This window comes from Macaca mulatta, chromosome 19 (assembly GCF_049350105.2).
Source record: "Macaca mulatta isolate MMU2019108-1 chromosome 19, T2T-MMU8v2.0, whole genome shotgun sequence".
Classification (NCBI taxonomy): domain Eukaryota; kingdom Metazoa; phylum Chordata; class Mammalia; order Primates; family Cercopithecidae; genus Macaca; species Macaca mulatta.
In genome coordinates, this window is record NC_133424.1 from 70,247,242 (window position 1) to 70,354,841 (window position 107,600).

At 47.3% G+C, this 107,600-nt stretch overlaps 3 protein-coding genes and 3 long non-coding RNA genes across 53 annotated transcripts; 3 read left to right on the forward strand and 3 right to left on the reverse strand.

The window, feature by feature from the left end:
- Positions 1–5,303: 5,303 nt before the first annotated feature.
- ZNF329 (zinc finger protein 329) lies at positions 5,304–41,501 on the reverse strand. 37 transcript variants are annotated; one of them, XM_077980212.1, is made up of 6 exons: positions 36,770–36,810; positions 34,016–34,137; positions 30,029–30,102; positions 29,485–29,589; positions 8,947–10,347; positions 5,304–5,956 (listed from the first exon to the last, which is right to left on the reverse strand). In XM_077980212.1, the coding sequence occupies exons 5-6, from the start codon at positions 10,295–10,297 to the stop codon at positions 5,937–5,939; spliced, it is 1,371 nt and encodes a 456-aa protein (XP_077836338.1). In that variant the 5' UTR covers positions 10,298–10,347; positions 29,485–29,589; positions 30,029–30,102; positions 34,016–34,137; positions 36,770–36,810; the 3' UTR covers positions 5,304–5,936. The 37 variants fall into 37 exon arrangements, 26 of the variants coding, with proteins under 26 accessions (XP_077836338.1, XP_077836336.1, XP_077836334.1 ...); XR_013409769.1 differs by lacking the exons at positions 30,029–30,102; positions 34,016–34,137; positions 36,770–36,810 and adding exons at positions 8,140–8,261; positions 40,789–41,501 and having other exon boundaries at positions 8,947–10,305; XR_013409768.1 differs by lacking the exons at positions 30,029–30,102; positions 34,016–34,137; positions 36,770–36,810 and adding exons at positions 8,140–8,261; positions 40,789–41,501.
- Positions 14,095–18,363, reverse strand: LOC144337136 (uncharacterized). The gene is made up of 2 exons (XR_013409806.1): positions 17,795–18,363; positions 14,095–15,034 (listed from the first exon to the last, which is right to left on the reverse strand). It is a non-coding gene; the product is annotated as an uncharacterized LOC144337136 (long non-coding RNA).
- On the forward strand, positions 41,152–60,864 carry LOC114674224 (uncharacterized). 3 transcript variants are annotated; one of them, XR_013409784.1, is made up of 3 exons: positions 41,605–42,337; positions 58,206–58,460; positions 59,807–60,864. XR_013409784.1 is itself a non-coding variant. In XM_028840319.2 (2 exons), the coding sequence occupies exons 1-2, from the start codon at positions 41,152–41,154 to the stop codon at positions 59,859–59,861; spliced, it is 510 nt and encodes a 169-aa protein (XP_028696152.2). In that variant the 3' UTR covers positions 59,862–60,864. The 3 variants fall into 3 exon arrangements, 1 of the variants encoding a protein (XP_028696152.2); XM_028840319.2 differs by lacking the exon at positions 58,206–58,460 and having other exon boundaries at positions 41,152–41,606; XR_003725241.2 differs by lacking the exon at positions 58,206–58,460 and having other exon boundaries at positions 41,552–42,337.
- Positions 46,876–51,063, forward strand: LOC144337147 (uncharacterized). The gene is made up of 3 exons (XR_013409820.1): positions 46,876–47,241; positions 50,280–50,467; positions 50,635–51,063. It is a non-coding gene; the product is annotated as an uncharacterized LOC144337147 (long non-coding RNA).
- A 5,093-nt stretch (positions 60,865–65,957) lies between the features above and the next one.
- ZNF274 (zinc finger protein 274) lies at positions 65,958–98,511 on the forward strand. Of its 10 annotated transcripts, none has more exons than XM_028839194.2 (8): positions 65,958–66,408; positions 66,887–66,964; positions 68,341–68,467; positions 69,585–69,680; positions 91,330–91,812; positions 94,875–94,987; positions 96,516–96,642; positions 97,113–98,511. In XM_028839194.2, exons 2-8 carry the CDS (start codon positions 66,932–66,934, stop codon positions 98,093–98,095), a joined length of 1,962 nt encoding a protein of 653 aa, XP_028695027.2. In that variant the 5' UTR covers positions 65,958–66,408; positions 66,887–66,931; the 3' UTR covers positions 98,096–98,511. The 10 variants fall into 10 exon arrangements, with proteins under 10 accessions (XP_028695027.2, XP_077836283.1, XP_028695029.2 ...); XM_077980158.1 differs by having other exon boundaries at positions 66,033–66,408; positions 68,326–68,467; XM_028839195.2 differs by having other exon boundaries at positions 66,387–66,562.
- Positions 98,512–100,003: 1,492 nt separating this feature from the next.
- LOC144337143 (uncharacterized) lies at positions 100,004–102,497 on the reverse strand. Its single transcript, XR_013409816.1, has 2 exons — positions 101,180–102,497; positions 100,004–101,096 (listed from the first exon to the last, which is right to left on the reverse strand). It is a non-coding gene; the product is annotated as an uncharacterized LOC144337143 (long non-coding RNA).
- Positions 102,498–107,600: the final 5,103 nt, after the last annotated feature.

Below are 107,600 nucleotides of genomic sequence, written 5' to 3' on the forward strand. Positions count from 1 at the left end.
TCACTTGCCCTTCTTTCACTTGCATAATATTGCTTTCTGATGAACACAAGTTTTTGTTTTGTTTTGTTTTGTTTTTGTGTGTGTGTGTTTTTTTTTGTTTGTTTGTTTTTTTTGAGACAGAGTCTTGCTCTGTTTCCCCAGGCTGGAGTGCAGTGGTACGATCTTGGCTCACTGCAACCTCTGCCTCCCAGGTTCAAGCAATTCTCCTGCCTCAGCCTCCCAAGCAATTGGGATTATAGGTGCATGACATCATGCCCAGTTAATTTTTATATTTTTAGTAGAAATGGGTTTTGCCATGTTGGCCAGGCTGGTCTCAAACTCCTGACCTCACATGATCCATCCACCTCGGCCTCCCAAAGTGCTGGGATTACAGTTGTGAGCCACTGTGCCCGGCCCCTTTCCAGTTTTAAAGCCAGGAACAGGGAGTAGAGTCCTCACACTTCAGCTCTCTACTTGCTCCTTCCTCAGCATCTGACTCCAGCCTGTAATCTCTGCTTTTAAGGGCATGTGTGCTAGATTGGGACCATCCACATAAATCCAGGATACCTTCTTCTCTATCCTGTGTCCCACTCATTTCAGCCACACTTGCAATGGCCCAGGCTACCCCAGAATCCATCTGGAACTCACCTAGTCCACATCTCATATCCTCTTTGGTCAGGAGTTTCTATCCTCTGTGATTGAATTACAGTAGCCTCTCCTGATTGGCAGTTTCACTTCTCCACCTTTGTTACCCAAGGTCAACTGTGGTCTGAAAATTTTAAATGGAAAATCCAGAAATAAACAATTCATAAGTTTCACATTGCACACTGTTCTGAGGAGCATGATGAAATTCCAGGCTGTACCACACCATCCCGCCCAGGATGGGAACCAGGCATTTGTCCAGTGTGTCCACACTGTTTACCCGCCATCAGTCACTTTTAAGAGCCACCTTGGTTATTAGATCAACCATCATGGTATCACAGTACTTGTGTTCAAGTAACCCTTACTTTAAAAATTATTTTATAAATTAAACCTCATCATAGGTAAGTATAAGAAAAAACAGTGGCCGGGCGCGGTGGCTCAAGCCTGTAATACCAGCACTTTGGGAGGCCGAGACGGGCGGATCACGAGGTCAGGAGATCGAGACCATCCTGGCTAACACGGTGAAACCCCGTCTCTACTAAAAAATACAAAAAAACTAGTCGGGCGAGGTGGCGGGCGCCTGTAGTCCCAGCTACTGGGGAGGCTGAGGCAGGAGAATGGCGTAAACCCGGGAGGCGGAGCTTGCAGTGAGCTGAGATCCGGCCACTGCACTCCAGCCTGGGCGACAGAGCGAGGCTCCATCTCAAAAAAAAAAGAAAAAGAAAAAACAGTATACAGTTAGCCCTCCATATGCATGGGTTTCACATTTGTATAGTCAACCAACTTTGGATTGAAAGTATTTGAAAAAACACTGCATCTGTACTGAGCGTGTGCAGACTTTTTCCCTCATCATCACCTCCTAAACAATACAGTATAAAAATTACAAAGTATTTACATTGTATTAGGGAACACAAGTAATCTAGACTATTTTTTTTTTTTTTTTTTTTTTGGAGATGGAGTCTTACTCTGTCTCCCAGAATGGAGTGCAGTGGCGTGATCTTGGCTCACTGCAACCTCCACCTCCACCTCCCGTGTTCAAGTGATTCTCCTCCCTCAGCCTCTCTAGTAGCTGGGATTACAGGTGCACGCTACCACACCCAGCTAATTTTTGTATTTTTAGTAGAGACGGGGTTTTGCCATGTTGGCCAGGCTAGTCTCGAACTCCTGACCTCAGGTGATCTGCCTGCCTTGGCCTCCCAAAGTGTTGGGATTACAGGCATGAGCCACTGTGCCTGGCCTAGACATTACTTAAAGTACACTGGAAGATGTATGTAGGTTATATGCAAATACACACCATCTTATATCAGGGACTTGAGCATCATCTGATTTGGTGTCTGAGGGCAGTTTTGGAATCAATCCCCCACAAATATGGAGGGACAACTGTATATACGGTTTGGTGTCATATGAGGTTTTAGGCATCCCCCTTGGATTTGGTGGGGAGGACTACTATATGTTCATTACAGCAGTGATTCCTGCTAATTTAAGAAATTTTTGTTTTTCATTATTTCATTTTGTAGAGTTATGGTCTCTGTCTGTTGCCCAGGCTGGTCCCGAACTCCTGGACTCAAGTGATCCTCCCACCTCAGCCTTCTGAAGTGCTGGGCCACAGTGTGAGTCACAGTGCCCAGGCTAGGAAATTTTTTTCACTAAAGATCAAGAGGAATACAATTCACACAAAACCATGAGGCTCATACCAATATCATAGTTGACACCACTTCTTCAGGATGCTTACTCTCTGACCACAACTGGTCAGGGGATGAGTCCATCCCAGAATCTGAAAGGTGGAACCAAGAGGTGGAGATGCTGCTGACACTAACACTGCAATCCCTGCATATTTTACTTGAGAGCTGCAGACACCAAAGTGAAGTGCCCAGCCCGGGTGTTCCTGACAGTCCACTAGGAACTTGTGTCTTATGATACACACATTTCTACAGACACACAAATCTGTAACTTATAACTATACATATGCTGGGAATGTGAGACTTCCCCCCGCAATAATGGGGTTCATTCTTTTGAAAGTATGAACAAGAAACATACACACTTTAGCCTTGGCACAGCTCACACCTGGGCTGGATAACTCTGCTGTGAGGGCCATTGTGAGCCTTGCAGCCCCAGCCTCCACCTGCCAGACACCACCCTTCATTATGATCACTCAGATGTCTCCATATGTCCCCTGGGGGCAAAATTGCCCCTGGATGAGAACCACTGCTCACAGTGAATAGATCCATATGTTCAAGTCTGCCCACACCATGGAATATTACACAGCACAGAGAAGGATCCACAGCTGCCTGCAGCAACATGGATGAGTCTAACCTACACAATGTTGTGCAACAGGCAGGCATCTAATTCCATTCATACAAACACATGGTGAGGCAGGCTTTATTCCGTAAGCTACTACAGAGGGGCTTGGGAGGCCAGACTCAACTCCAGCTTGGACAAGAACAAGTGAAGGCTTAAAGCCGAGAAGCAGCAGGGTATCTGGAGGATGAAAAATTATCAAGTGCAAACCCTCAGAGATAAGGGGTGAATTCTTGCCAGACCAACTCAAGAGAAGTTTTCCTGAAGGCAGGCCAAGGGAAGAAGACATTGAAGGTGGGGGACAAGGAATTTGATCAGATATCAAGAGGAAGGGGAAGATTTTTTCCCATCCCTACTAAGATGACTTAGTAGGATTATGTATTAGTCCATTCTCACACTGCTATAAAGGACTACCTGAGACTGGGTAATTCATGAAGAAAAGAGGTTTCATTGACTCACAGTTCCACAGGCTGTACAGGAAGCATGGCAGGAAGGCCTCAAGAAACTTACAATCATCACAGAGGGTGGGGAAGGAAGCACGCCTTACTGCGGCAGAGCGAGTGGAGTGGGGAGTGCTACACACTTTTAAACAACCAGGTTTCATGAAGACACACTCACTATCATGAGAACAGCAAAAGGGGAAATCCGCCCCCATGATCCAATCACCTCCCACCAGGTCTGTCCCCCAACACTGGAAATTACAATTCGACATGAGATTTTGGCAGAAACACAGAGCTAACCCATATCATTCTATCCCTGTCCCACCCCCAAATCTCATATTCTTCTCTTACTGCAAAATATAATCATGCCTTCCCAAGAGTCCCCCAAAGTTTTAACTCATGCCAGCATTAACTCAAAAGTGCAAGTCCAAAGATTCATCTGAGACAAGGCAAGTCCCTTTCACCTATGAGTCTGTAAAATTAAAAGCAACTGAGTTACTTCTGAGGTACAATGGAGAGTACAGGCATTGGGTAAATTCCCCTATTCCAAAAGGGAGAAATTGGTCAAAACAAAGGGGCTACAGGTCCTATGCAAGTCTGAATACCAGCAGGGCAGTCATTAAATCTTAAAGCTCCAAAATAATCTTCTTTGACTCCATGTCTCACATCCAGGTCACATTGATGCAAGGGGTGGGCTCCCAAGGCCTTGGGCACTCCACTCCTGTGGCAATGCAGGGTACAGCCCCTGTGGCTGCTTTCACAGGCTGGCATTGAGTGCCTGTGGCTTTTCCAGGCACACGGTGCAAACTAACGGCGGACCTACCATTCTGGAGTCTGGAGGATGATGACCCTCTTCTCACAGCTCCACTAGGTAGTGCCCCAGTGGGGACTCTGTGTGGGGGTTCCAACCCCACATTTCCCCATCATACTGCCTTAGTAGAGGTTCTCCACGAGGGCTCTACCCATGCAGCAGACTTTTGCCTGGACGTCCAGGTGTTTCCATACATCCTCTGAAATCTAGGCAGAGGCTCCCAAACTTCAACTCTTGCCTTCTGTGCACGCACAGATCCAACACCACGTGGAAGCTGCCAAGGCTTGGGACTTGCACCCTCTGAAGCAATGAACCAAGCTGTACATTGGCCCCTTTTAGCCACAGTTAGAACTGAAGCAGCTGAGATGCAGGGTGCCAAGTCTTGAGGATGCACAGAACAGTGGGGCCCTGGACCCTGGTCCACAAAACCATTTTTCTCTCCTAGGTCTCTAGGCTTGTGATGGGAGGGGCTGCTGTGAAAGTCTCTGAAATGCCCTGCAGGCATTTTCCTCATTGTCTTGGCTATTAACATTCAGCTCTTCTTTACTTATGTATATTTCTGCAGCCTTTGATTCCTGCCGGAAAATGGGCAGCAAATTTTCAAATGTTCATGCTCTGCTTCCAGTTAACATAAGTTATAGTTTTAGGTCATTTCTTTGATTATGCAATTGAGCGCAGACTTTTAGAAGCAGCCAGGTGACCTCTCCAACACTGTGCTGCTTAGAAATTTATTCTGCCAGACACTAAATAATCTCTCAAGCTCAAGTTCTGTCTCTTACAGATCTCTAAAGCAGGAGCACAATGCTGCCAGTCTTTTTGCTAAAGCACAGTGACAGTGACCTTTACTGCAGTTACCAATAAGTTCCTCATCTCCATCCGAGACTACTGCAGCCCAGACTTCCCTGTCCATATTATTAGCATTTTGGTCACAACCATTTAAGTCTCTAGGAGGTTCCACACTTTCCCTCAACTTCCTGTCTTCTTCTGATTCCTTCAAACTGTTCCAACCTCTGCCCATTACCCAACTCCAAAGTAGCTTCAGGTATCTTTATAGCAGTGCCCCACTCCTGTTACCAACTTTCTGTATTAGTCCATTCTCACACTGCTGTAAGGAACTACCTAAGACTGGGTAATTTATGAAGAAAATAGGTTTTATTGACTCACAATTCCACAGGCTGTACATGAAGCATGGCTGGGAGGCCTCAGGAAACTTACAATCATGGCAGAAGGTGAAGAAGTAAGCATGTCTTACCATGGCAGAGCAGGAAAGAGGGTGAATGAAGAAGGAAGTGCTACACACGTTTAAACAAGCAGGTCTCATGGGAACTCACTATCATGAGAACAGCAAGGAGGAAATCTGCCCCCATGATCCATTCATCTCCTACCAGGTCCCTCCCCTAACAGTGGGAATTACAATTCGACATGAGATTTGGGTGGGGACACAGAGCCAAACCATATCAGATTCTGTTTTGAGACAGGGTCTTACTCCATTATCCAGTCCACAGTACCGCGGTGTGATCACAGCTCACTGTAGCCTCCAACTCCCAGGCTTAAGAGATTCTTCTGCCTTCTTCCTGACTCTCCCTCCTGAGAAGCTGTAACTTAAGGCACATGCCATCACACCTGGCTAATTTTTACATTATTATTTGCAGAGATGAGGGTCTTGCTATGTTGCCCAGGCTGGTCTTGAACTCCTAGGCTCAAGCAATCCTCCTGCGTCAGCCTCCCGAAGTGGTGAAATTACAGGTGTGAGCCACTGTGCCCATTCAAACATCTTCCCTGGATCCTACAAGGAAAGGGAGAAGCCCAAGGTCAGAGGGCTCAGGGGATCCTGATTTAAGTTGGGTCAAGGAGAGTCTGCAGTGTACTTTTCTGTAGGTTGGCTATACTTAAATGCAACTCTCTGGAGAACACAAGTCAGCCTGGTCCCCTTTCATCCATCAGCACACCCTGGGACACAGCACCACCCCATCCTGACTTCAGAGGGTTCAACCAGGGTCCCTGCTGGTCCTCCGTGCTCACGCACGTCTCACCATGAGATCACCATATCCGAATGTGTGTGGGGGCCTTTATTTCTCCAAATGCTCTTTCAGGGCCACTCTTCCCTTCTCCACTCTATGCCTCCATTACCTACCTACTCATTCCTCTCTCAGGACTGGCTGCCCACCCTCCCCATGACACAGCTAACAGAGGCCTACCAAGGTTGGCTGCCTCATAGGAGAGAGCAAGTGCCATGGAGGCCACAGCTGATATCGGACAAAAGAGAAGACACACATGGAAGGAGGCATGGGTGCTTGAAGCACTGACTGGCCTGAGGGCCCAGACCTCAGAATACCAGCACCATGGAGACGCCACGTCACACACACATGAACCTTGATCCAGCTAATACAATGGGCCTGGCAGACACCAGTCCTGGACTGACTCATCACTAATCTTCACTATCATCACACCTGTCCCTTCCCCCAGGAGAGGAAATTGTCTAGAGGCAAAATCCCAAGGGGATCCCCTCATGGGGCTTCAAGGCTGTGTCAGCCACACTGACTGGCTTTTACTCGGCCAGCACTGCACTGCCTCAGAAGGGCCACTCCAAAGTCATCCCAAATTTTCCTACAGGCTTCCTGTTCTCCATTCTCTGAGACTCACTCTCTCTTCTACACTGACACCCCCTTATAACCCAAGTCCCAAAGAAGGAAGTTATTCTCATGCCCTGGGCTTTGGGATGCCGATTCCAGAGACACTACTGCCCAATGCCCCTCCATCCACACTTACAGCTTCCCTGTTGCCCTGATCCAGTCCTTACTACTAAAGGTCCAGAGAAACCCCAAATTAACCTCCTTTTGGCTTCACTTTTTAATTTATTACCAAATTATTATGCCAACAAGTATCTGTAACAGAGAAAAAACATGATACAAAATTCCAGTCCCCAAAGAAAACCACATTTTATTTCTCATCATCCACTTTCAACCCACATCCATATGTGCACATATCTTTACATGGCTGTAATAATAGTAAATCTTTTATGTTATGCCCCTTTTTGCCATATTATAAACATTTTCAACATGGCAATAAAACCTTTATAATGGTTTACAGTGGCTGAATCAGAAGCATCCTAAATGAACAACCATGGAGGTAGTGGTGGGGTGATAACAAAAACATAACAAGTCAGTATTTTTGCTTCAACAACTAAAGCAACAAACCACATCTGTTGGAAGCAGTGCTTTCCATCTTAGCAAAAGCTTGTTTCAGTCTTTTTTTTTCTCTCTTGAGATGGAGTCTCGCTCTGTCACCCAGGCTGGAGTGTAGTGGTGCGCTTAGCTCACTGCAACCTCCGCCTCCCAGGTTCAAGCAATTCTCCTGCCTCAGCTTCCCAAGTAGCTGGGATTACAGGCACACACCACTATGCCCAGCTAATTTTCTGTATTTTTGGTAGAGATGGGGTTTCACTACGCTGGCCAGGCTGGTCTTCAACTCCTAACCTCGTGATCCAGCCGCCTCCGCCTCCCAAAGTGCTGGGATCACAGGCATGAGCCACCACACCCAGCCTGCTTGTTTCAGTCTTAAGAGGAACGACTTCATTGTTCATTCACAGGTAATTTATTCACCTAGTTTACCCTCCTGCAACAAGTCCTCAGCATTATTGCAGAAGTATAATGCAGACATACATTTAAACAGGAAAATCTCACACATTCTGTGGCAGTGTACGGTACAGCACTGTGTGGACTCTCTCATTGTACACCTTTGTTGATACAGAAAACAGAGTAAGAGCCCCTGCCAAAGCCTCTCTTTCTGATTACACTTAAAAAGGTTGATTCAGGCCGGGCACCGTGTCTCACGCCTGTAATCCCAGTGCTTTGGGAGGCTGAGGTGGGCGGATCATGAGGTCAGGAGTTCAAGACCAGCCTGGCCAACATAGTGAAACCCTGTCTCTACTAAATATACAAAAAATTAGCCAGGCATAGTGGCAGGCACCTGTAATCCTAGCCACTTGGGAGGCTGAGGCAGGAGAACTGCTTGAACCTGGGAGGCAGAGGTTGCTGTGAGTGGAGATCATGCCACTGCACTTCATCCTGGGTGACACAGCTAGACTCCATCTGGAAAAAAAAAAAAAAAAAGTTGATTCAGTGTTTGCTTATGTACAAGGTGGAAACTCCCTACTACAGGGCTCTTCATTCCAATCATGTTCTGAATGCATTCACAGGCTCTCTCTGTAGGAAGTGTCACCCCCATGTTTGCACGTTTCATTCCAGTGTGTGTGCTGTCCTGTCTGGTACAGACTAAATCATCCCCAAAGACTTTTCTGCATTTACTACCATCCTAAGTGGTCTCCTGAGTTCCCCAATGAGCAGACTTAACAGTGTGGCTCAGCAATGTCTCACATTCATCAATTCACTGGTTAGCTTAAAGGATTCTTTTCTACTGACCAGAGAGGAGTCAGATGTAAGACACGCCTCCTAAACACAGGCATGAGCGCTAACTGGAAGACTCATGTGGCCCCAAACTATTATGTTTCCATGGGTTGCTCTCCCAGGTGTGCTCTTTGATGTCGAACAAGGGATGAGCTCTTTCGGAACGTTTTTCCACACTGAGGACACTGGCTGGGACCCTCCCTGCTATGGAGTCTCTGATGTACTGCCAGGTGAGAGTTCTGCTTGAAGGACTTCCCACATTCTGGACACTGATACGGGGTTTCCTTAGTGTGAATTCTCTGGTGCTTGGTCAGACAGGAGCTGTCCCTGAAGGCTTTGCCACACTGATTACACTCATAGGGCTTCTCACCAGTATGAGTCCTCTGGTGCCTAATGAGGCCAGCGATATTCCTGAAAAGTTTCTGACACTGGTTGCAGCCATAGGGCTTCTCGCCAGTATGAATCCTCTGGTGCCGGATGAGGTATGCACTCTCGATGAAAGTCTTGCCACATTCTTTACATTCATAGGGTTTCTCCCCAGAATGGATCTTTTGATGCACAATGAGGTGAGAGTTTCTGTTGAAGGATTTCCCACACTCTGCACACTCAAAGGGCTTTTCTCCAGTGTGAGTCCTCTCGTGCTGGGTGAGGTACGAGCCGTCCCGGAAAGCCTTTCCACATTTGCTACACTCATAGGGCTTCTCACCGGTGTGGATTCTGAGATGCACTGTAAGGTGGGAGATGTCCGTGAAGGGTTTTCCGCACTCGTTACATCTGTATGGTTTTTCCCCTGTATGAGTTCTTTGGTGCAAAATTAAGGATGAATTTCGGTTGAAGGTTTTTCCACATTCCAGGCATTCGTAAGGTTTCTCGCCTGTGTGAATTCTCTGGTGCTGCGTCAGAGCTGACCCATCACTGAAAGCTTTCCCACACTTACTACATTTATAGGGCTTCTCTCCTGTGTGGATCCTTTGATGCACAATCAGGTTGTAGTTCTTGGAGAAGGACTTTCCACACTCATTACAAGTATAAGGCTTCTCTCCGGTGTGAGTTCGGTGATGCAAAACAAGAGAAGAGTTCCGTTTGAAGCATTTGCCACATTCAGTACATCTATACTGTTTCTCTCCAGGGAGATTTCTCTGGTTTTCATTAAGCGATGAGCTCAGGGTCAAGATGTCCTCAAAATTCTTACCTTCATACAGTTTCTTGCCTCTTTTCGTTATTTTTTGATGACCAAGAGAGGTAAAATGATTAAAAGACTTAACACTTTCAGGATATTTGTAGGGCTTCTCTCTCACTGGATTTCTTCCATGAATAACTTCCATGGAATGGTTGAAGGTTTTTCCACAGGCATCACTGTCACCAGTTCTCTTAGCTGCATAACTTTTAGGACAGCTGGGTAAGGCAGGGTCACAATCCAGACCACTAACATTTGAGTCATGTGCATGGAAACCATTGGTTGCCAGAACTCTCTGAGATGGTGGAAGGTCTGAGCTTGCAATCAAATGCTCCCCAAAACCAGGATATTCACAAATTGCTTCCTGAGTCCCTGGTTTCTCCAGAGTTAAAGCTGATTGACTCAAGTCTCCCTCCTGGTTCTCACAGTCCCAACCATCACCTAAAATGGACAAGCAGGGAGCTTCCCTTGTGAATCCTTCCATTTCTACATCACAGGGTACTTCTCTCTCAGGAATATTCCGAGTTGTCATTTTCAATCTCATATCCCAAACTGCAAAAAGAAAAATGCAGGCTTAGGTTCATGAAGCTCTATCTGTAAGAGAAACAGACAATGATGATGGGCTAGGTGTGAAGATTTTTTTTTTTTTACTTGTTTTCTCTTTTAAATTCAAATGTATACATGGAAGAGGTAAAATGATAGCCAAGGAATGGAACCAAGAACACATTTCAAAAGAGCCATGTAGCATTTTCATCTTCCTAGAGAGCGGGCAGGAGGAAGGGTCCTGGGGATAAATCATCACCAAAAGGATTAGTTTGAGATGTGGGAGACCAGAGGCCAAGCATCCCTGCTCCCCCTAGAATTCCATCCCAGCAACTGCATTCTTGTCCCTGTCATACACTGCCCATCAATACACATTTCCAAAGCTCTGACTTCACAATGAGCTTACAACAGCACTGAAGTAGCAGTTCTCACCCCAGCTCTGTGATCAGAGTTCTGCATTCATGGATAGGACAAAGCACAGGCTTGGTGACCTAAAAGTTCTGGGTCTAAGTCTTAGAACTGTCAATGACCTAGTGGGGCACAGTGGTTCACGCCTGTAATCCCAGCATTTTGGGAAGCCAAGGCAGGTGGATCATTTGAGGTCAGGAGTTCGAGACCAGCCTGACCAACATGGTGAAACACCGTCTCTACTAAAAATACAAAAAAATTAGCCAGGCATGGAGGCACATGCCTGTAGTTCCAGCTACTCTGCAGGCTGAGGCAGAAGAATTGCTTCAACCTGGTAGGCGGAGGTTGCAGTGAGCTGAGGTCGCACCACTACACTCCAGCCTGGGCGACAGAGTGAGACTCCATCTCAAAAAACAAAACAAAACAAAACAAAACAAAAACTGTCAATGACTGCCCTGCAAGGTTGTTATAAAAAATGGATCATGTCAGCCAGGTGCAGTGACTCACGCCTGTAATCCCAGCACTCTGGGAGGCTGAGGGAGGTGGATCACCAGGGAGGTGAGGTGACAGAGTGAGACTCCATCTCAAAAACAAACAAACAAACAAAAACAAAAAACAACTGGATCATGTATGAAGCAGTCTCCAAGGCTAGGGGATGAAGGGCATTCTGTAAATGGCTGCATGTGTCTTCATGCATATCAATCTTCCTGTCACCATCCTTTGTCCACTCAGACTTCACAATACTTTTTTTTTTTTTTTTTTTTTTTGAGACGGAGTCTCGGTCTGTCACCCAGGCTGGAGTGCAGTGGCGCAATCTCGGCTCACTGCAAGCTCCGCCTCCCGGGTTCCCGCCATTCTCCTGCCTCAGCCTCCCGAGTAGCTGGGACCACAGGCGCCCGCCACCACGCCCGGCTAATTTTTTCTATTTTTAGTAGAGACGGGGTTTCACCATGGTCTCGATCTCCTGACCTTGTGATCCACCCGCCTCGGCCTCCCAAAATGCTGGGATTACAGGCGTGAGCCACCGCGCCTGGCCATTTTTTTTTTTTTTTTTTTTTTGAGACGGAGTCTCGCTCTGTCGCCCAGGCTGGAGTGCAGTGGCCGGATCTCAGCTCACTGCAAGCTCCGCCTCCCGGGTTCACGCCATTCTCCTGCCTCAGCCTCCCGAGTAGCTGGGACTACAGGCGCCCGCCACCTCGCCCGGCTAGTTTTTTGTATTTTTTACTACAGACGGGGTTTCACCGTGTTAGCCAGGATGGTCTCCATCTCCTGACCTCGTGATCCGCCCGTCTCGGCCTCCCAAAGTGCTGGGATTACAGGCTTGAGCCACCGCGCCCGGCCCAGACTTCACAATATTAAGACAAATGGTTGTCCATTCATTCATTCGTTCATTCATTCGGTGGGATGGGGTCTTGCTCTGTCATCCAGGCTGAAGTGTAGTGGTGTAATCTTGGTTCACTGAAGCCTCAATCACAAAAACTTCAAGCAATTATCCCACCTCGGCCTCCCAAAATGCTGCAAATACAGGCATAAGCCACTGTGCCCAGCCTTCTTTCTAAAGGTAAAATGAAAATAGACCCTTGCCTCAGAATACACACATACCTATATATCTACATTCTAGGCAATTTAAATATATATACTTGTATATGTGTATATATATGTGTGTGCATGTATTTAAATTTCAGAATGATACCGGCTGCAACAGAAAGTCAAAGTTTAAATGATGCAGTATGCCGCCATAAGTGTGACAGACTTTGATCAACAAAGCTTAACCAAAAAACCATATGGTCAAGCATTGGGGGTCATGCCTGTAATCCTAGCACTCTGGGAGGCTGAGGTGGGAGTTACCACTTGAGCCCACACAGAAGGCTGAGGTTGCAGTGAGCTGTAATTGTGCCACTGCATTCCAGATTGGGCAAAAGAGACCGTGTCTTAAAAACAAAAAACAAAAACCAAAAAATAAAAAACAGACAAGGAATAACAAGTCTGATATCAGCATTCAAATTTTCCGTCCAATAAAAGACACAATAAGGCTGGGCACGGTGGCTCACGCCTGTAATCCCAGCACTCTGGGAGGCCGAGGCGGGTGGATCACGAGGTCAGGAGATCCAGACCATCCTGGCTAACAAGGTGAACCCCGTCTCTACTTAAAAATACAAAAAACTAGCCGGGCGTGGTGGTGGGCGCCTGTAGCCCCAGCTACTCAGGAGGCTGAGGCAGGAGAATGGCGTGAACCCGGGAGGCGGATCTTGCAATGAGCCGAGACTGCGCCACTGCACTCCAGCCTGGGCGACAGAGCAAGACTCTGTCTCAAAAAAAAAAAAAAAAGACAATAAGAGACAAAATGCAAGTGGCAGATAGAGAGAAAATAAGATTTAAATGCAGAAAGAATTACTGCCGAAGAGCTATAGAGGATTCTTAGAGAACAGTACAAAAAAAGAAAAAAATGGGCAAAGTAATCAAAGATGTACTACATGAAGGGAAAATAGAAATGTCGTGAAAACACTGGCCAGGCGTGGTGGCTCACACCTGTAATCCTAGCACTTTGGGAGGCCAAGGCGGGTGTATCACGAGGTCAGGAGATTGAGACCATCCTGGCTAACAAGGTGAAACCCCATCTTTACTAAAAATACAAAAATTAGCTGCTAATTTTTTGTACTTTTAGTAGAGACAGGGTTTCACCATGTTAGTAGCCAGGATGGTCTCGGATCTCCTGATCTTGTGATCTGCCCGTCTCGACCTCCCAAAGTGCTGGGATTACAGGCGTGAGCTACCACGTCCAGCCGATAGGTGGTTTTAAAGGCAAGCAGGGAGAAGACAAACCACCAGTGACTGACAAAAATTATTACAACAGATCACTTAGCAGAAAAACTGGAAAACCAAAGGTAATAGAAGGCTACTTTCAAAGTGCTGAAGGAAAAATCTATCAATCACACTATCATTCAAGAGTAAGGGTGAGATAAAGACTGTTTCAGAGGCTGGGTGTGGTGGCTCATGCCTGTAATCTCAACACTTTGGTAGGCCAAAGTGGATGGGTCACTTGAGCCCAAGAGTCTGAGACCAGCCTGGGCAACATGGTGACACCCCATCTCTACAAAAGATACAAAAATTAGCCGGGTATAGTGGCATGTGCCTGTTAGTCCCAGCTACTTGGGAGGTTGAGGCAGGAGAACTGCTTGAGCTCTGGGGATTGAGGCTGCAGTAAGCTATGATTCACTCCAGCCTGGACAACAGAGTGAGACTCTGTTTCAAAAAAAAAAAATTCAGAAAAGCAAAAGCAGAGTTCATTTCCAAGGATACTAGTCAGAGGAATTAGAAAATGTTGGTCTTCAAAAAAATCCCAAGAACAAAGGAAGGAAAAACAAAGGAATTGATGAATATGATGAATGTGGGCTGGGTGTGGTGACTCACACACCTGTAATCCCAGCACTTCGGGAGGTCAAGGTGGGGGATCACTTGAGCCCAGGCATTTACCACTAGTCTGGGCAACATAGTGAGATGTCATCTCCTTAAAAAAAAAAATTGATGAATGTATATTTAAATCAAATCCAGTGATGACCATATGAAATGCAGAAATCATGACTTAGAATTAATGGAATAGACTAATATACTGGACAACAGCGGCCAATGAGGTGGGAATGCGGCAACAAAATCAAGTGTTCTGAAGTCCTCAGGTTTTTCATGATTCATGTCAGACCTGCTCATGTCAGAAATAAAAGAATAAATGTAGTATAAAACTTCTAAGCCCACAAAGCAGTGGTTTTTAACCAGGGATGATTCTACTTCCAGAAGATACTTGGCAATGTTTGGAGATGACTTTGGTTGTCAGTCTGACTAGGGGGCAGATGTTCCCAGGGGCCAGGGATGCTACTAAATATCCTATAATGCACAGGATGGCCTTCCACAACACAAAATGCTCCAGCCCCAAATGTCCATAGTACTGAAGTTGAAAAACATTGTAGGGGTCAGAATTAAAAACAAAAACAAACAAATAAAAAACACGATCAATCCAGAAAGCTGGCATGGGGTAAAAAACAGCACAAAAAGGACAGGCTAAATAGAAAGTATAAAGTAAGGTATCACCAATTACAATAAACATAAATGGCCTTGATAGGTAAGATAAAGACTGCATTAGACTGTATTAAAAAACATGTTTGTGGCCGGGCGCGGTGGCTCAAGCCTGTAATCCCAGCACTTTGGGAGGCCGAGACGGGTGGATCACGAGGTCAGGAGATCGAGACCATACTGGCTAACACGGTGAAACCCTGTCTCTACTAAAAAATACAAAAAACTAGCTGGGCGAGGTGGCAGGCGCCTGTAGTCCCAGCTACTCGGGAGGCTGAGGCAGGAGAATGGCGTAAACCCAGGAGGCGGAGCTTGCAGTGAGCTGAGATCTGGCCACTGCACTCCAGCCTGGGCAACAGAGCGAGACTCCGTCTCAAAAAAATAAATAAATAAAATAAAAAACATGTTTGTAACAGGCATCCCTAAAGCAAAAGGACATAAAAGCCAAAAGCGAAAGGATGGGACAGGTCAATGCCAACCGAAGATGGGTTTTATGGCTCTTTACAAATCAAAGAAAAATTTGAAGTAACGATCACAGGGCAATGTACTGGTAACAATGTGCCTCAAAACACAGAGCAGGCCAGGTGCGGTGGCTCACACCTGTAATCCCAGCACTTTGGTAGGCTGAGGCAGGCGGATGATCACTTGAAGTCAGAGTTCAAGATCAGCCTGGCCAACATGGTGAAACCCTGTCTCTACAAAAACACAAAAATTAGCCAGGCAAGGTGGCACATGCCTGTGATCCCAGCTACTCAAGATGTTGAGGCAGGAGAATTGCTTGAACCTGGGAGGCAGAGGTTGCAGTGAGCCAAGATCAAGCCACTGAACTCCAGCCTGGGCAGCAGAGCGAGACTCCGACTCAAAACACAAACAAAAACAAACAACAACAAAAAAATATGCAGCAAAGCCAGGCAGGTTTGTAGGAAGAAAATAGCAAATCAAAGCATAGTGGGAAATTTTATTTATCTGTTTTTTGAGTTTTTTTCCTGATCAAATACTTCAGATTGTATTTAAATTTAAAAAAATGTTTTAGGGCCGGGCGCGGTGGCTCAAGCCTGTAATCCCAGCACTTTGGGAGGCCGAGACGGGCGGATCACGAGGTCAGCAGATCGAGACCATCCTGGCTAACACGGTGAAACCCCGTCTCTACTAAAAAATACAAAAAACTAGCCGGGCGCAGTGGCGGGCGCCTGTAGTCCCAACTACTCGGGAGGCTGAGGCAGGAGAATGGCGTGAACCCGGGAGGCGGAGTTTGCAGTGAGCTGAGATCCGGCCACTGCACTCCAGCCTGGGCGGCAGAGCGAGACTCCGTCTCAAAAAAAAAAAAAAAAAAAAAAAAAAAAAAAAAAAATGTTTTAATGTAACTGTTTAATTTTTATAATGGGGGTCTCAGTATGTTGCCCAGGCTAGCCTCAAACACCAGAGCACAAGTTATCCTCCTATCTCAGCTTCATGAGTAGCTGGGACTACAGGCACATGCCACTGCAACCAGCCATAGCGGGAGGTTTTATTTATTTAATTTTTTTTTTTTTTTTTTTGAGACGGAGTCTCGCTCTGTTGCCCAAGCTGGAGTGCAGTGGCGCAATCTCGGCTCACTGCAACCTCTGCCTCCCGGGTTCACGCCATTCTCCTGCCTTAGCCTCCCGAGTAGCTGGGACTACAGGCGCCCGCCACCATGCCCGGCTAATTTTTTGTATTTTTAGTGGAGATGGGGTTTCACCGTGTTAGCCAGGATGGTCTCGATCTCCTGACCTCGTGATCCGCCTGTCTCGGCCTCCCAAAGTGCTAGGATTACAGGCGTGAGCCACCATGCCCGGCCTAATTTTTTTTTTTTTTGAGACGGAGTCTCACTCTTGTCACCGAGGCTAGAGTGCAGTGGCGTGAGCTCGGCTCATTGCAACCTCTACCTTACCTCCCAGGTTCAATCAATTCTCCTGCCTCAGCCTCCCGAGGAGCTGGGATTACTGGTGCCCACCACCACGCCTGGCTAATTTTTGTATTTTTAGTAGAGACGGGTTAACATCATGTTGACCAGGCTGGTCTCAAACTCCTGGCCTCACGTGATCCGCCTGCCTCGGCCCCCCAAAGTGCTGGGATTATAGGCATAAGCCATTGCAACTGGCAGGTGGGAGGTTTTAATGAACCTCTTTTAGAAATGAAAACTCAGAAGAACAGAAAAGAGTTATGCAGGCCAGAATGTAGTTAGCCAATCTGATCACACAGCTGGATGAAAATCTACGTACCAATTAGAATAAAATGCTTTCTAAGCACAAGTGGAACATTTGCGAACACTGACCAGGTCAAAGAAAAAGTTCAGCAAAGCCCAGACTACAGCCTCTTGACTTCAAGGCAGCAAGTTAAAAGCCAGTAACAGAAAGAAAACCAAATACAAGAAAACAACAAGTAAAGCAAACCCCTATTTATTTGGAAAAATAAAAACTTGTTTCGCAGTAATTGACAGATCAAAGAAAAAACTTGACAGAAATTAGAAAACACCTAGAACAGGGCAGGCACAGTGGCTCATGCCTTGTAATCTCAGCACTTTGCGGGGCAGAGGCAGGTGGATCACGAGGTCAGGAGTTCAAGATCAGCCTGGCCAATATAGTAAAACCCCATCTCTACTAAAAATACAAAAATTAGCCAGGCGTGATGGCATGCACCTGTAGTCCCAGCTACTCGCGAGGCTGCGGCAGGAGAATCGCTTGAACCTGGGAGGCAGAGGTTGCAGTGAGCTGAGATTGTGGCACTGACTCCAGTCTGGGTGACAGAGCAAGACTCCGTCTCAAAAAAAAAAAAAAAAAAAAGAAAAAGAAAACACCTACAACTACACAATGATGAAAACAGCACATCTCGCCGGGCGCGGTGGCTCACGCCTGTAATCCCAGCACTTTGGGAGGCTGAGGCGGGTGGATCACGAGGTCAGGAGATCGAGACCACCCTGGCTAACACGGTGGAACCCCGTCTCTACTAAAAATACAAAAAAAATTAGCCAGGCATGGTAGCGGGCGCCTGTAGTCCCAGCTACTTGGAGGCTGAGGCAGGAGAATGGCGTGAACCCAGGAGGCGGAGCTTGCAGTGAGCCGAGATGGCGCCACCGCACTCCAGCCTGGGCGACAAAGTGAGACTCCCTCTCAAAAAAAAAAAGAAAACAGCACATCTCAAAACACGTGGCAAATGAGAATGCAGAATGCAGCTAACAGTTCCTAGACTGAAAATGCTGGTCTTTAATGCCTGTATTTTAAAAAGAAGGCTCGGTCAGGCATGGTGGCTCACATCTGTAATCCCAGAACTTTTAGAGGCTGAGGTAGGAAGATCACTTGAGGCCAGGAGTTTGAAACCAGCCTGATGATCATAGTAAGACTGTGTCTCTATGAAAGAAAAAAAAAAATTAGCTGGGTGTGGTAGTGTCACTGGCCTTTAGTCCTAGGTAGTGGGGAAGCTGAGGCAGGAATATCACTTGGGCCCAGAAGTTCAGGAGTTCAAGGCTGCAGTGAGTCCTGATCGCATCACTGCACTCCAGCCTGGGTGACAGAGTAAGACCTCTCTCCAAAAAAAGAAAAAGAAGAAAAAGAAAAAAAAAAAAAAAAAAGGACTAAAGATGAAGTACTGTGGGTCCTGAAGCTTCAGATGGCAGCAAGTCAACAGTCATGGTGTTGAAATGAATGGCAATAACACATTCTGGGATGTGGGTAACGCATAGTGCCCTCAGAATGGTCTTGTTGGCTTCACTGTATGACTGATGATCCCCCAACAATAAACAATCTACTGCTTGTAAACTCATTGGACAAGCCATAAAGTCAAAGTGAGAGACACTCCAGAACAACATGTACCTTATTCCACCACTAGAAAGAAGATTCAGGAGTAAGTCCCACCTTCAACACCTTGTAAGTACAGATAATAAAAAACAGTTTAAACATGTAAAAAATGGGACTTTTTATGTATTTGTACTTTTAGGGCTCATCATTAACTTGATTATAATTGACTAAAAGAAAAGAAGACGGAAGACTAGTGACCTCACTGTTCAATTTACAACTTATGGGACAGAACTATGGACTAAACCAATGGGAGGTGGAAAGAAAGTATTAACAAAAATCACAGCAGAGGCTGGGAGCGGCAGCTCACGCCTATAATCCCAGCACTCTGGGAGGCCGAGGCGGGTGGATCACCTGAGGTCAGGCATTCGAGACCAGCCTGATCAACAAGATGATACCCCGTCTCTACAAAAAACATAAAAATTAGCCGGGTGTGGTGGTGGGCGCCTGTAGTCCCAGCTACGCAGGAGGCTGAGACAGGAGAACCACTTGAACCCAGGAGGCGGAGGTTGCAGTGAGCCGAGATCCTAGCACTGCACTCCAGCCTGGCTGACAGAGCAAGACTCTGTCTCGGGGAAAAAAAAAAATTGCAGCAGAAATTATGGAAACTAAAAACAAGAAACCAGTTGAGAACATGAAGAAAACCAAGTCTGTCATTTGAAAAGACTAATGAAAGACACCATTAAAAAACAGCAAGAAAAAGGCCAGACATGGTAGCTCATACCTGTAATCCCAACACTTTGGGAGGCTGAGGCAGGTGAACTGCTTGAGGTCAGGAGTTTGAGACCACCCTGGGCAACATAGCGAGACCCCATCTCTGCAAAAAATACAAAAAAAAAAAAAAAAAAAAGCTGGGCGTGCTGGTATGTGCTGCGGTCCCAGCTACTTGGGAAGCTGAGGTGGGACGATTGCTTGAGCCTGGGGGTCAGAGGTTGCAGTGAACTCCAGCCTAGGTGACAGAGCAAGATCCTGTCTCGATAAATAAATAAAATGTTTTAAAAAGCAAAAATGAACAACTAAGTGATATTAATTGTCAGACGGAGGTTTAACTAACAGTGGAAGGTTAGCAAAATGGCAACGTTGGATTTATCCTAGGAATGTAAGGACTAGGAAACACTGGAACATCTATTAATTCCCCATATTACCAGATTAAAGTAGAAGACAACTCCCTTACACCTTATCCCAATACATTCAGAAAGTAATATGAGAAAATCTCACCAAGACACATGATCAAAATACTCTCAGATCCAAGTAATGGATCCTTTAACTCAATAAATTCAAAAAGTACTTTAAGGAAACCTCAGACTCCTAAGGAAAATTCTTCACAATTAGGGTCACAGGGAATTAATGTGAACATCACACCTTAAACATCAGAAAACAGGAAACATCAGAATCATTTACTTTCAAGTCCAGGCCAAGACCTTGGACACTTGCTATGTGCACAGCATTCGGCAGTGATGTGCAGGGGTCAGCCAGTCAGGAGGACCATGCTCCCAGCTGTCACCCCTGGGTGCTGCAAGGACCTCTCCTGTGGAAAGGGCTCCTGAAGCTGCCCTGCCACATGACATGCTTCCTGTTCTGAACCTTCTGCACAGACTGGGGTCTGGCATGGTCTGTGGCCATCCTGTGAAAACAAGAGACTTGAAAGCACCTCCCTGAAGGTTTGTGAAGCGAGGATGCACATGTACAGTTAAAAGAAATAAAACAGGCCGGGCGCGGTGGCTCACGCCTGTAATCCCAGCACTTTGGGAGGCTGAGGCAGGCTGATCACATGAGGCCAGGAGTTTAAGAACAGCCTGGCTGACATGGTGAAACCCCATCTCCAGTAAATATACAGAAATTAGCTGGGCATGGTGGTACACATCTGTAATCCCAGCTACTCAGGAGGCTGAGACACGAGAATTGCTTAAACCCAGGAGGTGGAGGTCGCAGTGAGCCAAGATTGTGCCACTACATTCCAGACCAGGAGATAGAGCAAGACTGTGTCTCAAAATTTTTAAAAAAAGGAAGGAAATAAAAGATAAGATAAATCAGACATATACAGGGTGGTATCATTTATGGAAATTTTTCAGACACATAAAATATTCTCTTATAAATAAAAATACAGCAATGCCTTGGTAAGACACCAGCCAAGACTTCGATTATGTCTCTCTTGGGGGTAGGGAGGCTAACTCACCTTGAGGAACAAAAGGCATGTCCATTTCATCAATAACAGATACTTCCTTTGTTGAAACAAAACTTAAACACCACCAAGAAAGTGAAAACACAACCCATCAAATGGGAGAAAAGATTTATATATGTGTATCTAGAATATAGAAAACTCTTACAATTCAATAATAAAAACACAAAAACCCAACTTTTAGAAATGGGCAAAGGATCGTGTCTTAGTTCAGGCTGCTACAACAAATACACTGGGTGGCTTAAACAACAGAAATCTATTTCTCACAGTTCTGGAGGCTAGGAGATCCAAAATCAGCGTGTCAGTATGATTGGTTCTGGTGAGAGTCCTCTTCCTGGTTTGCAGATGGCCACCTTCTCAGTGTGCCTTCACAGGGCAGAGCAGGAAGCAGGAGCTCCTGAGAGCTCTCCTGTCTCCTCTTATAAGAGCACTGATTTCATTCAAAAAGATTCTACCCTCGTGACCTCATTACCTCCCACAGGCCTCCTCTTCAAATACCATCACAGTGGGGATAAGGCATCAACACACGAATTCTGAGGGGATACTACATTTACCCCATATGAGTTCTGAATAGGTATTTCCCCAAAGAAGACATACAAATGGCCAATGAGCACATGAAATGATCAACATCATTAGGTATTAGGGAAATGCTGATCAAAACCATAGTGAGACATCACTTTACACTCACTAGTATGTTCAATATTTAAAAACAAAAACAGTAGCAAGTATTGGCAAGGATATGAAAAAACTGGAATCTTTATTCACTGCTGGTGCAAATGTAAAACAGTGTAGCTACTTTGGAAACCAGTCTGATGATTCTCAAAAAGGAAAATATGGAGTTATCACATGATGCAGCTATTCCGCCTGCTATGGGTTCGATATGGTTTGTTTGTCCACACCAAATCTCATGCTGAAATTTAATCCCTACCGTGGTGGTGTGGGGACACGCAGCCTACCGGGAAGGGTTTGGGTCATGGAGGTGGAACCCTCATGAATGGCTTGGTGCTGTTCTCACAGTAGTGAGTTCTTGCTCTCATGAGACTGGATTGGTTCTGGGGGGAATGAATTAGTGCCCCCAACAATAGGCTGTTATAAGGCCAGGACATCCCTTGGGTTTGGCTCCCGTTAGTATGTGCCCACTTCCCCTCTGACCTTTTCTGCCATATTTTGATGTAACATAAAAGCCCTCACCAGAAACTAAGCAGAACTATGAGCTGAATAAACCTCTTTTCTTCGTAAATTACCCAGCCTCAGGTATTCCTTTATTGCAACACAAAATGGACTAAGTTTTCGTACCTACACTCTCACGTATCTACTCAAGAAAAAAGCAAAAATATGTCCACAGATAAACTTGTAGATGGATGTTCATGGCAGTGCTATTCATAAAAAACAAAAGAGAGGAAACAATCCAAATAAATGCCCAACAACGGATGAATGGATGAACAGATAAACAAAATGTGATATACCCACACAATGGAATACAACAGCCATAAAAAAAGAATAAAGTACCAATCCCTGTTCTAACACAGATGAATCTTGAAAACATTAAGGTCCATGAAAGAAGCCAGACACAAAAGACCATATATTGTAGGATCTCATTTACATGAATTGTCAAGAACAGGCAAATCTACATAGACAGAAAGTAGGCCAGTTGTTGTCAGGGGCTGGGGGAGATGTGGGGAGAACAGGGATTAACTGCCAATGGGTACAGGTTTCTTTTTGGACTGATTAAAATGTTCTGAAATTAGATGGTGGTTATGGTTGCACAACTCTATGAACACACTAAAAACCACGGAATTGTGCACTTTGAATGGGTGAATCATATAGTATATGAGTATCTCCACAAATCTGTAGTAAGTGCATAGAAGCGTTCAAGAATAGTGCTAGGAATGCTACGCACATGTGCCCTGTAGGCGGGCAAGTCTCCTTCAGCCTGACTTGCAACTCTTTCTCACCTTGGCAGTATTACCCAGAAGGGCATATGGTTGGTTATCTCCAGAGGTGTTAGGTTGTCACAAAGACTGAGGCAGGGGGAGCTGCTAGGATCTGATGAGCCTGGGCTGAGGATACCAGACAGCATACCATGCTCAGGACCAGCCCACATGATGCCTGACCATCCTTTGGACCAAGGTTCCTGCAGGTAGCCACCTGGGGTACTTGAGAACAGAACATCACATGGGCTATACAAGACATTGGGGGAAGGTGCCTTCCTTTTTAGGAGAAGGAAGCATATAGCAAATCCAGATGCTGCCCTGAATTCATGGACTCATATCCCACTCTAAATTCTCTCTTCTTGTTGAAACTTGGCTATTCCAACTACATCCCTTGCTATAGTCTGAATGTCTGTGTCCCTCCCCAGAATTCATATTGAAATCCTGACTCCCGAACGCATGGCATTAGGAGGTGGGTCTTGTGTGGTGATCATATCATGGAGGTAGGGCCCTCACTATTGGGATCAGTGCACTTAGGAGGCCCCAGAGAGCTCCCTTGCTCCTTCCATCCCATGAGGACGGTTAGAAGGCATCATCTATGAAGCAGAAAGTGAGCAAGGGCACTCACTAGACACTGAATCTTCTAGTGCCTTGATCGTAAGACTTCCCAGCTTCCCGATATGTAAAAAATCAATTTTTGTAGTTCATAAGCTACCCAGTTTATTGTATTTTGTTACAGCAGCCTGAACAGATTAAGACATTGTCAATCGATGAGGGCCTGAGTGCCATCGTGAAGTAACAGATGATCACACGTACACAGGAGAACATCAGGACAGGCTTAAGGAAAATAGTGTAAATTAGGACATTTAATATAAAAATCTCAATTTAATTAGGATTATTTAAAAATATCTATTATTTTTAGCCATACAATGGCAAAAAAAAATTATGATTGTGAATATTATTATCTGAGACAGGGTCTTGCTCTGTCACCCAGACTGGAGTGCAGTGGCAAGATCACAGCTCACTGCGGCCTCACCCTCCTCAGCCCAAGCGACCCTCCCACCTCAGCCTGTCAAGCGGCTGGGACTATAAGTGTGTGCCACCATGCTCAGCTAATTTTTTTTTTTTTTTTTTTCTGTAGAAAGAGGGTCTCACTATGTTGCCCAGGCTAGTCTGGAACTGCTGGCTTCAAGCAGTTCTTCCGCTTAGGCCTCCCAAAGTACTGGGATTACAGGTGTGAGCCACCAACCACACTTGGCCAGTACAAAAATTATGTTGTAAAAAATTCATCTTGATGGTAGCTCACATATTTTGGGGGTTTCCTATTTTCTCCCTCTTCCTCTGACACTCTCCATCACATACACTCTCTGAAGCCCCCAGTATTACTGATTCTCTCCCCAATTTGTCCTCTTCCCTATTGTCATTAGTGGAAGTGATCTCCAATGCTCCCCCGCCCCACCCCACGTCCCCCTGCCCTGCCCTTCCCTTCCTTTTTTTTCTGAGACAGAGTTGCACTCTGTTGCAACTGCAGTGGTGTGATCACCGCTCACTACAGCCTCGACCTCTCAGGCGCAGACAATCCTTCCACCTCAACCTCCCAAGTAGCTGGGACTACAGGCATGCACTACCACACCCAGCTAATGTTTTGTTATGTTTTGTAGAGACGGGGCTTTGCCATGTTGTCCAGGCTGGTCTCAAACTCCTGGTCTCAACTTAGACACCTGCCTCGGCCTCCCAAAGTGCTGGGATTACAGGCGTGAGCCACTGTGACCGGCTATCTCCAAGAATTTCTACACACCGAATACTGTCCCAGCACACGCAGAGACTTCAGGAGGGAACTGTTTTGTGTGATAAGTTGCCCCAGTGCTGTTGCAGGTCAGAACACAAGGAGCGACTGACTCATTGCCTGTTGAAAAGACAGCCTGTTTGTCTTGCTGCAACCTGCTTAGTACTTAGAACCTGTTTTCACCAAGGTACTCTCTCTCTTCCTTTCCTACTTAATCCACCTGGTCTGCATCCATTTCCCTAACATTCACTGTTTTAGCCGCATCTACTTATTCTTCACTCACTTCATCCAGTTCCACTGAAGACAGTGAATTCTGACTGTTCTATTTCTCTTATTCCAAACATAGTATCCAACAACTAAATGCTTCCTATGTCTTCTAGGGTAGCTATGCCCAAGCATTTAAAAACAGAAACATGAATTTTTAATACAAATGTCTTTTTTTTATTGATTCTTTACACAAACTTAGGGCTTTAGAATTTTAAAAATTATATGGATATTTGATAATACCAGTAAATTAAGAGTGCACTGCAAAACAGATTATAAACAGTGCACATTACATAAAAATTAACTCAAAATGGATCAGCCTAAACATAAAAGCTAAAACTATAAAACTCTTTTTTTCTTTTCTTTTTTGTTTTTTTTCGAGACGGAGTCTCACTCTGTCGCCCAGGCTGGAGTGCAGTGGTGCGATCTCGGCTCACTGCAAGCTCTGCCTCCCGGGTTCACGCCATTCTCCTGCCTCAGCCTCCCGAGTAGCTGGGACTACAGGCACCTGCCACCATGCCTGGCTAATTTTTTGTACTTTTTTTTTTAGTAGAGACGGGGTTTCACTGTGTTAGCCAGGATGGTCTCGATCTCCTGACCTCATGATCTGCCTGCCTCGGCCTCCCAAAGTGCTGGGATTACAGGCATAAGCCACCACGCCTGGCCCTTTTTTTCTTTCTTAAGAGACAGGGTCTCACTCTTTTGTCCAGCCTAGACTGCAAGGTGCAATCACAGCTCAACACAGCCTCAATCTCATGGGCTCAAGTGATCCTCCCACCTCAGCCTCCTGAGTAGCTGGGACCACAGGTGCACACCATCACACCTAATTTTTTTTTTTTTTTTTTTTTTGAGAAAGAGTCTCACTCTGTCTCAGGTTGGAGTACAGTGGCATGATCTCAGCTCACTGCAACCTCCACCTCCTGGGCTCAAGCGATTCTCTTGCCTCAGCCTCCTAAGTGGCACACACCACCATGCCCAGCTAATTTTTGTATTTTTAGTAGACAGGGTTTCACCATGTTGGCCAGGTTGGTCCCAAACTCCTAACTTCAAGTGATCTGCATGCCTCAGCCTCCCAAAGTGCTGGGATTACAGACATGAGCCACCACACCAAGCCTAAATTTTTTTTTTTTGGTAGAGATGAGGTCTCACTCTATGGGCCAGGCTGGTCTTGAACTCCTGGGCTCAAGCAATCCTCCCACCTCAGCCTTCCAAAGTGCTGGGATTACAGTTGTGAGCCACCACGCCTGGCCTAACACTTTTTTTTTTTTTTTTTTCCTGAGAGATAGTCTCGCTGTGTTGCCCAGACTGAAGTGCAGTGGAGTGATCTCAGTTCACTGCAACCTCCTCCTCCCAGGTTCAAGCGATTCTCCTGACTCAGCCTCCCGAGTAGCTAGGATTATAGGCATGCACCACCACGCCCAGCTAATTTTTGTATTTTCAGTAGAGATGGGGTTTCTGCATGTTGGTGAGGCTAGTCTTGAACTCCTGACCCAAGGTGATCAGCCTGCCTTGGCCTCCCAAAGTGCTGCGATTATAGGCACGAGCCACCGTACCTGGCCTGGCCTAACGCTCTTGGATGGGAGCAGTGGCTCATGCCTATAATCCCAGCACTTTGGGTGGCTGAGACAGGTGGATCACTTGAGCTCAGGAATTCGAGACCAGCCTGGGTAACACAGTGAAACCCCATCTCTACTAAAAATACAAAAACTAGCCAGACATGGTGGCACGCACCTGTCGTCCCAGCTACTTGGAAGGCTGAGGCAGGAAGATCACTTGAGCCCAGAAGGCAGAGGTTGTAGTAAGCTGAGATCATGCTGCTGCATTCCAGCCTGGGCAACAGAGTAAATACCTGTCTCAAAAAAAAGAAAAAAGAAAAAAGAAAAAAAATTAAATTTAAATTAAAAAAAAAAAAACAACTTTGTGGTTCAAAGAATATCACCAAGAAAGTTAAAGGCAACCCACAGAATGGGAGAAAATATTTGCAAATCACATATAGGATAAGGGACTAGTATTCAGAATATAAGTGTCACAATTCGATAATTAAAAAAAACTCAGGCCAGGCGCGGTGGCTCCCGCCTATAATCCTAGCACTTTGGCAGTCCGAGGCAGGCGGATCACGAGGTCAGATCAAGACCATCCTGGCTAACACGGTGAAACCCATCGCTACTAAAAATACAAAAAATTAGCCAGGCATGGTGGCATGCGCCTGTAGTCCCAGCTACTCAGGAGGCTGAGGCAGGAGAATCGCTTGAACCCGAGAGGAGGAGGTTTCAGTGAGCCGAGATCGCACCACTGCTCTCCAGCCTGGGCAACAGAGGGAGACTCTGTCTCAAAAAACAAAAACAAAAAAACCACAAAACTCATTTAATAAATGGACAAAAGGTCTGAACAGACAATATTCAATAAATAAAAATGCTCAATATCATTAACCATCAGAGAAATTAAAATCTTTTTTTTTTTTTTTGAGACAGGGCCTTGCCCTGTCTCCTAGGCTGGAGTGCAGTGGCACGATCTCGGCTCACTGCAATCTCCACCTTCAGGGCTCAAGCGAGCCTCCTGTCACAGCCTCCTGAGTAGCTAGGACTACAGGCATGTGCCACCACACTTGGCTAATTTTTGTATTTTTTGATAGAGATGGGGTTTTACCATGTTGCCCAGGCTGATCTTGAACTCCTGGGCTCAAGCCAGTCCCCTGCCTTGGCCTCCCAAAGTGCTGGGATTACAGGCATGAGCCACTACATCTGGCTAAAATATAAATCTAAACCACAATAAGATACAACTTCACACCCAGTAAGATAGCTGTAATCAGTTCTACTCCTAGGTAGCTATCCCAAAAGAAATTAAAACATGTACTCTTGGCTGGGCAGTGGCTCATGCTTGTAATCCCAGAACTTCGGGAGGCCAAGGCAGGCAGATTGCTTGAGCCCAGGAGTTCGAGACTAGCCTGGGCAACATGGCGAACCCTCTTCCATACAAAAAATACAAAAATTAGCCAGGCATGGTGATGCGCACCTGTAGTCCCAGCTACTCAGGAGGCTGAGGTGGGAGGATCGCTTGAGCCAGAAGCAAAGGCTGCAGCGAGCTGTGGTCGTGCCACTGCACTCTAGCCTGTGTGACAAAGTGAGACTCCATTTCAAAAAAAAAAAAAAAAAGTGGAAACAATTAAATGTCCATCAACAGATGAATGGATAAGCAAAATATGTTCTGTCTACACAATGGAATATTCTTTTTTTTTTTTTGAGACAAAGTCTCACTCTCTCACATAGGCTGGAGTGCAGCGTGAGCTACCATGCCCGGCAACAATGGAGTATTCTTCACATGCTGGCCAGGCATGGTGGCTCACTCCTGCAATCCCAGAAGTTTGGGAAGCCGAGGTGGGTGGATCATTTGAGGTCAGGAGTTCAAGACCAGCCTGACCAACATGGTGAAACTCTGTCTCTATCTAAAAAATACAAAAAAATTAGCCGGGCATAGGTTGGACAAGGTGGCTCACACCTGTAATTCCAGCACTTTGGGAGGCCGAGAAGAGTGGATCACCTGAGGTTGGGAGTTCGAGACCAGCCTGACCAACATGGAGAAACCCCATCTCAGGCCGGGCGCGGTGGCTCAAGCCTGTAATCCCAGCACTTTGGGAGGCCGAGACGGGCGGATCATGAGGTCAGGAGATCGAGACCATCCTGGCTAACATGGTGAAACCCCGTCTCTAGTAAAAAATACAAAAAACTAGCTGGGCGAGGTGGCGGGCGCCTGTAGTCCCAGCTACTCGGGAGGCTGAGGCAGGAGAATGGCGTGAACCCGGGAGGCGGAGCTTGCAGTGAGCTGAGATCCGGCCACTGCACTCCAGCCTGGGCGGCAGAGCGAGACTCCGTCTCAAAAAAAAAAAAAAAAAAAAAAAAAAAGAAACCCCATCTCTACTAAAAATACAAAATTAGCCGGGTATGGTGGCACATGCTTATAATCCCAGCTACTCAGGAGGCTGAGGCAGGAGAATCACTTGAACCAGGAGGCGGAGGTTGCAATGAGTCGAGATTGTGCCATTGGACTCCAGCCTGGGCAACGAGAACAAACTTCCATCTCAAAAAAAAAAAAAAAAAAAATTAGCCAGGTGTGGTGGCCCTCGCCTGTAATCCCAGCTACTGGGGAGGCTGAGGCAGGAGAATTGCTTGAACCTGGGAAGTAGAGTTTGCAGTGAGCCCAGATAGCTCTACTGCACTCCAGCCTGAGTGACAGAGCAAGACTCCATCTCAAAAAAAAAAAGATCCATGCTACAACATGAAACATTTTCCTAAGAGTAAGAAGTCACATACAAAAGACCACATATTGTAGGCTATTTACATGAAATGTCCATAATAGGCAAATCTATCAGACAGAAAGTAGATTAGTGATTAGCTAGGGCTGGAAGGGATGGGAAAGATGGGGGAGTAACTGCTAATGGTATGGGTTTTCTTTTTCAGGGGTGATGAAAACACTCGAAGACTGACTGTGGCAATGGATATACAAGTTAGTTAATATAATTAAAAAACCACTGAATTGTACACTTAAAAGTGTAAATTGTACGCTATGTGAATTATATTTCAATAAAGCTATTTAAAAGAGTAACTATGTGTCGAGTCTGTAAGGGTCAGAATCCCTGGTCTAGACCCCATCTGCCATATTTCCGGTATTTTAGGACTTTATGAGGGAAATAACAGTCCTTGCAGGGCTGTGCTGGGTTCATGTAGACTTCCATTCCCTGGCACTCACCTCTGAAAGGCAGAGGGATCCACTCAGGCCAGGTGCGTGGATACTTGACATCGATGGCCGCTGGACATTAGCCATTTACGCCCATCCACACGGCTCCAGCCATCTCTGTGGAACACCCATAATAATGTTTACTTTACTTGTTCACAACTTTTTAACAAAAATAAATCATTTACCAACTTGACTCCCATCCTGATAAAGTCAGTCACGTGATTACAAGTGCGATAGTCTGATTCCATTTTGGATGGTTGCTGACAGCTTTCAAGCCCCCACCCCTTTCTCTTTCTCCCTCTCATCTGGGCATGCTAACAAGAAAGTATGAATGTTTCCTCCTTGGTGCCAGCAGGAAGTTCAAACTATGCAAGCCCCAACCCCAACCCCAATATCTAATCACAAAGAAAGCCCAGCCAAGGCCGGGTGCACTGGCTTACACCTGTAATCCCAGCACTTTGGGAGGTCAAGGCAGGAGAATCGCTTGAGCCTAGGAGTTCAAGGCCAGCTTGGACAATGTAGTGAAACGCCTTTAGCCAGGCGTGATGGTGCATACCTGAAGTCCCAGCTACTTGGGAGTCCAGGAGCTCAAGGCTGCAGTGAGCTGTGATTGTGCCACTGCACTCCAACCTGGGTGAGACAGCAAGACCTTGTCTCAAAAAAGAGAAAACAAAAACTAACAAAAATTATATAGTATCGGCCGGGCGCAGTGGCTCACGCCTGTAATCCCAGCACTTTGGGAGGCTGAGGCGGGTGAATCACGAGATCGGGAGATCGAGACCGTCCTGGCTAACATGGTGAAACCCTGTCTCTACTGAAAACTTCAAAAAATTAGCCGGGCGCGGTAGTGGGCGCCTGTAGTCCCAGCTACTCGGGAGGCTGAGGCAGGAGAATGGCGTGAACCTGGGCATTGGAGCTTGCAGTGAGCTGAGATCGTGCCACTGCACTCCAGCCTGGGCGACAGAGCGAGACTCCGTCTCAAAAAAAAAAAAAAAAAAAAAAAAAAATTATGTAGTATCAACTTGAAAAAGTTTACTCAAGACCTCAAAGGGCATTTGAGTAAGTGAGGAGCTAGACCAGGTACACAGATGAAAGGGCCAGGTACTGAAACCAGGACAACTCTCACTAGACCCGTAAAAGCAATGCCTTCCAAGCAAATCTCTGGAATAATTTTACTGAAGCATGACAAAATTCACATTGAAGACGACAGCTCCTGAATATCCATGACAACTCCTTAAAAAACAAAAGGAAGAGAAGAAGAAGAGCTGGGAGTAGTTGTTTTGCCAAAAGTCAAGGCTTCTCCTTAAAGTTCCAGTAAGCAAGCAACCCAGTGAAGGTACAGGAAGGACAGAGCCCCAAACAGACTTGGAGGCATATAATAATTTAGAAGGTGGGAAAGGTGGCCTCACACATTAGCACAAGTAAGTATATCTCTTGCTGTCTTTTCGGACGGAAAAATAATTACAATTCCAAATTCACTCACAGTCGCCCACATGCTTATAAGACCTACATAGTATGTGAGAAAAATTTTTTTTGAATGATTAGAAATATAGAACTAGGCTAGGTGCAGTGGCTCACGCTTATAATCCCAGGACTTTGGGATGCCGAGGCAGGTGGATCACCTGAGGTCAGGAGTTCGAGATCAGCCTGGCCAACACAGTGAAACCCTGCCTCTACTAAAAATACAAAAATTAGCTGGGCATGGGGGCAGGTGCCTGTAATCTCAGCTACTCGGGAGGCTGAGGCAGGAGAATTGCTGGAACCCGGGAGGTGAAGCTTGCAGTGAGCCGAGATTGTGCCACTGCACTCCAGCCCGGGCAACAACAGTGAAATTCCGTCTCAAAAAAAAAAAAAAAAAAAAAAAGAAAAAGAAAAAGAAATATAGAACTACATCTTTGAGTTATCAGAGTAGAAAAATGTTGTTGTTGTTGTTTTGTTTGTTTTTTATCAGATGGAGTCTCGCTGTGGCCCAGGCTGGAGTGCAGCGGTGTGATGACGACTCACTGCAACCTCCACCTCCTGGGTTCAAGTGATTCTCTTGCCTCAGCCTCCTGAGTAGCCAGGACTACATGTACCTGCCACCACATGCAGCTAATTTTATATCTATATCTATATCTATCTACCTATCTATTTTTTTTGAGACAGAGTCTCGTTCTGTAGCTGGGCTGGAGTGCAGTGGCACGATCTCGGCTCACTGCGACCTCCGCCTCCTGGTTTCAAGCGACTCTCGTGCCTCAGCCTCCCAAGTAGTTGGGATTACAGGCATGCGCCACCACACTCAGGTAATTGTTTATATATATATATATATTTTTTTTTTTGAGACAGAGTCTCTCTCTGTCACCCAGGCTGGAGTGCAGTGGCCGGATCTCAGCTCACTGCAAGCTCCGCCTCCCGGGTTTACGCCATTCTCCTGCCTCAGCCTCCCGAGTAGCTGGGACTACAGGCACCCACTACCTCGCCCGGCTAGTTTTTTGTATTTTTTAGTAGAGACGGGTTTCACCGTATTAGCCAGGATGGTCTCGATCTCCTGACCTTATGATCCGCCCGTCTCGGCCTCCCAAAGTGCTGGGATTACAGGCTTGAGCCACCGCGCCCGGCAATTGTTTATATTTTTAATAGAGATGGGGCTTCACCAAATTGGCCAGGCTGATCTCGAACTCCTGACCTCAGGAGCCATAGCGCACAGCCAAGAATTTGTTTTGTTGTTTTTTTTTAAAGAGACAGAGTTGGCCTGGCGCGGTGGCTCAAGCCTGTAATCCCAGCACTTTGGGAGGCCGAGACGGGCGGATCACGAGGTCAGGAGATCGAGACCATCCTGGCTAACACGGTGAAACCCCATCTCTACTAAAAAATACAAAAAACTAGCCGAGCAAGGTGGCGGGCGCCTGTAGTCCCAGCTACTCGGGAGGCTGAGGCAGGAGAATGGCGTAAACCCGGGAGGCGGAGCTTGCAGTGAGCTGAGATCTGGCCACTGCACTCCAGCCTGGGTGACAGAATGAGACTCCGTCTCAAAAAAAAAAAAACAAAAAAAAAAAAAAAACAAGAGACAGAGTCTTGCTTTGATGCCCAGGCTTCAATGCAGTAGCATGATCATGGCTCACTGCAATCTTGAACTCCTGGACTCAGCAGCTATGACCATAGGAGTATGCCATCACATCTGGCTGTATTTTACTTTTACCTTACCTTACCTTACTTTACTTTAACTTTTTACTTTATTTTAATTTTTTTGAGACTGAGTCTTGCTCTGTCACCCAGGCTGGAGTGTTGTGGCACGATCTTGGCTCATTGCAAACCCCGCCTCCTGGGTTCACACCGTTCTCCTGCCTCAGCCTCCCTAGTAGCTGGGACTACAGGCGCCCTCCCCCATGTCTGGCTAATTTTTTGTATTTTTAGTAGAGACGGGGTTTCACCGTGTTAGCCAGGATGGTCTCGATCTCCCAACCTCGTGATTTGCCCGCCTTGGCCTCCCAAAGTGCTAGGATTACAGGCGTGAGCCACCACGCCCAGCCATTTTTTTTTTAAATGTTTTGCAGAGATTGGGTCTCACTATGTTGCCCAGGCCGGTTTCAAACTCCTGAGCTCAAGTGATCCTCCAGCCTCAGACTCCCAAAGTGCTGGGATTAAGGCATGAGCCACTGCATCAAGCCAAAAAAATTTTTTTTCTTCCCTTTTTTTTTTTTTTTTTTGAGACAGTGTCTCACTCTGTCACCCAGGCTGGAGTGTAGTGGCATGATCTCGGCTCACTGCAACCTCCGCCTCCTGGGTTTAAGCGATTCTCCTGCCTCAGCCTCCCGAATAGCTTGGATTGCATGTGCCTGCCACCACACCCGCCTAATTTTTATATTTTTAGTAGACACGGGGTTTCACCATGTTGGCCAGGCTGGTGTTGAACTCATGACCTCAAGTCATCTGCCTGCCTCAGCTTTGCAAGGTGCTAGGATTATAGGCGTGAGCCACCGCGCCAAGCCAAAGAATTTCTTAAACAACTCATAAAAGTAACAAAACATAAAGAAAAAGATTTGAAACCTCTTACTATATCAAAATGTGTAATACATCATGAACATAAAAGAACATTCAAAGTACCATCTCTAGAATGGCTTATCAATTACAGAAGGGAAAAAGTGGAGGATCCCGGCGAGAGCACTTTAACCACATGACAGAAGTCTGATCACCACCAGCCTCACATGCTTCCTGACATGACACACCAAGAAGAACATGATGTCACTCAGACAATGCCCTGCCGAAGATGAGAGTCTGAATTTAATGTTGGGAACATCAACTGAACATCAAGTGACAATCTACACAACCACCAGCTGGGTCTTTTAAAAATATATTAATTTCATGAAAAAAAAAAAAAAAAAAGAAAGGGGAGTGCCATTCAAGGTTGAGGGAGACTAAAATAACATGACAAGTAAATGTAACACAGGATCCTGGATCAAAAGAAATACCCAAAAAATCATACAAACTATATCAGCTACATACAAACTATATCAGACACATACAAACTATATCAGACAAGAGTTCTGTATCGATAATAAAGTACCTGGGGCCAGGCGCAGTGGCTCACTCCTGTAATCCCAGCACTGTGGGAGGCCGAGGTAGGCAGATCATTTGACGTCAGGAGTTGAAGACCAACCTGGCCAACGTGGCAGAACCCCATGTCTACTAAAAAGACAAATATTAGCTGGGCATAGTGGCACAACGCCTGTAATTCCAGCTACTCGGGAGGCTGAGGCAGGAAAATCACTTGAGCCTGGGAGGTGGAGGTTGCAGTGAGCCAAGATTGCACCACCGGACTCTACCCTGGATGACGGGGTAAGATTCTATCTTTGGCCGGGTGTGGTGGTTCATGCCTGTAATCCCAGCACTTTGGAAGGCTGAGGTGGGCGGATCACGAGGTCAGGAGATCGAGACCATCCTGGCTAACACAGTGAAATCCCATCTCTACTAAAAATACAAAAAATTAGCTGGGCATGATGGCGGGCGCCTGTAGTTCCGGCTACTCAGGAGGCTGAGGCAGGAGAATGGTGTGAACCCAGGAGACAGGGTTTGCAATGAGCGGAGATCGTGCCATGACACTCCAGCCTGGGCCAGACTCCATCTCAAAAAAAAAAAAAAAAAAAAAAAAAAAGAGAACCCTATGTCAGAGGTGTTTGAACCAAAGCAAACCTCCATCTTAAATGGGGACTGGGTAAAATAAGGCTGAGACCTACTGGGCTGCATTTCCAGACAGTTAAGGCATTCTAGGACACAGGATGAGACAGGAGATTGGCAAAAGATACAGGTCATAATGACCTTGTTGATAAAACAGCTTGCAGTAAAGAAGGCAGCTAAAACCCACCAAAACCAAGACGGCGACGAGAGTGACCTCTAGTCCTGCTCCCACTAGCACCATGACAGTTTACAAATGTCATAGTAACATCAGAAGTTACCCTACATGGCCTAAAAATGGTAGGCATGAATAATCCACCCCTTGTTTAGCACAGAATCAAGAAATAACCATAAAAATGGGCAACCAGCAGTTCTTGGGGCTGCTCTATCTATAGAGTAGCCATTCTTTTATTCCTTTACTTTCTTAATAAACTTGCTTTCACTTTACTCTGTGGACTCGCCCTGAATTTTCTTTTTTTTTTTTTTTTTGAGACGGAGTCTCGCTCTGTCACCCAGGCTGGAGTGCAGTGGCCGGATCTCAGCTCACTGCAAGCTCCGCCTCCCGGGTTCACACCATTCTCCTGCCTCAGCCTCCCGAGTAGCTGGGACTACAGGCGCCCGCCACCTCGCCCGGCTAGTTTTTTGTATTTTTTAGTAGAGACGGGGTTTCACCGTGTTAACCAGGATGGTCTCAATCTCCCGACCTCGTGATCCGCCCGTCTCGGCCTCCCAAAGTGCTGGGATTACAGGCTTGAGCCACCGCGCCCGGCCTGAATTTTCTTTCCCAAGATATAAGAACCCTTTCTTGGGGTATAGCTCCGGTCCCCCTTTCTGGTAACACCTATGCATGTGTTTGAGGCAGGGAGAAGAGAAAGCTGATGTGGCAAAAAGTGTTAATAATTTGAGAATCTGGATGGTTTTACAAGTGTTAAACTATTCCTGCAACTTTTACGCAACTGTGGAACTTTTCAAAATGAAAAGCTGGGTGAAGAGAGAGGGAAACAAGCAGTAGAATAGAGGAAAGTCACTTGCTGTGGGAAAAGAAAAACAGACAAAAGCTGGGTATTCAAAACGTACTTTAACAAGCCCAAGTTCCAACAGCCAAATTTTTTTACTTGGCAAAAAATAAGGGACCTTTTCGGGCTGATGGTAATTTTAATAAAGGTTTAGGTTGCATTTGTCAAAAGTCATCAATGGTACAGTGAAGATCTGTGCATTTCACTGAAAGTCAATTTTGGCTCAAAAAATTTTAAAAAGCACTATTGAACTCTAATTCATGGTAAGCATAGTGAGCTGTCTGAGGGAGAAGTGTTGTGATATATGCGGCTTACTTTGACATGTTTCCAAAAATAGGTGGATTAATGGATGGCTGAAAGGATGGACAGAAGGAAAGGTAAGGGATACAGTAAATTCAGCAGATGTTAACGGGGTCTTTCACTGCACGAGTCTTTCAGCTTCTCTATCTAAACCAACATTTTCTGTCATAAAATATTGAGACTGGGAGAGTGCACAAAGGAAATAAGCCACTAAACCAGGGAAAAAGACAGCGAAATGGTCACTAAACAGGTGCAAAAATGCGGCCCTCACTGAGAACTGCGGTAAAACATGATTTTGCAATATCAAATGGAAAAACACACAGGTGATCTAACACCTGCGAGACTGAAAGGGGAAGCAGCTCAGCCCCCTGGCTCACGGACACCAATTCAGCCGGAGGCCGACCCAAGCCTACACTGCCCCTCCTACCAGCCAGTAGAAAAGCGGTAGACTCGGGGGTTACCCCAGGGACGGACCAGGACCCCAGCAGGCGCGGCAAAACTGTCTCTATGGTAGGGCGGGCTAGAGATGCGAGCACGGAACTCACGGGTGACTCTAAGGAAAGAGCGGGGGCGTCCAGACCAGCCCGGGAGCGACCTCGCCCTCAGAGGAGTGACCCCAATCGCCACAGAGCGTCCCCACCCGCCAGGACAACTACGCCCCCGGCCAGACCCTCGCCCTAGCGAGCCCGACATGCCCACTACCCACGTGAAACCCACCCGCGGACGCGCCCCTCGCCTCCCCACAAGGACCCGGCGGGCCTCCACCCGCCAAGCCGTCCCCCCGGGGGAAACGAAGCCAGCGCAGGGCTCTGAGATGTGTCGGCACTTACAGTTGGCGGCCGGCGGCAGCCATGTTCGGGCGATGGCGATTGCGCTTGCGCGGCTGCCGGGACACGGACGTGCGCGTGCGCGGAGTCCCCGAGCTTCCCCAGCCCAACGCTGGAGCTGCCGCGGGTACTGGGTTATTAGCCCCGTGGACTTGCCTGGGGGCGGACGCGCAGGAGTTTACTTTCTCCTATGGCCTCCGCTGATTTTTAACCCGATGCTATCATTATTTTGTTATAGAGCCTTCCTTTTACTTACTGCATAATTTCCTAAAATATTTCTATATCTATAACCTTTTTTTTGAGATAATGTTAAAATTCAGAATAAGTACACTCATTATTCATTGGCAATATAATTATTTACTGGGTGCGTGGCTCACGCCTGTAATCCCAGCATTTTGGGAGGACTAATTTGTTAAAATGACTAGATCTAAGAAATGTAAACAAAGCCAGTAACTTTCCTCTGTAGTAATAGCCGGTTGAAAATGAAAACTACACATTGTTTTCATTCTTTCAGTGATTCTCTTAAACTTTAGCATGGGAAAATTCTAAGCCTAAATATTTAGTGGCAGGGAAGAGAGAAATTGTGGTATGAGAAAAGGAGCAATAGGGGGTGGTTAAAACAAACGGACTGGGCTCACCTAAGGTCAGGAGTTCCAGACCAGCCTGGCCAACATGGGGAAACCCCGTCTCCACCAAAAATACAAAAATTATCCAGGCGTGGTGGCAGGCGCCTGTAATCTCAGCTCCTCGCGAGGCTGAGGTAAGAGAATCGCTTGAACCCGGGAGGCAGAGGTTGCAGTGAGCAGAGATCGCACCATCACACTCCAGCCTGGGGGACAAGAGAGACTTCATCTCAAAAGAAAAAAAAAAGACATATATACAAGATGGACAGTTCTCCAAAAACTGAGTGCAAAAAGTAAACTGTGCACTTATCCACGATACAATTTACGTGGAAATAAAAGACACAAAATCTCTATGTTATACAGAGATTCATACATAAGTAGTAAAGTAACAATAACATGGACTAGATAGATTGCCCAACTTCAAGAAAGTAGCACCTGAGGGGAGAGAGGGGAAAGAGTTGGGGAAGAGACAAAGTTACACCTGTGATGCTTGATATGAAAAAACAAATCAAAATCTGAAAATCTGACTATATGTTAACACAGGTAAAATCTCGATGATACATGGGTGTCATCTTTATTATTTATATATTATTCTATTACTCTCCAAACCTCTCCGCAGGTTGAAATACTTCACAATTTTGAAATGAAAATTGGAAAAAAAATTGTAATCCAGAATAGTGATTAAATTGTCACAATAGTGATGCTGGGAGCAACTTGGAAATCAATTAGCAAAAGCAATAAAGGATTTTCATGAAGAAAATACAAAAACCTCATTAACAGACCTAAAGTTAAGTTCAGAACACACTGACATATTATTCCTGAATGGAAAGTATTTTTTTAAAATTTCTCCATGAAGGCCTACATATTTTTTTAAAGTATTAAAATATCAGACCGGGCACAGTGGCTCACGCCTGTAATCCTAACACTTTGGGAGGCCAGGCTGGGGGAATCACCTGAGGTCAGGAGTTCAAGATGAGCCTGGCCAACATGGTAAAACCCCATCTCTAAAAATATAAAAATTGGCTGGGCATGGTGGCTCACGCCTGCATTCCTAGCACTCGGTCTCAAAAAAAAAAAAAAAAGATCTTCACAAAACTACTAAACAAAATTATAGCAGTTCCAATTCAAAGACTCCCCCCGCCGCCCCTGCCAGCTCACAGAACAAAACAACTTAAAGATCATATAAAAAGTCCAACAGTATCTGGTTAAAATAGTCAGAGGCCGGATACGGTGGCTCACGACTATAATCCCAGCACTTTGGGAGGCCGAGGTGGGTAGATCACTTAAGGTCTGGAATTCAAGACCAGCCTAGTGAACATGGTGAAACCCACCTGTACTAAAAATACAAAAATTAGCCAGGTGTGGTGACGGGCACCTGTAATCCTAGCTACTCAAGAGGCTGAGGCAGGAGAATTGCCTGAACCTGGGAGGCGGAGGTTGCAGTGAGCTGAGATTGCACCACTGCACTCCAGCCTGGGTGACAACGTGATACTCTGTCTCCAAAAAAAAAAAAGTCAGGCACCCTTTATTAGATACTAAAATTTACCATATTAAGCAGATGGGCTAAAACAGGCACTAAAACACACAAATATCAGAAGAATAGAAGAGTATGAAAGAAGAGATGAGTAAAAGTAATCATCTAGTAATGAAGTTAACAATAAAGCATAACATCATTAATAACAACAAGGGTGTTTTTTCTGTTCAGTGGCAGAGAAATCCTTAGTGCTGGCCGGGCGCGGTGGCTCAAGCCTGTAATCCCAGCACTTTGGGAGGCCGAGATGGGCGGATCACGAGGTCAGGAGATCGAGACCATCCTGGCTAACACGGTGAAACCCCGTCTCTACTAAGAAATACAAAAAACTAGCCGGGCGAGGTGGCGGGCGCCTGTAGTCCCAGCTACTCGGGAGGCTGAGGCCGGAGAATGGCGTGAACCCGGGAGGCGGAGCTTGCAGTGAGCTGAGATCCGGCCACTGCACTCCAGCCTGGGCGACAGAGCGAGACTCCGTCTCAAAAAAAAAAAAAAAAAAGAAATCCTTAGTGCTAAGTATTGTGCTAGCACAAGTGTATATTCTTTTTTGTAGTTTTTGAGACTGGGTCTCACTCTGTCCTCCAGGCTGGAGTGCAGTGACAAGATCTCAGCTCACTGCAACCTCCACCTCCCACGTTCAAGTGATTCTCCTGCCTCAGCCTCCAGAATAGCTGGGATTACAGGCGCACACCACCACACCCAGCTAATTTTGCTATTTTTAGTAGAGACGGGGTTTCACCTTGTTGGCCAGGCTGGTCTCGAACTCCTGACCTCAGGTGATCCACCCACCTCAGCCTCCCAAAGTGTTGGGATGACAGGCGTGAGACACTGCGCCCGGCCACAAGTGTATATTCTTCTAGGTCACAGGTAGGCTATCTTTTTCTGTAAAAAGCACAGTAATAAATATTTTCAGCTTTGCAGACCATAAGGTCTCTGCCATGACTACCCAACTCTGCCAGATAGCAGCCTAGATAATACTAAACAAACGAATGTGACTGCATTCCAATAAAACTTTACAGAAACACAAGGCCCACTGAGGCCATTGTTTGCCAATCCTTGTTCAGGAATTATGTGTTTGTTCTTGGGGTAGGAGATTTTCTACGTCAAGATAAGCATCCCAGAAGTCATTTACAAAATGACTTTTTTTTTTTTTTCTTAGGGATGGAGTCTTTGTTGTCTAGGATGTAGTCCAGTGACATGATCATAGCTCACTGCAGCCTTGACCTCATGGGCTCAAGCAATCCTCCCATCTCAACCTCCCCAGTTGCTGGGGCTACAGGTGTACACCACCATGCCTCTAATTTTTTTAGTAGAGATGGGGTCTCACTATTTTACCCAGGCTGCTCTCAAACTCCAGGGCTCAAGTAATCCTCAGCCTCCCAAAGTGCTGGGGTTACAGGCATGAGCCACCTTGTCTGGCCAACATATGTGATCTTTTTCCGTTTTTTGTTTTTTGTTTTTTTTTTTGATAGTCTAGCTCTATAGCCCAGGCTGCAGTGCAGTGGCGTGATCTCGGCTCACTGCAGCCTCCAACCTCTGCATCCCCGGTTCAAGCGATTCTCCTGTCTCGGCCTTCCCAGTAGCAGAGATTATAGGCCCGTGCCACCAAGCGTGGCTAATTTTTGTATTTTTAGTAGAGACGGAGTTTCACCATGTTGGCCAGGCTGGTCTTGGACCCCTGAGCTCAGGCAATCCGCCCGCTTGGGCCACCCAAAGTGCTGGGATTACAGGCGTGAGCCATAGTTGTTGCTTCTTTAATGGTGCACTCAAGGCATTTTGTTGCTGGCTCAACACCCCTTTCAGGCCTTCACTGACCTATGCCACACGGCACTTGCGCCCAGGGATAAAGAGCCGGATCAGCTTCTGCTCACCCCAGTCCTCTTGCCAGAAAGGCCCTCTGGCCTTTGTCCAGTTGCTGGACGCTGCCTCTTCTTTCTGGTTGGTCTCCTCCTCCAGGAGGCATTCGCGAACGCCCCAGTGGAGCCACACGGTCCATGCCTCTTCCACTTATTTCCCCAGGGCTCACATTCCACAACTACTAAATCAACACCGACAGACTCATAAGCAGCCCCTTCCTCGTCCTTTTTTCCCTCCGGAGCTCGGGAACGTCTGCCGGGGATGAGGGGGACTCGCAGACCACCCCCCGCCAGGCGGAGGTTGGGGGCCGTCACCTGGCCAGGTGTCCGGGGACCGGCTCGGGCGGCTGACACCGCAGTCCACGAGAAGCGAGGAGGATGCTTGGACTGTGGGCAGGATCGCTGGCAGGGGAGGCCCTGCCCGGAAGGCGGGATTTGGGGACGATCCCCATTCCTACCAGCCGCAGACGCGGAGCGCACAGGAGTCGCCGCAGCCCCAGCCCGTGCACCCACAGCGGAGCCGAGGCCGCGACTCCGGGCCTGTTGGCCGGAACCCGCAGCTGTGTCCCAGGCTGTCCAGGTTGCGGCTACCCCTTAGAGCCCCCGGCCCCGCACTACTCTGCGGTGGCTTGGAGACTCCGGGTCATCACGCCCCTCCGCCAAGGCGGACGCCGGACCCTCCGCTGCACATGCGCGCCCACTGCGGCGCAGTCGCTGCGCATGCGTATGCTTCCACCGCCTCCATCTCCCAGAAAACCCCGCGATGTAGTGCTCCACCGCTTCCTTCCTCAGGTTGCGTTAGCCGCGACGATGGCGCCCTCTAGCGGCAGCAGGTAGGCAGTGGGGGTCCTGGGCGTGGCTGTGTGCCCGTGTTCTGGGAGGATACCTGGCGCCGACCTTGAAGGGACCTGAACGTGAGAGGGAAAAACGCTCGTGATGCCAAGGCTTGGGCAGCGGACAGCCAAAATCCTGAAACCCCGAGATGCTCCCTGTGATTCACTTTCCAGAGGCCCCTCAAGGCCCCGACGCTGGCCCGGAGGGCGGTCGCTGACTATCTTGAGACTGAAGCTCACTTTAGGATCCTGGGCGTTCCTGTCAGTTTTTTTTATGAATACAGGGAAAACCAGTGGCTTACTGACAGTTTAGAAACTCCCTGAGGAGGGCCGGGCGCGGTGGCTCGCGCCTGTAATCCCAGCACTTTGGGAGGCCGAGGCGGGCGGATCGCCTGAGGTCAGGAGTTCAAGAGTAGCCTGGCCAACATGGTGAAACTACTAAAAATACAAAAAATAGTCTCTACCAAAAATACAAAAAATTAGCCGGGCGTGGTGGCGGGCACCTGTAGTCCCAGCTACTCAGGAAGGCTGAGACAAGAGAATCGCTTGAACTCGGGAGGCAGAGGTTGCGGTGAGCCGAAATCGTGCCATTGCGCTCCAGCCTGGGCAACAAGAGTGAAACTCAGTCGCGAAAGAAAGGGAGAAAGGGAGAAAGAGAGGGAGGAAGGAAGGAAGGAAGAAAAGAGAAAGAAAGAGTCTCTGAGGAGCAAGCAATTCCCTCAGCCAAAGAGGTAAGAACTGCAAAATAAATATTGCATTTACCTTACCCCAACATTGTATTAAGAACATTTTCAAACAGGCAGAAAATTTGAAACAATTGTGTGGGCCCGGCCCAGTGGCTCACACCTGTGCTTTCTGCACTTTGGGAGGCTGGGAAGGGAGGGTCGCTTGAGCTCAGGAGTTCGAGAACAGTCTGGGCAACGTAGTGAGACCTCATTTCTAAAAAAAAAAATTTTTTTTAATTAACCGGGCTTTGTGGCACGCACCTGTAGTCCCAGCTACTCAGGAGACTGAGGCAGGAGAATCCCCTGAGCCCTGGGATGTTGAGGCATGATTGTACCACTGCACTCTAGCCTGGATGACAGAGTGAGACTCTGTCTCACAAGAAAAAAAAAAAAAAGAATTGTGTGAACACCCCGTATCCAGCCCCTGGGTTAGATAATTAATATTCAACAATATATGCTTGAGCCAAGTATCCATTATTGCATTTATTTCGATAGTAATTAAACAGGGGACTGAGTGACTATGGGCCAGCCGTGGAGGCTCATGCTTGTAATCCCACACTTTGAGAGGGTGAGGCAGGAGAATCACTGGAGCACAGGAGATCAATGCTGCAGTGAGCTGTGATTGCACTTCAGCCTGAGTGACAGAGTGAGACCCTGTCTCACAAGAGAAAACAAACAACAAAAAAAAGAGTGACTAATGGATTCAAGCCAATTAGCATCTGCTTATTAGCACATATGCTTTCTAGTTGCATAAACTGAGTCAAAAGATTTCATTTCTCTAAAACTTTGTCATTTAACCATCAGAGCAGAGTATAACATACATTGCTGTATGAGGACTGCATTAGCTAATACCTGTGCGCTCTGCATGGTAAACCTTCAATGCAAATCCGCTGTTTAATTACTGAAGCACATTTTGGAAGAACTGCTACAAGTACAATTCCTAGAAGCTAGAAAGAATGGCATAAACATTTAAAATAGTTTTAGTCATATATGAAATTTCCTTTCATACGTCTTCTACCATCAGTGTGAGAAGGTCACTGCCACCCACGTTCACCCAGCAGAGACTCATGTTCTCTAAGCTTTGCATGTCTCTATTGTTTTCTGGTTTTTTGTTTTGTTTTTTTGAGATGGAGTCTTGCTCTGTCACCCAGGCTGGAATGTAGTGGCACGATCTCGACTCACTGAAACCTTCACCTCCTGGGTTCAAGCGATTCTCCTGCCTCAGCCTCCTGAGTAGCTGGGACTACAGGCATGCACCACCACACCCAGCTATTTTTTGTATTTTTAGTGGATACAGAGTTTCGCCATATTGGCCAGGTTGGTCTCGAACTCCTGACCTCGTGATCCACCTGCCTCAGCCTCCCAAAGCGCTAGGATTACAGGCGTGAGCCACCATGCCTGGCCTGTTTTCTGTTTTTGTGTAACATCTTACCACAAAATTAACAGCTTAAAAACCATATTTTTTTCTGCTCTTTTTTGGAAACAGAGTCTCGCTGTGTTGCCCAGGCTGGAGTGCAGTGGCACCATCTCGGTTCACTGCAAGCTCCACCTCCCGGGAAAAACCACATGTATTTATTATCTCACTGTTCTTGTGAGTCAAGAGTCTGGGCATAGCTTAACTGGGCCCTCCATTTAGGATCTCCAGAAGTAGCAATCTAGCTATCAGCTGGCTACATTCACATCTGTAGACTTGATTGTAGAAGAATCTACTTTTGCCGGGCGCGGTGGCTCAAGCCTGTAATCCCAGCACTTTGGGAGGCCGAGACGGGTGGATCACAAGGTCAGGAGATCGAGACCATCCTGGCTAACACAGTGAAACCCCGTCTCTACTAAAAAATACAAAAAAAAAACTAGCCGGGCGAGCTGGCGGGCGCCTGTGGTCCCAGCTACTCGGGAGGCTGAGGCAGGAGAATGGCGTGAACCCGGGAGGCGGAGCTTGCAGTGAGCTGAGATCAGGCCACTGCACTCCAGCCTGGGCGACAGAGCGAGACTCCGTCTCAAAAAAAAAAAAAAAAAGGCCGGGCGCGGTGGCTCAAGCCTGTAATCCCAGCACTTTGGGAGGCCGAGACGGGCGGATCACAAGGTCAGGAGATCGAGACCATCCTGGCTAACCCGGTGAAACCCCATCTCTACTAAAAAATACAAAAAACTAGCCGGGCGAGGTGGCGGGCGCCTGTAGTCCCAGCTACTTGGGAGGCTGAGCCAGGAGAATGGCGGGAACCCGGGAGGCGGAGCTTGCAGTGAGCTGAGATCCGGCCACTGCACTCCAGCCTGGGCAACAGAGCCAGACTCCGTCTCAAAAAAAAAAAAAAAAAAAAAAAAAAAAGAAGAATCTACTTTCACGTTCATTCAGTTGGCTGAATCCATTTCTTTGCAGCTGTAGAGCTCACAGTAGGTTCCTTTTTTCAGGCCACCAGCAAGAGTCGGTAACTAAGCCTTCTCATTTATTTATTTAGACAGAACCTCACCATACTTTGTCATCCAGGCTGGACTGCAGTGGCGCAATCATACTTTACTACAGCCTCAACTTCCTGGGCTCAAGCATTCCTCCTGCCTCAGCATCTCAAATAGCTGGGATTACAGGCATACACACCACCATGCCTGGCTAATTTAAAAAATTTTTTTTGTTTAGCCGGGCATGGTAGTATGCACCTATAGTCCCAGTTACTTGGGAAGCTGAGGCAGGAGAATCACTTGAACCCAGGAGGTGGAGGTTGCAGTGAGCCGAGATTGCACCATTGCACTCCAGCCTGGGTGACAGAATGAGATTCTGTCTCAAAAAAAAAAAAAAAGTGGAGACCAGTCCTCACTATGTTGCCCGGGCTGGTCTCAAACTTCTGGCCTTAAGTGATCCACTGGCCTCAGCCTACAAAGTATTGAGATTACAGGTGTGAGCCACTACCATCGGCCAAGCCCTGTTTCAAAGACTTTCAACTGTTTTGGAACATCTGCAAAATCCCTCAGCTTTGCCAGATAACCTAAACTAATCATAGTGTCACAATAGGAAGTGCCACAGGTACCACCATAGAATTTTTTCTGTCACAGTATACAACCCAGAAATTGAAATGTATTGTTCATTTAAATTGCATGGTTGGTTTGTTTGTTTGAGATGGAGGCTTGCTGTGTCGCCCAGGCTGGAGTGCAGTGGTACAATCTTGGCTCACTGCAACCTCCGCCTCCCAGGTTCAAGTGATTCTCCTGTCTCAGCCTCCCTAGTAGTTGGGATTACAGGTGCACGCCACCATGCCTGGCTAATTTTTTTTTTTTTAAGTAGAGACAGAGTTTCTCCATACTGGCCAGGCTGGTCTCAAACTCCTGACCTCAGGTGATCTGTCTGCCTCAGCCTTGCAAAGTGCTGGAATTACAGGCTTGAGCCACCACGCCTGGCCTAACTTGCATGTTGTTGTTCTTCTTTTTTTTTTTTTTTTTTGAGACGGCGTCTCGCTCTGTCGCCCGGGCTGGAGTGCAGTTGCCGGATCTCAGCTCACTGCAAGCTCCTCCTCCTGGGTTTACGCCATTCTCCTGCCTCAGCCTCCCGAGTAGCTGGGACTACAGGCACCCGCCACCTCGCCTGGCTAGTTTTATTGTATTTTTTAGTAGAGATGGGGCTTCACCGTGTTAGCCAGGGTGGTCTCAATCTCCTGACCTCGTGATCCGCCCGTCTCGGCCTCCCAAAGTGCTGGGATTACAGGCTTGAGCCACTGCGCCCGGCCTGCATGTTCTTAATAACCAGCAAATTTGCACATGTCCTGTAAGTCTGTTCATTAGCTACCCAATTGTTGAGGAGACTGGCCACTTCATATAGTTCACCCATGTCTGTGCTGGAGTCTGTCTCACAGCTGCGCATTAAGTTTTATGTAACAGCTCCCTGCTTCCTTTTCCTCTGATTTTTTTCTGTCTGGCTTCTCCAGGCGTCACAGTTAAGGATCAGTAGATACTGAGATGGAGTTGGAACTGCAAAAGGTTTATTGGGGAGCATACCTCACACCTCTGTTCACACACGAGCTAACATCCTGTTTGTTAAAGCTAGTCTCATGTGTTTTAGTCCCAAGGCAAGGAACAGGGAGAGGTTCTGTGTTAATTATCCACTGCTTTGTAAGAAATTACCCCAAAACATAGCAGCTTAGGCCGGGTGCGGTGGCTCAAGACCAGCCTGGCCAACATGATAAAACCCCGTCTCTACTAAAACAAATTAGCAAAGCATGGTGGTGCTCTCCTGTAATTCCAGCTACTCGGGAGGCTGAGGCAGGAGAATCATTTGAACCCCGGAAGCAGAGGTTGCAGTGACCAAGACTGTGTCATTGCACTCCAGCCTGGGCAACAGAGTGAGACCCTGTCACAAAAACAAAACCAAAAACAGGGGCCGGGTGCGGTGGCTCACACCTGTAATCCCAGCACTTTGGGAGGCCGAGGTGGGCAGATCACGAGGTCAGGAGATGGAGACCATTCTGGCTAACACAGTGAAGCCCTGTCTCTACTAAAAATACAAAAAATTAGCCAGGCGTGGTGGCGGGCGCCTGTAGTTCCAGCTACTCGGGAGACTGAGGCAGGAGAATGGTGTGAACCCGGGAGGTGGAGCTTGCAGTGAGCCGAGATCATGCCACTGCACTCCAGCCTGGGCGACAGAGCGAGACTCCATCTCAAAAAAAAAAAAAAAAGACAAGACAAGACAAGAAAAGAGAGTGAGGAGTGACTAGTAGCAGATATTGATCTGTTTTCTCATCAGCCACCTGGAGAGACTGGGCTTATTCTTATTTGCTCAATCACTCCTGGCAAGACAGATTTGGAAACCAATCCACATGCTTTGGATCTGCTGAATCCCAGCATTTTCTCTCCAGCTCTTAAAATTATGGTTTTTAAATAGACTGAACAAGCCATAATTTATTTGTTCAATAAACAATTGTAGAAGTGTAAAAATTTATCTGATTTTTTCCAGATTGTGAAACTATCATCAAAAGTAAAGAGATAACCAGGAAGGAAGACATTTATCTTAAAACCATATCCCAGGCCAGGCATGGTGGCTCATGCCTGTAATCCCAGCACTTTGGGAGGGTGAGGTGGGTGGATCACAAGGTCAGGAGTTTGAGACCAGCTTGGCCAACATGGTGAAACCCCGTCTCTACTAAAAAAAAAAAAAAAAAAAAAAAAAAATATATATATATATATATATATATATACACACACACACACACACACACACACACACACACAAAACTTAGCTGGGCATGGTGGTGTGTGTCGTAATCCCAGCTACTTGGGAGGCTGAGGCAGGAGAATTGTTTGAACCCAGGAGGCAGAGGTTGCAGTGAGCCGAGATTGCACCACTGCACTACAGCCTGGGTGACAGAGTGAGACTCCGTCTCAAAAACAAACAAAACCAAAAACAACAACAACAACAAAAATGCCATCCTGAAAATGGAAAGATTCACAAAGAATGAACTCATTTCTTCACATTTGGAAGAAACCAGGACTGTAAGGTCCACTTAGAGAAGCAGAAGGAAGACCAGGAGGGATGGGTGGAACAAATGATGCTTGAGCAACACTGATTCGGGAGGGAGGCTGCAATAATAAGAAATGCGCAGCTAATGTCAAGTAGAATTCAAGCCTTCTTCCACTAAACAATATTCTGTTTTGTTTTGTTTCATTTTGTTTTGTTTTGTTTTTGAGATGGAGTCTCACTCTGTCACCCAGGCTGGAGTGCAGTGGCGCAATCTCGGCTAACTGCAAGCTCCGCCTCCTGGGTTCACGCCATTCTCCTGCCTCAGCCTCCTGAGTAGCTGGGACTACAGGCGCCGCCACCAAGCCCGACTAATTTTCTGTAGTTTTAGTAGAGACAGGGTTTCACCATGTTAGCCAGGATGGTCTCCATCTCCTGACCTCGTGATCCGCCCGCCTCGGCCTCTCAAAGTGCTGGGATTACAGGCGTGAGCCACTGCGCCCGGCTTTGTTGTTTTTTGAGACAGAGTCTCACTCTGTCACCCAAGCTGGATTGCAGTGGCATGTTCTTGGCTCACTGCAACCTCCACCTCCTGGGTTCAAGCAATTCTCTGCCTCAGCCTCTCAAGTAGCTGGGATTACAGGCAACTGCCACCACACCTGGCTAATTTTTGTATTTTTAGGAGAGATGGAAGTGTCACCATCTTGGCCAGGCTGGTCTTGAACTCCTGACCTCGTGATCCACCCGCCTTGGCCTCCCAAAGTGTTGGGATTACAGGTGTGAGCAACCGTGCCAAGCCCACTAATCAATATTCTTATCAGAAAACACCACTACATACATGATTCATTGTAAAACAAAGTTCAGATTTAATAAACCACAAATGCACAGGGAAAAAACCCTGAAAATCATGATTTTGGGAATGCTTTTGGTCAAAACACTCAACTTCTTAGACTTGCAAATAGTTCAGTGCAGAAAAGCCTTATATATGAAATATACGTAGTAAATTTTTTAAGTGTAGCACAAGCCTCAGTCAATGTAAGAGAATTCAGGTTAGAGAGAGTTCAGTTGAATGTCAGGAATGTGGGAAAGTCTATTCAGAGCTCCTCTCATCTTTGGTTTGAGAGCACTCACACAGGTGACAAGCCCTACAGATGTTCTGAATTGTGAGAAATCCCTGTTTATGGTAAATACTTTCTGACATCAGAGAAGTCATACTGGAGAGAGACCATATAAATGTAATATGTGTAGAGAAGTCTTTAAACAGAGCTCAACCCCAGTGGCGTATGAGTAAACTCTCTCAGTAAATAGACCTTACAAAGGTGTTGAGTGTTGGAGAGTCTTTATGGAGAAATATTTCTTTCAGTATGTTTCAGAACTTATACAGGAGAACGATACTATAAATGTAATCGCTGTAGCAAAGGCTGTAGACACAAATTATACCTTATTCAATATGAGACAATTTATACTTGTGGGAAATTATATATTTGCTGTGAATTTAGGAAATTCTTCTAAAGAAGTGAACAGTTTTACCCTATAGGTAAGAATCTATAGAGACACCTTATGAAGGTGATCATTCAGGGAAAGGTTTTACACTTTGCTCCTCCACTACTCAAAAATCACAGAAGACACACTGGAGAGCAAAGCGATGGATATAGTCATCATGGGAAAGGCTTCAGATGCAGCCTAGCCCTTATGATGTGACATCAGAGGACTCATACTGAGGAAAACCCCATACATGTAATTTGCGTGAAGAGCATTTGGGAGTTTTTCTCATATTATTGAACATAAGAGGACTCATACTGGAGAACACTATGAATGTAGTCAGTGTTGGCAAGCTTTCAACCATGGCTTTTACCTTATTTGACACCAGGAAATTCATACAAATTAGAAAAACTCATTGAAAAAAAATCAATGTGGAAAAGCTATTGGTTGGAATTCCATTTTATTTGACATCAGGGATAAATTATAAAGGAGGCAAAAGCCACCATCTGTTTTTTAACTCTTTTTTTTTTTTTTTTTTTTTGAGACAGAGTCTCGCTCTGCCGCCCAGGCTGGAGTGCAGTGGCGTGATCTTGGCTCACTGCAAGCTCCGCCTCCCGGGTTCACACCATTCTCCTGCCTCAGCCTCCCGAGTAGCTGGGACTACAGGCGCCCGCCACCTCGCCCGGCTAGTTTTTTTTTTTTTTTGTATTTTTTAGTAGAGACGGGGTTTCACTGTGTCAGCCAGGATGGTCTCGATCTCCTGACCTCGTGATCCGCCCGTCTCGGCCTCCCAAAGTGCTGGGATTACAGGCTTGAGCCACCGCACCCGGCCTTTTTAACTCTTAAGTACCTGAATGTAACCAGACTGCAAACTTGTGACTCCCTGCAGCCACAGATCAGCAGGGATAAGTTCTACTCTACATATGTCCCTAATTTGCCATAGAAACACCCATTTGATGGGGACTCAGGGTCTAGGCCTGATAAACAATGTCTGATAGAAATGTCTGTCATATACACGGCCGGGCTCAGTGGTTCACGCCTATAATCCCAGCATTTGGAAGGCCGAGGCGGGTGGACCACAAGGTCAGGAGATCAAGACCATCCTGGCTAACAAGGTGAAACCCCGTCTCTACTAAAAATACAAAAAAAAATTAGCCAGGTGCGGTGGCGGGCGCCTCTGGTCCCAGCTACTTGGGAGGCTGAGGCAGGAGAATGGTGTGAACTTGGGAGGCGTAGCTTGCAGTGAGCCCAGATCACGCCACTGCACTCCAGCCTGGGGGACAGAGCGAGACTCCATTTCAAAAGAAAAAGAAAAAGAAAAAGAAAAAGAAATGTCTGCCATATGCCTGTAATCCCAGCTACTTAGGAGGCTAAGGCAGAATAGCTGAACCCAGGAGGTGGAGGTTGCAGTGAACCGAGATTACACCACTGCACTCCAGCCTGGGCGACAGAGCAAGACTCCATCTCAAAAAAAAAAAAAAAAAAAAAAAAAAAAAAAAAAAGGTTGCCGTAGATAATCATGGCTGGGCACGGTGGCTCACACCTGTAATCCCAGCACTTTCGGAGGGCAAGGCAGGTGGATCACTTGAGCTCAGGAGTCCAAGACTAGCCTGTGCAACATGGAGAGACCCCATCTCTAATAAAAATACAAAAATTAGCTGTGCGTGGTGGTACATTCCTGTAGTCCCAGCTACTTGGGAAGTGATGATTGCTTGAGGAGGTCAAGGCTACAGTGAGCTAAGATGGTACCACTGCACTCCAGCCTGGGTGACTAAATGAGACCCTGTCTAAAAAATGAAAAAAGAAGAGAAATGGTTGTCATAGGTAATCACATGTAAATGTTATCAATGGCAACAGCTTTTCTATTTTTCTACATCACATATGAATAGAAGAACCACCAACCTTGAAGAGTGGTGCAGAAATCATACACCTTTTAGCGTCATGGGTGTCATTATGTGTATGATTTTATGATAGTCCTAGATGAGGGCTAAAGGATATGCTATCAGTTTTTTTCCTGCATAATCCAAATATTATCACTCCAAACAAATCAGAGAGCTTTATACTAACTTGCCAATACTTTGCCAATGGCATTCTGCTACTTACTTAAATAGAGGCATCATAAAGAGTTGTATGTTGGCCGGGCACGGTGGCTCACACCTGTAATCCCAGCACTTTGGGAGACCGAGGCAGGAGGATCACCTGAGGTCAGGAGTTTGAGACAAACCTGGCCAACATGGTGAAACCCTGTCTCTACTAAAAATACAAAAATTAGGTGGGTGTGGTGGCACATGCCTGTAATCCTAGCTACTCTGGAGGCCGAGGCAGGAGAATCCGTTGATCCCGGGAGGCGAAGGTTGCAGTGAGCCGAGATTGTGCCATTGCACTCCAGCCTGGGTGACAAGAGCAAAACTCCGTCTAAAAAAAAAAGAAAAAGTTGTATGTATGTTCACATTTCTAAGGGCATGTCCAGTGTCTTGGCAGGGTTAAAAAGACATCGTAGCCTGGTGAAGTACCCATACTCCAAAACTAGTGCAAACTTCCCAACTTTCATTGAAAATCTCTTACAAAGGGCACAGGAGATAAGCAGCATTGGTTTCTCTTCTGAAACCCTGGACATCAGAAGATAAGTGAAGATTCCAGAAACAAGAAGACTCTGATTTCAGGATTTGATGCTCAGCAAATATATCATTCACATATATGAGGAGAGAGTAAGCACTACAGACCTGTTAGCATTCAAAATTTGTATTCTTTCTGGAAAAATTGCCCAAGAGAACATAATAGTAATTTCTCACAATGGAAGTATGAGCCATGTCCCCAAAAGACATCTAAAAGGACATTCGTAGAAGCATTAGTCATAAGCGGCCAAAACTGGATACAGCCCAGCAGTCCATCAATAATAAAATGGACAAACTGTGGTCCATCCATAGTGGAATTCTACTCAGCAATTTACCAAACATGAACTACTGATACATGCAGCAACTTAGATGACTCTCAAACACATTGTGCTGACTGGAAGAAGCCAGACACAGCAAACCATAGACTATATGATTCCATTGATAGGAAGTTTGAGGACAGAAACAAACTTAGGATGATAATCAGGATAGTAGTTAACTCTGGGAGATATTAACCAGGAAGTGGTACAGGGTTTTGGAAAGATATTTTCTGTTGACCTGTGTGATGGATTTTTATATATGGGTATTAAATATTTATATATTTAGACATACATAAAAAATCTCATCAAGCTGTGACAATTTGGACTTTATGCCTATATATATGTATATATATGTTTAAAGTTTATATAGTTTATGTATATAAAGTTTATATACAAACTTTAATTTAATTAATGTTTTGAGACACAGTCTCACTCTGTTGCCCAGGCTGGAGTGCAGTCGTGTGATCTCTGCTCACTCCAGCCTCTGCCTCCTGGGTTTAAGTGATTCTCCTGCCTCAACCACCTGAGGAGCTGGGATTACAGGCAAGTACCACCACACCTGGCTAGTTTTTGTATTTTTAGTGGACAGCGTTTCACCATGTTGGCCAGGCTGGTCTGGAACTCTTGACCTCAAGTGATCCTAATGCCTTGACCTCCCAAAGTGCTGGGATTACAGGTGTGAGTCGCCATGCCTGGACTAAACTTTAATTTTAAAAGTTTTAAAACAGCCGAGCGTGGTTACTCGTGCCTGTAATCTCAGCACTTTGGGAGGCTGAGATGGGCGGATCACGAGGTCAGGAGATCAAGACCATCCTGGCCAACACGGTGAAACCCCGACTCTACTAAAAAATACACAAATTAACCAGGCGAGACGGCCCATGCCTATAGTCCCAGCTACTCGGAGGCTGAGGCAGGAGAATCGCTTGAATCCAGGAGGTGGAGGTTGCAGTGAGCTGAGATCGTGCCACTGCACTCCAGCCTGGGAGACAGAGCGAGACTCTGTCTCAAAAATAAATAAATAGGCCGGACGCGGTGGCTCAAGCCTGTAATCCCAGCACTTTGGGAGGCCGAGACGGGTGGATCACGAGGTCAGGAGATCGAGACCATCCTGGCTAACACGGTAAAACCCCGTCTCTACTAAAAATACAAAAAAAAAACTAGCCGGGCGAGGTGGCAGGCGCCTGTAGTCCCAGCTACTCGGGAGGCTGAGGCAGGAGAATGGCGTGAACCCGGGAGGCGGAGCTTGCAGTGAGCTGAGATCCGGCCACTGCACTTCAGCCTGGGCGACAGAGCGAGACTCCGTCTCAAAAAAAAAAAAATAAATAAAATAAATAAATAAATAAATAAATAAATAACAGTTTTAAAACTATATGCAAGCTGGCCGGGTGCAGTGGCTCACGCCTGTAATCCCAGCACTTTGGGAGGCCGAGGTGGGTGGATCATGAGATCAAGAGCTGGAGACCATCCTGGCCAACATGGTGAAACCTTGTCTCTACTAAAAATACAAAAATGAGCTGGGCATGGTGGCGAGCGCCTGAAGTCCCAGGTACTTGGGAGGCTGAGGCAGGAGAATCACCTGAACCCAGGAGGCGGAGGTTGCAGTGAACCGATATTGCACCACTGCACTCCAGCCTGGTGACAGAGCGAGAGTCTGTCTGGAAAGAAAGAAAGAGAGAGAGAGAGAGAGAGACCTATATCAAGCTGATGGGATGATGGGATCCAAAGGACTTATGCTGCCATTTTAAACAGTCTCAAAAGAAAAGATAAAGCAAATGAATCTGCTGCTGCTGTGCTATGAGTCAGGATGCTTGCTGGGCTGGTAGCAACTAGCCCACCTCATCAGATAATTTTTATTCACATGCCTGGAGAGTTAGACAGCCAGAATAGCTTCAGGATCAGTATGATCCAGCAGTTCAACAATGTCTTCAAATACTTAGTTTCCTTCCACCTTTCCCATCAGCGGTCTGCAATATTGATTATTCTTAAATTGGCTCCCATTGACAGCAATATGGCTCAGCTGCTGCTTCTTTTTTTTTGGAATGAAGTTTCACTCTTGTTACCCAGGCTGGAGCGCAATGGCACGATCTCGGCTCACTGCAACCTCTGCCTCCCGGGTTCAAGTGATTCTCCTGTCTCAGCCTCCTGAGTAGCTGGGATTACAGGCACCCACCACCACGCCTGGCTAATTTTTGTCTATTTAGTGGAGACAGGGTTTCACCATGTTGACCAGACTGGTCTTGAACTTCTGACCTCAGGTGATCCACCCGGCTTGGCTGCCCAAAGTGCTGGGATTACAGGCGTAAGCCACTGCGCCCGGCCAATGTGGCTCGGCTTCTTTCAAGAGACTGGGCTTTGTTTTCTGTATTAGTTTCCTATCACCACTGTAACAAATCACTACAAACTCAGTGTCTTAAAACAAGAGATAAAATAAATATTAAAATAAGACAAATAGATTCTCTCATTTCTGAAGGCCAGAAGCATGAAATCCATACCTGGGCCAAAATCAAGCTATTGGACAGGTTGTACTTCTCTTGGAGGCTCCAGGAGATAATTCATTCCTTGCTTCTTCCAGCTTATGGTGGCTGCTGGCTTTTTCCTTTTTTTTTTTTTTTTCTGAGACAGAGTCTTACTCTGTTGCCCAGGCTGGAGTGCAGCGGCGTGATCTTGGCTCACTGCAATCTCCACCTCCCAGGTTCAAGCAATTCTCCTGCCTCAGCCTCCCAAGTAGGGGGCATGACATGCACATGCCACCAAACCCAGGTAATTTTTGTATTTGTATTTTTAATTTTATTTTATTATTTATTTATTTTTTGAGACAGAGTCTTGCTCCATCACCCAGTCTGGAGTGCAGTAGCACAATCTCAGCTCACTGCAACCTCTGCCTCCTGGGTTCAAGCCATTCTCCTGCCTCAGCCTCCCCAGTGACTGGGGTTACAGGCGCACAACACCATGCCCAGCTAATTTTTAAATTTTTAGTAGAGACCGAGTTTTACCATATTGGCCAGGCTGGTCTCGAACTCCAGACCTCGTGATCCACCCGCCTTGGACTCCCAAAATGCTGGGATTACAAGTGTGAGGTACCACGCCTGGCCTATTTTTATTTTATTTTTATTTTTTTGAGAGGGAGTCTCACTCTGTCACCCAGGCTGGAGTGCAGTGGCATGATATCGGCTCACTGCAACCTCTGTCTCCCAGCTTCAAGCAATTCTCTGCCTCAGCCTCCCGAGTAGCTGGGATTACAGGCACCTGCCACCATGCCTGGCTAATTTTTGTGTTTTTAGTAGAGATGGGGTTTCACCATGTTGGCCAGGCTGGTCTTGAACTCCTGACCTTGTGATTCACCCACCTCAGCCTCCCAAAGTGCTGAGATTACAGGCGTGGGCCACTGTGCCCAGCCAGCTTTTGTATTTTTAGTAGAGACGGGGTTTCATCATGTTGGCCAGGCTGGTCTCAGACTCCTGACTTCAGGTGATCCTCCTGCCTCAGCCACCCAAAGTGCTGGGATTACAAGCGTGAGTCACCACACCCGGCCTGCTGGCATGTTTTGACTTGTGGCTGCACAACTCTGGTGTCCGCCTCCACAGTCCCATCACCTTCTCCTTTTCTGCGTATGTGCGGTCTCATCTGTCTCTGCCTCCCTCTTGTAAAGATACATGTGATTACATGCACAATCCAGGATCATCTCCCCTCTCAAGATCTTTAAATACATATGCAGCCCCTGTCCCTATATAAGGCAACATTCATAGGTTCCCAGAATTCGGGCCTGACATCTTTGGGGGCCATTTTTCAGCCTAACACACTCTCCTAACTTTTAATCAAAGTCCTGGGCTTCACTCTCCGTTCATGTTCATTGCTTTGACACTTGTCATGGACAGGAGGGTGCCTTGCACTGACTGGCTTGGACCAGTGCTTCGATGCCCGTGGATTAATCACTGCAGCAACGGAGACAGAATGAGGTCAGTGGGCCATCCCCTGGAGCTGAGATTGATGGGCAACTTCACCCATAGCTGCCCAAAAGGGTATCTGGGGTGTTCTGAGGATGCTCTGGGGTGTATTTGAGGAAAGGGATGAGTGGAAAGGTCTCATAAATGAATCTTTTTTTTTTTTTCTTTTTTTGAGATGGCATTTCACTCTTGTTGCCCAGGCTAAAGTGCAGTGGCACGATCTCAGCTCACCACAACCTCAGTTTCCTGGGTTCAAGTGATTTTCCTGCTCAGCCTCCCGAGGAGCTGGGATTACAGGCATGTGCCACCACGCCCGGCTAATTTTGTATTTTTAGTAGAGACAGGGTTTCTCCATGTTGGTCAGGCTGATCTCAAACTCCCGACCTCAGGTGATTCACCTGCCTTGGCCTCCCAAAGTGCTGGGATTACAGACTTGAGCCACCGCACAGCCTCACATGAAGACTTTTCTCTCAATTTCTCAGTCTCTTTCTGTCTCTGTCTGTCTCTGTCTCTTCTCTCTCTCTCTCATGTTTTGAAATTCTGGGCCGGGCGCGGTGGCTCACGCCTGTAATCCCAGCACTTTGGGAGGCCGAGGCGGGCGGATCACAAGGTCAGGAGATCGAGACCACGGTGAAACCCCGTTTCTACTAAAAATACAAAAAATTAGCCGGGCGCGGTGCCGGGCGCCTGTAGTCCCAGCTACTCAGGAGGCTGAGGCAGGAGAATGGCGTGAACCCGGGAGGCGGAGCTTGCAGTGAGCCGAGATTGCGCCACTGCACTCCAGCCTGGGCGACAGAGCGAGACTCTGTCTCAAAAAAAAAAAAAAAATTCTGGATTCCCTCCTATACCCAAGGGAGAGCTTACACTTCTCCCTTACCTCAGTGGAATGCCATCTTTCCCTTCCAGCACCCCATTCAATCCTACACCAGGGTCCCCATGTCCTGGTAGCTAGCTGCTCCCTGGATATTGGGACTTCACTCAGTTCCAGATTTTTTGTTTTGTTTTGTTTTGTTTTTTGTTTTTTAGACAGGGTCTCACCCTGTTGCCCAGGCTGGAGTGCAGCGGCCTGATCATAACTCACTGCAGCCTTAATCTCCCGGGTTCGAGAAATCCTCCCACCTAAGCCTCCTGAGTAGCTGGGATTACAGGCACATGTCACCATGCCCAGCTAATTTTTTAATTTTTTTGGTAGAGATGGAGTCTCACTATGTTGCCCAGGCTGGTCTTTAACTCCTGGTCTCACGTGATCCTCCTGCCTCAGCCTCCTAAAGTGCTGGGATTGCAGGCATGAGCTGTCGACCCTCAGTTCCAGATCTTTGCTGGCAGCAAGTCCAGAAACTTCCGCCCAGATCTGGTTTGTGGCCTTATAACTTAATGTGAGGAGAGGTCTCTGGGGTAGATGGGCTCCACCCAAGCTGACTTTTGTGCCAGCTACTGTGGCTGTGCCACCCACCTTCATTGCAGCACAGTCTGGCGCCTTCTATGGATGACAAAAAAACCAGCTACACTCTTTTCCAGCTTTTCTCACAGCCAGGACATGGATGCATGTGTTAATCCTGGCTAACAGGGTCAGAGCAAGTCAACAACAGAGAAGTCTTCTGAAAATTTTGTATTACTTCTTTTTTTTTTTTTTTTTTTTTTTTGAGAATAAGTCTAGCTCTGTTGCCCAGGCTGGAATGCAGTGGTGTGATCTCGGCTCACTGAAACCTCCACCTCCCGGTTCAAGCGATTCTCCTGCCTCAGCCTCCCGAGTAGCTGGGACTACAGGCGCCCGCCACCATGCCCGGCTAATTTTTTGTATTTTTAGTAGAGACGGGGTTTCACCGTGTTGACCGGGCTGGTCTTGAATGCCTGACCTTGTGATCCACCTGTCTCAGCCTCCCAAAGTGCTGGGATTACAGGCATGAGCTGCTGCGCGCAGCCAAAATGTTGTATTACTTCTTTGTGGTAGGGAGAGTAATGCCCCCTTTCCTTCAGAGATGTCCACATTCCAAACCCTGGAACCTATACATATGTTACCTTCACATGGCAAAGGGGACATTGAAGATGCCACTAAGGATCTGTTTTTGTTTGTTTTAGGGACAGGGTCTCTGTCATCCAGGCTGGAGTGCAGTGGTGTGATCATGGCTCATTGTAGCCTGGAACTCCTGGGCTCAAGCGATATTCCTGCCTCAGCTTCCTGAGTAGCTGGGTCCACAGGTGCATGCCACCACACCCAGCTACTTTTGTTGTTGTTGTTAAGACAGGGGTCTTGCTCTGTTGCCCAGACCGGTCTCGAACTCCTTGGCCCAAGCGCTCTTCCTGCCTCAGCCTCCCAAATTGTTGGGATTACAGGTATGAGCCACCATGCCTGGCCAGATTCTTGAGATGGGTAGATTATTCTGGATTACTTGGGGTGGGCCCTATTTAATCAAATGTCTTTGTATAACTTGAAGCAGGAATCAGAGTAGATGATGTGATAATGGAATGAGAGATTTGAAGAAGCTACACTGCTGCCTTTAAAAATGCAGGAAGGGGCCATAAGCCAAGGAGTGCAGGTAGTCTCTAGAAGCTGGAAAAAGCCAATAAATGGATTCTCTCCTAGACCCCCCAGAAGGACCACAGTCCTGCTGACATTTTAGCCTAGTAAGACCCATTTTGGACTTCTGACTTCCAGAGCTGTGAGCCAACAAATTTGTTGTTGTTTTAAGACACAAAGTTTTGGTAATTTGTTACAGTGGCAATAGAAAACAAATACACTTCCTGATGCCACCTTCTTTAGCCAAATGTTGCATGGCTACATGCTAGACTTGGAACTGCAATCACCATCCTTAAGACTGCAAAGATGTGTGCCTCCGAAAAAACCAAGGCCATACACTGGGGAGGGCTGAGTTAAAGGATGGACAGTGCCTGGCTACAGCTCATACTTGAGCCCAGGAGTCAGCCCTAGAAGCCCTTACATCTGGATTTAATTACATTTTTTGTTTTGTGACTTTTATTTTTGTTTGTATTGAGATAGGGTCTCTTGCTCTGTTGCCCAGGCAGGAGTGCAGTGGTGCGATTACAGCCTCGACTTCCTAGGCTCAGGCGAGCCTCCCACCTCAGCCTCCTGAGTACCTGGGATTACAGGTATACACCACCATGCGCAACTCGTGTTTTTGTTTGTTTTCGTAGAGACGGAATCTCACACAAACAACTGGGCAAGTATGTTGCTCAGGCTGGTCTTGAACTCCTGGGCTCAAGCGATCCTCCCATCTTGGGCTCATAGCGTTGGGCTTACAGGCATGAGCCACTGCGCCCAGCCTGGACTTAATGAAAAAAAAAAAAAACTTTTTTTTTTGAGTCAGAGTCTTGCTTTGTCATCCAGGCTGCAGTGCAGTGGTATGATCTCAGCTCACTACAACCTCTGCCTCCTGGGTTCAATTAATTCTTATGCCTCAGCCTCCCAAGAAGCTGGGATTACAGGCATACATCACCACACCTGGCTAATTTTTGTATTTTTAGTAGAGACAGGTTTTTGCCATATCAGCCAGGCTGGTCTCAAACTCTTGACCTCAAGCAGTCCACCCACCTCAGCCTCTAGGATTACAGATGTGAGCCACTGTGTCCAGTCAGTGAAATTGAAGATAATGAATGGTGGTGTAGTGTCACTTCTGCCAAAACTACACCTTACATGATAACCCTTTCTTGCTCTCCACCAGCTTCTGCTCTCAATTCTCGTTTGGTCTTGCTGAGCCACGGTTTGGGGTCTCCTAGAAGCAGCCATCACAGGTAACCAGTTCTGCCGGCTCAGGATGGCCCCTGCTGCCCTGACTCAGAGACACTTCCTGTAAGGCAGACATCTCATGCAGAGCAGAGGCCACTACAGTCAGAAGGAAGGGCCTGGTAGCCTCAGAGGCACAGCCAAGGGGCTGCAACAATGGAAAGAAGATATTCCACAGGTCCAAGGATGTGACATGGAAGCACTCTCTGGGATGTGGTGGACTCAAAGAGATCCATGCAGATGTGGGTGCTGTCTCTCTTTCTCTGTTCTTCATAGAGTGTGGCATGGGTCCTCTCTGCGTGAAAATAGGTGCCCAGAATCACACACTTCCATTCAAAATAAATTGTGTCAACCTGCTGAACCACAAAATGATTCCCTCGCCATGGCCCCTAAAGAGCTCTGTAATAAGAACTGTATGCTATTGATGGATCTGAAGTCCAAATTTTGGCAAAAGCAAAGAACACGCCTGAACCAGTCATTTCTGCAGGTGTTTCTCCTTAAGATGAGTTTGAAGCCAATTGGTTATGTGAAGAATAGCAATCAGTTCTTTCTCTCACACTGGAGGAGGGAGAAGCAGAAACGAAAGTTCAAGGGTCAAGCCTCCCAAAAGGCTCTGTTGTAATCCTATGCGCTCTTTCATCGTATCTAGTGATGAATTTGGGTAACTGACACTTTACTCTTTGGCCATCCATCCTCGAACTTGATAAGCATTTTCATTTATGTAAGTTTACTTGTAATTCTTCCAAAACTTATCTTCACATTTCCCAGCAAACTAATTTCAGACATTTTATGTTTTTATGATTCTATTGTGAAAGGAACCTCCATTTCAATATACCCATTGCAGGTATAGATTTTGTGCATTGCTTTATGGTGTTGATTTGTCCATCTTTTTTATTCTGCCTGGCTTATTGTAATCTTGATTTTTTAATTTTTCAATTGGGTTTTTAAAGTATGTTAATGTTAATAAATGCATTTTTAGGTTTCCTTTCCCAATTATTACAGCACTTAGGTCTATTTCATATCAAATTGATTTATTTATTAAGACAAGGTCAAGCTCTGTCACCCAGGCTGGAGTGCAGTGGCATAATCAGGGCTCACTGCAGCTTCAACTTCCTTAGCTCAAGATCCTCCTACTTCAGCCTCCTGTGTAGCTAAGACTATAGGAGTGTGCCAACACACCCAGCTAAGTTTTTTGCTTTTTTAATACAGACGACGTTTTGCTATGTTGCTCAGGTTGGTCTTGAACTTCTGAGCTCAGGTGATCCTCCTGCTTTGGCATCCCAAAGTGCTGGGATTGTAAGTATGAGCCTGGTCTCATACTTTATTTGTAGTAACAAGAATATCTGGAAAATGTTCAATACTGCTGAGAGCAGATTTCTTTCATTTTCGATGTGTGTATCCTCCATGGTTGTTGAACAGAGGAGTAAATAAGAAAAAGACTCAAGAAAGATGGGAGTCAGTTCTCATCAGAGAAAAAAAGGTCTATTCCCAAGGCAGAGAAATATTGAGATGGGTTGTGTTCAGGACTAGCAGGAGGTGTGTGGCTGGCTTGTTCCTTGTCTACATCCTACTGGCCTAAAGAAAAGATGCCCCACACTAAGGACAGCAAGAGGGAAAGAGTGAGCCTCCTCCTCTGTGACTTCATTGGGCAGCTTAACTAGCACCAGGAAAGACCTATACTTGCAGATTTTCTTTGTGAGAAAACGGTGTTGGTTATTTGGGTTTTTATTTATTTCCAACCAAACATGCCTTAACAGATACAGGGTGCAAAGGTGTGTACTAGATTATTCCAAACCTGCCTCACTGGTTTGTCCGGCATTCTGTGGACTTCCTGCATTCCTCTTCGAGGCAGGTCATTTTCTGGAGGTTGTTTGTGATCAGCCTCTGCTCAGAGCCCAAAGTCTTAGCCTTTCCCCCATGTGCTATGTCCAGTGTGGATCATCCTGATGGTGAGCTTACTTTTGATGTTGGGGAAAACAGGCAAAGAATGAATGAGCGGCGGTAACCAAAGAGCCTCTCTTCTGGGAACAAAGCTATGATACTAATAATTTATAGTTCAAATGCACATTAATTTTTACAATACGTTCCCAAGCTCTCAGAAGTTCACAGAGGTGTCCTCAATGCTCACACTTCAAAGACAGAAAGACACATCTTTCTTCTTTTTAAAAACAATTTTAAAATGTGTCCCCCTTTACATGGAACGATTTGAGATGCTGTGTGTGATGAAAGAGAGACAGAGAATGATGAGTGGAAATCAAATCCTGGGTCCAGGATTCAGTTGCACAGCTGGTTTAGGACTCAGTTGAACACCACCAGCTGCCATAATGGTCCAGCTGTCATAATCGTTTGGGCCAACTTATAGCTTTACATATTTTATTCTTAGTCATATGTTGCTTAATTTGAACCAATAGAAGACCATTGATTTAAAAAAGCATATGGGGCTGGGGCAGTGGCTCATTCCTGTAATGCTAGCACTTTGGGAGGCCGAAATGGGCAGATCACCTGAGGTCAGAAGTTCGAAACCAGCCTGACCAACATGGTGAAACCCCGTCTCTACTAAAAATACAAAAATTAGCTGGACGTCATGGCATCTGCCTGTAATCCCAGCTATTACGGAGAATGACGCAGGAGAATCACTAGAACCTGGGAGGCGGAGGTGGAGGTTGCAGTGCCATTGCACTCCAGCCTCGGCAACAAGAGCGAAACTCCATCTCAAAAAAAAAAAAGCATATAGAAGAATATTAATATATTTAAATAACTCAGTATCTCAATAAACCTATGTCTGACTATGTGGAATATATATATATTTATTTGAGATGGAGCCCCCTGTAGTAGAGACAGGGTTTCACCATGTTGGCCAGGTCGGTCTCGAACTCCTGACCTCAGGTGATCCACCCACCTCAGCCTCCCAAAGTGATGGGATTACAGGTGTGAGCCACCGCACCTGGCCCTATGTGGACTATATTAAGAGAGAAAAAGTAAAAATTAAACTTTGCAATTGAATGAAATAACTACTATTTCTAAAACACGCATTTTCACTTATGATCCATAATGCCTTCTGTGCAATTCAAAATTCCAGATATTTTCTAACAGAAAATGTCTCCCTGTTATGAGTCTGCAAAATTTATATGAACAAGGCTATTTATATTTTGTCTCTGCTACCTAGTGTAAATATTCTCGTATTTTGCTACAGATATACTCATGTGTTTGATGGTCAGATGCTACCCCAAACCTCTTAGGGATTTATATACTGTATGGTGTAAATACATTACCATCCTACTAAAATCCAAATGATTGTGAATTACAAAATACATCTGGCCCAGAAGGTTTTGAACAAGCAATCAAGGCACTGTCTAAATCCAACAATGATGAATAACATTTTTTCAACATTTTACATGTTTAATAGTTAACATTTCTTCAGAAGTCTTTTTTTTTTTTTACAAATTACAAGAAACAGCATATTTAATTTGCTAAACAGGAAAAGAGTATGCAATTATTAAAAGTTGAATTAAAATGGCTCTCATAAATCAATCTTCAATAATATACTTATTTAAAACCGTCTTTATGTTGGGTGCGGTGGCTCATGCCTGTAATCCCAGTACTTTGGGGGGCCGAGATAGGCGTATCACCTGAGGTCAAGAGTTTGAGACCAGCCTGGCCAACATGGCAAATCCCCATCTCTACTAAAAATACAAAAATTAGCCAGGCATGGTGGCACGCCCTGTAATCCCAGCTACTCAGGAGGCTGAGGCAGGGAGAATCGCTTGAACGCGGAAGGCAGAGGTTGCAGTTGAGCCAAAATCGCGCCACTGCTCTCCAGCCTGAGTGAAAGAGCGAGACTCCGTCTCAAAACAAACAAAACATCTTTGGCCAGTCATGGTGGCTCACACCTGCAATCCCAGCACTTTGGGAGGCCGAGGCAGGAGCATTGCTTGAGCCCAGGAATTCAAGACCAGCCCTGGCAACACACTGAGATCTCATCTCTACACAAATATTTGTTAAAAATTAGCCAGGTGTGGTGATGCACACCAGTAGTCAGTCCTAGCTACTTGGAAAGCTGATATGGGAAGAACACTTGAGCCCAGGAGGTTGGGCCAGCAGTAAGCCATGACTGCTTTCCAGCCTGGGTGACAGAACAAGACCCTGTATCAAAAACAAATTCTTTTAATCAAAAATCAGGTTTTATCCTATACCACATAAATAGAAAGAAATCATTAGAATAATTTCCACCAGCCTGGGCAACATGGTGAGGTTTCTGTCTCTACAGAAAAATACAAAAGAGGCCGGGCGGGGTGGCTCATGCCTATAATCTTGGCACTTTGGGAGGCTGAGGCGGGCGGACTGCCTGAGGTCAGGAGTTCGAGACCAGGCTGGCTAACACGGTGAAACCCTGTCTCTACTAAAAATACAAAAATTAGCCAGGCATAGTGGTGCACGCCTGTGGTCCAAGCTACTTGGGCAGCTGAGGCAGGATAATCACTTGAACCCAGGAGGCGGAGGTTGCAGTGAGTCGAGATTGTGCCACCTCACTCCAGCCTGGGCGACAGAGCAAGACTCTGTCTCCAAAAAAAAAAAAAAAAAAAAGGTCAGCCAGGTATGGTGGCGTGCACCTGTCCTGTAGTCCCAGCTATTTGAGAGACTAAGGTGGGAGGATCACTTGGGCTCAGGAGGCGGAGGCTGCAGTGAGTTGTGATCGCACCAATGCATTCCAGCCGGGGTGACAGAGCAAGACCCTGTCTCAAGAAAAAAAAAAAAAGAATTTCTAAGGGGGTTTGCTTCCTTGCGATTAAGGGCCTCCATCAAACTTGAATATGAAGGGTTAGACGTATCCCTATTCAAATCCGGAACAAAACAAGACTGACTATTAGTAAACATGACTACTTGACATAGCTCTGTCATACTAGCTAGGACTATACAATGTTACTTTTTTAAAGTTGAAGTATGGAAAAGGAAGATATCAAATTACTTATTAATTGGGGATAGTGTTATATCTATAATAGACAAGAAAAATCCAAGGAAATGTTATTAGACTGTAAGATATCTGCAGTCTCTGAGTAAATACTCCTATGCCAAAATCAACACACTAACAGCAACAACAATTAAACAACGTGTAGCCTGAGGTTGGATCCTCCACAGTAACCAAAAAAACTAACAACCCGTGGAACAAGTTTAGCAGGCAATGTACAGGACCACCAGAGGGAGGCAGAGGACTGCTGAGACCTGCCAGGAACTATTAAGAAAGAGTGCACAGTGCCCTGAGCACCGAGAGAGATCATCAAGGCCCTCAGATCCCAAGAAGACAAGACCATACCAGGACCTGGGACCTAAGGAAGATACGAAAACACCAGATGTCGGTCCTTGAGGAAGCCAAGAGAATACCTCCTTGTCCTGAGCTTCCAAGGAAGATGAGAGCACCCTGGGCCCAACGATGGGTGGCACACACCAGGTCCTGGACAGTTAGAGACTTCAGTTTCCTCTCCCTAGACATAAGAACCTCAGCTTCCAGGAGCAAACTGGACCACAGGGGGACACTGGGCAGAGAATACTGCTCCTCCTCCCCAATGCCTGGGGTGCAGTTAGCCCTAATCATCTCTCCAGAACTAGGGTGGACGTTTGGCCTCATTCCCATCACACTTACGGTCCACCTAGTCTTCCCTCCTTCCCCTTGCACACCCCTGACCTTCCTACTCCCTTCCTCTAATCCCCAGAACTAGGGTGGACATTTGGCCACGTTCCCATCACACTTCCGGTCCTCCGAGTTTCCCTCCCCTCCCTGACCTTGAGTGGACACGTGGCCCTGTCCACCCTCACTTCTAGGCAGGACCCATCTCCCAGAAACATAGGTGCCGTCAGTCCCAACTCCTGCACACTTCCTGCTCTCCCAGTCCTCGCCTTCTTTCTCGCCTTTGAAACTGGTGGAACTACAGTACCTCCCCACTCCCCCCCGCGACTTCCGTCCTCCAGTCGCGCCCCCTTCCCTAAAAATTGCGTGGACCCTAGCCCCGCCTCCTTCTCCCCGCCCTCCCTGTCCCCGCCCCTCCACCGAGATGGACGGCCAGTTAGGCCCGCCCCCTGCACTTCCGGCCCTACCCGCCCTTCCTCTTCCCAAGGGACGTCATAATTAATCCCGCCCCCACCGCCACCAACTAAGCATCACCTACTCCGCACTTCCGGCCTGACCCCTGTCCAGCTCCTTTCCTATCTCCAGCTTCTGCTCTGCCCCAAGAGTGGTCGCCTTCGTGGCAGGGCACGACTCTCTTCCAACTCGGGTCGCCGCCCACATTAGTGTGGGGCCCTGCGGCCTAGCGTCCCTCATCAGAGGCTTCCCCTTGCCTAGCTGGACCGCCGAGGGACATCGACGACTGCCCTCCTCCTGCCCTCCCTGGCTTCGCCTGCCGTCCCTAACCGGCCGGTCAAGATGGCCGCCGCTGGGTGAGGCGAGCTGGCACGCCGCGGGGGCATCTGGGAGTTGTAGTCCGGGACGGCGGGCTGACGCACTTCGCCGCCGGCCGACGGGCGCCATTGTGCGGCGCGCGCCGGGTGAGTGCCGCGCGAAACATGCGTCCGTCGGGGGCTGCGCTGGGCGCGTCCGGAACCGTTAGTTGGGGGCGAGCGCGTCCTCTGCATTTCCCGCCGAGCTCGGGTACCCGGAGCTGGCCGTGCCTGCAGTCCTCCCGCCGCTCTGTGGGATGGGGTCGGTGACCCGGAACCCCGAGGGGAGACAGTGGTTTCGGGGCGCCGGGGTGGAGAGAACAGATCGCCTCCGGGAGCGTGGGGTCTGGGCCAGGGAGGCGATCCCCTCCGATGCGCGGGACAGAGGAGGCTCGGTGTCCTCTCGGGGAGGGGAAAACTGGTGCTATCCAGTACTGTGGGAGTCCTATGACTCACTCTGGGCGTTTTCCAGTTTGGCTGGACTTGTCATTTCCCGCTGAGGGAGCCGTTCCTGGGCGGAGGCTGGGGTAGCTCCCCAGCGGAGCTCTTATGCCTCTCCCTCCCCTCCCAACTTCGGTTTCCTCAGGACTCTGCCCACTTCCACCAGAGACACATTGAGAAGGAGGAAACTATGGCCTCAAGGCTTCCGACGGCCTGGTCCTGTGTGAGTAGAGGCTTCCTTCGGCTTTTGTGTCCGCTGCTGCACCTGGGGGGATGCGGATGGTGGTGAGATACCACCTTCCCTGAGATACCCCCGTCCCCCAGAGCACCTCGGGGAGGGGTAGATTGGTTGGGCATGAGAGATCCTGCGTGATAGTGGAACCGCAGGTGGTTTGGTTTTCCAAGGGTGTAGTTAGAATAGAGACCAGATTGTAGGGGCTTCTGAAGGCCAGGTCAAGGCTTTTCCTTGTATCCTTTATACTGGGAAGAGTAATTGACAGGACTTTTGTTTGTTTTTTGAGATGGAGTCTCCCTCTGTCGCCCAGGCTGGAGTGCACTGGCGCCATCTTGCAACCTCCGCCTCCTGGGTTCAAGTGATTCTCCTGCCTCAGCCTCCTCGAGTAGCTGGGACTACAGGCGTGTGCCACCATGCCCAGCTACTTTTTTTTTGTATTTTTAGTAGAGACGGGGTTTCACCATGTTGGCCAGGCTGGTCTCGAACTCTTGACCTAAGGTGATCCGCCCACCTCGGCCTCCCAAAGAGTCATTGACAGGTCTATGCAGAGATCAGGCTTATGTTTAGATTTCAGCAGATAAATTGGCATCGAGCAAGAGGTGACAGCAGCAGAATTCAATAACAAATAGAAAAGACAGGTGAGGATGGATCCCTGACAGGTGAAGGACATAGAAAGAAGCATCAGGGCCCTGGGTAGGGGCTGACAGCTTGGGTGTGATGGTTCAGCTCAGAGAATTCCCTAGGAGGCATACGCACCACTCTCAAAGTCAGAATTTTCAAATGAATAAGAAATAGGGCCGGGTGCCGTGGCTCACATCTGTAATCCCAGCACTTTGGGAGGCTGAGGCAGACGGATCACGAGGTCAGGAGGTCGAGACCAGCCTGACCAACATGGTGAAACCTCATCTCTACTAAAAATACAAAAATTAGCCGGGCGTGGTGGTGTGCACCTGTCATCCCAGCTACTCAGGAGGCTGAGGCGGGAGAATCGCTTGAACTTGGGAGGCGGAGGCTGCAGTGAGCTGAGATTGCACCACTGCACTCCAGCCTAGGAGACAGAGTGAGACTCTGTCTCAAAAACAAACAAATAAATAAATAAATAAAATAAAATAAAATAAATGGACAGGTTTTCATATGCTACAGAGGACTCATGTGTTGCTCTCCTTATTATAACCTGAATAGAGTCAAGCTTGGGTTTGCTTGGGGTTTCAGACAAAGACAGGAACTCAGGATGAGACTGTCAGAATGCCCTTGGGTCATCTTGTAGACCATTCTGTGCTTTCACTGGCCTGGTCAGCCTCCCCTGTCTTTCTTTTGTCATGGATGCGGATGGCCCATGGCTGAACAAGAATCTGGATTTTTAGGAACCAGTGAACTTTGAAGATGTAACACTGGGTTTTACCCCGGAAGAGTGGGGACTGCTGGACCTCAAACAGAAGTCCCTGTACAGGGAAGTGATGCTGGAGAACTACAGGAACCTGGTCTCAGTGGGTAAGGCTGGCCTCCAGGTCAATAAGGATCTGTGTAGCACCTCTGAAGTATGTGTCTGCTTGGGTTCAGACTGCAGGGGCACCAGTAGGAAAAGGGCAGCTTTTCAGTATGACTTCTGAAGCCTTGCCTAGTCCATCCCTCCGTGAATACCAGGGAGATGGGTCTGTGGGGGATGTTTTCAGCTGCAATAGTGGATGCTTATTGTTTTTGTAACAAGAGCTCCAGCCAGGCATGGTGGCTCAGTTTAGGAGACTAAGGCAGGAGGATTGTTTGAGCCCAGGAGTTTGAGACCAGTATGGGCAACATAGACCCTGTCTCTATTTAAAAAAACAAAACAAACAAACAACTCCACAGAAATTCCAGACAATGTGATGCCAGTGTCCCAACGGTTTAGGAGTAGCACCAAAGAGCCTGTCCCTGCCAGGCACGGTAGCTCACGCCTGTAATCCTGGCACTTTGGGAGGCTGAGGCAGGCAGATCAGTTGATGTCAGGAGTTCTAGACCAGCCTGACCAACATGATGAAACCCTGTCTTTACTAAAAATACAAAAATTAGCCAGGTGCCCCAGCTACTTAGGAGGCTGAGTCAGGAGAATTGCTTGAACCTGGGAGGTGGAGTAGGTTACAGTGAGCTGAGATTGGATCACAGCACTCCAGCTTGGGCAACCAAGCAAGACTCTGTCTCAAAAAAAAAAAAAAAAAAAAAGCCTGTCCCTTCAGACTCTGGTATTGTGAACCTTTCCATGTTCCCCATAGTCATTGCACAGCTGTGGCTCCAAGCATTGCATCTATGCTCAAGGCAGAAACAAGGAGAAGGGGTAGCCCCAGCCAAGTCTCTTTCATAGCTGTCATGTTGAACCAGAAAGCAAAAGCTTTCCCAGCTGACCGATCTGTCTTTGTGTCTGGCTGACCAGAATTGGGCCCCTTAGCTGCTTGGCAAAGGAGTCTTAGAAAGCCAACAACAGGGATGGATGGAGTTGTGTTCACCGCTCTAGGCCAGAAGTCATGTATGTCATGCCTTAGCAGGGGAGAAGCTGGAGATGGCTTGTGCTGCAGTAGGATAGCATTTTCTCCCGAACACAGACCCCCACAAGCCCTGTCTCTTTTCCTTTGAGCAGAACATCAGCTTTCCAAACCAGATGTGGTATCTCAGTTAGAGGAGGCAGAAGATTTCTGGCCAGTGGAGAGAGGAATTCCTCAAGACACCATTCCAGGTGAGAACCAGACATGGGAAGCCCCCACAGGGAAGGGGCCAACTGATTAGTCAGGGACCCATATCTTGGAAAAGCAGTAGGCATTGGGATACCCGAGATGGGGTGCTGTGATGAGCAGTTGCAGAACCAAACTCTTAAGTTTTTCTCTGGCCCCAGAATCAGCAGTGTCCTGCTTGGTTGAAAGTGAACCTGTTGCCGGTGGCAGGTGATACTTGTGTTGACAGTAGGGGCTCCCGTAGTCTGTTACATGCATTGTCTACTCTGCCTTCCCCTCATAACCACTGGTAACCCTGGTGTGTATTTCCAGCCAGACTTTCTTACATAGGCTTATGTGAATGTATGCGAATATATATACACATTTTGAGGGTGTTATAATACAGACAGTTCAGCTTCTTTTTGATTTGGAGACTGGCTCTCACTCTGTCACCGAGGCTGGAGTGCAGTGGCATGATCTCAGCTCACTGCACCCTCTGCATCCTGGACTCAAGCTGTCCTCCTACCTCAGCCTTCCAAGTAGCTGGAACTATAGGCAAGTACCACCATGCCCATTTAATTTTTTTTTTGTAGAGACAGTGTTTCACCATGTTGCCCAGGCTGGTCTTGAACTCCTGAGCTCAAGTGATCCACCCACCTCAGCCTCCCAGAGTGCTGAGATTTCAGGCATGAGTCGCCGCGTCTGTCTGGTCTGCTTTATTTTATTTATTTTTTGAGAGATGGCATCTCACTCTGTTGCTCAGGCTGGAGTGCAGTGGTATGATCTCAGCTCACTGCAACCTCTGCCTCCCGGGTTCAAGTGATTCTCCAGCCTCAGCCTCTGCAGTAGCTGGGATTACAGTGTGCACCATGACTCCAGGCTAATTTTTGTATTTTTAGTAAAGGACAGTTTCACCATGTTGGCCATGCTGTTCTTGAACTCCTGTCCTCAAGTGATTCACGCACCTTGGCCTCCCAAAGTGCTGGGATTACACGCATGAGCCATTGTGCCCGACCTCTGCTTTATTAACAGCTTTGGTGTGGTCCACATTTGATTTTTCTTCTTTTGATGGACATTAAATTTACTACAGAAAACCTCCTTGCATACTTTTTTTTTGCATGAATGAGTTGGTTTTTCTGTAGGTTGGATTTCTAAAAATGGAACTACAGGATCAACCAATGTTGTAAACTAAAAATCTGGTAGTGACAGATTACCATCTCAGATCCTTTAAGGCCAGGCACAGTGGCTTACGCCTGTAATCCCAGCACTTTGGGAGGCTGAGGTGGGAGAATCGCTTGAACCCAGGAGACGGAGGTTGCAGTGAGCAGAGATCATGCCACTACGTGACAGAGCAAGACTCCATCCCCCCCCCAAAAAAAAGTACAAATATATATATATATAAAAATATAAATCTTTTTTTTTTTTTTTTTTTTTGAGGCGGAGTCTCCCTCTGTCACCCAGGCTGGAGTGCAGTGGCCGGATCTCAGCTCCCTGCAAGCTCCGCCTCCCGGGTTTACGCCATTCTCCTGCCTCAGCCTCCCAAGTAGCTGGGACTACAGGCGCCCGCCACCACGTCCGGCTAGTTTTTTGTATTTTTTAGTAGAGATGGGGTTTCACCGGGTTAGCCAGGATGGTCTCGATCTCCTGACCTCGTGATCCACCCGTCTCGGCCTCCCAAAGTGCTGGGATTACAGGCTTGAGCCACCGTTCCCGGCCAAACATAAATCTTTTAAAATAGGCAAGGCACAGGGCTCATGCCTGTAATCCCAGCAATTTGGGAGTCCAAGGCAGGAGGATTGCTTGAGGCTAGGAGTTTGAGGTTATAGTAAGCTATGATCATGCCACTGGACTCAAACCAGGTTGACAGTGAGACCCAGTCTCAAAAAAAAAAAATTTAAAATCCTTCAGAATACATAGAGTTGCTGAAGTAAATGACAGCTCTTTTTCTTCTTTGTCAACAGCAATTTGTAATGGTCTTTTGAAGGTTTGCAGATCTGATGGGATAAATACAATATGTTCAATGTAGTTCACATTTTCCTCACAATGGACCAAGTTGGACATATTTTATAAATCTATGGCCTGTTTGTATTTTTTCTTTTGTGAGTTCATGTATTTTCCCATTTTTTTCTTTTTTATTTGTAGGAATTCTATATGTTCTGGATGTGAATATTGAAATATCATATCCCAGACCATGTATTGTCTACCTTTCTGTAGGCTCTATACAGAAGTTTTATAATTTCTTTTTCTTTTCAAATATGTCTTTATTTCTATTCTAGATTCTGTATCATATATAGGTAGATTATCCAAACACTTTAGTGTCTTGTGGTATTTGTTATATACCTCAAACTGCTGCATTCAAGCAGTTCTCCTGCCTCAGACTCCCAAAGTGCTGGGATTACATCACTTAAATTTTTTTCTTTTTAGTTCAGTTTATCTGGAATGTCCTTTTATATATGGATGGGGTTCATCCTCTGCTTACTGGAAATACCATATTTGTTATGGACTAAGTAGCTGTCTTTATATACTGGCCTCTATGGACTCTCCCTTCATCTTTTCTGTCTGAGTAAAAGCCATGTTACTGTGCTTTGATATATAATGGTTCCCCTTGTTATTAAAAAAAAAAGTGTTAGCTGGCTTTAGCCATCTATTTCTCCAGATAAACGCTTATTCTCAGCTTGTCAGTGTTCATTGAGAAAATCCTGTTGGGATGTGTATTACATTTAATTAGGTTTTCATTATTACTGTTACCTGGTCAAGTTAATCCTGCCTCATGGTCTTGCATAGTTGTTCCAGATGAACCTGTCATGCTCGTAAATTCTTTGATCTTTTTTGGCCGGGCACGGTGGCTCACACCTGTAATCCCATCACTTTGGGAGGCCGAGGTGGGCAGATCACGAGGTCAGGAGTTCGAGACCAGCCTGACCAACATGGTGAAACCCCGTCTTTACTAAAAATACAAAAATTAGCTGGGCGTGGTGGCGGGCACCTATAGTCCCAGCTGCTTGGGAGGCTGAGGCAGGAGAATCACTTGAACCCAGGAGGCAGAGGTTGCAGTGAACCGAGATCATGCCACTGCACTCCAACCTGGGCGACAGAGCGAGACTCCATCTCAAAAAAAGAAAAAAAATTCTTTTATCTCTCTCTTTTTTTTTTTTTTTTGAGACGGAGTCTCCCTCTGTCACCCAGGCTGGAGGGCAGTGTGATCTCGGCTCATGCAACCTCCACCCCCTGGGTTCAAGTAATTCTGGTGCCTCAGCCTCCTGAGTAGCTGGGACTACAGCCATGTGCCACCATGCCTGGCCAGTGTTTTTATCATCTGTAACAGTTGTGTTACATCATGCAGTTGTGTTCATTGTGGGTAGTATGTCCAAAATCGTGTGAAGCTCAGAGTGTGAAGAGTTGGTATCTAGTCTCTGACTTAAATGGAAAAGTTAGGTTTTGATGAGCTTGATGCTGGATTCTGCTTTGATTCAAATCAGTTTTATCTGGATTAACAAATAGTCATCTTGTCTTTTCTAATGAATGAAAATCGGTAATATCTCCTATTTCCCTTCTAGAGCTTACTAAAGTGGTCACACGATTCTCCTTTGAGCAGTTAACATAGGAGTATAATATTTATAGAAATGCTTTTGTAACGTGCTGCTGGAGTCCTGAATTTCTAAAGGATTTTTGTGTCAGTATTCATAAGTTACGTTGGGGAGGTGGTTTTCTTTGTGTGTTTGCTTGGTCAGCTTTTCTATCAGTGTGCTGAATGCAGAGCACACTGGATGCTTTCCCTTCTCTTTGTTTTCTGTGCTGTGATGCAAGCGGCATCAGAACTACCCACTTCTGGCAGTACTGAGCTGTGACATCCTCACCTAACTCCCATCCTTGGTGATGACCTGTTTGCCACAGAATAGAGGGCTAGAGTCTGTGACTCTCCCCCACCCCCAGCCTTTCTCTGGGCCCTGTTTCTGGTTTCTTTGTATTTCAGCTTCCCGGCTCAGCATTAATATTTTGTTTTTCGTTTCCACATTCAAAGTTTTTCCTTCCGTTCCCTTCACTGAAAATCTTTGTTAGCAAAAGAGGTCACTAAACTATTTCACCTGCAAGGTCTCCAGCAATGCAAGTGCTTTGTATCTGCCTGCAGTGGTTTCTGTGCCCCTTGGTTTTTGAGAAGGAGTCTCGCTGTATCACCAGCCTGGAGTGCAGCGGCGCCATCTCGGCTCACTGCTACCTCCGCCTCCCAGGTTCAAGTGATTCACCTGCCTCAGCCTCCTGAGTAGCTGAGACTACAGGTGTGCACCACCACATCCAGCTAATTTTTTGTATTTTTAGTAGAGACAGGGTTTCACCATGTTGGCCAGGATGATCTTGATCTTTTGACCTTGTGATCTGCCCACCTCGGCCTCCCAAAGTGCTGGTATTATAGGCGTTAGCCTCCGCGCCCAGCCCAGCCTCCTGATCTTCCTTTTGGTCTTTATGTCTCTGGATTACTCAGGCTGTGACAGGTCTGCATTTCATCCTTCTTGGAGCTCAGGACCCATGTTCTGAATGGGCAAACCTCCAGGCCATACACTTCTGGATGATCTGGTAGTATCCTAAATCTGGCTGGTGTCTGGGGCACTGTGGGTGCCACACATCTTGGGAGAGCTGGCTCCACAGGTGACAGATTCAGGTTGGTGTGCCAGAGTCAGAGGCCACATGAGGGGAGGCTCATCAGGAGGTACTGTTGCAGCCTAGGCCTGAGGTGATGGGTGTCCAACTCATCTCTGCTCTGTCACAGAAAGAGTCCTTAACTAGATGCTGTCCTTCCTCTTCTCCTTCTCTCACCTCACAGATCTTATGGAGGGCCTTTTCTGTCCCGTGCAATATACTCACTAAAAACTTTGGTGATAAACCAAAGCACTTACATAATCCCTACCATCTTAGATGTCATGGTCTAAGCAGTCATGGCCTTTTACAAACATGTTACACAGATACAGTGATAAATGTACTGAGAAGGAAAAGAACCTGGTATAAAGAGGGGGAGCAGTGGGGAATTACTTTGGAAGACCTAGTCAGGAGACACTGCAGGGGTGAGATTTAAGCCAATTCCTGAAGGAAAATAAGTCCATGGACATACAGGATTAGTGGTGAAGAGAGCTTCTAGGCATGGAGTCACCATTTGAGGTGACTGTCAGATGGGAAAGAACTTGGCATTTTGAGGGGCCCTTCGAGCCTAGTGGACTAGGAGCAAGTAAAATGAAGGGATGTGACGCTGCTTTTCACAGCACAGCTCACTTGGGGTGGCTTGTGAAGCAAGAATTGTGGTATGTCACAGATTGGAGGCAGGCAGGGCCCGCAGTTACACCTGGTAATACCTGCTAATGTGGTAATAAGTGGCCTGAGAGTAACAGCACATTGGGGGAGTCAGGTGTGTGTGATTCATAGGTGAACTCAGTGGGACTAGGCGAATAATTGAGAGGCATGAAAGAACAGGCCACCAAGAATTTCTCATAGGTGACTGTGTCTAACATATTTCGCATGTAAAGTTGGACCTCCTGCACATAACAAAATCCACAGATGCTCAGGTCCCCAGTATAAAATGGTGTGCATATGACCTACTCACATCCTCCCATATAGTTGAAGTCATCTCTAGGTTACTTATAATACCGAATACGATGTAAATGCTGCGTAAGTAGTTGTTATACTGTTTAGGGAATGGTGACAAGGAACAAAAGTTTGCACATGTTCAGTACATTTGCAGCCATCCTTTATATATATTTTCGAGTTGAGGTCTCACTCTGTGTATCACCCAGGCTGACGGGTAGTGGCATGATCATGCTCACTGCAGCCTTGAGCTCCTGGGCTCAAGTCATCCTCCTGCCTCAGCTTCCTGAGTAGCTTGGTTACATGTGTGTGCCATTACACCTGGCTAATTTTTATATTTTTTTGTCACCGTGTTGCCCAGGCTGGATTGAGCTCCTGGCCTCAAGCAGTCCTCCCCGTGTCAGTTTCCCAAAGTGCGGAGATTACCATCTTTAGCCACCATGTTTGGCACATCGTTCTTTTTTTTTTTTTTCTCAAATATTTTCAATCCAGAGTTTGTTGAATTCACAGATGTGGAACCCACAGAAGATACAGGTCCAACTGAACATTCTTTTTGTCAATATCTTTTTTCTTGTTTTTTTTTTAGAGACAGAGTCTCGCTCTGTTGCCCAGGCTGGAGTGCAGTGGCGCGATCTCGGCTCACTGCAAGCTCCACCTCCCGGGTTCACGCCATTCTCCTGCCTCAGCCTCCTGAGTAGCTGGGACTACAGGCGGCCACCACCACACCCGGCTAATTTTTTGTAATTTTAGTAAATTTTTTAAAATTTAGGACGGGGTTTCACCATGTTAGCCACAATGGTTTCGATCTCCTGATCTCGTGATCCGCCTGCCTTGGCCTCCCAAAGTGCTGGGATTACAGGCGTGAGCCACTGCCGCCTGGCCTTTTTTTTTTTTTTTGGAGAGTCTTGCTCTGTCACCCAGGCTTCTGGCAGGCATTGGTGCAATCTTGGCTCATTGCAACCTCTTGCCTCCTAGGTTCAAGGGATTCTCCTGCCTCAGCCTCCTGAGTAGCTGAGACTACAGGACTGTGCCTGTATGTGTCCATCGCTTCTTTTAAAAATACGATAAAGGGACCAGGTGTGATGGCTTATGACTGGAATTCCAGCACTTAGGGAGGCTGAAGTGGGAGGATCACTTGAGCTAAGGAGTTCAAGACTACCTGACCAACACAGCAAAACATCTTCTCTACTAAAAATAAAAATAATAAGCCAGATGTGGTGCTGCATCCCTGTAGTCCCAGCTCCTTGGGAGGCTGAGGCAGGAGGAGTGCTTGAGCTTGGGAGTTTGAGGCTGCATTGATCTGTGATTGTTCCCCTGCACTTCAGCCTGGGCAACACAGCAAGATACCATCTCAAAAATATATATATATATATACAAAAAATGTATATAAAACACGAGATAAAAGGGCCAGGTGGGCGCATGCCTGTAACCCCAACACTTTGGGACGCCAAAGCAGGAGGATTGCTTGAGGCCCGAAGTTTGAGACCAGCCTGGGAAACAAGGTGAATACAAGTCTCTGCAAAAAAATAAAAATTAGCCGGGTATGGAGGCAGGAGGATCACTTCAGCCTGGGAGGTTGAGATTGTAGTAAGCTATATTAGTACCACTGCACTCCAGCCTTTGTTTCAAAAATTGTGTGTGTGTGTGTGTGTGTGTGTGTGTGTGAGAGAGAGAGAGAGAGAGAGAGAGTGTGTGAGATAAGGGAGAAAAATAATTTCTGAGTTTTTGGCATTAGCCAAGGATGTGGGGATGTCTGGTAAAGACCTAGACTTTGCTGAGGAGAGGAAATAAGGGGTTTCTGTTTTCTGTGCTTTTTGTGTTTTTTTACCTTTTTTTTTTTTTTTTTTTTTTGAGGCAGGGTCTCACTCTGTCATGCAGGCTAAAGTGCAGTGGCCCCATCTCACGTCACTGCAACCTCCACCTCCCAGGTTCAAGCAATTCTCCTGCCTCAGCCTCCTGTGTAGCTGGGACTACAGGCACCTGCCACCACACCTGATATTTTGGATTTTTTAGTAGAGACAGGGTTTCACCATGTTGGCCAGGCTGGTCTTGAATCCCTGACCTCAAGTGATCCTCCCACCTGGGCCTCCCAAAGTGCTGGGATTACAGGTGTGAGCCACCACACCTGGCCTGTTTTTTACTTTTTATGTTGAAATAATTTTTAATCTTTTTTTTCTTTTTTGAGATGGAGTCTTACTCTGTCACCCGGGCTGGAGTGCACTGGTGTGATCTTAGCTTACTGCAACCTCCGCCTCCCGGGTTCAAGCAATTCTCCTGCCTCAGCCTCCTTATTAGTTGGGATTACAGGCATGCACCACCATGCTCAGCTGATTTTTGTATTTTTACTAGAGACGGGGTTTCACCGTGTTGGGCCAGGCTGGTCTCGAACTCCTCAGGTGATCCACTTGCCTCGGCCTCCCAGAGTGCTGGCATTATAGGCGTGAGCCACCACACCCAGCCCCTATGTTGAAATAATTTTAAACAAAAATTTACAATAGGCTGGGCACAGTTGCTCAGGCCTGTAATCCCAGCACTTTGGGAGGCCCCAGGTGGGAGGATTACTTGAGAAAAGTGTCAGCAACAAAGTAAGACTCTCTCTGTACCACAAAAAAACAAAACAAGTGTCGGGGCACATGCCTGCAGTCCCAGCTACTTGGGAGACTGAGATGAGAGGATTACTTGAGCCCACGAGGTTGAAGGTACAGTGAGCCAAGGTCATGCTACTGTATCGCAGCCTAGGCAACAAAGAGAGATTCTGTCTTAAAAAAAAAAAAAAAGGTCAGGTGCGGTAGCTCAGGCCTGTAGTCCCAGCACTTTGGGAGGCCGAGGCAGGCAGATCCCAAGGTCAAGAGATTGAGACCATCCTGGCCAACATGGTGAAACCTGTCTCTACTAAAAATAAAAAACTTGGCCGGGCACGGTGGCTCACACCTGTAATCCTAGCACTTTGGGAGGCCGAGGCAGGCAGATCACGAGTTCAGGAGATTGAGACCATCCTGGCTAACACGGTGAAACTCTATCTCTACTAAAAATACAAAAAATAGCCGGGTGTGGTTGTGGGCACCTGTAGTCCCAGCTACTTGGGAGGCTGAGACAGGAGAATGGCGTGAACCCGGGAGGTGGAGCTTGCAGTGAGCCGAGATAGCATCACTGCACTCCAGCCTGGGCGACAGAGCAAGACTCTGTCTCAAAAAAATAAATAAAAATAATAAATAAATAAAAAAAATACAAAAATTAGCTGGGCGTGGTGGTGCTCGCTTGTAGTCCCAGCTACTCAGGAGGCTGAGGCAGGAGAATCGCTTGAACCCAGGAGGCGGAGGTTACAATGAGCCGAGATGGCACCACTGCACTCCAGCCTGGCGACAGAGTGAGACTCTGTCTCAAAACAAACAAACAAAATACAAAATATATATACATATATACACACACACACACTAACAGTATGGATAACTCAATAGCTTTCACATTGATTGAAGTTTTTGAACTGTCCCATGTCTTAACTGATTCTTGGAATGACAAATGAATGAGAAGGCACCATGGAGACACTCAAAGGTTTCCAAAGTCAGTCGAATACACCTATTTATACCTAAGAAGGACATCCACACAGCACATAAAAACATCCGTTTGGAAGTCATAGGTGTTTAGAATGGAATGCTTTACTGTGAGTGTGAGATGAGAGAACTGTCTTCTAAAGTGGTCGGTTTCTCCCAACAATGGCATGGCTGTGCCTCTAATTAATGCACAGAATTGGTATTGAGTTTAGACTTGGACCATTTTGACAACTCACCCCATGTGCTTCTCCAGCTTCCCATGATAGCAAGAACGGCAGTTAAGTCAGCAGTTCCCAACCTTTTTGACACTCGGGACCAGTTTTGTGGAAGACAGTTTTTCCATGGACCTTGGGGTGGGGAGGGATGGTTTTGAGATGAAACTGTTCCACCCCAGATCATGAGGCATTAGATTCTCATAAGGAGCATGCAGCCTAGATCCCTCACATGCACAGTTTACAATAGGGTTCATGCTCGTGAGAGTCCAGTGCCACTGCTGATATGACAGGAGGCGGAGCTCAGGTGGTAATGCTCACTTGCCTGCTGCTCACCTCCTGCTGTGCAGCTTGGTACCAGTTCATGGCCTGGCAGTTGGGGACCCTTGGTTTAAGTACAAGGGAAACAAATGCTAGGACAAATGGCATTCCTCCTCAGGAAAGCACTGAATGAGGAATGATGCTGTGACAATAAGCAATGTAGGGAAATAAATTAGGCGGCACTCAAATCTTCAGCTCTCTCTAATTTCCTTTCAAGAACCATTGCCATATATGTGGCTGTTGGGTGGAACACTTGAGATGTAAACTGTTAAGAGTTTAGTCATTAGGAAAGGAATGCAGGGAAGAGACTATTATGAAGGTCATGATTTAGGAAACCCTGCAGGGCATTTTACATTTTTTACTTCTCAAGAAGTTAAGTAGGGGCCAGGCACAGCGGCTCATGCCTATAATCCCAGCACTTTGAGAGGCCAAGGTGGGCAGATCATTTGAGCTCAGGAGTTTGAAACCAACCTGGGCAACATGGTGAAACCCTATTGCTACATAAAATACAAAAATTAGCCAGGCATGGTGGTGTGTGTCTATAGTTCCAGCTACTTGGGAGGCTGAGGTGGGAGGATGGCTTGAGCCTGGAAGGTGGAGGTTGCAGTGAGCTGGGATCCTGCCACTGCAGAAAAGAAAACAAAGTTAAGTAGGAAATGAGTCCTACAAATAAGAACTTGGCAGCTTTTTGAAACATAGACCAAACGTGAGTCTGAAAAAATAAGTGTGATGAGGAGAGTGTTTTATTGGGAGGAAGAAAGCCAAATTCTTCTTGAGATCCCATCCTTTGTATAGCTTGAGAAGGTCACACAGGCCATGGAGTGATCAACGGCATACCATTATTTTATCCAAGAACAAGATGGAATAAATGTGTTTAGTTTGAAAAAATTCACTTTCGGCCTGTCTTTGCCCTCTTTAATGTTTTTGCCCTCTTTAATGTCTTTGCCATCTTTCATGGGACATTAACCAGCAAACACCCCAAATGAAGTAAGTCCTTTTCACGAACTTTTCAACATCTGAGAACTCACACAGGGAAGAAACCTCAGAAAGATGATCATGTGAGGCAAGATTTCTGGCCTAACTCAGTCTTATCTTGAGAGAATTCATACTGGAAAAGTTCTTACATTGAGTATTGCATCGAAGAGCTTCTGAAACCATGAGAATATAATTGCTGTGGGAAAGATTTCATGCATAGCTCTCTTATTCAGCATCACAGAAGTTGTACTAGAGATTACCTAAGAACATAGGGTTGGAAAGGCTTCGGGTGTCCCAGAACTCACTGGCAAGGGTCCCTCTCTGAACACAGCATTTTGGGAACCCCTTCAGTAGGAGTCCTCATTGTTTTCAGCATCAGAGGACTCATATGGGCAAACATCCTGTGAATGTAATCTGTGCAGACAAATAACCAGCCTTAACTCTCAACTTATGTGACAGAACGAAAAAAATGCACACTGGAAAGAACCCCATTGAATAATAAAAATGAAATGTCTCATCCTATTTTTATATCATGTTGTAGAGAAGGCAAAGCCTACATAAAACACTAAGTATGTAAATGTAGTTAGTCTTGTCTCTTCTAATTGGCTTATTATCTGACCTGAACATTTAGAACAAATATTTAAAATATGGATGAGAGCAGGTGTTCTTTTCCTTCTATATGTCCCCATTTGCTAACACAATGACTGAATTACTAGGAGCTCAGTACATACTGTTGAGCGAATAGATGTCTGAAGAAGTTGCAGGAGACAAGAATATGTCTTCAAAGAAGACTGAATATAAGGCAAGGCTTTGAAACAAGAGGGTAGGTAAGAGAGGGTAAAAGAAAATCTTTTTTCTTTTCTCCCCCCCAAGACGGAGTCTCGCTCTGTCACCCAGGCTGGAGTGCAGTGGCGCAATCTCGGCTCACTGCAAGCTCCGCCTCCCGGGTTCACGCCATTCTTCTGCCTCAGCCTCCCGTGCAGCTGGGACTACAGGCGCCCGCCACCACGCCCAGCTAATTTTTTTTTTTGTATTTTTAGTAGAGACGGGGTTTCACCATGTTAGCCAGGATGGTCTCGACCTCGTGATCCACCCGTCTTGGCTTCCCAAAGTGCTGGGGTTACAGGCGTGAGCCACTGCGCCCAGCCAGGAAAATCTTCACTTTGAGTGCTACAAAGAACTTTGCAGGGCCCACATTCTTGGCAACTAGGTTGAGTCTGGAATGTTGGGTGGCTGTCAAACATGTTTTGGCTGGAATTCAGTGAAGCAGAGTGATCTCATGCTTTGTGATCTTTTATTGAAGAACACTTTACATTCTGTGCCACCTCCCACATATCTGATCTCTAAGACTTATGTAAATTGTGACCCTCTTATCTGGGGACCACTCTCCCTGTGTTTCAGGGCATGTACTCAGGGATAACTTCAAAGCCTGAAATGTCTTAACTAGTAATTAAGAAGGAAAACAAACGAACCAAGTGTTTGAAGCAGACATTTTTTTGGGGAAAGAAAAATACCATCAACAGTCCTATAGAAAGAGGAACAATGGCTTTAAGGGAATAAAAAAAGAATAATAATAAATCAGAAATAGAGAAGAAAATAATATTCCAAGAACTTATTTTGTGGGTAGACAAAATGCCAAAATGACTTTGAGTAAGTAAAGAATAAATAACCAAACAGTAAACCTATATAGGGGAAAAGAGCCTGTACGGATATTTTACATGTAGTTTTTAGTTACAGTACTTTGCACAGCTGTTACAAAGAATGAGAAACCTCTTTATGACTGATTTGAAACCGTATGCGTGTACTTAAAGTATATGACATTTTAATATATAAATATATATAAACTATTAAAATTACATTCAAGTGCTTGCTTTGGCTTATACTAAAATTGGAACAGTACAGAGAGGATTAGGATAAAAATTTTAAATTTAAATTTAAAAATTTAAAAATAAAATACACTGGCCGGGCGCGGTGGCTCAAGCCTGTAATCCCAGCACTTTGGGAGGCCGAGACGGGCGGATCACGAGGTCAGCAGATCAAGACCATCCTGGCTAACACGGTGAAACCCCGTCTCTACTAAAAAATACAAAAAACTAGCCGGGCGAGGTGGCGGGCGCCTGTAGTCCCAGCTACTCGGGAGGCTGAGGCAGGAGAATGGTGCGAACCTGGGAGGCGGAGCTTGCAGTGAGCTGAGATCTGGCCACTGCACTCCAACCCCGGGCGACAGAGCGAGACTCCATCTCACAAAAAAAAAAAAATACACAGTCAAGTGCGAACACACAAATATGGTTGTGTGTCAGTTGATCATCAGTGGAAAAACGTGGAGACTTCTTTGGAATTTTATATTAATTTTTGGAGGTGCTGCCCATAACTGTGCTCAGAGAATGGAAATGGTAGCTCCTTCCTGTTGTGTCACTGCTTCCTGGTCCAGTTCCTGACACAGTATAGGTGCTCAGTAATTATTTGTTGAGTGTAGGAATGAACAAACAAAACATGGAAAGATTTTTGGAAAAGTATAGAGTTGACAAAATTAGTCCTAGGAGAAACATTAAAATTAACTTTCTTTTTTGTTTTGTTTTTTGTTTTTTTTTAAGAACAAATTGACTACTTGCATCTGAGTACTGCCCTGAGCAGTGGAGATTTTTTAACTTCCCATTAAAGACAGGGCTGGGTGCAGTGGCTCACACGTATAATCTCAACACCTTGGGAGGCTGAAGTGGGAGAATTGCTGGTGCCAGGAATTGGAGACCATCCTGGGCAGCATAGCAATTCCTGGGCTCTACAAAAAATTTAAAAATTAGCCGTGCATGCCAGGGTGCACACCTCTGAAATACTATTAAAATGATACTATTTGGCCGGGCACGATGGCTCAGGCCTGTAATCTCAGCACTTTGGGAGGCCGAGGCAGGTGGATCACCTGAGGTCAGGAGTTTGAGACCAGCCTGGCAAACATGTCGAAAGCCTGTCTCTACTAAAACTACAAAAAATAGCCAGGTGTGGTGGAGGGCGCCTGTAATCCCAGCTACTTGGGAAGGTGAGGCAGGAGAATTGCTTGAACCCGGGAGGCAGAGGTTGCAGTGAACCGAGATTGCACCATTACACTTCAGCCTGGGCGACAGAGCAAGACTCTGTCTCAAAAAAAAAAAAAAAAGAAAGATTCAGCAAAATGACATTACAAAATAAATTTATAATAATAGCTTGGCTTGGCCAGGTATGGTGGCTCACACGTGTACTGGGGTGGCTCAATCCCAATACTTTGGAAGGCCAAGATGAATGGATCACTTGAGGCCAGCAGTTCAAGACCAGCTTGGCCAACATGGTGAAACCCCGTCTCTACTAAAAATACAAAAAATTAGCTGGGCGTGGTGGCATGCACCTGTAATTCAGGAGGCTGAGGCATGAGAATGGCGTGAACCCGGGAGTCGGATGTTGCAGTGAGCAGAGATCGCACCACTGCACTCCAGCCTGGGCTAAGGAGTGAGATTCCATCTCAAAAAGAAAGAACAAGCTTTGGTTTACACCAGGAATATCAAATTTGACCTGGATATACAAAAGATATTAAAACCTTTAAAAAGTTACACCAAAGAATAAATTATTAAAGATGAGCAGGACCTATTTGAAGAAAGTCATAAGTGCTGGAGTGTGGAATACTTGATAAATAGAAGTATTAACTTACTTTGAGGGCTTAAAAAGGCTAGAAGTACTGATGTGTTTCAGCAGTAGTGTCCTGAAGTCATTCTAGCCATCAACCTCTGGAGAAATGCTGCTGGAGCCATTTTACCATGGGACCAGAAATACAAGTCCCTGACATGGGCTTGGCTGAAAAGAAGCAAGTGGGGTGCAAACTATGTGTGCTCTCATGTTACAAAGAAGCTATGTTGAATCAACAAATATTACTTGAGCACTTGCCAGGATTCCAGGTACTGTTCCAGGACTGGATCACAGTGACGAGTGGGGCAGGTCTTACACCTGCTTTCATTGGGCCTACATCCATTCCATGCCTGACTGAATCAACAGAAATGAGCTTGCCCATTCATTACCTCAGTCGCACTGGGCACCTTTCAACTGCTCATTGGCCCTGCAGCTAATGCTACTATGTTGGACAGTACAGATTAGAACATCTCATTTATAGAAAGTTCCATTGGACAGCACTGCTCTAGATAGGGTGACAGACATGATAAATTAATCAGATATTTGGGATGGTAATCTGTTGGAAAGAGAAGGAAACAATGGGATATGTTGCTGGGGGACAAGCGAGATATGGGTGGACAGCGGTAGTTTAGAACTAAGCAGGAAGATGGTTCTGAGGAGGTGACATTTGAGCTCAGAGCTGAATGGGAAAGGCGAACCAGGTGAAGATGTTGGGGAAGACTATACCAGGCAGGAGGGTGGTGCACATGTGGATCTCTGGATGAAAGGCCTTATTCTAGGAAAAGTAAGATGCTGGCTGTGGGAGACCCCTGTAGTGTCAAGGGCATGAAATAACAGGGTTTGGAACCCAACTCCTTTGTTGCCCACTATGTTAGGCCGTTCTTACATTGCTATAATTACCTGAGACTGGGTTATTTATGAAGATGAGAGGTTTAATTGACCCACAGTTCTGCAGGCTGTACAAGGGTGGCACTGGCATCTGGTTGGCTTCTGGGGAGGTCTCAGGGAGCTTTTTACTTATGGTGGAAGGCAGGGAACAGGCACATCATGGCAAAAGCAGGAGCCAGAGAGAGGAAGAAGGTGCCACACACTTTTTTTTTTTTTAGACAGGGTCTCACTTTCTTTTTTTTTTTTTTTTTTTTTTTTTGAGACGGAGTCTGGCTCTGTCGCCCGAGCTGGAGTGCAGTGGCCAGATCTCAGCTCACTGCAAGCTCCGCCTCCCGGGTTTACGCCATTCTCCTGCCTCAGCCTCCCGAGTAGCTGGGACTACAGGCGCCGCCACCTCGCCCGGCTAGTTTTTTGTATTTTTAGTAGAGACAGGGTTTCACCGTGTTAGCCAGGATGGTCTCGATCTCCTGACCTCGTGATCCGCCCGTCTCGGCCTCCCAAAGTGCTGGGATTACAGGCTTGAGCCACCACGCCCGGCCGACAGGGTCTCACTTTCACCTAGGCAGTGGTACGATCATGACCCACTGCAGCCTCGACTTCCTGGGCTCAAGCGATTCTCTCACCTCAGCCTCCTGAGTAGCCAGGACTACAGGCGCATGCTGCTACACCTGGCTAATTTTTTGTAGAGATGGGGTTTTGCCATGTTGCCCAGGCTGGTCTAGAATTCCTGGGCTCAAGCAATCCACCTACCTCAGCCTCCCAAGGTGCTGAGATTACAGGCGTTAGCCACTCTGCCCAGCCACACTTTTTTAAACAACCAGATCTCGTGTGAATTAACTTATCACCAGAAGGATGGTGCTAAGCCATTCTTGATGGTTCATCAGGCCCCACCTCCAACACGGCATCACTTTTCAACCTGAGATTTGGTAGGGACACAGAATCAAACCATATCATCCACTCTGCAACCCTGGGCAGGGTTCCTAGCCTATCCCAACATGAATTTCTTTATTATTATTATTATTTTTTTTTTTTTTTTGCTTTCTGAGATGGAGTCTTGCACTGTCACCCAGGCTGGAATGCAGTGGCACAATCTTGGCTCACTGCAACCTCAGCCTCCCAGGTTTAAGCGATTCTCCCGCCTCAGCCTCCCGAGTAGCTAGGACTATAGGCGCACACCACCACGCCTGGCTAATTTTTGTGTTTTTAGTAGAGATGGGGTTTCACCATGTTGGCTAGGCTGGTCTCAAACTCCTGACCTTGTGGTCTGTCGGCCTCGGCCTCCCAAAGTGCTGGGATTACAGGCGTGAGCCACCGTGCCAGGCGTATTTCTTTTGTGTATGGGTTGTACATTTGCTTCCTGTGACTGTGGGCAGCCTTCATGAAATGGTGGTACTGTCATTGATTCGAAAACTGAGTGATGTCAAGATCAGCAGCAGCCTTTGGCAGATCCTCCTCTAGGCTCTACTTCGGGGTGTGAGATCCACAAGTCCCAGTTGGCAGCCTCAGTGGTCCACTGGAGGAGACAGACGCAGAAGGTAATCCAACAGGGAGCTTAGTGGCACTGAGGGAATGATGAGAGAGAACAGGAAAGCTGAGAGCTTTCCGGACAAGGAGGAAAAGTGATGGAGTACTGTGCCCAGGGATTAGGGGAGCTGAGGGTAAGTACTCTTCTGACTCTTCCCCCACAACAAGCTGCTGAAAAGATCATTGCTTTTTGTTGTCTTTTGGACTAGTATACCTGGCTAATCAGCATTCACTGGGAAACAGCACTGTGAGGAAGACAGCTGCCTAAGGCCTGTTTGTCACCGTGCAAGGGAAGCAGCAGAGAGGTAGAAATATCCTGAGAGAAGAAAATAGTGTCAAGAGAGAGAAAGTAGCAGCTCCCCTCAGCCCTTACCACATGCTGTGCCTGGACAGTATCTAATCACTTCGGCTGAAGAAACTCAGGCTCAAGAAGTTAATCTCTTGATTAAACCCCTTGCTCTGAGCCTCAGTGAATTTGTTTCATAACCCATTAGACAGTTGTAGGTGAGGGGACTGCGTTGCTACGGGCTCATTCAGCTGCCGCGCTCAAAGCCATTTGGAGTTCCAGCTGATAGGGATCATGCAGCTCTACATGAGTGGGTTGGGTCAGTCATGTCTGTGGAATGAGATGGGTGGAATGAGAATCCAGTTCCACCTCTGCCTGCTGGTGAACTTAAGAGCTTCCATTTTCTTCTCCATGAAGTGGAGCAGCTAATTTCCTGGAATAGACAGTGGTAAGGATTGTCCTAAAGGTCTTGGGATAGTCTGGGTTGAGATGTGGAGGACTGAGGTGCACAGAATGAGTCCATCACTTCCCCACCAGTTTCTGGGTTCGTGGCCTGTCTTGTTCACTGTGGTGTCCTTGGTTCCATAGCACGCAAAAGGTGCTTTATGATAACTGTGTACAGAACAGAGTGTGGTGCCTCATGGGTTGATGATCAAGATTAAAGCAGAAGTAAGTACATTAGAAGTCGGGGGCCGGGCGCGGTGGCTCAAGCCTGTAATCCCAGCACTTTGGGAGGCCGAGGCGGGCGGATCACGAGGTCAGGAGATCGAGACCATCCTGGCTAACACGGTGAAACCCCGTCTCTACTAAAAAATACAAAAATCTAGCCGGGCGAGGTGGCGGGCGCCTGTAGTCCCAGCTACTCGGGAGGCTGAGGCAGGAGAATGGTGTGAACCCGGGAGGCGGAGCTTGCAGTGAGCTGAGATCCGGCCACTGCAGTCCAGCCTGGGCAACAGAGCAAGACTCTGTCTCAAAAAAAAAAAAAAAAAAAAAAAAAAAAAAGAAGTCGGGGGTGGGGGTGGAGTAGAAGAATCCAACAGTTTTCCTAGGGGCTAAGGCACTAAAATCCCTCAATTAAGGAATACAGAAAGAAAATTTTAGAAATTTATGAAGTAACATGTTAAGATTTTTTAAGTGTCATGCATGATTACCTAAAATAGTGCTGGCGGCCCAGTGCTGGTCTGCCACTGACCCCCCCTAGGAAGTAAAGATTCAGTTGGTGCATATCCCATGTCCTAGGCATTTAGTCCAGTGCTGCTGGGCCGCCAGTAAATCTTATCCCCAGCTGCTTCTCAGGAAAAAGTCAAGCTTTAAGAGCTGTAATTGGGGCATGCGGTGGCTCACACCTGTAATCCCAGCACTTTGGCAGGCCGAGATGGGCGGATCACCTAAGGTCAGGAGTTCGAGACCAGTCTGGCCAACATGGCGAAACCCCGTCTCTACTAAAAATACAAAAATTAGCTGGGCATGGCGGCGGGCACCTGTAATCCCAGCTGCTCGGGAGGCTGACAGAATTGCTTGAATCAGGGAGGCGGAGGTTGCAGTGAGCCGAGATCGCGCCACTGCACTCCAGCCTGGGCGATTAGGAGCGAAGCTCCGTCTCAAAAAACAAAACAAAAAAACGCTGTAATTGAGAGAAAATAAATGAAGTATGCCCTCAAATGAAGAAAAGTTATTTGGGGCGAAATAAGTCCCCAGAAGTCCTAAGAAACAGAAAGGGAATTAAATATAGATCACAGCAGTTATAAATAAGCGGGAGCGGGCAAGCCCCCAAAATGAAAATACCTCAAAAGCTTATTTGGGGGAAGAGGTTGGAAATAGGTGCTCAAGTGTGTCTGATTAATCTTATCAAGAAGAAAAATCACTTCAAGCGTAGACTAGGAATGGTCAAGAATTAAAAGCGTGGCTCAGGTCCTGCTCTACAACTGCGCCACCTCGCTGGAAGGACGGCGTGGGCTGCAAGGAGGCGGCGCGGCCGCTGGCTCTGGGCGGATCCCAGCGCGGAGCTGACTACCTGGGCCCGTGCCAGCAGTGGGCACCTCCAGTCAAACCTGTGCAGCGCGCAGACAGGAAGCCCAGACAGACCAGGGCTTGTACTCGAGAAACGGGAGAGGGAAGGGGTTGGGAGCCGCCTGCTGTGGCCTCAGCGGAAGGTCTCCCCCAGCCCGCGAAGTCCGGCGAAATACTTTCAAGTGAGGCAGGCGTGGAAGCTCCTGCCGCGCTGCCCCGTTGCCCCATGTAGGCCCAGGACGTGTCCCTGTCAGCCGGTAGTGGGGAGAACGGTACCGGAAGCCCGTGTCTCAGAGGCTGCTGGGAGCTGTAGTGCCCGCGGGTGACGTAGTTCTGGGCGCTTTTCCGGGTCCGGGAGGCGGGGTTAGAGGCGTCGACCCATTTCGCTGGCAGAGAGAGCGAGTCTTGTGTGGACGGTGATTTGGGCGAAAGGGTCAGCTTATGGTTGTGGCTTCGAATTCCTGAGTGCGCGATGACGGAGACCAGGGCCGAGGAGGGTCTTGTGCAGGCGGCCACCGGGCTCTGAAAGATGCTTCCGCTGGAGCTTTTTTATTTTTAACGTAGCTGCAGCTGTTGCACACTAGTAATTTTATGCCCTGCGACCGCTTTTCTGCGTTGTAGTAATCCCGCTAAAACTAGTGCAGGTTTTACTGCTTACAAGGGAGTTTTTAACAATTTTCTTAAACTGTGTTACAACACTACCTGTTCTTCCAGCTTTGTCCTAACACACACCGCGCGGGGCAGGAATTGTATGTTGTGGAAATAAAGACCTAGGCCGTCCAGATGAGCACACGCAGAGGTTGACTCAGAGCCAGGTATAGTAGGGAGCCAGCCATGGTCCCTTGTGTTCTGTAGAGAGGGTCAAAGGCAGGTAGGGAGTGAGAAGACGTGCATTTATAAGGGAGGGTTCTGAGTGGAGAACCCTATTGGCTTGGCGGGGAGCAATAAAAGGGTATACTGGCAGTCATCTAAGTCCTGACCTGTGCTTGTTGCGAGGTTGTGGGTCAGTGCTGTGTTAGCTATATTTGGTTTGGCTGTGGTGTTTTTATTCATTCCCTTGGTGCCTCTATACCTATCTTCATCTACGAATAGCTCCAGTAGATTCATCCAGTGAAAGTATTTGTGGTTCCTTGCTGTGGCTTTGCTAGTTCATGCTGAGCTACTTCCTGGTAAAATTGTACTAACCATTTATACTCACAACAGCAAGGGTGAAATTGCAGGTTTGTTCTTGTCGTTGCCACTAAACACTACAAATATCAGAAGTAAGTCATAATCTGTAGTTATTTATGCTTTTATATTTGTTTTTAAGGCTTCATTTGTTAGGGACAATGTCAGGCTTGGTAACCAAGGCTGGAGTGCAGTGGTGCAATCATAGATAACTGTAAAATCAAATTCTTGGGCCCAAGCAGCCCTCCTGCCTCGGGCTCCCAAGTAGCTAAGACCACAGGTGTATGCCATCACACCCGACTAATTTAAACTTTTTTAGAGACAGGGTCTTACTATGTTACCCAGGCTGGTCTCAAGCTCCTGGCGTGAAGCGAATCTCCTACCTCGGCCTCCCAAAGTGCAGGGATCATAGGTGTGAGCCACTCTGCTGGCCAGATTATTTAGAATTAGCATTTTGGAGGGGAGTTTTAGTGGGCTTTCTTGTTTCCTGTTGTTTTGTGCTGCCTCCTCAGCATTTCAGGACTGTCCTGGAGTTCAGTTTAGCAGTGTGCTCTTGTGGACTCTGTGCCAGGACCCAGAGCCCCTACCTTTCCCAGATATCCTCGTTCTTGTCCCCAGTGGAGGTTGGAGAAGGTTATTTTTCCTGTGACTGTGGATACATGTACAGTGTCACAGATCCCTTCTCAACCCTCATTGCCTTTTGTTCTTTTCCCTATAACAGCTATATGGAGATATAATTCACACATTGTAAAGTTCATTCTTGTAAAGTGTACAGTTCAGTGTTTTTAAATATATTCACAAGGTTGTACAGTTTTCACTGCTATCTAATTCCAGAACATTTTCTTCACCCAAGAAAGAAACCCCATACCCATTAGCAGTCTCCCACCAATCCTCTCAATTTCTCCATTTCCTAACAATTACTAATCTACTTGTCTGTCTTTGGATTTGTATATTCTGGACATTTCATATTATATGTTGCCTTTTTTGTCTGGCTTATTTTACTTAGCATGATGTTTTCAAGGTTCACCTGTGTTGTGGCATATATTAGTAGTACTTCATTCCTTTTGATTGCCAATATTTCATTGTATGAATAGATCACAATTTGTTTATACATTCCTCAGTTGATAGACAATGGATTATTTGTACTTTTTGGCTATTATGGATAACACTTCAGTGAACATTCTTATAGAAGTTTTTGGGGGCATATGCTTTCAATTTTCTTAGCTATATATACTTGGGGGGAATCTCTGGGTCATGGATAACTATGTGTTTAACTTCTGAGGATTTGCTAACCTGTTTCGCAGAGCGGTACAGCATTTTATATTCCCACCAACAGTGTATGAGTATTCCAGTTTTTCCACATCCTCTCCTGTTACCATCATCTTTGGTAACAGCCATCCCAGTGGGTGTGAAGTATATTCCACTGTGGTTTTGACTTGTATTTTCCTAGTGAATAATGATGTTGAGCATCTTTTCATGTGCTTATTCTCATTTATCTTGCTCTGCTTTTGACTTACAGAGTATTCTGAGCTCCAGCTGGACCCTAAATTGGATCCTCTTCCTGCTGAGAGTCCCCTGATGAACATTGAGGTTGTTGAGGTCCTCACATTGAACCAGGAGGTGGCTGGTCCCCGGAATGCCCAGATCCAGGCCCTATATGCTGAAGATGGAAGCCTGAGCCCAGATGCCCCCAGTGAGGAGGTCCAACAGCAGGGCAAGCATCCAGGTGACCCTGAGGCCGCTCGCCAGAGGTTCCGGCAGTTCCGTTATAAGGACATGACAGGTCCCCGGGAGGCCCTGGACCAGCTCCGACAGCTGTGTCACCAGTGGCTGCAGCCTGAGGCACGCTCCAAGGAGCAGATCCTGGAGCTGCTGGTGCTAGAGCAGTTCCTAGGTGCACTGCCTGTGAAGCTACGGACATGGGTGGAATCGCAGCACCCAGAGAACTGCCAAGAGGTGGTGGCCCTGGTAGAGGGTGTGACCTGGATATCTGAGGAGGAAGGTAAGTGGAAGGGTGGGTAGAGGGACAGCTTAATGAGGGTGTCTCGGAGGACCCTGTAGGGGAGATAAGAACTCCAGGCTTCCTGGGAAGGTCGTGGGAAGGATTGTGCCCACTCCATACAGACTGAGGACATCCACGTTCCCCACGTGTTCCTGAGTCAGAGCCACTGAAACCCCTGCATTCTTTAGCCCTTCGTGGGCTTCTGATGGATGCACACAGATGAAGTGCTTCATTTTCATCCCTCTGGCATCCCTGCTGCACCATAAACCCTATAGCACTTGATAAGATAGATGGGACTACTGAGCTCACGGAGCCTGCAGTAGCAGGAGAGACAGGGATTTGACAGATGAGAATGCATAGAAAAATGCTGGGGCTGCGAGGAGCTCGAGGTGATGGTAAGGTTCATGAAGGTCTGCAGCTGACACCTGGTGTGGAGTGGAACTTGGCCAGGGTAAAGAAAGGGGGTAGGAAAGATGTGCCATGTAGAGGGAAGCACTGCCTGTAAGGACCAAGATGGAAGGGATCACAGTAAATGCAAAACTCAGAAAAATCGGGTATGTCTGTGATGGAAGCGAGCAGAGGGTGGAGCTGGCACAGCCAGTGGGGACTTTAGTCCTAAAGCAAAGCAAAATGTTCTTCTAAAACAGTAGGGTTCGATCCCTGCGTTCCAGAAACTGGTGGCACCACTGGATTTGACCTTTAGAGATCCACCAGGCTAGCCGGGCGCGGTGGCTCACGCCTGTAATCCCAGCACTTTGGGAGGCCGAGGCGGGCGGATCACAAGGTCAGGAGATCGAGACCACGGTGAAACCCCGTCTCTACTAAAAATACAAAAAATTAGCCGGGCGCGGTTGTGGGCGCCTGTAGTCCCAGCTACTCGGGAGGCTGAGGCAGGAGAATGGCGTGAACCCGGGAGGCGGAGCTTGCAGTGAGCCGAGATCGCGCCACTGCACTCCAGCCTGGGCGACAGAGCGAGACTCCGTCTCAACAAAAAAAAAAAAAAAAAAAAAGAGATCCACCAGGCTGCATGGGTTGTGGATGGTGGACAGAGGATGGGAGTGAGGCTGGACACACAGGCTACCCGCAGCTATTGCCATGCCCTTTGATGGGTGGTGTCTCGGATAGGAACAATGGTGATGGCCGACTGGGGAGAGAGTACACGTGTGGAGTGTGTATTTGGAAGTAAGACTCCAAGACTCGGTTTCTTCATCAGGCTGAGTTTCACAGAGTGTGCGTGCTTCTGCATTGCTCACCTCCATTTTCCACATTCACAGGTGCCCAGAAGAGGTTTCTGATGTGAGCAAATGACTGACTGGTTGATGTTTATGATTGCGGGGAAGGGGAAGGTATCCTGCAGGGGGATGGTGGGATTCTAAGAGGCCAGGGCATCCTGGAGATGCAGGTATCCGAGGCAGCAGGGCAGGCACTTGCATGAGTTGTGTCAGATGCACCAAGTCTGGGGTGCTGTACTTGGCAGAATAATTGCCCCAAAGGTGTCCATGTCCTGCCTCCTGGACCCTGTGAATAAGTTGCCTCACATGACAAAGGGAACTTTGCAGAAACAATTAACTTAAGGATCTTGAGAGGGAGAGATGCACTGGATTATTTGAGTGGATCTAACATAACCACAGGGGCCCTTAGGAGAGGGAGGTTGGAGGGTCAGAGGAGATGTAATGATAGAAGCAGCTGATAGAGGAAGAAGCCATAAGCCAAGTGTTTGGGGCGGCCTCTAGAAGCTGGAAAAGGCAAGGAATGGATTCTCCCTTGGAGCCTCCAAAAGGAACACAGCCATGCTAACACCTTCATTTTAGCCCAGTGAGGCACAAACCAGACTTATCTCCAGAACCATAAGGTAATACATTTGCATTAATCTGAGCCGCTGGCATTGTGACAATTCACTATAGCAGCAGTAGGAAACTAGTTAGTTAGGTGCCAAGGAGACAGTTGTAGGGTTAATGAGGTGAAAGTCAGTGAATTCACCCTTTGTTTAACCTCAGGGGTGAATGAAATAAATTAGTGCCACAGAAGACAGTGGGAAGAGGCTTTCCAGAGAACCCTGAGAATCTCACATTATGTGATCAGTGTGTTAGCTGGGACTCTTGGATGTGACTGCTGCAAAGCCTTGCACAGAATGGCTCATGGGAGAAGGAGAATTTATTGAAAAAGTTCCATGGTGCTCGAGCATCAGGCAGGGCTGGACCCAGGAGCTCCAGTAGTGTCCTCCAGACTTGTTCTGTGTCTCATTCTTACCTCTTCTGCTCTCCACTGGCTTCACTCATGGGCAGGCTGTCTGCCTGCATGGGATTTCTCTTTCCCAAATGTTCCAGCTAAAGCCTTGTTGGCTCCAATCATCTGGCCATAGGCTGTGTTCATCCCAGATCTAATCACTGTGGCCAAGAGAAAGGGATGGCCCAGTGGGCCAGCCTAAGTCATCTTGTTGCCCACCTTGATGGTGGGGGTGGATTAGCATTGTGGAAACCTGTGGACCATGTGGGGTCATGTGAGGAAGGTTGGAATGAAGGAGCCGTGGTTAGAGGCGTCCTCGGCCTGGGTGGAGCTGTTGTTTCCTTAGGTGGAGGAGCCTTGGTGACGTTCACTTCAAGATGGCTGCATGTTGTGGGTCCGGGGACAGTCTCACCTTCCACGAGGTGGGAGGAGAGAAGGAGGAAGGAAGAGGTGCCTGAATAGGCGCGGTGGAGGGCTTGGAGGCCGGAAACAGGGGCTTTGACTCTAAGGAGGAGGTGTCAGTCAGCTGCCTCACAGGAGGGGCTGGAGCCCTCAGCCGCCCTCGGAAACGGAAGGAGTGGTCTCAGCAGTGAGGACACTGGTGCCCTGTGACCCTTGGAGGATGAGCCATCCTGGGCCCATCCAGGTGCAGGCACTCAGGCACGTGCTGTGAGGGGAGCTGAGCTGGTGAGAAGGGAGGATAGGAACAGAGGCTGTCATGGAGTCACAGTACGATGCAGGTGTGCGGTGGCCCCATGGGTTGCAAAGAGGCCACCCTTGCCCTGCCCAAGGGTCCCCACACCTGCTGACCTCCTCTGGTTGGTGTCTCCTCCCAGTACTTCCTGCAGGACAACCTGCCGAGGGCACCACCTGCTGCCTTGAGGTCACTGCCCAGCAGGAGGAGAAGCAGGAGGATGCAGCCATCTGCCCAGTGACAGTGCTCTCTGAGGTAAGCGGGGAGTGTCGCCCTTTTTTGGTCACAGCATCTCCTGTGAGGCAGGCCCACCCCTGAGGCATCCACTCTGCCCTGGGCTTTCCTAAGACCTCCCACAGGCTGGGGCATTCTGAGATTGTGAGCTCTTAGGTCTGTGCTGAAGCAATCTGAGTATGAAGAGCAGCCCTGCCCTCCAGCCACCATGGCGTCACTGGGGACAAGGCATGGTGACTCAGGAGTTGAGAAAGCAGGAGGCAAAAGGGAAGGAACTAAGTGTTTACAGAGACTTGAGAGGTGGAACTACCACAGGCAGGCACATCTGTATGCAGGTCAGAACAAGAGAGCCCTCATTCAGAAATGCATACTTAGGTATTTATCTTTGGTATCTGGGGTTTGCTTCAGAATAACCCAGAGCTGGGGTGTGGGTGAAAAAGATTGGTTCTGATGTGCTGACCACTAGGGTAGTGGTATGTATGTGTCATTGGTCAGAGCTGTTTGCACTGCAAGTGGCTCATACTGGCTCAAGCGTAGAAGTAAATTTATTGGCTCTCATGTTTTCTCTAGTAGGCTTCAGGCAAGGAAGGCTGCATCCAGGTGCTCCCAGGTGATGGGAAGAATCTCTGGCCAACCTGTTTCATGGCTCTGCTTTCTCCCCTTTCTTCTTCTCCCTTCTTCTTCCTTTTTCTTCCTCCTCCTCCTTCTTTTTTTTTTTTTTTTTGAGATGGAGTTTCACTCTTGTTGCCCAGCTTGGAGTGCAACGGCGCGATCTCAGCTCACTGCAACCTCTGCCTCCCAGATTCAAGTGATTCTCCTGTCTCAACCTCCTGAGTAGCTGGGATTACAGGCAGCCACCACTACACCTGGCTAATTTTTGGTATTTTTAATAGAGAGGGGGTTTCACCATGTTGGCCAGGCTGGTCTCGAACTCCTGACCTCAAGTGATTCACCTGCCTCGGCCTCCCAAAGTGCTGGGATTACAGGTGTCAGCCACTGTGCCTGGCCACTCCCCTTTCTTCTTAGGCAGATTCTGCCCCATGTAAGCAAAATGCCTCAGATCCTGGTAAAGCAGGGTTGGGGGAACCTCTTCTTCCTAAAGTCCTGGTCAATTCCCCAGAAAGGACCAGTCATGGCTGTGCCAAGGTGGCTGCCCTCCCCCAGGTCAGCCCTGTCGACAAAGGCAGGGGCTTGGTTGTCATTTCCACCAAGTGGGAAGACAGTATTAATAGATGGAGAACCCTCTGCAGTGGGAAGATTTCAGCACTGGGCAAGCTGGATAGAGCCGTTAGGATGGAGTTGTTTGCTTGTTGCACTTGGAGCTCTTTATGAAGCAAGGGCTCTGCCTCCCAGCCTGAGACCCAGACCCTGGTTTGGACCCAGTAGAACTCTTGTGGGCCCTGGGTTGGTGTCTCTGAGCAAATCCCCAAAGCAAGAGAGTCTCTAGCACAGTGAGGTCTGTCAGAACCTCCCAGCTGGCCTTTCTTCTGCCCTCATTGACAACCCTCTGACACTCTTGCTGAGCATAGACACACGTGTGATGTTACAGGAGCCAGTTACCTTCCAGGATGTGGCTGTGGACTTCAGCCGGGAAGAGTGGGGGCTTCTGGGTCCGACACAGAGGACTGAGTACCGCGATGTGATGCTGGAGACCTTTGGGCACCTGGTCTCTGTGGGTAAGGCTGTGCCCCCTCTTCACCCACCTCAGGGCTGGTAGGCCACAGGAGCCCCAAGTCAGGGGTGTTTACCTTCTCTGGACTCCACACTGGGCATTCCCTCAAGGGGCCCTTGCTCCGTCCAGGGTCTGTTAAGTAGAACTGTAGACTTACAGGGGTGGGGGCATTGGTTGGCCAGAAGCAGCCTTAGGTCCAGTGAAGGAGTGATTTGCTGTCTATCTCCTGAGGCAGTATAAGAGAACAGGAACTCGAAGAGCTCAGAGGATACTCCCTACCCTTTCTGTCCCTTGTTCACCAAGGTCAGTACTCCCCTCCCTGCTGCTTCATTGCTTTTCAGTCTCTCTCCAGGTTGCATGACTCTACTTGGAAAAAAAAATCCTGACTTTTGAACTTAATTATGCATTTCATGCTCTCAGACCCATCCCAGCACATCTCCCTGTTGTATCCACATCTTTTGTTTATTTTTTCAGGGTGGGAGACTACATTGGAAAATAAAGAGTTAGCTCCAAATTCTGACATTCCTCAGGAAGAACCAGCCCCCAGCCTGAAAGTGCAAGAATCCTCAAGGGATTGTACCTTGTCCTCTACATTAGAAGATACCTTGCAGGGTGGAGTCCAGGAAGTCCAAGAAACAGTGTTGAAGCAGGTGGAGTCTGCTAAGGAAAAAGACCTTCCTCAGAAGAAGCACTTTGACAACCATGAGTCCCAGGCAAACAGTGGTACTCTTGACACAAACCAAGTTTCGCTCCAGAAAATTGACAGCGTTGAGGCCCAGGTAAACAATGGTGCTCTTAACACAAACCAAGTTTTGCTCCAGAAAATTCCTCCTAGAAAACAATTGCGCAAATGTGACTCACAAGTTAAAAGCATGAAACATAATTCACGTGTAAAAATTCATCAGAAGAGCTATGAAAGGCAAAAGGCCAAGGAAGGCAATGGTTGCAGGAAAACCTTCAGTCGGAGTGCTAAACAGATTACATTTATAAGAATTCACAAGGGGAGCCAAGTTTGCCGATGCAGTGAATGTGGTAAAATATTCCGGAACCCAAGATACTTTTCTGTGCATAAGAAAATTCATACAGGAGAGAGGCCCTATGTGTGTCAAGCCTGTGGGAAAGGATTTGTTCAGAGCTCTTCCCTTACACAGCATCAGAGAGTTCATTCTGGAGAGAGACCATTTGAATGTCATGAGTGTGGGAGGACCTTCAATGATCGCTCAGCCATCTCCCAGCACCTGAGGACTCACACTGGAGCTAAGCCCTACAAGTGTCAGGACTGTGGAAAAGCCTTCCGCCAGAGCTCCCACCTCATCAGACATCAGAGGACTCACACCGGAGAGCGCCCATATGCATGCAACAAATGTGGAAAGGCCTTCACCCAGAGCTCACACCTTATCGGGCACCAGAGAACCCACAATAGGACAAAGCGAAAGAAGAAACAGCCTACCTCATAGATCTCAATCCAGTTGAAGAAACTTTGTCTTTTCAGCTTGACCCTACAATATAACGTGCACAGGCCTGCTTGTGAATCAGAACTGAATGTGAAAGGGAAGCATTGAGTGAGGACATTCCCAAAACCAAAGGACAACTGAGGAGACTGCCCAGCACATAATGAATAAATAAAATGAGTGAAGAGTTATTAACATTTGTTGGAAAAAAGATTTCCCATTCACTTGATATTGTTTGTTCACTCATTTAGTCATTAAAAGTGAGATTAATAAAATCTGAAATGTTATATAATAACTTTTAAAAAGCCAGGTAATTAATAATCTGCACTGATATTATATCCACAGTACCACAGTATTTATGTATATGAATTAAGGATTAAAAGATAGTGTGGATAAATAAACTATTGATCTATTTCTGTGTAGAACCTGTGTATTTCCTTCCTACTTAAATATCTCTGTAGTAATGATTAATATTTAAGGAACATTAAAACACAAGGAGGGAGATTATCAGATAGTTCTAGAAGATTCTGTGCAAGGCTGCAGCACCTTGGGCACAAGATACTATGTGAGTTGGGATGACTAGATATTTCTATTCCTTAGGGGGTTGTCATGACATGGTTAGGTGGAGGTAAGGAAAACAAACCCAAAGGGCTGGAAACCCCAGGCAAGTGTGGGGCTTCCCGGGAATATTCATGTTTCTTTTGGTTTTTTGACACAGAATCTCGCTCTGTCACCCAGGCTAGAGTGCAGAGGTAGAATCATAGCTTACTGTAGCCTCAAACACCTGGGCTCAAAGGATCCTCCTGGCTCAGCCTTTCAAGCAGCTGGGACTACAGGCATGCATCACCATGCCTAGCTTCATTTGGTTTGTGTTTCCATTTTTCCTGAGAGACTATCACAAGGAAGGCAACTGCTCTGGCCAGGAGCCCATCACTTAAGCAAAAAGACACTGGCAGTACTAGAGCATGTATTTGCCCACAGTTCACATTCTTTCTCTAGGTCACATAGCCCATAGTATATGACCTGCTCCATTCCTTGTTCTAGGCTCCACCTTTGCTCTTGAGTTCTGTGTAACATTTAAAAACATTAAACTCTGGACCAAAAATACTTAGGTTCATCTCATGGCTGGCACCTGGGCTTGAGGTGGCTCTAAGGCTGAGTTCAGTTGTGTTGGGTTCTCTCATCCGAAGAGCCAGGGTTCCAACAGAATTAGGCAGAAACAGCATGGCTTTTTCTGACCCAGCCTAGGTCACATGGTGTCACCCTAGGACAGTCTATCCTTTACAAGCCAGTCACTAAGGCCAGCCAGATTCAGTGGGAAGGGGGTTAAACTCCATCTCTTGAAGGGAGAGTAGCAAGGTTAGGAAAGGCAGGAGAGTGTAGTGGCCAACTCTGGATAAGAAGGTCTACAAGTATGCCAGCATTTACCTTTAAATACTGTGTATCCCCACCTGTACTTGCAAGACAGGAAGAGGAAGGCAGGGAGAGGGACTGCACGTGTGGGAGCTGACACACTAGACACAAGTATTAGATGTGGTTTAAATCCTCACTCTGCTGCTCACTGGGTCTGTGATTGTCGGAAAGAGGATTAATGCCTGGAGGGTCCACCTTCCATATATCCAGTACACCAGTGGAAAGGTACATGACGGCCCGGGCGCTGTGGCTCAAGCCTGTAATCCCACCACCTTGGGAGGCCGAGGAGGGCGGATCACGAGGTCAGGTGATCAAGACCATCCTGGCTAATAGAGTGAACCCCCGTCTCTACTAAATAAAAAAAAATTAGCCAGGCATGGTGGCGGGCGCCTATAGTCCCAGTTACTCGGGAGGCTGAGGCAGGAGAATGGCGTGAACCCGGGAGGCGGAAGTTGCAGTGAGCGGAGATCACGCCACTGCACTCCAGCCTGGGCGACAGAGCGAGACTCCGTGTCAGAACAAAAAAAAAAAAAAAAAAGATTCTTATTAGGCGGTGCTCCAAAGACATTCTCCGGTTTCTAATTGTGATGATGAAGCATGGTTACATTGGTAAATCTGACATCACTGATGATCACAGAACTGGGGAAATTGTTGTGAACCTCACAGGCAGGTTAAACAAGTGTGGAATGATCAGCCCCAGATTTGATGTACTCAAAGTTCTAGAAAAACGGAAGAATAATCTGCTCTCATCCCGCCAATTTGGTTTCATTGTACTGACTTCAGCCGGCATCATGGACCACGAAGCATCAAGACAAAAATACACAAGAGGGAAAATCCTGGGATTCTTTTTCTAGGGGTGTAATGCTTACAAATAAAATGCCTCAGTGGACTACAGTGCATCCAAAAACATAAACAAAATCACTGACATTTGCACCACACAAAAGTTATCCTCCAATAGTGTGATCTTTCTTTCTTAGGGTGTAAAACCACACTTGGGGTTGTGGTATTTGATGCTGTGCGAAATGATTTTGCCTTTCCCTCATAGCTCGCGATTCCCTGTCACTGCTGTGAGAATGTGCGGGGCTATTCAGCATGGCCAGCATGGGTCTGAGCGAGGAGGGTCCATCCTAGTTGCACAGGCTACGGAGTGGCTCCCCGGGTGCTTTCCAAGGCCAGGTCTCCGCCTCGAAGTGCGTCAAAGATTGCAGGCCCGGGGGAGGCTGACCAGGGCCCGAGGGAGGACGACAAGCGAGGGGGACGTTGGCGGAGGGGTTGTTGGCGGGGGGGTTAATGGCGGAGTCGCGACCCAGCCGAGCCCACAGCTCTAGGAGGCTGGTTCTGCCTCTCTCCCGAAGCGTCGCCCCGCTAAGCTTCAAGCACCAGTGCACACAACCGCCGACTTTCCAGAGCCCACAGTCGGCTTCACGCTGGAGGCCGGAAAGACAAGTCCCCAGAGCCCGCGTGCGCGGCCCGCCCGAACTGACCTACCCAATCACCGCACCGCTTCACGCTGGAGGCCGGAAACGACAAGTCCCCAAAGCCCGCGGGCGCGGCCTGCCCGACCTGACCTACCAAATCACCTCACCGCTTCACGCTAGAGGCCGGAAACGACAAGTCCCCAAAGCCCGCGCGCTCGGCCCTTCCGAACTGACCTACCCAATCACCGCACCGCTTCACGCTGGAGGCCAGAAACGACAAGTCCCCAAAGCCCGCGCGCTCGGCCCCCCCCCGAACTGACCTACCCAATCACCGCACCGCTTCACGCTGGAGGCCGGAAACGACAAGTCCCCAAAGCCCGCGCGCTGTGCCCGCCCGAACTGACCTACCCAATCACCGCACCGCTTAATGCTGGAGGCCGGAAACGACAAGTCCCCAAAGCCCGCGCGCTCTGCCCGCCCGAACTGACCTACCCAATCACCGCACCGCTTCACGCTGGAGGCGGGAAACGACAAGTCCCCAAAGCCCGCGCGCTCTGCCCGCCCGAACTGACCTACCCAATCACCGCACCGCTTCACGCTGGAGGCCGGAAACGACAAGTCCCCAAAGCCCACGCGCTCGGCCCGCCCGAACTGACCTACCTAATCATCGCACCAGTTCACGCTGGAGGCCAGAAACCACAAGTCCCTAAAGCCCACGCGCGCGGCCCGCCCGAACTGACCTACCTAATCATCGCACCGCTACGACCTACCGGCGACACACGATGCCCAGTAAGAGTCATGCTTTGCTAAATAAGCAACCTGCCTCATCCAATCAGCGTCTCGCCTGCCCAGTTAGTTCCTTGTCTTGCCCAACCAGATTCTTGCCTCCCCCAAACTGCTTCTTGCGTGTGCCTGTGCCTGGCCCAATCAGCGGCTTGCGCCTCTTCGCGCCCCTCCCCAGCCTGGTGGAAACAGACTCAGGGCCATTTTGGCTACACCTGGGAGCAGGGCGCCCCGCGGCTGGCTGCGGCCCTGCGAAGATGAATGGCCCCGGATCTGTGGAGGCCCGCCTGCCCCCTGGGGACCCCGTCTTCCACCTGGAGGGTGGTGTCAGGTGCGTTTGAACCAGAGCAATTCCATCTTGAACAGGGGCTTGGTAAACTAAGGCTAAGACCGGTTGGGCTACATTCCCAGTAAGTTAAGGCATTCTTAGTCCCAGGATGAGATAGGAGGTCAGTACAAGATACAGGTCATACAAACCTTGCTGATAAAGCAGCTTGCAATAAAGAAGCCGCAAAACCCACCAAAACCAATATAGCGATGAGAGTGACCTCTGGTCGTCCTTACTGCTACCCTTCCACCGGCGCCATGACAGTTTACAAATGCCATGGCAACGTCAGGAAGTTACCCTATATGATCTCAAAAGGGGAGGCGTGAATTATCCACCCGTTGTTTAGCATATCATCAAGAAATAGCCATAAAAATGGGCAACCAGCAGTCCTCAGGGCTGCTCTGTCTATGGAGTAGCCATTCTTTATTCCTTTACTTTCCTAATAAACTTGCTTTCACTTTATGAACTGGACTTGAATTCTTTCTTGCCTAAGAGCCAGAAACCCTCTCTTGAAGTCTGGATCGGGACTCTCTTTCCAGTAACAGTGAGAGCCCAGACTGGAGCTGGGTGGTCGCAGGCTCCCAGGGGTTTGGGGCCCTAGGGAGGTTGGTCTGTGCAACCGCCAGGCCCGGCCGGGGTCTCCTCATCAGGCTCAGGCGCACAAGCGCTGTGCTGGCCTGCCCGTCAATCACAGGTGAGAAGCATCCGGTGCCCGCCTTGGGAGTGGCCCAGCACCTTCCCATCCTAGATGCCCGGCCTGGCCTGGCCATGGACTCTTGGTGAAGGGTCAGGCGGCGCATCACTCAGCTGTGGTAGTGGTGATGATAGCAGGGGTGCTGGGGGACTCCAGCTGTGTCCTGAGCAGAAACTTGAAAGAAATGTGAGTAGCTCTGCCGAGACCACACATCTCCAGGCACTCCCAGCAGGGGGAATATCGAGATGTTTACCACACCAGTTTGTGTTTTGCCATATCCAGGACCCTCAGTCTTATTTACTGACTAATAATTTTTATTATTTTTTATTTTTTTGAGAAGGAGTCTCGCTCTGTCGCCGAGGCTGGAGTACAGTGGCGCCATCTCGGCTCACTGCAAGCTCCGCCTCCCGGGTTTACGCCATTCTCCTGCCTCAGCCTCCCGAGTAGCTGGGACTACAGGCGCCCGCCACCTCGCCCGGCTAGTTTTTTGTATTTTTTAGTAGAGACGGGGTTTCACCGTGTTAGCCAGGATGGTCTCGATCTCCTGACCTCGTGATCCGCCCGTCTCGGCCTCCCAAAGTGCTGGGATTACAGGCTTGAGCCACCGCGCCCGGCCATTTTTTGTATTTTTAGTAGAGACGGGGTTTCACCGTGTTAGCCGGGATGGTCTTGATCTCCTGATCTCGTGATCCACCCACCTAGGCCTCCCAAAGTGCTGGGATTACAGGCGTGAGCCACCGCACCCGGCCTGCTGAATAATTTTTTTAAATCTATGGGTTAAAATTCAAAATTTATAAACTGATTTAAAAGGGGTCATTCGGGTCGGGTGCTGTGGGTCAGGCCTGTAATCACAGCACTTTGGGAGGCCTAGACGGGTGAATCGCTTGAGTCCAGGAGTTCCAGACCAGCCTGGGCAACATAGCAAGACCGCATATCTGGGAAAAAAGAAAGAAAAAAAGCTGGGCATGGTGGCACACACCTGTAGTCCCAGCTACTTGGGAGGATCGCTTGAACCTAGGAGTTGGATGCTGCAGTAAGCTATGGTTGCACCTCTGCACTCCAGCCTGACCAGCAGAGGGAGACCTTGTCTCAAAAAAAGGGGGTGGGGGTGGGGCCTTTTGGTTATTTATTTGCCAAAATAAACGTGAGTTAAATACAGTTGGTTAAAGGCCCAGCGCAGTGGCTCACACCTGTAATCCTAAAACTCTGGGAGGCCGAGGTGGGCAGATCATGAGATCAGGAAATCGAGAACATCCTGGCTAACACGGTGAAACCACGCCTCTACTAAAAATAAAAAAAATTAGCGGGGCGTGGTGGCGGGCGCCTGTAGTCCCAGCTACTCGGGAGGCTGAGGCAGGAGAATGGCATGAACCCGGGAGGCGGAGCTTGCAGTGATCGAAGATGGGAGGTGGGTGGATCCGTTGAGGTCAGGAGTTCGAGAACAACCTGGGCAACCTGGAGAAATCCCTTCTCTACCAAATATACAAACATTAGCCAGGCATTCCTGTAGTCCCAGCTACCCAGAATCCTGAGGCAGGAAAATCCCTTGAATACAGGAGGCAGAGGTTGCACTGATCTGAGATCACGCCACTGCACTCCAGACTGGACAAGGAGTGAGACTCCATCTCAAAATCATCATCATCATCATCATCATCACCATCATCATCTACAAGGGAAAATGGCAAAAGTTAAGGCAATTTTGAACAGGAAGAACAACGTAGGGCATGTCTTACCAAAATGAAAGTGTGTATTGTTAAGCTGAAGTAATTAAAACTGTGACCCTGGAGCAGAGACAGATCAATGCAACAAAGCTATGTAGAGATGGCATTTGTGGCATATGATAAAGCAGCCATTTTCAAGTTATCCAGAAAAGAGGGAATGTTCAGAAAATGTGTTGGGAGAGTATATAGTTGTGGGGAAGAAAATTAAGTCAGACCTCCATAATATCACACAGAAAGTTCAATTTCAGAGGGATGAAAGAGCAAACATAGGGTGGGACACAGTGGCTCATGCCTGTAGGCCAAGGCGCGGGTGGATTACCTGAGGTCAGGAGTTGGAGATAAGCCTGGCCAACATGGCAAAACCCCATCTCTACTAAAAATACAAAGATTAACCAAGTGTGGTGGCGGGCGCCTGTAATCACAGCTACTCAGTGGACTGAGACAGGAGAATTGCTTGAACCTGGGAGGCAGGGGTTGCAGTGAGCCAAGATCGTGCCACTGCACTCCAGCCTAGGTGATGGAGCAACACTCTGTCTAAAAAAAAAAAAAAAAAAAAAAAAAGGGCCAGGCGCGGTGGCTCACGCCTGTAACCCCAGCACTCTGGGAGGCAAGGCGGACGGATCACCTGAAATGAAGAGTTTGAGACCAGCCTGGCCAACATGGTGAAACCCCATCTCTATTAAAAGTACAAAAATTAGCTGGGCGTGGTGGTGGGTGCCTGTAATCCCAGCTACTCAGGTAGCTGAGGCAGAAGAATTGCTTGAACCCGGGAGGTGGAGGTTGCAGTGAGCCCAGACGGAGCCACTGCACTCCAGCCTGGGCGACAAGAGTGAGACTCTGTCTCAAAAAAAAAAAAAAAAAAAAATCAAACTCAACAATTTATCAAAAGGATGACAGTATATTCAAACTCAGTTTGCTTCAGGAATGCAAGAATGCTTCAGGCTGGGCGCGGTGGCTCACGCCTGTAATCCCAGCACTTTGGGAGGCGGAGGCGGGCGGGTCACGAGGTCAGGAGATGGAGACCATCCTGGCTAACACGGTGAAACCCTGTCTCTACTGAAAATACAAAAAATTAGCCAGGCACAGTGGTGGGCGCATGTAGTCCCAGCAGCTCAGGAGGCTGAGGCAGGAGAATGGCATGAATCCGGGAGGTGGAGCATGCAGTGAGCCCAGATGGCGCCACTGCACTCCAGCCTGGGCCACATAGCGAGACTCTGTCTCAAAAAAAAAAAAAAGAAAAGAAAATGATTTAAAAGATCAAAAGGAAAAATAAACGCTTATGACAGTCAAGAAAATTATAATCAAAATAATAGTGAAAGAACTGGCCTTGCTTGATATTAAAATGCCATTATAATCTCAACCGAATGGTATTATTATTATTATTATTATTATTATTATTATTTTGACACAGAGTCTCACTCCGTCGCCCAGGCTGGAGTGCAATGGCGCGATCTCGGCTCACCGCAACCTCCGCCTCCCGGATTCAAGCGATTCTTCTGCCTCAGTGTCCCGAGTAGTTGGGATTACAGGTGTCTGCCACCACGCCCTGCTACAGAGTGGTGTTATTATAAGAATTGACAAATGGATGTGTAGAAGAAAAATGATAGCTTATTTGAAAAGTGATTTTGGGAGAATTCTAGCTCTCCTGGTAAGCTGATGCCTGCATCAGACCTCAAACAAAAGTAATTCCTAATAGACTAATGATTTGTGTGTTTTTAAAAATTTTTTATATTTTGAGATGGAGTCTTGCTCTGTCACCCAGGCTAGAATGCAGTGGTGTGATCTTAGCTCACTGCAACCTCTGCCTCCCAAGTTCAAGCAATTCTCCCCACTCAGCCCCACTAGTAGCTGGGATTATAGGCACTTGCCATAATGCCCTAATTTTTGTATTTTTACAATTTGCCCTAATTACATAATGCCCTAATTTTTGCATTTTACAACATGGTGAGACCCCCGTCTGTATTTTTTTTTTTTTTTTTTTTTTGAGACGGAGTCTCGCTCTGTCGCCCAGGCTGGAGTGCAGTGGCGCGATCTCGGCTCACTGCAAGCTCCGCCTCCCGGGTTCACGCCATTCTCCTGCCTCAGCCTCCCGAGTAGCTGGGACTACAGGCGCCCACAACCGCGCCCGGCTAATTTTTTGTATTTTTAGTAGAGACGGGGTTTCACCGTGGTCTCGATCTCCTGACCTTGTGATCCGCCCGCCTCGGCCTCCCAAAGTGCTGGGATTACAGGCGTGAGCCACCGCGCCCGGCCGTATTTTGTATTTTTAATAGAGACGGGGTCTCACCATGTTGGCCATGCTGTTCTCAAACTCCTGGCCTCAAGTGATCCACCTGCCTCAGCTTCCTCAAGTGCTGGGATTACAGGCTTGAGCCACCGCACCTGGCCAGATTTGCATGTTTTAAAAAGTGCAAAAGAAAATTTAGAAGACTACATAAACATAAAATCTATGGCTTGCAATGCTTTTTTAAGCAAGACAAAAAACTCATATCTATTCATAAAGTAAGAGTAGACATACATAATTTACATAAAAAGAATTTTTTTTTTTTCGAGACAGAGTCTTGTTCTGTCACCCAGGCTGGAGTGCAGTGGTGCAATCTCGGCTCACTGCAACCTCCGCTTCCTGAGTTCAAGCGATTCTCGTACCTTACCCTCCTGAGTCGCTGGGATTACAGGCATGCACCTCCACCCCTGGCTGATTATTGTACTTTTAGTAGAGAGGGGTTTTGCCGTGTTGGCCTGTTTGGTCTTGAACTCCTGGTTTCAAGTGATTCTTTTTTTTTTTTTTTTTTTTTAAGACGGAGTCTAGCTCTGTCGCCCAGGCTGGAGTGCAGTGGCCGGATCTCAGCTCACTGCAAGCTCCGCCTCCCGGGTTTACGCCATTCTCCTGCCTCAGCCTCCCAAGTAGCTGGGACTACAGGTGCCTGCCACCTCTCCCGGCTAGTTTTTTGTATTTTTTAGTAGAGACGGGGTTTCACCGTGTTAGCCAGGATGGTCTCAATCTCCTGACCTCGTGATCCACCCGTCTCGGCCTCCCAAAGTGCTGGGATTACAGGCTTGAGCCACCGCGCCCGGCTCAAGTGATTCTCTTGCCTCAGCTTCCCAAAGTGCTGAGATTACAAGCATGAGCCACTGCATCTGGCCTAAAAAGAAT

Coding starts and splice junctions, on each gene's coding strand:
- ZNF329 (XM_077980195.1), bottom strand. CDS start 19,396: ATGGGGTCTCGCTATGTTGCCCAGGGTGGTCTCAAACTCCTGACCTCA. Junction 10,306..19,305: donor CCAAAGTGTTGGGATTACAG/GTATGAGCTACC, acceptor TTCTTTTTGCAG/TTTGGGATATGAGATTGAAA.
- LOC114674224 (XM_028840319.2), top strand. CDS start 41,152: ATGCTTGGACTGTGGGCAGGATCGCTGGCAGGGGAGGCCCTGCCCGGA. Junction 41,607..59,806: donor GCGCCCTCTAGCGGCAGCAG/GTAGGCAGTGGG, acceptor GCTCTCCACCAG/CTTCTGCTCTCAATTCTCGT.
- ZNF274 (XM_028839194.2), top strand. CDS start 66,932: ATGGCCTCAAGGCTTCCGACGGCCTGGTCCTGT. Junction 66,965..68,340: donor TTCCGACGGCCTGGTCCTGT/GTGAGTAGAGGC, acceptor CTGGATTTTTAG/GAACCAGTGAACTTTGAAGA. Junction 68,468..69,584: donor CAGGAACCTGGTCTCAGTGG/GTAAGGCTGGCC, acceptor TCCTTTGAGCAG/AACATCAGCTTTCCAAACCA.